At 57.5% G+C, this 130,097-nt stretch overlaps 14 protein-coding genes and 2 non-coding genes across 51 annotated transcripts; 9 read left to right on the top strand and 7 right to left on the bottom strand.

Moving 5' to 3' along the window:
• Positions 1-21,590: 21,590 nt before the first annotated feature.
• NEU1 (neuraminidase 1) lies at positions 21,591-24,891 on the bottom strand. Its single transcript, XM_061477970.1, has 6 exons — positions 24,774-24,891; positions 24,274-24,466; positions 23,473-23,732; positions 22,934-23,116; positions 22,558-22,777; positions 21,591-21,859 (listed from the first exon to the last, which is right to left on the bottom strand). Exons 1-6 carry the CDS (start codon positions 24,849-24,851, stop codon positions 21,639-21,641), a joined length of 1,155 nt encoding a protein of 384 aa, XP_061333954.1. The 5' UTR covers positions 24,852-24,891; the 3' UTR covers positions 21,591-21,638.
• A 1,013-nt stretch (positions 24,892-25,904) lies between these two features.
• DCST1 (DC-STAMP domain containing 1) lies at positions 25,905-29,114 on the top strand. 6 transcript variants are annotated; one of them, XM_061477859.1, is made up of 14 exons: positions 25,905-26,093; positions 26,194-26,322; positions 26,396-26,517; positions 26,615-26,792; positions 26,903-27,046; positions 27,125-27,246; positions 27,322-27,482; positions 27,631-27,730; positions 27,809-27,904; positions 27,992-28,118; positions 28,204-28,320; positions 28,403-28,545; positions 28,636-28,749; positions 28,838-29,114. In XM_061477859.1, the coding sequence occupies exons 1-14, from the start codon at positions 26,045-26,047 to the stop codon at positions 29,081-29,083; spliced, it is 1,848 nt and encodes a 615-aa protein (XP_061333843.1). In that variant the 5' UTR covers positions 25,905-26,044; the 3' UTR covers positions 29,084-29,114. The 6 variants fall into 6 exon arrangements, with proteins under 6 accessions (XP_061333843.1, XP_061333847.1, XP_061333845.1 ...); XM_061477863.1 differs by having other exon boundaries at positions 25,906-26,093; positions 26,396-26,535; positions 27,373-27,482; XM_061477861.1 differs by having other exon boundaries at positions 25,906-26,093; positions 26,396-26,535; positions 28,681-28,749.
• A 295-nt stretch (positions 29,115-29,409) lies between these two features.
• LOC133281931 (tropomyosin alpha-3 chain) lies at positions 29,410-43,257 on the bottom strand. Of its 10 annotated transcripts, none has more exons than XM_061477835.1 (11): positions 43,059-43,257; positions 40,581-40,714; positions 39,642-39,759; positions 39,323-39,393; positions 38,457-38,532; positions 37,391-37,453; positions 37,176-37,245; positions 35,549-35,627; positions 33,750-33,813; positions 31,116-31,238; positions 29,410-30,566 (listed from the first exon to the last, which is right to left on the bottom strand). In XM_061477835.1, exons 1-10 carry the CDS (start codon positions 43,188-43,190, stop codon positions 31,161-31,163), a joined length of 885 nt encoding a protein of 294 aa, XP_061333819.1. In that variant the 5' UTR covers positions 43,191-43,257; the 3' UTR covers positions 29,410-30,566; positions 31,116-31,160. The 10 variants fall into 10 exon arrangements, with proteins under 10 accessions (XP_061333819.1, XP_061333818.1, XP_061333820.1 ...); XM_061477834.1 differs by lacking the exon at positions 38,457-38,532 and adding an exon at positions 37,903-37,978 and having other exon boundaries at positions 43,059-43,256; XM_061477836.1 differs by lacking the exons at positions 31,116-31,238; positions 38,457-38,532 and adding an exon at positions 37,903-37,978 and having other exon boundaries at positions 43,059-43,256.
• Positions 43,257-45,279, bottom strand: LOC133281972 (uncharacterized). Its single transcript, XM_061477920.1, has 3 exons — positions 44,195-45,279; positions 43,732-43,880; positions 43,257-43,398 (listed from the first exon to the last, which is right to left on the bottom strand). The coding sequence occupies exons 1-3, from the start codon at positions 44,582-44,584 to the stop codon at positions 43,257-43,259; spliced, it is 681 nt and encodes a 226-aa protein (XP_061333904.1). The 5' UTR covers positions 44,585-45,279.
• Positions 45,280-47,578: 2,299 nt separating this feature from the next.
• On the bottom strand, positions 47,579-50,562 carry CUNH1orf43 (chromosome unknown C1orf43 homolog). The gene is made up of 7 exons (XM_061477848.1): positions 50,457-50,562; positions 50,095-50,196; positions 49,880-49,988; positions 49,606-49,659; positions 49,151-49,317; positions 49,008-49,066; positions 47,579-48,702 (listed from the first exon to the last, which is right to left on the bottom strand). The coding sequence occupies exons 1-7, from the start codon at positions 50,523-50,525 to the stop codon at positions 48,504-48,506; spliced, it is 759 nt and encodes a 252-aa protein (XP_061333832.1). The 5' UTR covers positions 50,526-50,562; the 3' UTR covers positions 47,579-48,503.
• A 42-nt stretch (positions 50,563-50,604) lies between these two features.
• Positions 50,605-76,678, top strand: UBAP2L (ubiquitin associated protein 2 like). 14 transcript variants are annotated; one of them, XM_061477821.1, is made up of 30 exons: positions 50,605-50,733; positions 54,316-54,445; positions 54,969-55,046; positions 55,423-55,533; positions 56,148-56,316; positions 56,628-56,723; positions 57,445-57,490; positions 57,723-57,829; positions 59,232-59,306; positions 62,708-62,760; positions 64,043-64,128; positions 64,476-64,647; positions 65,250-65,448; positions 66,358-66,635; positions 66,896-67,068; positions 68,002-68,194; positions 68,746-68,800; positions 69,232-69,406; positions 69,610-69,682; positions 70,305-70,500; positions 70,602-70,690; positions 71,409-71,462; positions 72,061-72,142; positions 73,234-73,451; positions 73,541-73,646; positions 74,596-74,663; positions 74,914-75,111; positions 75,279-75,367; positions 75,557-75,607; positions 76,063-76,175. In XM_061477821.1, exons 2-29 carry the CDS (start codon positions 54,356-54,358, stop codon positions 75,573-75,575), a joined length of 3,348 nt encoding a protein of 1,115 aa, XP_061333805.1. In that variant the 5' UTR covers positions 50,605-50,733; positions 54,316-54,355; the 3' UTR covers positions 75,576-75,607; positions 76,063-76,175. The 14 variants fall into 14 exon arrangements, with proteins under 14 accessions (XP_061333805.1, XP_061333804.1, XP_061333801.1 ...); XM_061477820.1 differs by lacking the exon at positions 75,279-75,367 and having other exon boundaries at positions 59,232-59,291; positions 68,005-68,194; positions 76,063-76,678; XM_061477817.1 differs by lacking the exon at positions 75,279-75,367 and having other exon boundaries at positions 59,232-59,291; positions 76,063-76,678.
• LOC133282008 (small nucleolar RNA SNORA58) lies at positions 67,152-67,286 on the top strand. Its single transcript, XR_009747612.1, has one exon. It is a non-coding gene; the product is annotated as a small nucleolar RNA SNORA58 (small nucleolar RNA).
• On the top strand, positions 71,829-71,964 carry LOC133282007 (small nucleolar RNA SNORA58). The gene has a single exon (XR_009747611.1). It is a non-coding gene; the product is annotated as a small nucleolar RNA SNORA58 (small nucleolar RNA).
• A 480-nt stretch (positions 76,679-77,158) lies between the features above and the next one.
• On the top strand, positions 77,159-78,804 carry HAX1 (HCLS1 associated protein X-1). 3 transcript variants are annotated; one of them, XM_061477846.1, is made up of 7 exons: positions 77,159-77,326; positions 77,436-77,754; positions 77,841-77,886; positions 77,968-78,083; positions 78,203-78,353; positions 78,428-78,572; positions 78,683-78,804. In XM_061477846.1, the coding sequence occupies exons 1-6, from the start codon at positions 77,274-77,276 to the stop codon at positions 78,544-78,546; spliced, it is 804 nt and encodes a 267-aa protein (XP_061333830.1). In that variant the 5' UTR covers positions 77,159-77,273; the 3' UTR covers positions 78,547-78,572; positions 78,683-78,804. The 3 variants fall into 3 exon arrangements, with proteins under 3 accessions (XP_061333830.1, XP_061333831.1, XP_061333828.1); XM_061477847.1 differs by having other exon boundaries at positions 78,203-78,334; positions 78,428-78,804; XM_061477844.1 differs by having other exon boundaries at positions 78,428-78,804.
• Positions 78,805-79,003: 199 nt separating this feature from the next.
• Positions 79,004-81,078, top strand: AQP10 (aquaporin 10). Its single transcript, XM_061477919.1, has 6 exons — positions 79,004-79,388; positions 79,941-80,067; positions 80,153-80,290; positions 80,371-80,489; positions 80,567-80,784; positions 80,856-81,078. Exons 1-6 carry the CDS (start codon positions 79,284-79,286, stop codon positions 81,076-81,078), a joined length of 930 nt encoding a protein of 309 aa, XP_061333903.1. The 5' UTR covers positions 79,004-79,283.
• A 325-nt stretch (positions 81,079-81,403) lies between these two features.
• On the top strand, positions 81,404-90,749 carry ATP8B2 (ATPase phospholipid transporting 8B2). Of its 4 annotated transcripts, none has more exons than XM_061477853.1 (28): positions 81,404-81,527; positions 81,780-81,831; positions 82,285-82,398; positions 82,582-82,680; positions 82,818-82,879; positions 83,009-83,081; positions 83,389-83,459; positions 83,603-83,682; positions 83,889-84,047; positions 84,120-84,208; positions 84,280-84,476; positions 84,754-84,846; positions 85,176-85,384; positions 85,571-85,614; positions 85,690-85,855; positions 85,939-86,127; positions 86,310-86,425; positions 86,576-86,740; positions 86,819-86,930; positions 87,048-87,153; positions 87,271-87,415; positions 87,499-87,682; positions 87,865-88,088; positions 88,346-88,429; positions 88,639-88,884; positions 89,058-89,196; positions 89,285-89,415; positions 89,506-90,749. In XM_061477853.1, exons 1-28 carry the CDS (start codon positions 81,475-81,477, stop codon positions 89,791-89,793), a joined length of 3,690 nt encoding a protein of 1,229 aa, XP_061333837.1. In that variant the 5' UTR covers positions 81,404-81,474; the 3' UTR covers positions 89,794-90,749. The 4 variants fall into 4 exon arrangements, with proteins under 4 accessions (XP_061333837.1, XP_061333838.1, XP_061333839.1 ...); XM_061477854.1 differs by having other exon boundaries at positions 81,780-81,838; XM_061477855.1 differs by lacking the exon at positions 84,754-84,846.
• A 155-nt stretch (positions 90,750-90,904) lies between these two features.
• IL6R (interleukin 6 receptor) lies at positions 90,905-94,255 on the top strand. 3 transcript variants are annotated; one of them, XM_061477906.1, is made up of 10 exons: positions 90,906-91,056; positions 91,803-92,036; positions 92,117-92,240; positions 92,357-92,541; positions 92,624-92,745; positions 92,872-93,016; positions 93,100-93,143; positions 93,272-93,350; positions 93,442-93,550; positions 93,638-94,255. In XM_061477906.1, exons 1-10 carry the CDS (start codon positions 90,978-90,980, stop codon positions 93,825-93,827), a joined length of 1,311 nt encoding a protein of 436 aa, XP_061333890.1. In that variant the 5' UTR covers positions 90,906-90,977; the 3' UTR covers positions 93,828-94,255. The 3 variants fall into 3 exon arrangements, with proteins under 3 accessions (XP_061333888.1, XP_061333890.1, XP_061333889.1); XM_061477905.1 differs by having other exon boundaries at positions 90,907-91,056; positions 92,624-92,784; XM_061477904.1 differs by having other exon boundaries at positions 90,905-91,056; positions 92,624-93,016.
• A 769-nt stretch (positions 94,256-95,024) lies between these two features.
• SHE (Src homology 2 domain containing E) lies at positions 95,025-98,858 on the bottom strand. The gene is made up of 6 exons (XM_061477894.1): positions 97,928-98,858; positions 97,234-97,360; positions 96,480-96,788; positions 95,928-96,078; positions 95,712-95,831; positions 95,025-95,380 (listed from the first exon to the last, which is right to left on the bottom strand). Exons 1-6 carry the CDS (start codon positions 98,309-98,311, stop codon positions 95,194-95,196), a joined length of 1,278 nt encoding a protein of 425 aa, XP_061333878.1. The 5' UTR covers positions 98,312-98,858; the 3' UTR covers positions 95,025-95,193.
• A 2,041-nt stretch (positions 98,859-100,899) lies between these two features.
• On the bottom strand, positions 100,900-109,291 carry UBE2Q1 (ubiquitin conjugating enzyme E2 Q1). 2 transcript variants are annotated; one of them, XM_061477968.1, is made up of 14 exons: positions 108,875-109,291; positions 108,320-108,424; positions 107,448-107,552; positions 106,814-106,864; positions 104,453-104,593; positions 103,923-104,007; positions 103,488-103,548; positions 103,088-103,102; positions 102,911-103,001; positions 102,752-102,810; positions 102,479-102,527; positions 102,257-102,352; positions 102,103-102,169; positions 100,900-101,314 (listed from the first exon to the last, which is right to left on the bottom strand). In XM_061477968.1, the coding sequence occupies exons 1-14, from the start codon at positions 109,136-109,138 to the stop codon at positions 101,283-101,285; spliced, it is 1,221 nt and encodes a 406-aa protein (XP_061333952.1). In that variant the 5' UTR covers positions 109,139-109,291; the 3' UTR covers positions 100,900-101,282. The 2 variants fall into 2 exon arrangements, with proteins under 2 accessions (XP_061333952.1, XP_061333953.1); XM_061477969.1 differs by lacking the exon at positions 103,088-103,102 and having other exon boundaries at positions 108,875-109,232.
• A 456-nt stretch (positions 109,292-109,747) lies between these two features.
• Positions 109,748-113,417, top strand: CHRNB2 (cholinergic receptor nicotinic beta 2 subunit). Its single transcript, XM_061477967.1, has 6 exons — positions 109,748-109,919; positions 110,205-110,350; positions 110,443-110,487; positions 110,819-110,928; positions 111,038-111,998; positions 113,172-113,417. Exons 1-6 carry the CDS (start codon positions 109,877-109,879, stop codon positions 113,340-113,342), a joined length of 1,476 nt encoding a protein of 491 aa, XP_061333951.1. The 5' UTR covers positions 109,748-109,876; the 3' UTR covers positions 113,343-113,417.
• Positions 113,418-114,942: 1,525 nt separating this feature from the next.
• On the bottom strand, positions 114,943-126,630 carry ADAR (adenosine deaminase RNA specific). The gene is made up of 15 exons (XM_061477966.1): positions 126,503-126,630; positions 123,840-125,365; positions 122,410-122,593; positions 122,170-122,327; positions 121,634-121,775; positions 121,230-121,447; positions 120,872-121,028; positions 119,423-119,594; positions 118,769-118,862; positions 117,279-117,407; positions 117,038-117,171; positions 116,388-116,570; positions 115,813-115,925; positions 115,443-115,570; positions 114,943-115,202 (listed from the first exon to the last, which is right to left on the bottom strand). The coding sequence occupies exons 2-15, from the start codon at positions 125,267-125,269 to the stop codon at positions 114,962-114,964; spliced, it is 3,483 nt and encodes a 1,160-aa protein (XP_061333950.1). The 5' UTR covers positions 125,270-125,365; positions 126,503-126,630; the 3' UTR covers positions 114,943-114,961.
• Between the last annotated feature and the right edge of the window lie 3,467 nt (positions 126,631-130,097).

Genomic DNA, 130,097 nt, shown 5'->3' with positions numbered 1-130,097 from the left:
AGCAATGATGGAGACATGGTTGCAAAGCTGACTGTGTGCTGAAGATGCCCAGCACATGCTTTCCCTCCTGGCTCTTCGGCTCTGGGAGCAGAGGCAAGACGTTCGTGCACTAATCCCTGTGCCCCTGGGCAGCCGAGAACAAGCTTTGGAGACGTTGCATTCAAATGGATTTTTAGGTATGAAACCGAGGAGCGACAGCAATGATGGTGACATGGTTGCAAAGCTGACTGTGTGCTGAAGATGCCCAGCACATGCTTTCCCTCCTGGCTCTTCGGCTCTGGGAGCAGAGGCCAGACGTTCCTGCACTAATCGCTGTGCCCCTGGTCAGCCAAGAGCACGCTTTGGAGAGGTTGCACTTAAATGGACTTTTAAGTATGAAACCGAGGAGTGACAGCAATGATGGTGACACCGTTGCAAAGCTGACTGTGTGCTGAAGATGCCCAGCACATGCTTTCCCTCCTGCCTCTTCGGCTCTGGGAGCAGAGGCCAGACGTTCGTGCTCTAATCGCTGTGCCCCTGGGCAGCTCAGAGCAAGCTCCGGAGAGGTTGCATTCAAATGGACTTTTAGGTATGAAACCGAAGAGCGACAGCAATGATGGTGACACCGTTGCAAAGCTCAGTGTGTGCTGAAGATGCCCAGCACATGCTTTCCCTCCTGGCTCTTCGGCTCTGGGAGCAGAGGCCAGACGTTCGTGCTCTAGTCGCTGTGCCCCGGAGCAGCTGAGAAGCAGCTTTGGAGAGGATGCATTCAAATGTACTTTTAGGTATGAAACCGAGGAGTGACAGCAATAATGGTGACACCGTTGCAATCCTGACTGTGTGCTGAAGATGCCCAGCATATGCTTTCCCTCATGGCTCTTCGGCTCTGAGTGCAGAGGCCAGACGTTCGCGCTCTACTGATTGTGCTGCTGGGCAGCAAAAAGCAACGTGCAGAGAAGTTGGATTCAAATGAACTTCTAGGTATGGAAGTGAGGAGCGACAGCAATGATGGTGACACCGTTGCAATCCTGACAGTGTGCTGAAGATGCCCAGCACATGCTTTCCCTCCTGGCTCTTCGGCTCTGGGAGCAGAGGCCAGCCGTTCGTGCACTAATCGCTATGCCCCTGGGCCGCCGAGAACAAGCTTTGCAGAGGTTGCACTCAAATGGACTTTTAGGTATGAAACCGAGGAGCGACAGCAATGATGGTGACATGGTTGCAAAGCTGACTGTGTGCTGAAGATGCCCAGCACATGCTTTCCCTCCTGGCTCTTCGGCTCTGGGAGCAGAGGTCAGACGTTCGTGCACTAATAGCTCTGCCCCAGGGCAGCCGAGAAAAAGCTTTGGAGACGTTGCATTCAAATGGATTTTTAGGTATGAAACCGAGGAGCGACAGCAATGATGGTGACATGGTTGCAAAGCTGACTGTGTGCTGAAGATGCCCAGCACATGCTTTCCCTCCTGGCTCTTCGGCTCTGGGAGCAGAGGTCAGACGTTCGTGCACTAATCGCTCTGCCCCTGGGCAGCTGAGAAGCAGCTTTGGAGAGGTTGCATACAAATGTGCTTTTAGGTATGAAACCGAGGAGTGACAGCAATAATGGTTACACCGTTGCAATCCTGACTGTGTGCTGAAGATGCCCAGCACATGCTTTCACTCCTGGCTCTTCGGCTCTGGGAGCAGAGGCAAGACGTTCCTGCACTAATCGCTGTGCCCCTGGGCAGCCGAGAAAAAGCTTTGGAGACGTTGCATTCAAATGGATTTTTAGGTATGAAACCGAGGAGTGACAGCAATAATGGTGACACCGTTGCAATCCTGACAGTGTGCTGAAGATGCCCAGCACATGCTTTCCCTCATGGCTCTTCGGCTCTGAGTGCAGAGGCCAGACGTTCGCGCTCCACTGACTGTGCTGCTGGGCAGCAAAAAGCAACGTGCAGAGAAGTTGAATTCAAATGAACTTCTAGGTATGGAAGTTAGGAGCGACAGCAATGATGGTGACACCGTTGCAATCCTGACAGTGTGCTGAAGATGCCCAGCACATGCTTTCCCTCCTGGCTCTTCGACTGTGGGAGCAGACGGCAACCGTTCGTGCTCTACTCACTGTGCTGCTGGGCAGCCGAGAGCACGCTCCGAAGAGGGTGCATTCAAATGGAACTTTAGGTATGAAACCGAGGAGCGACAGCAATGATGGTGACATGGTTGCAAAGCTGACTGTGTGCTGAAGATGCCCAGCACATGCTTTCCCTCCTGGCTCTTCGGCTCTGGGAGCAGAGGTCAGACGTTCGTGCACTAATAGCTCTGCCCCAGGGCAGCCGAGAAAAAGCTTTGGAGACGTTGCATTCAAATGGATTTTTAGGTATGAAACCGAGGAGCGACAGCAATGATGGTGACATGGTTGCAAAGCTGACTGTGTGCTGAAGATGACCAGCAGATGCTTTCCCTCCTGGCTCTTCGGCTCTGGGAGCAGAGGCCAGACGTTCGTGCACTAATCGCTGTGCCCCTGGGCAGCCGAGAACAAGCTTTTGAGAGGTTGCACTCAAATGGACTTTTAAGTATGAAACCGAGGAGCGCCAGCAATGATGGTGACACCGTTGCAAAGCTGACTGTGTGCTGAAGATGCCCAGCACATGCTTTCCCTCATGGCTCTTCCGATCTGGGAGCAGAGGCCAGACGTTCGTGCTCTAGTCGCTGTGCCCCGGAGCAGCTGAGAAGCAGCTTTGGAGAGGATGCATTCAAATGTACTTTTAGGTATGAAACCGAGGAGTGACAGCAATAATGGTTACACCGTTGCAATCCAGACTGTGTGCTGAAGATGCCCAGCACATGCTTTCACTCCTGGCTCTTCGGCTCTGGGAGCAGAGGCAAGACGTTCGTGCACTAATCGCTGTGCCCCTGGGCAGCCGAGAACAAGCTTTGGAGAGGTTGCACTCAAATGGACTTTTAGGTATGAAACCGAGGAGTGACAGCAATAATGGTGACACCGTTGCAATCCTGACAGTGTGCTGAAGATGCCCAGCACATGCTTTCACTCCTGGCTCTTCGGCTCTGGGAGCAGAGGCAAGACGTTCGTGCACTAATCGCTGTGCCGCTGGGCAGCCGAGAAAAAGCTTTGGAGACGTTGCATTCAAATGGATTTTTAGGTATGAAACCGAGGAGCGACAGCAATGATGGTGACATGGTTGCAAAGCTGACTGTGTGCTGAAGATGCCCAGCACATGCTTTCCCTCCTGGCTCTTCGGCTCTGGGAGCAGAGGCCAGACGTTCGTGCACTAATCGCTGTGCCCCTGGGCAGCCGAGAACAAGCTTTGGAGAGGTTGCACTCAAATGGACTTTTACGTATGAAACCGAGGAGTGACAGCAATAATGGTGACACCGTTGCAATCCTGACAGTGTGCTGAAGATGCCCAGCACATGCTTTCCCTCATGGCTCTTCGGCTCTGAGTGCAGAGGCCAGACGTTCGCGCTCCACTGACTGTGCTGCTGGGCAGCAAAAAGCAACGTGCAGAGAAGTTGAATTCAAATGAACTTCTAGGTATGGAAGTGAGGAGCGACAGCAATGATGGTGACACCGTTGCAATCCTGACAGTGTGCTGAAGATGCCCAGCACATGCTTTCCCTCCTGGCTCTTCGACTGTGGGAGCAGACGGCAACCGTTCGTGCTCTACTCACTGTGCTGCTGGGCAGCCGAGAGCACGCTCCGAAGAGGGTGCATTCAAATGGAACTTTAGGTATGAAACGGAGGAGCGACAGCAATGATGGTGACATGGTTGCAAAGCTGACTGTGTGCTGAAGATGCCCAGCACATGCTTTCACTCCTGGCTCTTCGGCTCTGGGAGCAGAGGTCAGACGTTCGTGCACTAATAGCTCTGCCCCAGGGCAGCCGAGAAAAAGCTTTGGAGACGTTGCATTCAAATGGATTTTTAGGTATGAAACCGAGGAGCGACAGCAATGATGGTGACATGGTTGCAAAGCTGACTGTGTGCTGAAGATGACCAGCACATGCTTTCCCTCCTGGCTCTTCGGCTCTGGGAGCAGAGGCCAGACGTTCGTGCACTAATCGCTGTGCCCCTGGGCAGCCGAGAACAAGCTTTTGAGAGGTTGCACTCAAATGGACTTTTAAGTATGAAACCGAGGAGCGCCAGCAATGATGGTGACACCGTTGCAAAGCTGAGTGTGTGCTGAAGATGCCCAGCACATGCTTTCACTCCTGGCTCTTCGGCTCTGGGAGCAGAGGTCAGACGTTCGTGCACTAATCGCTCTGCCCCTGGGCAGCTGAGAAGCAGCTTTGGAGAGGTTGCATTCAAATGTGCTTTTAGGTATGAAACCGAGGAGTGACAGCAATAATGGTTACACCGTTGCAATCCTGACTGTGTGCTGAAGATGCCCAGCACATGCTTTCACTCCTGGCTCTTCGGCTCTGGGAGCAGAGGCAAGACGTTCGTGCACTAATCGCTGTGCCCCTGGGCAGCCGAGAAAAAGCTTTGGAGACGTTGCATTCAAATGGATTTTTAGGTATGAAACCGAGGAGCGACAGCAATGATGGTGACATGGTTGCAAAGCTGACTGTGTGCTGAAGATGCCCAGCACATGCTTTCCCTCCTGGCTCTTCCGCTCTGGGAGCAGAGGCCAGACGTTCGTGCACTAATCGCTGTGCCCCTGGGCAGCCGAGAACAAGCTTTGGAGAGGTTGCACTCAAATGGACTTTTAGGTATGAAACCGAGGAGTGACAGCAATAATGGTGACACCGTTGCAATCCTGACAGTGTGCTGAAGATGCCCAGCACATGCTTTCCCTCATGGCTCTTCGGCTCTGAGTGCAGAGGCCAGACGTTCGCGCTCCACTGACTGTGCTGCTGGGCAGCAAAAAGCAACGTGCAGAGAAGTTGGATTCAAATGAACTTCTAGGTATGGAAGTGAGGAGCGACAGCAATGATGGTGACACCGTTGCAATCCTGACAGTGTGCTGAAGATGCCCAGCACATGCTTTCCCTCCTGGCTCTTCGACTGTGGGAGCAGACGGCAACCGTTCGTGCTCTACTCACTGAGCTGCTGGGCAGCCGAGAGCACGCTCCGAAGAGGGTGCATTCAAATGGATTTTTAGGTATGAAACCGAGGAGCGACAGCAATGATGGTGACATGGTTGCAAAGCTGACTGTGTGCTGAAGATGCCCAGCACATGCTTTCCCTCCTGGCTCTTCGGCTCTGGGAGCAGAGGCCAGACGTTCGTGCCCTAATCGCTGTGCCCCTAGGCAGCCGAGAACAAGCTTTGGAGAGGTTGCACTCAAATGGACTTTTAAGTATGAAACCGAGGAGCGACAGCAATGATGGTGATATGGTTGCAAAGCTGACTGTGTGCTGAAGATGCCCAGCACATGCTTTCCCTCCTGGCTCTTCGGCTCTGGGAGCAGAGGCCAGACGTTCGTGCACTAATCGCTGTGCCCCTGGGCAGCCGAGAACAAGCTTTGGAGAGGTTGCACTCAAATGGACTTTTAGGTATGAAACCGAGGAGCGCCAGCAATGATGGTGACACCGTTGCAAAGCTGACTGTGTGCTGAAGATGCCCAGCACATGCTTTCCCTCCTGGCTCTTCCGCTCTGGGAGCAGAGGCCAGACGTTCGTGCTCTAGTCGCTGTGCCCCGGAGCAGCTGAGAAGCAGCTTTGGAGAGGATGCATTCAAATGTACTTTTAGGTATGAAACCGAGGAGTGACAGCAATAATGGCGACACCGTTGCAATCCTGACAGTGTGCTGAAGATGCCCAGCACATGCTTTCCCTCATGGCTCTTCGGCTCTGAGTGCAGAGGCCAGACGTTCGCGCTCTACTGACTGTGCTGCTGGGCAGCAAAAAGCAACGTGCAGAGAAGTTGGATTCAAATGAACTTCTAGGTATGGAAGTGAGGAGCGACAGCAATGATGGTAACACCGTTGCAATCCTGACAGTGTGCTGAAGATGCCCAGCACATGCTTTCCCTCCTGGCTCTTCGACTGTGGGAGCAGACGGCAACCGTTCGTGCTCTACTCACTGTGCTGCTGGGCAGCAGAGAGCACGCTCCGAAGAGGGTGCATTCAAATGGAACTTTAGGTATGAAACCGAGGAGCGACAGCAATGATGGTGACATGGTTGCAAAGCTGACTGTGTGCTGAAGATGCCCAGCACATGCTTTCCCTCCTGGCTCTTCGGCTCTGGGAGCAGAGGCCAGACGTTCGTGCACTAATTGCTATGCCCCTGGGCAGCCGAGAACAAGCTTTGCAGAGGTTGCACTCAAATGGATTTTTAGGTATGAAACCGAGGAGCGACAGCAATGATGGTGACATGGTTGCAAAGCTGACTGTGTGCTGAAGATGCCCAGCACATGCTTTCCCTCCTGGCTCTTCGGCTCTGGGAGCAGAGGCCAGACGTTCCTGCACTAATCGCTGTGCCCCAGGGCAGCCAAGAGCACGCTTTGGAGAGGTTGCACTTAAATGGACTTTTAAGTATGAAACCGAGGAGCGAGAGCAATGATGGTGACACCGTTGCAAAGCTGACTGTGTGCTGAAGATGCCCAGCACATGCTTTCCCTCCTGCCTCTTCGGCTCTGGGAGCAGAGGCCAGACGTTCGTGCTCTAATCGCTGTGCCCCTGGGCAGCTCAGAGCAAGCTCCGGAGAGGTTGCATTCAAATGGACTTTTAGGTATGAAACCGAAGAGCGACAGCAATGATGGTGACACCGTTGCAAAGCTCAGTGTGTGCTGAAGATGCCCAGCACATGCTTTCCCTCCTGGCTCTTCGGCTCTGGGAGCAGAGGCCAGACGTTCGTGCTCTAGTCGCTGTGCCCCGGAGCAGCTGAGAAGCAGCTTTGGAGAGGATGCATTCAAATGTACTTTAGGTATGAAACCGAGGAGTGACAGCAATAATGGTGACACCGTTGCAATCCTGACAGTGTGCTGAAGATGCCCAGCATATGCTTTCCCTCATGGCTCTTCGGCTCTGAGTGCAGAGGCCAGACGTTCGCGCTCTACTGATTGTGCTGCTGGGCAGCAAAAAGCAACGTGCAGAGAAGTTGGATTCAAATGAACTTCTAGGTATGGAAGTGAGGAGCGACAGCAATGATGGTGACACCGTTGCAATCCTGACAGTGTGCTGAAGATGCCCAGCACATGCTTTCTCTCCTGGCTCTTCGGCTCTGGGAGCAGAGGCCAGACGTTCGTGCACTAATCGCTATGCCCCTGGGCCGCCGAGAACAAGCTTTGCAGAGGTTGCACTCAAATGGACTTTTAGGTATGAAACCGAGGAGCGACAGCAATGATGGTGACATGGTTGCAAAGCTGACAGTGTGCTGAAGATGCCCAGCACATGCTTTCCCTCCTGCCTCTTCGGCTCTGGGAGCAGAGGCCAGACGTTCGTGCTCTAATCGCTGTGCCCCTGGGCAGCTGAGAGCAAGCTCCGGAGAGGTTGCATTCAAATGGACTTTTAGGTATGAAACCGAGGAGCGGCAGCAATGATGGTGACACCGTTGCAAAGCTGAGTGTGTGCTGAAGATGCCCAGCACATGCTTTCCCTCCTGGCTCTTCGGCTCTGGGAGCAGAGGTCAGACGTTCGTGCACTAATCGCTCTGCCCCTGGGCAGCTGAGAAGCAGCTTTGGAGAGGTTGCATACAAATGTGCTTTTAGGTATGAAACCGAGGAGTGACAGCAATAATGGTTACACCGTTGCAATCCTGACTGTGTGCTGAAGATGCCCAGCACATGCTTTCACTCCTGGCTCTTCGGCTCTGGGAGCAGAGGCAAGACGTTCCTGCACTAATCGCTGTGCCCCTGGGCAGCCGAGAAAAAGCTTTGGAGACGTTGCATTCAAATGGATTTTTAGGTATGAAACCGAGGAGTGACAGCAATAATGGTGACACCGTTGCAATCCTGACAGTGTGCTGAAGATGCCCAGCACATGCTTTCCCTCATGGCTCCTCGGCTCTGAGTGCAGAGGCCAGACGTTCGCGCTCCACTGACTGTGCTGCTGGGCAGCAAAAAGCAACGTGCAGAGAAGTTGGATTCAAATGAACTTCTAGGTATGGAAGTGAGGAGCGACAGCAATGATGGTGACACCGTTGCAATCCTGACAGTGTGCTGAAGATGCCCAGCACATGCTTTCCCTCCTGGCTCTTCGACTGTGGGAGCAGACGGCAACCGTTCGTGCTCTACTCACTGTGCTGCTGGGCAGCCGAGAGCACGCTCCGAAGAGGGTGCATTCAAATGGAACTTTAGGTATGAAACCGAGGAGCGACAGCAATGATGGTGACATGGTTGCAAAGCTGACTGTGTGCTGAAGATGCCCAGCACATGCTTTCCCTCCTGGCTCTTCGGCTCTGGGAGCAGAGGTCAGACGTTCGTGCACTAATAGCTCTGCCCCAGGGCAGCCGAGAAAAAGATTTGGAGACGTTGCATTCAAATGGATTTTTAGGTATGAAACCGAGGAGCGACAGCAATGATGGTGACATGGTTGCAAAGCTGACTGTGTGCTGAAGATGACCAGCACATGCTTTCCCTCCTGGCTCTTCGGCTCTGGGAGCAGAGGCCAGACGTTCGTGCACTAATCGCTGTGCCCCTGGGCAGCCGAGAACAAGCTTTTGAGAGGTTGCACTCAAATGGACTTTTAAGTATGAAACCGAGGAGCGCCAGCAATGATGGTGACACCGTTGCAAAGCTGAGTGTGTGCTGAAGATGCCCAGCACATGATTTCCCTCCTGGCTCTTCGGCTCTGGGAGCAGAGGTCAGACGTTCGTGCACTAATCGCTCTGCCCCTGGGCAGCTGAGAAGCAGCTTTGGAGAGGTTGCATTCAAATGTGCTTTTAGGTATGAAACCGAGGAGTGACAGCAATAATGGTTACACCGTTGCAATCCTGACTGTGTGCTGAAGATGCCCAGCACATGCTTTCACTCCTGGCTCTTCGGCTCTGGGAGCAGAGGCAAGACGTTCGTGCACTAATCGCTGTGCCCCTGGGCAGCCGAGAAAATGCTTTGGAGACGTTGCATTCAAATGGATTTTTACGTATGAAACCGAGGAGCGACAGCAATGATGGTGACATGGTTGCAAAGCTGACTGTGTGCTGAAGATGCCCAGCACATGCTTTCCCTCCTGGCTCTTCCGCTCTGGGAGCAGAGGCCAGACGTTCGTGCACTAATCGCTGTGCCCCTGGGCAGCCGAGAACAAGCTTTGGAGAGGTTGCACTCAAATGGACTTTTAAGTATGAAACCGAGGAGTGACAGCAATAATGGTGACACCGTTGCAATCCTGACAGTGTGCTGAAGATGCCCAGCACATGCTTTCCCTCATGGCTCTTCGGCTCTGAGTGCAGAGGCCAGACGTTCGCGCTCTACTGACTGTGCTGCTGGGCAGCAAAAAGCAACGTGCAGAGAAGTTGGATTCAAATGAACTTCTAGGTATGGAAGTGAGGAGCGACAGCAATGATGGTGACACCGTTGCAATCCTGACAGTGTGCTGAAGATGCCCAGCACATGCTTTCCCTCCTGGCTCTTCGACTGTGGGAGCAGACGGTAACCGTTCGTGCTCTACTCACTGTGCTGCTGGGCAGCCGAGAGCACGCTCCGAAGAGGGTGCATTCAAATGGATTTTTAGGTATGAAACCGAGGAGCGACAGCAATGATGGTGACATGGTTGCAAAGCTGACTGTGTGCTGAAGATGCCCAGCACATGCTTTCCCTCCTGGCTCTTCGGCTCTGGGAGCAGAGGCCAGACGTTCGTGCACTAATCGCTATGCCCCTGGGCAGCCGAGAACAAGCTTTGCAGAGGTTGCACTCAAATGGACTTTTAGGTATGAAACCGAGGAGCAACAGCAATGATGGTGACATGGTTGCAAAGCTGACTGTGTGCTGAAGATGCCCAGCACATGCTTTCCCTCCTGGCTCTTCGGCTCTGGGAGCAGAGGCCAGACGTTCGTGCTCTAATCGCTGTGCCCCTGGGCAGCTGAGAGCAAGCTCCGGAGAGGTTGCATTCAAATGGACTTTTAGGTATGAAACCGAGGAGCGACAGCAATGATGGTGACATGGTTGCAAAGCTGAGTGTGTGCTGAAGATGCCCAGCACATGCTTTCCCTCCTGGCTCTTCGGCTCTGGGAGCAGAGGCCAGACGTTCGTGCACTAATCGCTGTGCCCCTGGGCAGCCGAGAACAAGCTTTGGAGAGGTTGCACTCAAATGGACTTTTAAGTATGAAACCGAGGAGCGACAGCAATGATGGTGACATGGTTGCAAAGCTGAGTGTGTGCTGAAGATGCCCAGCACATGCTTTCCCTCCTGGCTCTTCGGCTCTGGGAGCAGAGGTCAGACGTTCGCACTAATCCCTGTGCCCCTGGGCAGCCGAGAACAAGCTTTGGAGACGTTGCATTGAAATGGATTTTTAGGTATGAAACCGAGGAGCGACAGCAATGATGGTGACATGGTTGCAAAGCTGACTGTGTGCTGAAGATGCCCAGCACATGCTTTCCCTCCTGGCTCTTCGACTGTGGGAGCAGACGGCAACCGTTCGTGCTCTACTCACTGTGCTGCTGGGCAGCCGAGAGCACGCTCCGAAGAGGGTGCATTCAAATGGAACTTTAGGTATGAAACCGAGGAGCGACAGCAATGATGGTGACATGGTTGCAAAGCTGACTGTGTGCTGAAGATGCCCAGCACATGCTTTCCCTCCTGGCTCTTCGGCTCTGGGAGCAGAGGCCAGACGTTCGTGCACTAATCGCTATGCCCCTGGGCAGCCGAGAACAAGCTTTGCAGAGGTTGCACTCAAATGGACTTTTAGGTATGAAACCAAGGAGCGACAGCAATGCTGGTGTCATGGTTGCAAAGCTGACTGTGTGCTGAAGATGCCCAGCACATGCTTTCCCTCCTGGCTCTTCGGCTCTGGGAGAGTACAGGCCAGACGTTCCTGCACTAATTGCTGTGCCCCTGGTCAGCCAAGAGCACGCTTTGGAGAGGTTGCACTTAAATGCACTTTTAAGTATGAAACCGAGGAGCGAGAGCAATGATGGTGACACCGTTGCAAAGCTGACTGTGTGCTGAAGATGCCCAGCACATGCTTTCCCTCCTGCCTCTTCGGCTCTGGGAGCAGAGGCCAGACGTTCGTGCTCTAATCGCTGTGCCCCTGGGCAGCTCAGAGCAAGCTCCGGAGAGGTTGCATTCAAATGGACTTTTAGGTATGAAACCGAAGAGCGACAGCAATGATGGTGACACCGTTGCAAAGCTCAGTGTGTGCTGAAGATGCCCAGCACATGCTTTCCCTCCTGGCTCTTCGGCTCTGGGAGCAGAGGCCAGACGTTCGTGCACTAATCGCTGTGCCCCAGGGCAGCCGAGAAAAAGCTTTGGAGACGTTGCATTCAAATGGATTTTTAGGTATGAAACCGAGGAGCGACAGCAATGATGGTGACATGGTTGCAAAGCTGACTGTGTGCTGAAGATGCCCAGCACATGCTTTCCCTCCTGGCTCTTCCGCTCTGGGAGCAGAGGCCAGACGTTCGTGCATTAATCGCTGTGCCCCTGGGCAGCCGAGAACAAGCTTTTGAGAGGTTGCACTCAAATGGACTTTTAAGTATGAAAACGAGGAGCGCCAGCAATGATGGTGACACCGTTGCAAAGCTGACTGTGTGCTGAAGATGCCCAGCACATGCTTTCCCTCCTGGCTCTTCCGCTCTGGGAGCAGAGGCCAGACGTTCGTGCTCTAGTCGCTGTGCCCCGGAGCAGCTGAGAAGCAGCTTTGGAGAGGATGCATTCAAATGTACTTTTAGGTATGAAACCGAGGAGTGACAGCAATAATGGTGACACCGTTGCAATCCTGACAGTGTGCTGAAGATGCCCAGCACATGCTTTCCCTCATGGCTCTTCGGCTCTGAGTGCAGAGGCCAGACGTTCGCGCTCCACTGACTGTGCTGCTGGGCAGCAAAAAGCAACGTGCAGAGAAGTTGGATTCAAATGAACTTCTAGGTATGGAAGTGAGGAGCGACAGCAATGATGGTGACACCGTTGCAATCCTGACAGTGTGCTGAAGATGCCCAGCACATGCTTTCCCTCCTGGCTCTTCGACTGTGGGAGCAGACGGCAACCGTTCGTGCTCTACTCACTGTGCTGCTGGGCAGCTGAGAGCACGCTCCGAAGAGGGTGCATTCAAATGGAACTTTAGGTATGAAACCAAGGAGCGACAGCAATGATGGTGACATGGTTGCAAAGCTGACTGTGTGCTGAAGATGCCCAGCACATGCTTTCCCTCCTGGCTCTTCGGCTCTGGGAGCAGAGGTCAGACGTTCGTGCACTAATCGCTGTGCCCCTGGGCAGCCGAGAAAAAGCTTTGGAGATGTTGCATTCAAATGGATTTTTAGGTATGAAACCGAGGAGCGACAGCAATGATGGTGACATGGTTGCAAAGCTGACTGTGTGCTGAAGATGCCCAGCACATGCTTTCCCTCCTGGCTCTTCGGCTCTGGGAGCAGAGGTCAGACGTTCGTGCACTAATCGCTGTGCCCCTGGGCAGCCGAGAAAAAGCTTTGGAGAGGTTGCATTCAAATGGATTTTTAGGTATGAAACCGAGGAGCGACTGCAATGATGGTGACATGGTTGCAAAGCTGACTGTGTGCTGAAGATGCCCAGCACATGCTTTCCCTCCTGGCTCTTCGGCTCTGGGAGCAGAGGCCAGACGTTCTTGCACTAATCGCTGTGCCCCTGGTCAGCCAAGAGCACGCTTTGGAGAGGTTGCACTTAAATGCACTTTTAAGTATGAAACCGAGGAGCGAGAGCAATGATGGTGACACCGTTGCAAAGCTGACTGTGTGCTGAAGATGCCCAGCACATGCTTTCCCTCCTGCCTCTTCGGCTCTGGGAGCAGAGGCCAGACGTTCGTGCTCTAATCGCTGTGCCCCTGGGCAGCTGAGAGCAAGCTCCGGAGAGGTTGCATTCAAATGGACTTTTAGGTATGAAACCGAGGAGCGGCAGCAATGATGGTGACACCGTTGCAAAGCTGAGTGTGTGCTGAAGATGCCCAGCACATGCTTTCCCTCCTGGCTCTTCGGTCCTGGGAGCAGAGGCCAGACGTTCGTGCACTAATCGCTCTGCCCCTGGGCAGCTGAGAAGCAGCTTTGGAGAGGTTGCATGCAAATGTGCTTTTAGGTATGAAACCGAGGAGTGACAGCAATAATGGTTACACCGTTGCAATCCTGACAGTGTGCTGAAGATGCCCAGCACATGCTTTCCCTCCTGGCTCTTCGACTGTGGGAGCAGACGGCAACCGTTCGTGCTCTACTCACTGTGCTGCTGGGCAGCCGAGAGCACGCTCCGAAGAGGGTGCATTCAAATGGAACTTTAGGTATGAAACCGAGGAGCGACATCAATGATGGTGACACCATTGCAAAGCTGACTGTGTGCTGAAGATGCCCAGCACATGCTTTCCCTCCTGGCTCTTCGGCTCTGGGAGCAGAGGCAAGACGTTCGTGCACTAATCGCTGTGCCCCTGGGCAGCCGAGAAAAAGCTTTGGAGACGTTGCATTCAAATGGATTTTTAGGTATGAAACCGAGGAGCGACAGCAATGATGGTGACATGGTTGCAAAGCTGACTGTGTGCTGAAGATGCCCAGCACATGCTTTCCCTCCTGGCTCTTCGGCTCTGGGAGCAGAGGCCAGACGTTCGTGCACTAATCGCTGTGCCCCTGGCCAGCCGAGAACAAGCTTTGGAGAGGTTTCACTCAAATGGACTTTTAAGTATGAAACCGAGGAGCGACAGCAATGATGGAGACATGGTTGCAAAGCTGACTGTGTGCTGAAGATGCCCAGCACATGCTTTCCCTCCTGGCTCTTCGGCTCTGGGAGCAGAGGCAAGACGTTCGTGCACTAATCCCTGTGCCCCTGGGCAGCCGAGAACAAGCTTTGGAGACGTTGCATTGAAATGGATTTTTAGGTATGAAACGGAGGAGCGACAGCAATGATGGTGACATGGTTGCAAAGCTGACTGTGTGCTGAAGATGCCCAGCACATGCTTTCCCTCCTGGCTCTTCGACTGTGGGAGCAGACGGCAACCGTTCGTGCTCTACTCACTGTGCTGCTGGGCAGCCGAGAGCACGCTCCGAAGAGGGTGCATTCAAATGGAACTTTAGGTATGAAACCGAGGAGCGACAGCAATGATGGTGACATGGTTGCAAAGCTGACTGTGTGCTGAAGATGCCCAGCACATGCTTTCCCTCCTGGCTCTTCGGCTCTGGGAGCAGAGGCCAGACGTTCGTGCACTAATCGCTATGCCCCTGGGCAGCCGAGAACAAGCTTTGCAGAGGTTGCACTCAAATGGACTTTTAGGTATGAAACCGAGGAGCGACAGCACTGATGGTGACACCGTTGCAAAGCTGACTGTGTGCTGAAGATGCCCAGCACATGCTTTCCCTCCTGGCTCTTCGGCTCTGGGAGCAGAGGCCAGACGTTCCTGCACTAATCGCTGTGCCCCTGGTCAGCCAAGAGCACGCTTTGGAGAGGTTGCACTTAAATGCACTTTTAAGTATGAAACCGAGGAGCGAGAGCAATGATGGTGACACCGTTACAAATCTGACTGTGTGCTGAAGATGCCCAGCACATGCTTTCCCTCCTGCCTCTTCGGCTCTGGGAGCAGAGGCCAGACGTTCGTGCTCTAATCGCTGTGCCCCTGGGCAGCTCAGAGCAAGCTCCGGAGAGGTTGCATTCAAATGGACCTTTAGGTATGAAACCGAGGAGCGGCAGCAATAATGGTGACACCGTTGCAAAGCTGAGTGTGTGCTCAAGATGCCCAGCACATGCTTTCCCTCCTGGCTCTTCGGCTCTGGGAGCAGAGGCCAGACGTTCGTGCACTAATCGCTCTGCCCCTGGGCAGCTGAGAAGCAGCTTTGGAGAGGTTGCATTCAAACGTGCTTTTAGGTATGAAACCGAGGAGTGACAGCATTAATGGTTACACCGTTGCAATCCTGACAGTGTGCTGAAGATGCCCAGCACATGCTTTCCTTCCTGGCTCTTCGACTGTGGGAGCAGACGGCAACCGTTCGTGCTCTACTCACTGTGCTGCTGGGCAGCCGAGAGCACGCTCCGAAGAGGGTGCATTCAAATGGATCTTTAGGTATGAAACCAAGGAGCGACAGCAATGATGGTGACACCATTGCAAAGCTGACTGTGTGCTGAAGATGCCCAGCACATGCTTTCACTCCTGGCTCTTCGGATCTGGGAGCAGAGGCCAGACGTTCGTGCACTAATCGCTGTGCCCCTGGGCAGCCGAGAAAAAGCTTTGGAGATGTTGCATTCAAATGGATTTTTAGGTATGAAACCGAGGAGCGACAGCAATGATGGTGACATGGTTGCAAAGCTGACTGTGTGCTGAAGATGCCCAGCACATGCTTTCCCTCCTGGCTCTTCGGCTCTGGGAGCAGAGGCCAGACGTTCGTGCACTAATCTCTGTGCCCCTGGGCAGCCGAGAACAAGCTTTGGAGAGGTTGCATTCAAATGGAATTTTAGGTATGAAACCGAGGAGCGATAGCAATGATGGTGACACCGTTGCAAAGCTGACTGTGTGCTGAAGTTGCCCAGCACATGCTTTCCATCCGGGCTCTTCGGCTCTGGGAGCAGAGGCCAGACGTTCATGCTCTTCTCACTGTGCTGCTGGGCAGCCGAGGCCAAGCCGCGGAGAGGTTGCATTCAAATGGACTTTTAGGTATGAAACCGAGGAGCGACAGCAATGATGGTGACACCGTTGCAAAGCTCAGTGTGTGCTGAAGATGCCCAGCACATGCTTTCCCTCCTGGCTCTTCGGCTCTGGGAGCAGAAGCCAGACGTTCATGCTCTACTCACTGTGCTGCTGGCCAGCCAAGAGCAACCACCACAGAAGTTGGATTCAAATGAACTTCTAGGCATGAAAGTGAGGAGCAACAGCAATGATGGTGACATGGTTGCAAAGCTGACTGCGTGCTGAAGATTCTGAGCACAAGCTTTCCCTCCTGGCTCTTCGGCTGTGGGAGCAGAGGCCAAATGTTCCTGCTCTACTCACTGTGCTGCTGGGGAGCCGAGAGCAAGCTCCGAAGAGGGTGCATTCAAATGGACTTTTAGGTATGAAACCGAGGAGTGCCAGAAATGATGGTGACACCGTTGCAAAGCTGACTGTGGGCTGAAGATGCCCAGCACATGCTTTCCCTCCTGGCTCTTCCGCTCTGGGAGCAGAGGCCAGACGTTCGTGCACTAATCGCTGTGCCCCTGGGCAGCCGAGAACTAGCTTTGGAGAGGGTGCATTCAAATGGAATTTTAGGTATGAAAGCGAGGAGCGACAACAATGATGGTGACACCGCTGCAATGCTGACTGTGTGCCGAAGAAGCCCAGCACATGCTTTCCCTCCTGGCTCTTCGGATCTGGGAGCAGAGGCCAGATGTTCATGCTCTACTCACTGTGCTGCTGGGCAGCCAAGAGCAACCAGCAGAGAAGTTGGATTCAAATGAACTTCTAGGTATGGAAGTGAGGAGCGACAGCAATGATGGAGGCACCGTTGCAAAGCTGACTGTGTGCTGAAGATTCTGAGCACCAGCTTTCCATCCTGGCTCTTCGGCTGTGGGAGCAGAGGCCAAAGGTTTGTGCTCTACTCACTGTGCTGCTGGGAAGCCGAGAGCAAGCTCCGAAGAGGGTGCATTTAAATAGACTTTTAGGTATGAAACCGAGGAGCAACAGCAACGATGGTGACACCGTTGCAAAGCTGACTGTGTGCTGAAGATTCTGAGCACCAGCTTTCCATCCCGGCTCTTCGGCTCTGGGAGCAGAGGCCAAACGTTCGTGCACTAATCCCTGGGCCCCTGGGCAGCCGAGAACAAGCTTTGGAGAGGTTGCACTCAAATGGACTTTTAGGTATGAAAGCGAGGAGTGACAGCAATGACGGTGACACCGTTGCAAATCTGACTGTGTGCTGAAGATGCCCAGCACATGCTTTCCCTCCTGGCTCTTCGGCTCTGGGAGCAGAGGCCAGACATTCGTGCACTAATCCCTGGGCCCCTGGGCAGCCGAGAACGAGCTTTGGAGAGGTTGCACTCAAATGGACTTTTAGGTATGAAACCGTGGAGCGACAGCAATGATGGTGACACCGTTGCAAATCTGACTGTGTGCTGAAGGGGCCCAGCACATGCTTTCCCTCCTGGCTCTTCAGCTCTGGGAGCAGAGGCCAGATGTGCGTGCTCTCCTGTCTGTGCTGCTGGGCAGCCAAGAGCAACAAGCAGAGAAGATGGATTCAAATGAACTTCTAGGCATGAAAGTGAGGAGCCACAGCAATGATGGAGGCACCGTTGCAAAGCTGACCGTGTGCTGAAAATTCTGAGCACCAGCTTTCCCTCCTGGCTCTTCGGCTGTGGGAGCAGAGACCAAACGTTCGTGCTCTACTCACTGTGCTGCTGGCCAGCAGAGAGCAAGCTTCGAAGAGGGTGCATTCAAATGGACTTTTAGGTTTGAAACCGAGGAGCGACAGCAATGATGGTGACACCGTTTCAAAGCTGACTGTGTGCTGAAGATGCCCAGCACATGCTTTCCCTCCTGGCTCTTTGGCTCTGGGAGCAGAGGCCAGACGTTCGTGTTCTTCTCGCTGTGCTGCTGGGCAGCCGAGGCCAAGCCGCGGAGAGGTTGCATTCAAATGGACTTTTAGGTATGAAACTGAGGAGCGACAGCAATGATGGTGACACCGTTGCAAATCTGACTGTGTGCTGAAGATTCTGAGCACATGCTTTCACTCCTGGCTCTTCGGCTCTGGGAGCAGAGACCAAACGTTCGTATTACACACACTCTGCTGCTGGCCATCCGAGAGCAAGCTCCGGAGAGGGTGCATTCAACTGGACTTTTAGGTATGAAAGCGAGGAGCGACAGCAATGATGGTTACACTGTTGCAAAGCTGACTGTGTGATGAAGATGCCCAGCACATGCTTTCCCTCCTGGCTCTTTGGATCTGGGAGCAGAGACCAAAACATCGTGCTCTACTCGCTGTGCTGCTGGGCAGCCAAGAGCAACCAGCAGAGAAGTTGGATTCAAATGAACTTCTAGGTATGAAAGTGAGGAGCGACAGCAATGATGGAGGCACTGTTGCAAAGCTGACTGTGTGATGAAGATTCTTAGCACCAGCTTTCCCTCCTGCCTCTTCAGCTCTGGGAGCAGAGGCCAAACGTTCATGCTCTACTCACTGTGCTGCTGGGCAGCCGAGAGCAAGCTCCGGAGAGGGTGCATTCAAATGGACTTTTAGGTATGAAACCGAGGAGCGACAGCAATGATGGTGACACCGTTGCAAAGCTGACTGTGTGCTGAAGATGACCAGCACATGCTTTCCCTCCTGGCTCTTCGGCTCTGGGAGCAGAGGCCAGACGTTCGTGCTCTACTCACTGTGGTGCTGGGCAGCCAAGAGCAACCACCAGAGAGGTTGGATTCAAATGGAGTTTTAGGTTTGAAACAAAGGAGCGACAGCAATGATGGAGGCACCGTTGCAAAGCTGACTGTGTGCTGAAGATGCCCAGCACATGCTTTCCCTCCTGGCTCTTCAGCTGTGGGAGCAGAGGCCAAACGTTCGTGCTCTACTAGCTGTGCTCCTGGGCAGCCAAGAGCAAGCTCCGGAGAGGTTGCATTCATATGTACTTTTAGGTATGAAACCGAGGAGCGACAGCAATGATGGTGACACGGTTGCAAAGCTGACTGTGTGCTGAAGATGCCCAGCACATGCTTTCCCTCCTGGCTCTTCGGCTCTGGGAGCAGAGGCCAGATGTTCGTGCTCTACCTGCCGTGCTCCTGGGCAGCTGAGAGCAAGCTCCGGAGAGTTTCTATGCAAATGGACTTTTAAGTATGAAAGTGAGGAGTGACAGCCATGATGGAGGCACAGTTGCAAAGCTGACTCTATGCTGAATATGATCAGCACATGCTTTCCCTCCTGGCTCTTCGGATCTGGGAGCAGAGGCCAGACGTTCGTGCTCAACTCACTGTGCTGCTGGGCAGCCAAGAGCAACCACCAGTGAAGCTGGATTCAAATGGACTTCTAGGTATGAAAGTGAGGAGCGACAGCAATGATGTAGGCACTGTTGCAAAGCTGACTGTGTGCTGAAGATTCTGAGCACCGGCTTTCCCTCCTGGCTCTTCTGCTGTGGGAGCAGAGGATGAACGTTCATGTTCTTCTTACTCTGCTGCTTCTTAGCCGAGAGCGGGCACGGGAGACGTCGGATTCAATTGGATTTTTAGGTGGGTGGGTGGCACCGTTGCAAACCTCACTGAGAGCTGAAGGGGCCCAGCACAAGGTTTTAGGTCTGGTTCTTCGGCTGTGGGAATAGAAGCCAAACATTCATGCTCTACTCACTCTGCTGCTGCTCCTCCAAGAGCCAGCACCAGAGAGGTTGTATTCATATTGACTTTTAGGTGTGAAAGCAAGGAGCAACAGCAATGCGGGTGGCATCGTTGCAAAGCTCACTGTGTGCTGAAGATGCCCATCACACGCTTTCCCTCCTGGCTCTTCAGCTGTGGGAGCAGAGGCCAAACATTCATCCTCTACTCACTCTTCTGCTTGTCAGCCGAGAGCAACCACCGAAGAGGTTGGATTCAAATGGACTTTTAGGGGGGAAAGCAAGGAGCGACAGCAATGCTGGTGGCACTTTTGGAAGTATCAACTTAATTCCTAGAAATGGAGTCCTCCAGAACACTGTTACCAACATGGTAACCCACCCTAGTTAATGTAGCAACACAGGTTGAATATGCATTAATTGCAAAACTTTTATGCATAAATTGCAAAAGCGATGTGACGGGGTTGAAGCCAGATTTGGATGCGTGCCCCTTGTTTCCCAGCGCTGCAATAAAGCACCTCATATAACCATTCCAGTGGTTATGTGTCAGTTCTTACGCTAACAGTACCATTGCAGAGCTCACCATGTGTAGGTGATGCCCAGCACCGGCTTTCAGTCCTGGCACCCTGGGTGTTGGAGCAGTGCCTAGACATTGGCACTCTCAGGGGTGTGCTCAAGGACACCTAAGTACAGTCAATACAAGGGCTAGTATACAGATGCAGCTTCAGGTCCCAAATCAAGGTTGGATTGCTATGTTGGTGGCACCATTCTGGAGCTCATTTTGTATAGGTGCCTGTGAGAGACCTTGTTTTATGCTGCCTGACTGAAAGCTTGTTTGCAATACTGTTGATCTCATTTGAGGGTTTAGCATTTAACCAAGCTCAGCTTCTGTGAACAGATAAGGAACAAGCAGCCACCCAAAACCTGTTTGGATCAAGGGCAAGGCAGGCATGTCACTGTGGACGATGTGCCTGGGCATGGGTAACCAACTATAACCCCAGCACCAGCCCAGCCCTTGGGAAATCACCCCGACCAGGTCAAACACCACCAGACCCATGGCTCAGATGAACAAATTAGCTCCCTAAAGTGCAAACATCCAGTCCCTGCTCTTAAACCTAAAGTGTTAGGACAGAAAGCTGGCACTGGGCATCTCCTATACAGGGTGCCCTCCAGAACATGCCACCAATATGGATATCCTCACTTACTCACCTAAAACTCCATCTGTGTAAAGGATCACTGGACAGCGCTCTCAGGCATCCCAGAACCCAGCTCCCAGAGTGCACACTTCCAGCCACTCTCACCCTTTCTACACAACCAGTGCTAAACTGCTAACCTGAAATGAACATGTTTCACATAGAGATACTGAATGTTACATGTGCTGCTGAGATTAAAGCAATCCAAAACCACACTCTGGAGAAACCTCAGGTGCTGTAAAAATAAAAACTCATGCCAATAAAGCTGAGAGAGCTCAAAGACACCTAAAGAGTGAAGGAACAGCAAAGAACTGATAGCAGAACAGCCCAAGAGCTCAATGAGATCCCTAACAACCAAAGTGCAAATGTCCAGTCCCCGCTCAAATACCCAAAGAACCAGGACAGAATGCTGCTGCTGGGCTGCTTCTGCAGACAGTGAGCTCCGCAACAGTGCCAACAGCGTTGCTGTCGCTCCTTGCTTTCCCACCTTAAAGTCCAATTGATTGCAACCTCTATGGCACACACTCATTGGAGCATTCACAGCTTCCTTGGGCAATCCATTTCAGTGCCTCACCATCCTCACAGTAAAGAACTTCTTCCTTATATCTAACCATCTAACCTCAACTCTCCTGTTTAAGTTTGAATCTGTTACCCCTTGTCCTATCACTACAGTCCTTAATGAAGTCTCTCTCCAGCATCCACGTAGGACCCCTTCAGATACTGGAAGGCTGCTGTGAGGTCTCCACCCAGCCTTCTCTTTTCCAGTACCAGTAGGGATACTGCATGTTGGAGGATGATTCCTTTTAGAAGCAATAATAATTAGTGACTTATTATGGCATTTTGGACAAAAGCCGCAAGTCCGTGGCTGGTTTCGCCGCTCCTATCAATGTACAATGCACAGAGCTGGGATCAGTGCTGGATCAGAAGCTATCAGAGACCTGCCCTGCAGTGGAAGGACCCATTTGGCCAAGCCAAAGCTGGGGCTAGCAGAAAGGGTTCCATCCACCAGTACTGAGACATGCTGGTGGTCCTTGAGCATCATGAAGAGTACTCTGAAAGGTCGCTATGGCAGTGGAAGCCACGCCCCCAGGCAGTGACACAGACCCTGGTTGAGGCAATCGCTTTATTGAGGAGCAGGGGAGTGGCCGGATCAAGGGGAGCGGTCAGGGATCCCCTGCAATGCTGATGGTGGCCAATGAGATGGTCTCGGTGGAGAGGCTCCTCCCCTTCTCATAGATGAGGTAGAGGAAGCGGGAGTGTCCCTGAGTGCCAGGGGGTGGGGCAGCCATCGAAGAGTACCCGCTGGGCCCCGCCCACACCTGCAGGCCATGCCCCCACCACGTGGTGCCGTTGGTGAAGCTCCAGCGCAGGGTCAAGTTCACTCCTGTTTGGAGGGGAAGGATCCAGCATCTGTTAAGCCCTGCCCACACAAAGCCACGCCCACAACAGACATGCTCAGCAGCAGCCCCATGCCCTGCAGGCAACAGGGGGTAAAGCTGGGAGTTGGGGGGCCCAGGAGGTGGCTTTGGGGGTCGGAGATGGGAAGTGAAGGTTTAATGGGAAACAAGAGGAGGGCCAAGGGGCAGTGATGGGTATCTGGGGGCCCTGGGGTGTGCTGGTGGCATTAAGAGGGGTCAAGGGAGGGTAATAGGCGAGCAACAAAGAGCTTAGGGAAGGGTCAGGAGGGCATTAATGGGGGGTAAGAGGGGTGTTGCGGGGCTATGGGGTCCCCCATTGGGGAGTTAAGGAGGGGGTAAAGAGAAGGGTGAGGTCTTGGGTGTGTAAGAGGAGCATTAATAGAGGACAAAGGGGGGCACTGAGGGGCCCTGGGGGGACTTTGGGAGTCTAGGGTGAGCATTAATGAGGAATAAGAGAGGGGCTAATAGGATATGGGTGGCAAGAGGGAGCCTGCAGGGAGCTCTGTGGACATCGGGGTGGGGGGTTAAGGGTGGGCCATAGGTTTGGGGGGGGGAGGCCATTACCCTGCCACTGCCTTCAGCCTACACCCTCTGCCCGTAGGCGACGCCCCACAGCAGTCAAGCCCCACCTGCCCACCCAAAGCCTCACGCCTCTCCCACTCACGCTGGCTCTCGTGTGCGGGATTACTGAAGAACACGAGATCCCCGGTGACCAGGACCCCAGCGGCCACCGCAGGGTCCACCAAGGCGGGATCGAAGGTGACAGCGGCAGGGGGGAGGGTCTCACCACCATCCCAGCTCCGCGCCACCATCCGGCAGCGGCACCGGTACGAGTTCTGGTTCCGGATGTTGACGGCGATGGAGCCATCAGGCAGCTCATAGGGCTGCGGTGCCATGAGAGAGGGGTCACTGTCCAAGACCCCCAAAAGACAGGGGCTGAAACCCATTTAACCCTTAAAGTGTGGGGTCCCGCCTCTAGCCCCCAAAATGAGGATCCCCCCCTTCCCCCCACACCCTGATTTTCACCCTGTCCCTCCTACCTGGCACTCATCAGGGGTGAAGTCCCGGGAATGGCGGGGGGCCCCAAAGGGAATGGCGGGCAGCGACCCACCCCGCCGCCACCGTAGTCCCCCGTCATCACTCAACAGCAGTGAGACCCCATCCCGCTCCAGTGTCCCATGGCCACAGAACACCAGGCGCCCGCTGCCCGGTGCATGCTGCTTCTGCGGAGGTGGGGCACAGACACCCTGTATGTGCATCCTTGTGCTGTCTCCCAGCTCTCCCCTGAACCCCACCTCCCGCCTGTTCCTTGATGCCTGGGTCCCTTCTGACCCCCTCTCTGGGCACCCAGACCCCTGGATTTTGGGGTTATCACCCCACATATCCCAAAGGTCCCCTCCACCCCAATCCCTGTGTGCCCCCAGGACCCAAACCTCCAAGCCCCAACACCAGCCAGATGCCTGGATCCCCCCAAACCCCCACATCCCCCACCCCAGGGTTCCACCCAAACCCCTTTCCCAAGCTTTAATGCCTGGGTCTCCCCAAATCCCCCCTTGGTCCCCCCCATCTCCCCTTGTACCTGGATGCCATAGCCAGGCCCTGGGGCAAACACCTCACTACCAACCACCCCTGAGAGGTTCTGGGGAGGTCCCCATGAGCGGCCACCATCACGACTGCGCAGGAGGTGCGTGCTGGGGGGGCCGCAGGCCTGGGGGGGGTGGGCGCAGCGGGCAAACAGCAGCAGCACCTCATCCCCCACCACAGCCAGGGCCCCAAGGTTCAGCCCATCCACTGCCGAGCCGTCATCTGCAGCCACCCGCGTTGGGCCCCACGTTGCGCCTGGGGGAAAACATGGGCAGACCCCCCTGGAGCCCCCCAAGCCCCATAATCTCCCAAGGACTCAAAATCCTGCAGGGGACACGAAGCACCCTCAGAACCCCCTCCAGGGAGCTCTCAGTCCCCCTCACCCAAGACCTCTCCAACACCCCCCAGAGGCCCCTCAGGAACCCCCAGAACTCCCCAAGGATGTCTCAGACTCCCTACATCTCCTTCAGGCCCCCTCCCAAGAACCTCTTAGACCTCCCACTGAACCCCCATGAACTCACCCGAGACCCCATAACCTGCCTTGTGCCCCCCACTAACCCCCTTGACCCTGCCAATACCCCAATGTCCCCCTATAGCCACCAACACTTCTCTTCCCCCCCATTAATGCCCTCCCAACCAGTCCAAAACTCCTTTTCCCGCACCACCATTACTGCCCAGACCCCCCCCCAGACCTCTCAAATCCCCCTCCCCCCAAGAAGGGCCCCCCCCCCCCACCCACTTGCACACACACACACCCAGCCCTCTCTGTGTCCCCAGGCCCACACCCCCGGCCTACCTCCATCGGGGGAGTGGCGGCAGGCGATGAACTTGGCCCCCACGTCGGCGGCCGAGCGCTTCCGGCCCTCGGCGCAGGCCACCAGCGCCCCCCCGCGGGTGGCGGCCACCAGCGGCACCCGGAAAGTGTGGACCCCGCCGTGCCCCTCCCCGCTCACCCACAGCAGCTGCTCCCGCACCACCCGCGGCCGCACCTGGGGGGCAAATGGGGTCAGAGGGAACCCTAATGTAGAGTAAGAGGGGTCAAAAGGGCAGTAGCGGGTGTTGGGGTTCTGGGGGTCCGTCGGCGTGTACTGGGGGGATCAAGGGAGGGGAAAGAAGTTTTGGAGGGGCCGGCGGGCATCAGTTGGGTAAAGAGGGGTGTTGGGGGCTACAGGGGGGTTCTAGGGGCACTGGGGGGGGCAATTATGAGGGACAAAGGGGTGTTGCGGGACCCCAGGATGTGGGCGGGGCACGGGGGGTGGGCGGATCCTGTCGTAGCCCCACCCCCACCCCGGGTACCGTGTCGGGGGTCGCGACCCAGCGTGCTGCGGCGCCCGCGGCCAGGAGCAGACCCGGGAGGAGCCAGCGCGGGGCCATTGCGGCCCCTTTAAGGCTCTGCTGGAGTCACATGACACCGTTCCCAGGGGGCGGGGACCAAACATTAAAAGGGGAATACCCGTCTGGGAACGCGGTCCCCAGCCTTAAAGCTGCAACGGCCGGAGGGAGGCGGGGCAGAGCCAAGCCTTAAGCCGGCGGAATTGGGAGTGTTTACACAGGATTGGGTTTAGGTGATTTATCCAAAATTGAATTGAAATTATGCGTATAGAGACTGAAAATACAAAGGAATAAGGGAGACCCACTTAGTCACGAGGTTCACACCAGATCCCTTTGCTTCCTAAACCCCTGACAGAGCCTAGCTGCTGCTGGATCTAGTCCCAGTCTTGGGACGCTGGGCTCTGGTCCCGAGCCCTCCGCCCCGCCCACGAGCCCAGCCCCATGCTGGGCTGCGCTCCCCCGGGCTCTTGGTTCTCTCCCAGGCTTCAGGGGCAGGGATACAGCAGACTGAAGGAGCAGCTCAGTGAGCTGGTTCCAGGGGAGCACCTCAATGTTGTCGGTGCCAGGCGAGCATTCCACGGCTGTCGGTTCTAGAAGAGCATCCTGCCGTTGTCAGTTCTAGGGGAGCATCCTGCTGCTGTTGCCAGGGCAGCATCCCACTGTCATCAGTACCAGGGCAGCATCCCTCTGCTGTCAGTATCGGGGAGCATCCCTCTGTTGCTGGTACCAGGGCAGCATCCCTCTGCTGTCAGTATCGGGGAACATCCCTCTGTTGCTGGTACCAGGGCAACATCTCTGTTGTCAGCACCAGGGCAGCATCCTGCTGCCATCAGGACAGGGGCCATGGAGCCAGCAGAGGCTCCCGGGCGAGAGCACTGGGCAGGGGCAGAGGCACGCAGGAGGCAGAAGCCACCCAACACGAGTGAGATCCCTCCCATTCCACTCCCGGCCAGGGCTGCCCGTGGGCACTGGGAGGGGGCCGGGCTGACGCCTCCCTCCCCACCCAGCCCTGCAGCGAGCGGTGGTCTCGCTGCTGCCGGCCCCGTGCAACCGGTTCCTCTGGAGCCGGCCGGACCAGCACCGCTGCAGCAAGTTCTTCCTGGGTGCCAGCATCGGGACCCTCCTTGGCCTTGGTGAGTGCTCCCGGTGCCAGGTGTGGCAGGGAGCTGGGGGTACCAGGGGCTCAGGGCGCATCCACTGCTCTTCCAGGGCTCTGCCAGTTCTTCATCGTCCCCATGAACATTACAGAGATGCGTAAGGTGCAACTTTCCTATGGGCTGGCAGGTGAGGACAGGGCCAGGAGGAACTTCTTGGGGTGATGGGAAGCATTGGGAGCCCTGAGGGGTCTCGATGGGACCATGGGGACAGCTCCATGCTCCCACAGGAGTGACTGCCTTGGGCTGGGCCATGTCCCCCCACTTCCGCTGCGCCAGCCTGCTCGTGGTCCCCAAATTCTTTGGCAAGGAGGGTCGGGTCTACATCCTCTCCCTTGTCCTCGCTGCCATCTACAACGGTAGGTTGCCCCCTGCATCCCCGTCCTCCCCATAGGGTCCCAAGGGTCCTGAGCCCCAACTTCCTGGCACCAGGGCCCGTGGCCAACATCTGGCACAACCTGGAGGAGGTGACGCACTCGCTGGGCTGCGTGGCAGAGCTGCAGGTCAACCACAGCCGCATGCTGTGGCAGATGTCCACGGCACCCCTGCGCAAGGTGATGGAGGACATGGCGGTGAGGCAGGGTGTTGGGGTGGGCGGGAGGGGGGCTGCACGGAGCACGGTCAAGCCTCTGTGTGTGCCCCCTGTGGCAGAGGAGTGGGCAGATGCTGAACTCTGAGGTGCAGAACATTTCACGTGCCTTTGTGGGGCTCAATGAGGAGGTGGCCAGCGAAGCTGGGTACGACCTGCGGCAGTCCCAGCGCACCAAGCCCCAGCTGGCACCCAGCACCCAGCAGCTCTATGAGACCAAGACCAAGCTGCGCTGCAATAGTGAGGAGGGAAGGGAGTTGCACCCCATGGCACCAGCCTCACCAGGCACCACACGTGGTGTCCGAGATGGTGGGGCTGGGGCTCCATCAGCTCAGGCTCCTGCCCATCAGATGTGATCGAGCTGGGCATGCAGCACTGCCGGGACTGGTTTGACACCAAGTATGATGCTTGCATGGAGCAGATATTCGTGCCCCTCATCAACCACCTCCTCTGCCTGCCCATGAAGTTCAAGTTCCTCTGCCACATTGTGAAGGGTGGGTAGCGTGGGGGACCCCTGCCCTGGTCACCCTGAGTTGAGGCAATGCCAGCATCATCCTCACTGTGTCCCACAGTTATGAATAGCTGGTGCAGGGACAAGATCCCCGTGGAGGGCAACTTTGGGCAAACATATGACATGATGAACAGCTCAGTCAGCAACCTCAGCCAGGAGTTCAGCGCCAGCATCGTCTTCCAGGTGGGTGCCATGTCCCCTCTGCATGGGGCCAGGCTGGGATGGGACCCAGCCAGACCAACAGCCCCTGTGCTGCAGGAGGATCACCGTGAGATGCTGTTGGTCACCACCAAGGTGTCCGCAGAGCAGCTGATGGAGGAAGTGACCTCACACTTCCAGGAGCACAGTGCCCGCCTGGGCCAGACTTTCTCCATCTTCCGCCTGGTGCTCTCCTTCTCCTTCATCCTCGTCTTCATCACGTGAGCCCTGGCATGGGAGGGCGTGTGGGGTTCAGGCACAGAGAGGCAGGGTCTTCTTTTGGCAGCAGGTCTGGGGGGAGGGGAAAGGCATGAAGACAAAGAGGGAGTCCTGGAGAGCCAGTTCCTGGACCCCCCCTTCTCTTGCCAGGGCTTTCTCCTACACCAAGCAGTACTGTCAGGACATCTCCTACGACAACCTCTACATCACCACCTACTTCCGTCAGATCGATGCGCGCCGCAGGAAGGAGGTGAGGGGGAGCAGGTGGCCCTGCACTGGGGCCGGGGGCTGCAAGGGCTGTGCTGAGCTGCCTCGGCCCCTTCCCCAGCGCAAGCGGACGCTGCTGCCGCTGCTCCGTGCAGAGGCCTCGGCCTTCATCTTCCCGTGCCGGCCCATGGTGCAACCGCTGGAGCTGCAGAACATGGTGAGGGGTCGGGGAGGTGACACGACGGTAGGTGGTTCAGCTGGGGGAGGCTGCAGGACAGGCTGCAGCAGACGCTGTTCCCCGCAGGTGCTGGAGCTGCTGGAGTGCATCCCACCCCTGCTTTTCCTCCTGCTGGCCTGCGCCATGGACCACGTGCTGGTCAGCATGCTCAGCGCCATCCAGCAGCACTCTTTTGTGCAGTACTCCTTCCACAGTGAGGCCCGAAGCCCACGATGCCCACAGCAATGCAGGGGGGGATGCGTGTGTGTGTCCCTCCACAGCTTCACATGTTCCCACAGGCAGCCACCACTTGTCCATCCACGTTATGGGCAGGTCCCTGATGGCGCAGCTCCTGCGGAGCACCATCGGCGCCCTCAACACCTCCTCTGACACCCTGCTGGAGACGTCCAACTTGGGTGAGCCCCCCTCAGGGGATGGACCCCCCATGCCCATCACAGCTCCACATCCTGAGCAGGAGGCTCAACATCATGTCCCCAGTGTGCCTGCCGAGGCCGCGCAGCATGAGCCAGCACCAGTACCTGAGCAGCTGCCTGCCCTTGGCCATGCTGGTGCTACTCTGCCTGGCCCAGGTCTACATATACCGCTTGCGCCGTGTCATCGCCGCCTTCTACTTCCCCAAGGTGAATGGCTGCCCCTCGGTGGGGGGGCAGATTTTGGGGTGAGCCCATAACCTGGACCATAACCTTGGGGTGGGCTCACGGTGTTGGCAGAGGGAGAAGAGCCGCGTGCTCTACCTCTACAACAAGCTGCTGCAGCAGCGCCTGGACTTCATCCAGCGACAGCGGAAGCGCATTGTCCAGCGGGCACAGCAGCCCCCAGGACTGGTAAGCGGAGCTTCACTGTTCCCCCCGATCCCAGGGTTCCACTCCGCCATGGAGCCTGCAGCTCAATCCCACACGGCTCCATCCCTAGAGCACAGCGCTGGTGCACTGGTGCTGCCGCCGCTGGCCCTGTCTAAGCCGCTGGATGCGCCGGAGCTGCACGGTGTGCGGGGTGCGTGTGGGGCCCCCAGAGCCCGCCTGCCCCACGCCCGCCTGCATGGCCCCGTACTGCCGGCAGTGCTGGCATGAGGCGGGATGTGTCTGCCTGGCCTGTGCCCCCCCAGAGCCCCGCCTTGATGCCGACAGCAGCGACGAGGGCATGGGGTACACGGGCTGAGGGCATGAGGCAATAAAGTATGTGAGACCCCACCTCGTGTGCAGCAAGTGTGGTCCATGGGAGAGAGGGTGGAAAGGGGCTGGAAAGGGGACCTTAAAGCTCATCCAGTTCCAAGCCCCTCCATCCCCCTCCCTTAGCCCCTGTTTCCCCCTTTCTCCTAGCCTTTCTCACCTCACCACTCCCTTGATCATCAGAGACAACAGGAGCAACATAAACTTGACCCTAAAGGGGAGGTCTCACCCCTAAAGGCAATGGAGGAGCATATGAGCTTGGCATCACTTTCAAGCCACCCGGGTCCCTGCACAGAGGGAAGCTCCGCAGCAGTGTGGAGGGAGGGGGTTTATTTCAAAAGACGGTAAGACAATTGTTCCGTTTAGTATCAAAACACTTGATAAGGTTCTTTTCTCCGGCTTGGCCCCTAAACCGGCTACAACCAGGCAGCATGCTCACACAAGAAGCTACACACTGTGAGCCTGACACGTCTCCACACTCACACCTCACAGCGACACGTTAGCAATGCACAGCAAGATGGCTTGTACCTTATTAAGACACTAAGAGCACTCCTGGCCAGGGGAGAAGGCCTCGATCCCTTCCCTTGGGGTAGGCAAAAACAGCTTCCCCAAGCAAACAAGGCTGTTGTACTTAAGCTGTTGAGTGTAAGCCAGCACTGAGTGCTGAAGCTTGGTGCGTGAGCACTCGGTGAAGGCAAATTCAGCTCCTGTGTAGCAATGGGTTAGAGGGGCCGTGGCTTCTTCAAGGGGAAAAGAAGTGTCCAACAGCGAGGGGGAAGAGAAACAACCCCTGTGAAGGTTCAACTGGCCAGGGAACTGCCTGGTTTTAGAAGTCTCCTTCCACCCAGGTTGCTTTTCCACAACAGTTACCTTAAAGCTGAGAAACTGAACTGCTCTTTTGGCAAACAGGCTCCTGGAAAGGAAGTTTTCCCAATGGGCTCATATTACTATCCCAGCTGCTCCCATTAGGTGGCCCACAGTCGGAACCATGAGCCACCGCCCACTTCCTCCCCGGCCAAGGCAGGATGACCCAGAGCTGGTTAACAGAAAGTTAATACCCAATTGTAAATCCAAGAGCTTTGAGTGCAGCTCAGCAGCCTCACTGGTTACTTGGAATGTTCACACTGGTTACTACAGAAAGAAAAGGTACTTACAAAATGTGTACAACTCAAAACATGCTCCCAAACATTATTGCATTGCTCGTTTCCCTTAATAACGTTGTTTGAAGCTCTGCCCAACCTGATGATGGCCTTTAACCCCGAGGCAAGGGAGAAGAGCTGCGTTTGGTCAAATTAGCAACAGGAAGCAAACTCTGGTCCCAAGGGTTAGAGGCCAGCAGCGGCTGGGCCAGCGTGGGCATGGCGTGGCAGAGGCAGTGGTGGGGATCCATTACATCTCGTTCAGGTCTAGCAGGGTCTGGTCCAGCATTCTTTGCGTGCAGAGATGCTCCTCTTTGGTGGATTTCAGCTTATCTGGCAGGAAGCAAGAGTCAAGAATTACCAGTGAGCCTCAGCCCCAGGAGATGCCTCAGCCATGCCAAGCATGGCACAGCCCCTTCCCAGCACTGCCACAGCGGGGCCTCAGCCCAGGGGGGTTGCCTGGGTGTAGGAGAAGCTCTGGAGTTACCTGGCTCATGGGTAGCCCCCTCGCACAGCCAGTGCTCCTATCAGCACAAATACCATGTGCTCTTAGCGCTCTGGGCTGTGCTTTGCATGCAGTTGCCTCCAACTGGAGTTGGCTTCACCCAGGGATTCAACACCTCCAGACAGCCCAGCAAGGCACCCAAGAGCCAAAACACACACAGAACCCCCCACCCCCCACAGGTACAGCTGCTTGTGCCCCCCTTCCCCAGCACAGAGATGCTGAGCTTGTCACCAAGACCGTGACTATCTAGCAGCAGGGAGCAGAGAACCGTGCCTCTAGGACAGTGGGGAGAGACTATTTTCAGTGGAGGGCAGGCAGGCAGCAAGGAGGAGCAAAGGGTGCTGCAACTCTTGACTGATACTACAGGCAGTTCTCACATGTTCCTTAAGCCAGGAGGAGAGCTCAGATCAGTAAGTAGCGCTCTAGGCAGGCTTTACTCCAAAGGTGAGCCCACCCTGATCACTGAGGACATCCACTCGCTGGGACACGGCACAGACAGGCTGTGGAAAGATGTCCTTTAGGTACAGGCAGATCTTCAAGGCTGCTCCCCAACCTCCCCAAGGTCAGTGCACAGAGCAAGAGGCAGCCTTCCCAGAGCACCAACAATGGCAGCCTTGAGAGGTTCCCTGCAGACACCCAAAATACAGCTTCGTGCTGTGCATTTCAGGATGGCCAGAAGCTTTCCCAACACTGGGAACAACCGTTTCCCCTCAACCTTCTAGTTTAGGACTCAAAGAGTTTTACAGAGCAGGAGTCAGTCATTTATTGTTAGAAGCCATCTTTCCATGCAGCAGGAAGTCCTACAGTCATTCAGCTAACAGTAAATGAAGTCATAGCACCTGATAGACAGCTTTTAGCAGGCAGAAGCCTAACTTCACCCTGGTCCTCTCCTGGGGTGGGGTGCAGCCATTTTGATTCCATGGAGGAGCCAGGCAGGACACCCTGGACAGGGGACTAAGAGTGCTCAATGAATAGCCAAGCCCAAAGGTTCCTTCACTAAGGTTACCTTTCTAAAACCAAAGTAAATCTGAAGTAAATGAGAGGATTAATTCAAGGGCCCTATTAAATAGCAGCAAGTGCGTAAGATGCGCAAGTCTGCCAGTCATGAATGGGCAGATGCCACTGTGGTGCACAGCGGTGTTGGTGGCAAGGAGCACGTTTAATGGGATTAGTAGCCCCCTCCTCAGTCACACAGATCATGCAGCGTTAACTTGAGCTCGTGTGAGAGCAGGCGGTTTCTCTCAAGCTGGCTGTACAGGTGCTCTGCAGCAGCGACAGGATGAGGGGAAACAAGAGAGAAAAAGAGAGAGAAAGGGCAGGTTAGTGGAGGACCAAGCTGAGCACATCCAATAAGCTGTGTTTGTAACATCTAGGCTATGACACAGAACAAGCTGGGAGGACAAGGGTTTATCTTACTAACGTGGGTTCCAGCTCACAAAGATCACAGAGGAAACCAAGCGTGAGAAGAAATGGGCTTGTGAAGGCAAAGAAAGAGGAGAACATCAAGACATGCAGGCTGGGCTGGACCCAGGTCAGAAGAGAGTCTCAGGCTGCACTTTGCGTGTGGAGCACTGCAGAAAGAAGTAGTCCTACCACAGCTGAACCAGAAGCACCTTCCAAAGACAGCCATGCCACACAGCACGGGACTAGTGGGGTTTTAACAGGGACATCAGAAGAAAAGAATGGCAGCACCTCATACCTGAACCTGGAGGACGCTCCTCCAAGTACATACCCTTGGGCCTCACTTAACAACTTGCCACATCTAGACAAGGCCTGAAGGCAGGATCTGCTTCGGGGATGGGACAGAGGAAGGTCTGGAGCACAGGCTCCCGTGTTAGGTCTGTCCCAGAACAACTACATGAGTAGGATACAGCCCCTCTGCAGGGTCTCACCACCATTCCTCATTGCTTTCAATGAAGGAATAGCTTGCTCTTGAACAAGACGTGGCCAGGTAAAGTCAAGCTGTTCACATGGAGCAGCCAAAGCATGTCTCCATTTCCAGTGTCTCCCCCAGCCACACACAGTGGGGAAGCCCACATTCACCCAGCTCCCATCAGGACTTGCTCTAGCTGTACCACACACAGAAGGTAATAACGCTGCTTGTCCCTTCTCTAAAGCCACCAAGAGACCAAGCAAAGGCCAGAGAAGCCAACAACTTATGTCCCACAACAGTCAAAATAGAAGTTGCAGTATGTGGGACGGGTACATCCCATCCTGGCCTATATAAAAGCCTACCTCGCACATCAGCTGCTGCTGCTGCTAGGGGCTCACTCTTTGGCCTCCATGCTGACTCTGACCTAGGCACCCTGACACCAGCCTCCAGCCCCAGGTGATCAGGGCTGGTCGTGCATCCCCAGAGTGGCAGAGGATGGGAGTCAACTGCAATCACAAGCACAGCCCAGCTCAGGGTAACCAGCCTGCACAAGTCGGTCAGAGCAGAAGCCTCTCCACACCACCCAGAGCAGAGGTTGCATCACCCACTCATCCATGTACCACCCAGCATGGAGTACCAAGCAGGGAACGGGCCTGACACAGCCCAACCTTCAAATTCACTTGCAACACTACTGTGCCACAGCAGAGCCACCAGCTCCACACAAGGCAAGTCATAAACCCACACCTCCCAGGACCTCCCCATGAGGAAAGAGACCATTGCACAACAGTGCAATGGTGCCACCTTCCTCCTGGGAAAAGCTGACAACTCCAGCAACATGAGCTGACAACTGGAAGCCTCCACACACCCAAACACTTGTGACACAGAATCTAGACCCACTAATCCAGCTGCAGGTTTGGTCACTTGCTTTGTGCTCACAGGGCACAGAGTTCTTGCCCATACTCAAGGAGAGCCAGAGCTTTCCAAGTTGTTACCCTGTGAAATTCCACCCCCCAGGACCCAGCAGAGAGCAGACGGCCCCGACCCAGAAGACAGAGAAAGAACAGGCTGGGGCAGCTCAGTGTGTCTGAGCTACCCTCACTGCTAGTGCCATTTGTGTGGAGAAGAGAGTGGCACAAACCTGAGGAAACCACGGGAGATGTCCCAATTCATCAGGACTCTGCTCACGAAGGGCTCTTCGGGCTCTGGGGCAGATGAACCAAGCCAGAAAGGAGAAAATATGTGACAGCCACCCATGAGGCAGCACAGTCACAAGAGGCTGAGCAGTGTTTATGGAGCAGAGCAGCAGTGGTGATGCACATCAGTGGGAAGCTCCGTGCTACACTCCCAGCAGGATCCCAGCACCCTACACAGGGAGCACTTGGGCAAAGCACAGATTCCCTACCTCCATTCCTGAAGCAAGGATCCCTGTCCCCTCAGGCAGCATCTCACACCCAACCAGTCCTGTCCAACTGGAAACCAGCCACAGCTCACTCATTAGCTCACATACCCAGGGAGTGACTTGGTGACTATGAGGATGGTGACTTCCCACTGTAAGCCGGCACTTGGGAATGCCAGTTAACACTATGAGGCAGGCAGCTGTGAGCAGTGTCTTTAGCAAGGCTGAAGCAGGAAGAGCTCAAGGAGCTCCTGCTACAAGCCCCAGCCTTCCATTTGCTGGCAGGGCTGAACCCCTTGCAGAGCTGCACTTTACATTTGTGAGCCAGGAAAACACCCCAAGGGAAAACTCCACCACGTGAAGGAAGTGTGTGTATTCAGCCAAGGGTGATGAGGGTTACACTGGTTTGAAGGCAACACTGAAACAGTTACTCTAAAGCAGCAAGTGGTCACTAGAAACCCATTTCTTCAAAGCATCAGCCCTTCTATTCCATTTATACAAGAACCGTTTTCCTTAGAAAAGGTGACATCATGCTCAAGCAAGGGGCAAGAGAAATACAAAAGGAGCTTTATGGCTCTACGTAAGATATGCAGATGAGAACAACATACTCCCAGCTACACCCAGCCGTGGAAAGGGCAGCCCCTCAGAGCACAGCCGTGTCTGGCACATCAGGTCAAACAGAGGGAGCTTTGTTTAGGAGCGAGTGCAAGTGCTGTCAAGCTTCAGTGTCTTTACATTATTTATTCCCAGGGATGCCCTGCGCACAGTAACTGAGAAAAGGCACTGGAATTCAGACAGAGGTGCTGAGAGTGTGAACGCAGGGTGCAGATGCAGAACAAGCCACCAAGCAGAGAGGCAAATCCAAAGTGTGGAATCACAAGACTTATCTGTGTGAGACAGAAGAATACACTCATTTTAAGAGAGACTGAAGTGTTTGTGAACAGCAAACTTTACTTAAGGAGCTTTCAGACACTAGCGTTAAGGCTCTGCCTCTGCAGGTCAGGTACCTGACCTGTCCCTGATTAGTGTGCAGGACGGTGCAGAGCGGCAGTTAGAGCAGAACCTGCTGCACATCTCAACACAAAGCCAAGTAGCAAAGTGGCAAAACCAGACAAGTTCAGCTACTTCCACAGATCAGCTCATGATCCAGCCCATCTCAAGCCTGTTAATGGCAATTCCTAAGGAATACACTCGAGCACTATGCACAGCCTCTTCCAGGAGGAATTTCGAGACCATGGCCCAGTGGCTCCAGCAGGCAGCTAAGCCACATTACCTTAGGAAGCCTGTCCCAATGGCACTGGGAATTGCAGGTCACAGAGTTCAAGTCAGAACCCTCTGAGGCCAGTAGAGCACTTAGCATTACACATGCAGCTCACAAGGACCTAGAAAAGAGCATGCTGCAGGAAAGCCTCCCAGTGCTGGAGGCAGGGATCTGTAGAAGTAACGAAGACACAACAGTGCTATCGATTGTCCACCTCTGAAGACCACAGCACACCAAGCCTGCTGAAGCAAGAGGCAAACACCAGCCAGCTCATATTTACATGGAAGTCATGTCATTCAAGGCGTGGTCCAGCTCCTCACTAATTGCTTTGTACTTCAGTTTCTGGGCATATAGCTCATCTAGAAGATGTTGAGGGGGAGAACAAAAGGGAAACAATGAGAGAAGGCTGAGAAGTTCTTCCAGCAGCCTGGGGCAGGAAAAGCAGTATGGGGTTCATGAACTGGAGAAACTGAAGTTAGATGCGGAGCCATCCCAGCTCCAGGTTAGTTCCTGACAATGAACAGGTGGGTTTGAACAGCCTGAGAACAGCGTGACCAGCAAGTGCCTTCCAAGATTACACCCAGCTCCAGGGGGAACAGAGCCAAGACCTCAAACCACAGCAGCCTGTGAGAACAGTTAAGCTAAGTCAGCAAACCCCACTGACAGGAGGAGCAGCAGGGAAGGGCAACTCCATCCACTTAGGGAGAAACTTGCTCCACTTAAGGAAGGCACAGATCAATTCAGGGGCTTTGTTCTTCCCTTCAATCTCAATACAAAAACAGGTTTGGGAGTAACTGGTCACCCCATAGGCCTGGGCATCAGAGAGAACTCCCACTCTGCAGGACACAGCCAGGCAGGCTGAGCCAAATAGACAGGCCACATGGGTGTTCTCCATCAGGTAAGATGGATGCATGGAGCAGACAGGCCTTCGGAGGAGGAGGTGGCCCTGAGACTCATATCCATGCACTCCTTGAGCACAAGAGCTGGTGCAGCCTTGTCCCAGCTCTGCCTGCTCAGGCTCCAGTCCAGCTGGGAATGCTGTTAACAGCTTCCCAAGGCCCAGAGAACTCTGTCAGTTGTCATAAACTAGGTCACTCCACCAGCAAGGCTGGAGGCCAGAGCCAGCTCTCAGCCAACATGTTTCCAGGGGAAGCATGCAGGGATTTAGAGGAGGTTTTGCAGTTCCAAGTAAAAGCTTGCCCTGGCTGGGCTTGCTCTTGGCTGTGGCTCTGGAACAGCTCAGCTGACACCATTGCTATTTCTAGCTACAAACCCCTCCTGACTGACTCCAGATGGTAGGATATGGCTTTCAATCCCCAAGACCTGGCACAAAAAGCCTAAAGGAACCCATCCTTGGCACAGGCTGACCACACTGCAGGGACGGGGCTTGTGGTGATTTCATCTTGAACCAGGACTGACAATGGGGGGTTTGAGACTTCAGGGGTGCTGTTTCAAGTCACTGACTACTGTGGTTGACTTGCAGGAAACAGCCACATGCATGAGATTCTGCACACAGGTATGTTAATAAGAGATTCCTGGGAAGTTCAGGTGTTCCTCTCCTTAAATTGGGTGAAGCTAGAGCAGAGGAACCCAGTTACGTTCCTGAGGACATCACAACCAAGATGCACCAGCTGTGCTGTCTGTCTCTATCAGTCAGATACAGTAAGGTGTTTACATGGAGAGCTGGAGACCTGCCACAGCACAGCCAGGGCACTGCTTTTAGAGCAGATACAAAGGGCATGACTCGAGCCCAGAGGCATCAAGCCTCACCTTGGAGCATGATCAAACTGCCTCCAAGGAGTGAGGAGCAAAGCCGTGTCTCCACTCTCCAACTCTTTGGAAGGGAGCTTTCCTCAGCATCCCCCTCCTCACCACATACTCTCTGGCTTCCCATCCCCAAGATGTACCTTCCAAATCATCAATGGTCTTCTCCAGCTTCGCTACAGACCGCTCAGCAAATTCAGCACGAGTCTCTGCCTGCAGGAAGAAGCAAGCCCATTAGTACAACAGCTTTGGTATTCAGCAAAGGGTTACAGAGGCACCAGCCTGAGGACATGAAGTCTCCTGCCTTCCACATCTCTCCCCAGTCGACCAGCTGCGCCACCCTGACATGGTCCCTCACCTCTTTGAGTTTATCAGTCAGGATCTTGATCTCTTCTTCGTATTTATCCTCTTTTTGGGAGTACTGTGGAAAAGGACAAGAGTCAGCAACCAGCACCCCTCAGCAGCTCCACAACCTCCCACTCCCACAGCTACAGAGGGAGACAACTCCTCTATTGAAGTGCACATGCCTGCAGAAACTTCCAGCTGGGAGCTGCTCATCCCCACCCCAGTCCAACAGAAGTAGGTCAGGGACTCCCACACCATGCACAGAACAAACCTGGGTACAAATTCTCATCCCAGCAGCTGATCTGAGTCTGGCCCAGGGCAGGGCAGGGCAGCCAGGCTCCCCACAGCTCCTACAGTCAACATTAGCCCTGCACTGAAATCCATTAGCTCTTTGGAGAGCAGGCATAGGTCTCTTTGCTTGCTTAAGGCTGCAGTTGTGCCATTTCCATCCCAGTGGGTGCTCTGCTGTCACACACCCTCTGAGCAAAAGAGAAATGTTTCTGGCCCTTGGACATGCAGCCCTACCTTCTCAGCCTGAGCCTCAAGAGACTTGAGATTGTTGGTGACATTCTTCAGCTCTTCCTCCAGCTCGGAACATTTACTGTGGAGTTGTGTAAAGAAAAGGGGGAGAAAAAGGCAAAGAAGAAGTGGGAGGGAAAGACAGGAGAAAAAGAAGTGAATCCATGTGCAGGGAAGAGCAGGAAGTTCTTAAGGAGACAGTCTGTGATCAGGCTGGATGGGAGCCTGTGCAGAAAGCAAGTTCCCTTCCCACCTCCAAGTTTGTATTGGAAGTCTTCTGCCAGCACATGCACAGGGCACTGAGCTGAGCAGCCGAGGTGTGAACAGACTTCGGCCAGACCTGGAATCTTCCAAGTAGAAACTGCACATTTAGTTTGCTGTAAGGAGGGAACCTGTTCCGATGGACACATGGACCTCCACCACCACTGGGACAGGAACATTGATGGGCAGAGAGGACAGAACATTCCAGGAGAAAGATGCAGTTAAGCTGAGGGAAGAAACATGGGCAAGAAAACCAGGAGAGTTGTGGTTTAATGGTTCCAGAAGGGAATGGTTAGTACCTTGTCTTCAGCAAGAGACAGACACCTCAAGTGCTGGTCCATCACTCGGATCTGCTCCCGCAGCTCCCGGCAACGACTATTAGTGACGGTCACACGATGGCAGAAGCCAGGTGGGGACAGGGGTCAAAAGGAGTACCAAGAACACAACACCACAGAGGGGAAGGGGAAGAACACAAAGAAGTCACAGTCATGACATGCATGTCTGGGCAGGAAGCACAGTGCTACTGCTACAAACACACTAACTTTGTTAGACAAGGCCCAGAGTACAGCAAGGACCTGACCAGCTCCTCAAGGATCGGCTAAAGCATCTGGACATGTGAAAGGTGCCCAAACACCACAGTCTGCATGTGTGCTCCAAGCAGAGGCAGCCCAGCTCACTGCTCACCACTGCACAAGTCTGCAGTGGTTACTGCAAAGGATAAGAGGCCAAAGACCAAGATCAGCCCCAGTTCTGCCCTTGGACATTCTCCATGCCACTTCAGTCCTGGCCCATAAGGCCTCCACTGCTGCACGAGAAGTGCTGTGCCCTCATGTGCTCTGTTAGCAATGTGTAAGGATCTTGTGACCATGTACACAAAGCAGTGCTGGTGGCCACCGAGTGGAGATGGGTTCTCTGGCCTGGCTAACTAGGGAGTGCCTCCATGTGAAGGGGCAAAACATCTCCACTAAAAGGCAAATCGTATAATTGCAAACTCCACATCCTCAGTGGACCTGATCCTCTTTTGAGCAGAAGAGTGCTTCCAAGACATTCTTCTGAGGATCTAAACTCATCCTGTGCTTCAGGCCTTGTGTAACAAGGTTAGGAATGCTGTGTTAGTTCCCATGCAAAGACAGATGTGCCAGTTACATGCGAGCAGATTACTCACGACTCTGCAAGCTCAGCTCTCTCTTCAGTACGCTCTAGATCTCCTTCTATGATCACCAGCTTTCGAGCAACCTGGAACAGAGAATTAGAGTGAAGAGGAAGGAAGACAATTCTGCATTTGTAGGCTCTGCAGAGCACTAAAGGGAACAGCTGCAGGAGTCAGTGGAGCTGCCAGAGCCTTTTGGCTGAGGGGAACACGGACAGAGCTCTCTGAAAGCCAGGCTCTCCCACCAGGTTTGCTGAGGAAAGCCCTGTCAGCAAGAAAAGGAGCTGCCTCTCCTGGCCCGGGTCAGCTGCACTACAGCATCCAAGGTTCTCACCTCCTCATACTTCCTGTCTGCCTCCTCTGCAATGTGCTTGGCTTCCTTGAGCTGGATCTCCTGCAGCTCCATCTTCTCCTCATCCTTCAGAGCTCTGTTTTCAATTACTTTCATGCCTCTGCCCAAAAGAATGCACAGGGAGGGGAGATGTAGAAAACAAAGATGTACAAGCCAGTGGTGTAACGAGCTTTGGAGCATTAACAATGCTCCCCTGGACCACACTGCTTCCTTATGAGCCATGACACCTCCGAGGGCAGAGGGGGGCACAGGAAAGCAGAAACTACTGGGCTGACACAAATACAGCAACCTCGATTGCTCAGAATTATCTGTTCCTTGGCATGTTCCTCCAGCAGCTCACTGGGCTCGTGGTTGAAGGGAAATGTGGTGCTTCTGAGAAGAACAAGACAGGCTGTCTTAGGGGCTGAGCCAAGGACTTTCCAGGCTGGAAGGCAGGAAGAGCCAAGTCCATCTTTATGGCAGGCCATGAGCTGGGTCAGGCTGCTCACTACAAGCATGTGCACCAGTGAAGCACAGCAGCCAGCTGGAAGTGCACCACTCCCCTCTGAATCACAGAACCAGGGCAGGGGCCATCTGCCAGCAGGGAGGATGCTGGCAGAGCCAGTGCAAGCAGATGCCTCCCCATCAGCAGCCACTTTTACAGGTCAGCTGTGTCCCAGAACCCACCTATTTCGCCTCACTTGGAGGCAGGGATGCATTGTAGCACACAGCACTTACTCAGTCCTTAGCCTCAGGTTCTAAGATACCCACTCAAGGCCAACACATTGTTGTACCTGCTCTGCATAAGCAACTCCCACAGGCAACCTTGATGTGGTATCTCCTTCCCACCCTCCAGGAGGCCCAGGAGGTTGATGGCACTGAGCCCTCAGTCAGGAAGAGGGCTAAGATGTCTGAGGGAGTGAAAGCAGATCCTTTGCTCACCTTTCACTTTCATCTGCAGCCTTCTCTGCCTCTTCCAGCTTCTGCAGAGCTGTGGCAAGGCGCTCCTGGGCTCGGTCTAACTCCTCCTCTACCAGCTGGATACGGCGGTTCAGAGATGCCACTTCTGCCTCAGCCTGGAGGGAAGAGATGAGGGTGACTGATTGTTAGCACAAGGCAGCTGAGCTCTGCCTTCAGGTCAGTGATAGCACATGGGAAGCCTGAAACAAAATGAGGGTGCTGTACCCACTGCCTTAGGGGCTCCATGCCAGCACTTCACACACACGCTCTCTGGCTCCACGGCAACTCAGCCTGCAGGTTTCCTGCCTGCCACTTCGAGCTGACGTGACAGTTGAAGCCATCAACACTAAGGAGATGCCTTACACTAATGGCTCTTCTCTGCAGCTGCCTTGCTCCTGCCAGGCATCAATCACAACAGTGTTCAGCCACCACACCAGAGCTGGGTGACAGCTACCATTTAGCACAGCTTCCTCACGTGATCTGGACATGAGCATTGCTTCAAAGCAGCCCTCTCCTCAGCAACAGAAGAGGGATGAACAGCTCCAGAGGGCTGCCAAGCTGGGGCAGGGCACTGGCAGGGCACTGCAGTGCCCACAACCTGCAGCTCAAGCCTCAGGGAGCCAGAGGGGCTCCAGGCTTCCTTCTCCCAGTGGTTTGCTCATAGAAGGAACAGCAGCCTCAGCCAGCCTTGAGGCAGGTTGAGGCGGCTGCTCCCCAGCACCAGCCACACTCAGGCAGCTACCTCTGTAGAGCTGTACCCACCAGGAGCTGGTGCACTTGCTGAGAGCCAGAAGTGTGACTACAAAAGTGTCACTACAAAAGGGAGCAAGGCTTTTAATGATCCAGCAGACAGTGGCCATCCCACTGCCCAAAGCAGTGCTGCTCTAACAGCTCTGGCATCAACCAGAATACGTCTGCTTCCAGTCTGTGTCAAGCCCCGCCACGGGGGAAGCCTGGATGCCCTGGGGACACTAACACCCCACCTGAGCTACTGCAAGGAACCCAAACTCCTGCTCTCCAAAGGGACGAGAGCACTGGTACAAAGACACACAGAGCTGCAGGCAAGTCAGGGCAGCACTGTGATATTCCACAGGGACCCGTGCACATGCCAAGCATATATGGAATATCCCAGCAGTGTGTAACAAAGCAGCCTGCAAGGCCATGGGAGGGAGGAGCAGAGCCATGAAAGGAGCCAGTGTTAGAGCAGGGCTGAGAGAAGCCCCATGAAGTGGCCAGGAGGAGCTCAGCACCTCAGTACAGCATGCTTCAAGCCCAGGGTGTGAGAACACAAGGTGAAGAGAAGCTCCTGTGCTCCCATCCATGAAACACAACTGGGAAGGAGCCTGCCACAAATGGTTTTTGCCTGTGAAAGAGGCAACGGTGGGAGAGTCTCCTCCTTCTCGCAGGAGCTGGAGACACAAGAGCACAGAAGCCTGACCACTTCATGACGCCCTGAACCCCGGCATCCAGCCCTGGCTTCCTGCAGGCAGCGCGTAACCCACCCGGAAGCACCACCCGTCCTTCCTTACAGGAAATGCCACAGCATGGCGTGATGCTTCCAGGCATTCCCATTGCTCTGGGCTTCCCTCAGGAGCCTTGCAAGCCAAGGGCAGAGCTCACCTTGGCTTCCCCAGGCCATGGAGCTCTACCGAGGGGCCACTCCTCAGGAGCCATGAGCCAGGCCAGAGGCAAGCACAGGCCACACTGCACTGGGAGCACGGATCCCCTCCCCTGGAGCAGGGCTCCAGCAAGCGCGGAGAAACACCCGTTCCCTTGACACCACCACCCGTGCCAGAGAATTCCTTATGTGGCTGCAAAGCGAGAGCCTGGCAGAAGCCTGGGAGTGGCCAGAAGCTTCTGCCACCAGCCTCCATCGGCAGCAGAGCCCGAGGAGCCCCACAGCTGCAGCACGGCCCAGACACCGACCTGGAGCTGGTTGCACCAGCGCTGCTCGCTGCTCCTTCCTTTTTTCTTTCTTTCTTTCCTTCCTTCCTTCTCTCCTTCCTTCCCTCCCTCCCCTCCCAGCGCCTGCAGCCCGACCCCTGCCCAGCCCCTCTCACGCTCCCCCGAGCCCTCCCGCGCCGGGGCGGGGGGCTCCCCGCTCGCAGGGAGGAACCCGGGACGGATCCCGCACCCTGTAGGTCGCTTCCATTTTCCCCGCACACGCCGAGGCCGCCCGCAGCTTTGTGCTCGCAGCGCCGGGCCGCACAAGATGGCTGGTTCCTCCCCTCCCTCCCCCGCAGCACGGACCCCCGGGCCCAGCCGCTTCCAGCCCCGGTAACGCTGAAAGGCAGCTCCACCGCAACAACCGGGCCCGGGACTCGCGGCGGGGACCCCCCGAGGCCCCGAAGCCACCGCGGCGGGCGGGACCCGATCGCTGCGAGCCGCCGCCCGTCGGAACAGCGGAGATCCGGTGCCCGCAGCCGCGGCACCCCCGGCGCTGGCACCGACCGCGGGTACCTGCTCGCGGTTGCGGCGCTCGGCCTCCACCTCCCGCTGCAGGCGGTCAGCCCGTTCCTCGGCGTCGTCCGCCTGCTGCTGCAGCACCTGGATCTTGCGCTTCACAGCCTCGATGGTGGTAGCCCCCGCCATCCTGCACTCCCGGCCCCGCCGCGCCCCGACACACCGGAACGAGGCCCCACCGCCCAGGAACTGACGTCACTTCCGTCCGCCCCGCCCGGGGGTTGCCACGGAGACGAGGAGCCGCCGTGGCGGGAGGTGGGGGGCGCGCTGCGAGATGGCCCATGTGTGGCGGGGGGGTTCCAAGTGCCCAGCAAGGGAGCTCCTCCTGCTCCAGCCCCTGCCACGGGCAGGGACCCCTTCCACCGGAGCAGTTTGCTCCGAGCCCCTGTGTCCAACCTGGCCTTGAACACTGCCAGGGATGGGGCAGCCACAGCTTCTCTGGGCACCCTGTGCCAGCGCCTCAGCACCCTCACAGGGAAGAGCTTCTGCCCAAGAGCTCATCTCAGTCTCCCCTCGGGCAGGTTAAAGCCATTCCCCTTGGCCTGTCCCTACACGCCTGTGTCCAAAGCCCCTCTCCAGGTTTCCTGCAGCCCCTTTAGGCGCTGGAGCTGCTCTGGGGGCTCCCCTTAAGGAGACTTCTCTTCTCCAATGTGTTGTCCCCTGGCAATGCCCTTCCCCCGTGCCCGTACGTACGTCCGCTGCCTTCTTCTCCGCCAGCTCCAGCTTCTCCTGAGCGTCCTTCAGAGCCTCTGAGTACTTGTCCAGCTCATCCTCTGTCCCCTTCAGCTTCTTCTGCATGGAGGCCAGCTCATCCTCCAGCTGGAACGGCAGCAATGGTCACCCTACGTGGATCCCCTCACGGAGAGAGCCATGTCTGCCCCATCCCGGGCTGAGCTCTGCCCCATGGCATCCCTCCTGCCCCATCCCGGCTCTGACCCACGGCACCCCTCCGGCTCTATCTCAGGGCCAGTGTCCATCCCTGGGTTGTGTCCTACAGTGTCCATCCCTCAGTGTCCCACATGCCACCAAGAAGCCACCAGGATCCCCCTTTGCCACAGCCTATGCCGGGTCTGGGCTCAATGTGGTGCAGCACAAGAAGCCACCTCCAAACCAGCTCCTACCACACGCCCTACCTGCTTACTCCTCTCCTCTGCCTGCTTCTGCTCTGCCTCTGCCTGCTCTGCCCGGTCCAGTGCATTCTCCTTATCCAGCTTCAGCATCTGCATCTTCTTCTTGATGGCCTCCATTCTCGGTGGCGCAGCGGGACAGGCAGGACAGGACGGGCAGGACGGGTGGCAGGACTGCCCTAGCCCTGCTGCCCCAGGCTCTTTATCAGCTCTGCTCTGCCTGCCGCCGCGGGCACTTTGCCTTTCTTGGCCAGAGCTGACTCTCCACCTCCCCAAAAAGCCAGTGCTTGGTACCCATTGTGTGCCCTGGGGGGGTCCGGGCCCCACAGCCTTATTTGGGCTCCTGAGGACAGCTGGGGTGGTTATAAAAAGCAGCGAGCAGGGGGGCTCCTGCATTGTCCTGGCCGCACCCTTCCATGCAATGAGACACGAGGGCTGGCGTCACCCACCTCGGGGCACTGATCTGGGTCCCTGCGGCTCCCCCCCACCTCTGCCTGCCATAAGGGTGTCCCTGTGGCCCCCGGGTGACATTTACCCATGCCGAGGGCTGGTGCAGACCACAGGGGCTCAGCCTGGCGCTCCATTAAGCACAGGGTTTAGCTGAAGACCCCAGGGCAGCTGGATGCACCCGGTCCCACACCTCAGGAGCAGCATCCGAAGAGCTTGGAGCCCAGCTCCGGCTGTGCTGGTGCTTGGCCGTGAGGCATAAGATGCTTTTGGCAGCCGAAGGAGTGAATTCCCCAGGCCCAAGGAGGAATTCCTAGGGTGGCTGGCAGCACTTCCCATGCAGCCGCGGGGATTAGCGCCAGCCCCAAGCATGCAATAGTCCCATGAGCCAAGCCCCTGGGGTCAGCACCCAGGGGCCCAGGAGACGAAGCTTGACCCTGCTGGCAGCTCCATGATCCTCAGGCAGGGAGCCAAGCACCCATGAATGGTCCCATTGCATCTCCATGCCCCTAGGAGCCAGAAATAGCCCTGCACTGGGGCAGCGGAGGCAGCAATGGGCACTGGGCCACGCGCCTTTGTACTGGGATCATCCCAGTGGCGTGAGCACTGACCCTGCCACCATCCCAAACCTCCGCAACTCCCTGTGCCCGGCCCCATGGAGCATGGGCAGATGGGTGTCATTGCAGCAACGGAACGGATACGGGAAGGGGCATGTGGGGACACTCGATGGGGGGGACACCCATGGGAAGGGTGCAGGCAGCAACTGGATGGGTCAGCGCCGCGTGTTCCTGGCGCTGTAAGAATATGTTTGATATTTAGTTGGTTTTCCAATAAAACAACCTAATATCAAACATATCAGACAGAGGCAGGTGGACAGGACCCAGGGCTCAGCTCCCTGCAAGAGAAGGAGAGAAGTGGAGGCTGAAAGCTGCGGGTGTTTCAGTGCCTGAAGCCCTCCTGGGTGCCTGCACCAGCATTGGGATGATCTGGGAAGCAGTGCTGGAGCAGGAAGGGCCCTGCAGCAGGGACAAAGCCAGAGCAGGGCAGCGTATACACCATGGCCTGGTTCGGCATAGCACGGCATGGGTCATGCTGCCCCTCTGTCCCTACGCGCCAAGGGGACCCCACGTCCATCACCGCCTTACCTGGGCTCGGGGGCTCCTCGATGCTGCGGCTCGGGGGCTGCCGGCCGCTGTTTATAACTGCACTCAGCCACCCCAGCCCCGCGCACGTGGCACCGTTCCCATTAGTTACAACCCATTGACATCCCCCCACAGACCCCATGCCCTTCACCACACGGGGCCGGTCAATACGGGTCGATGAGGACCCAGCGCCGCTTGCTCCTGCCCCCAGTCACACGCCGGCATCATTAGCGGAACCATCAATAGTGGGGAGCCAGCCCTGTCCTGGTAGGCTCTGCCCAAGGACGAGCCCCAGCCAGCGCTGCGACTCATGCCCCACGTCCCCTCCTCCTGTGCCTGTGTCCCCTCACCCTGGGGGGAGCTGCCGGTACCCCCCATCCACAGGAGGCGATTCCTGGCACCCTTCCCCATCCCTCATGCAGATGCAGCCCCCCTGTGCTGGGAATTGCTGGGGGACAAAGGCAGGACCCCCAGCTTGCTCCGGGCTGGCTGCTGGGTCCTGCCTGGTAGCATCCAGACATGAGAGTGTCTCGGAGGGCTGGGGGCACGTGTGTCCTCATGCTGTGCCAGTGCTGCGCCACAGTGGGAAACACTGACCTTGGGATGGCATTGCAGGCTCTGAGGGGGCCTAAACCTTGGGCTGCCCGTGGGGCAGCCAGAGCCCAAACCTTGTCCAGGACCAGGGGGGCTGCATGTGGAAGGTGGCACAGGGGACAGCAGGGACACAGCAGCAGTGCCAGGAGCCAGGGGCGTGTGTTCAGCCAGAGCTGATGTGATGCAACCCGACAGCAGAGCTAATGAAGGGCTGTGGGCAGGGGGTGCTGGCCCCGCAGCCCCCAGCCCTGTCAATAAGCAGAGCCAGGGCAGGCGCTGATGGGCCCTGGGGCTGGGAGACACCAAGGTCAGGCAGAGGCAGCGGGGGGGAGGAAGGGGATGGGCCCCCTCAGTTGGGGTGCAGATGGGGCTCAGGGGTGCCCGGACATCGCAGCCAGCCCAGTGCGTTGTGCCGGGAGCCCCACGGGACAGCAGCGTGCGGCCGAGGCGGGCACCACACATGCTGGGAGCAGGATGCAGGCAGGAGCGTACCGGCCGTGCTGCCACCTCCTGGATCCAGCATGTCCCAGCCACAGGAATCTGCTGCTGGGCTGCTCCTTCCCCTGCATCTGCACAGGGCAATGCCCAGGGTGCAGCAGGCGCAGCCCCCCGTCGTGCTCCATGTGCTTCATGCTCAACTGAGAAGTGGTGAATGCTGCATCCCTGGCGGTGTTCAAGGACAGGCTGGCCGGAACCTGGGGTGGCATGGTCTATTGAGATTCCTGCCCATGCCAGGGGGTTGGAACTGGATGATCTTAAGGACCTTACCAACTCAAACCATTCCATGGTTCTATGAAGCCATTCTGTCCCCCCAGCCTGTCTACAGGGCCAAGGTCCCCCTCGCCTGATGCCCCCACCACAGGGGCGCTCCCTTTGCCAGAAGCCTCTCCAGAAGCCTGAAGCAGGTACCCCCCTTCCCCAGAACCTGCAACCAAAGCTACACGTTCTGGGGGTTGTGGGGCTCAACCCATACAAGGGGAAGGCTGCACCCCACTGTCCCTAGGAACCCAGGACAGCCACCACCCTGCCCCATCCCACCTCCTGCAAGGGGGGCTGCCTGCTTGCCACTGCTCCAGGGACACCACAACCACCCTCTGCACCTTTAACAGCATCCCCATTACCGTGGCAGCAGCATGGGGATGGATACGGCTCTGGATGTGGCAGGGGAGGGCTTCCTGCAGTCAGAGGCTGATGTTCCACACCCTGCTCAGGGTTAACTGTCATTTTATTAAACAGCCATTAAAAAGAGTGCAGAGGCCCAGCGAGGGGCAGGGTTCCCCCCACGCTGTGATGACTGGACTGGGGAGCAGTGGGGGCTGCTGGCGGCCTGGCAGGATGCAGACATCGAGGTGGGGGCCGCGAGCTTTCACCCCCCCAGGGCTCGGCAGCCGCTGGCACACGAGGCGCTGGTGAGAATGGGAGGAAACCCTTCTTGGCAGGACAGGCAGGACGTTGGAAGCTGGTATTTGTCTGCTCAACATGTCCCCAGATGCCCAGTTGCAGGAGAAAACAGTAGAAAACACAGCCACAGGGGCTGAGAACTGGCCACCAAGCTATTTACACTCTGTCCAGGAGCCCTGGTGCACAGCCCGGGCACACCCGGCTGACAGCAGTGATGGGGCCACAGGAAAAAGAGCATTCACCCTTTGGAAAGAGCAGAGGAGCAGCTCCAGAGCCTGAGACCCACAGCCAGGATGGACAGACAGGAGCAGCCCCCTCCAGTCATGAGGAGGAGGAGGAGAGGTGGAGCAGAGCTCTGGCTGGGCCTGATGTCTCTTAGAAACAAGCTAAAGCTAATCAGTTTATTCACAGGGCCAGGGCTCCAAGCCGTTGCTGGACTCAAAGCCTCAAGCCCATGTCCCACGCCTGCAGAGAGGGCTGCACGGGCCAATCCCTTCCAGGATCAGGGGCTGCTTTGACACCGGCTCCGGGTGAGGGCTGAGCTGCACCAGAGCCTCCACTGAGTGACTGCCTCCAACACGGTGCAAGAGGGAGACCCAAGAGCACAGCCGCTTCCTCCCCATGCTCCCTGCACATCAAACTGCAGCCAAAACCTGCTCAGGACCCGCCTGCACCTCACAAGAGGCTCTGCTTGTGGCAGGGCCCCGGAGTGCAATCAGCTCTGCCTTGGCTCACAGGGTGCTCTCCAGTGTGTTGTAGTTGTCCTTGAAGCTCTTCAGCTCCAGGAAGTGTTTGGCACGTTTGCTCTTCTGGTTGGAAGGCAGATAGGTGACCTGGATGGTGGGAGGGTTGGAGACTTCAGGAGAGAGGGTAAGGTCCTTTGCTGCTGACTGGTGCTGCCGCTGGCTGCTGCCTGCCCGGGCCTTGGTCCTGCAGGGAGAGGAAAGGCTCAAAGCACAACCAGGACTATGGACCGGAACTAGCAGCAAATCCAAAACCACACCATCATATGGACTGCAAGGAATAAGTATACTTGGAAGGACAGACAGAGGCTGGGTGCTGCCTCAGGAGTGTCTCTGCTCACACCTCAGTGATGGGCTGCTGGGGCCCATGAAGCCACCACCCAGCTACTCCCCTGGCCAGGGACACTCACTCAGAAAATAGTTAGGGTTGGAAAGGACCTTAAGATCATTCAGTTCCAAGCCCCTGACATGGGCAGGGACACCAACACTTACATGTTTGCCAGCTCATTCAGAGCATCCTGGTACTTGAGATATTCTGGTTTCCCAAAGACCTGGACATAAGCAGAAAGGACCATGTCAGAAGCAGCAGCGGCTGCAGCAGGGCCCAGCCCGGGCACTGCAGCGCCAGCACTCACCCCAGTGCCGTAGCGGGCGCTCTCGTACCCATCCAGCAAGGTGTCAATCAAGGCTTTGCGGATGCCTTTGAAGGAGGTGCTGGAGTTCCGCAGTTCCAGCAGGTAGGCACAGAAGTTCTTCCCTATTAAGGACTTGGGGTACCGGCCCTCTGCATGAAACGGGATCTCTAGGGAAAGAAAAGGCACCCCACAAGCAGCTAAAGTGCAGGTACAAACTGTTCTGGTCACCCGCAGACATCAGGCCTTGGAGCTGATTAAACCTCCCACCACATCTGCAGCCTCCTTACACCCCAGAAGCAGATCCACCCTCAGAGCACTGGTCCCAGACAGGATACGCGAACGCTATTCCCAAACAAGGGCCTTGAGCACGATCACAAGGCTGCTGGCCCCCTATTTCCTCCACATATGGTCTCTACCTTTCCTTCCCCTCTCCCTCCTGCCCTGAGTTCACTTACCAGATGTTCTGATTGCATCCAGCGCCTTCATTCTGTACAGGTAATTATAGCAGCCTGGCAAAGAGAAAACCCAACCTGAGAGCTCTGCACAACTTGGGAGGGAGGCGGGAAAAGCAGAGAGGAGCAGACTGCCGAGACACCACCTCGTGTTGCCTCGCCAGCTCTGCCCTGGGACAGCCAACAAGAGGCCAGAACTGCAACTCGGCCGCAGAGCAATGAGTTGCTGTAGGACAGTGTCTCTGGTGGTATCTGACTGAAGCACAGCCACAGGTACCTTGTGTCTCCAGCTGCAGGAGCCTGCCATCATCCTCAGCCAGGAGCCGAGGCTCGTACTTGATGTCCTGCACCCGTGACAGTCGGATGTCTATTTCTTCCTTTAAATCCTGCCCAGTGAAGGGGGGAGAAAGCCCAACCACCACGTTACAGAGCAGCCACTTTGTGTGGGGGAGCCCAAAGGGTGGGGGCAGGCAGGTGAGGGAGGGTACCCACCTTGGGCGCGTGTTGCCCCACCGGCACGTGGGGGCCGCGCCGGGACTTCATGGCGAAGCGCATGATCTGGCGTTTCACGAAGATAAAGAGCAGCACAAAGACCTGGAGCAGCGGGACGGGGGGGTCAGGCTGCACCTCAGCCCCACCGACACCCCCGCACCAACAACCACAAGGTGCCATCTACCCCTCAAAACCCAAGGGGCCTGGTTCAGGCCTACAGACACCCCCCCCCAGAGGCTCCTCCTCACGTCCTCTTCCCGCCTCACGGAGCCCCCGGGCCCAGCCCCACAGAGCCGTCCCCGCGGACAGCCGGCCGCAAGGACCCGCACGGCCGGGGTCCCCCGGTGCCGGTGCGCGCTCACCAGGCTGCCGTAGGCCATCACCAGCACCACGTTCACCCCGGAGAGCCAGTTGCTACCGGCCGCCGCCATCCCCGGCCCGGCGCGGCCTGAGGCCGCAAAACATGGCGGCCGCGAAGCCGCCTCGCGCGCCCACCACGTGACGAGGGAGAGGCGCCCCTCTCTCACGGTGCCGGTCTGGCCCCGCCTCGTGTCGGTTCCGTGTGTGTCCCCCCCCGAGCGCCCTCGTCACGTGATGGGGGCGGGCGCCGCTGGTAGTTGTCAGTGTGGTGAGACCCAGGTAAAGTTGCTGCGCGGCGGCGGCTCCGGGAACCGCGCGCGGCCCCGGTAAACCCCGCCGCACCCCCCGCTCTGTGCCGCCTCACCCCCCGCTGCCGCAGCGCACCCCGCCCGGCCCCGCCACCGCCCGGCCCCGCCGGGCCCCGCCGCCGGGCCCGACCGCCGGGCCGCGCGCGGCCTAGTGGGCCGGGCCGCAGCCGGGGCCTGGCGTAACGCGCGGCCGCCGCAGGTGAGGGAGGGCGGGCGGGCTGGAGGCGGACGGGGAGGTGAGGTGTGGGGTTTGGGGGGGGGAATGGCGGCCGCGGCCATGAGGGCGGAAGCGGCCCGCGCCCGCCCGCCTCCCGGGTGCGGGCACGGCCTGGCGTCGCGCCGCCGCGGGGGCTCCCGCACGGCCCTGGGTGGGTCCCCTCCGGCCGCTCGCCCCTATTGTGTGCCGGGGGTCTGGGCACGCTAAGCCGCGGCACCGGGCGGCTCCGGCCCTGCCGCGCCACCGAGGCCCGCCCGGCCCCGCCGCGGCTGGCGGTAACAATGGGAGCCGCGCCGCCCCGCAGCGCTCTCGGGGCTCTTCGGCGCGGGCGGGCTCCGCGGAGGGGCTCCGCGAGGCATTCCCGGTCGACGCCGGTTTGGCGGCCCTGGAGGAGGCCCAGCCCGCGGGCGGGTGCCCCAGCGCGGGGCCCTGGGCCGGTTCGGGGTGCTCCGGTGGGTGTCCCCAGTGAAGCGCTGCACGGCGGTACCCACTGCGGGACCGTGGTGGTGTGTCTGGGGCATCCCCCCGAAATTCTGTCCTCTGCATGCACAGGGGTTGCTCGATTTGCAGTTGCAATGTGTTTGCTCCAGAGGAAAGCTCGTAATGTTGATAAACCACCATCCCCCCATCGTGTCATCGAGCTCCTTCGGGTGCTGGACCTGCCCTGTGTTGCAGGAAAATCTTTCCAAATGCTTTGCCCTCTGCGGTCCTTTCCTTTGGAGCTTCAGAGGTTTTTGCATGTGTTCATGAAGCTTTGTCAGAGGGGGCTGGAGATATCAATTGTATGAACAGAGAAGGGAAACTGAGGCTGGGATGTGCTGGGGCTCTCCCAGCATGAGCCAGCAGGGCTGAGCCAGCTGGGGGTAGCGGATGTGACCACCAGATCCTTGTGCTAAAGCTGTAACTTACCTAAAGTTTCTAATAAAATGAACAGTTTGTTATGTTTTTGTATCACCTCTTTTTCCGGAGCCTCCTGTTCTGAGTAGCTGAGACTCTCCTCTCTGGATGCTGTAGGCTGAAAAGGAAGGGGGGTAACGGCAACGTGCATCACTTTTCCCTGCAGCTTCTCAGAAGAAGAGATGTTGTAACCTGTAGCTGGGAATCTTCTTGTTTTCCCTGAATCCCATAGGAATGCATTGCTTTCCTCTTGCCTTGAAACATAAGTGTGGGGCTGCTTTAACGCTGTTTATCTGCTGTGGCTCAGCCACGGTTTTCTGGGGCTGGAGTTGTCCTTTTTACTTGCCTCCCTCTCTGTGCACATATGTGGCATTGCTCTTTAAAAGCAAGGTCAAACACTGAAGGCTGCTTGGAACTGGTGAACTCATGGGATTGCTCCCTCTGCGCAGGGACAGGGCAGGTGGCAGCACAACCAAGGTTTGCAGTGAAATGTGGCCTGTGAGCTGTACTACAGTGACCCAAGTGAGGAGTAAAGTCTTGGCTCCCTGGATGTGGTGTGGGGTGTTGCGTGGGGTTGCCCATTTCCACCAGGCTCCGCACCGGGGGCTGCCTGATGATGCTTGTGGTTTTTGGGGTGGGTTTTTCTTCTGCATGTTAAATAAGCACCATTTCCAGGAATGCAGCTGGGCAGAAAATGGCAAAGCTCTTGAACAATGCCTAGGCACTGCACAAAGGTTGGGGGCAGTAGACTTGCTGGTACAGTATCCTATTGAAATCCCAGATTAAGTTACTGCAACGGCACAGGATTGCTTCCCTCTGGGCCTGCAGTTCTGCTGCCAGATTGGTTCAATATGACAACTTGTTTGTGCCTGAAACACTTAAAACTGGAAGAGACATAGCAGTGGAGAGGGGAAAGCAATCCCATGGGGAAGAAGCCTGTGTGGAGGCTGCTTGGCCTTGGGTGAAGCCCAGGCTGGATGCTCTTCCTTAAACCTGCTTGGTGTCATGGGCAGCTCCCGCTCACTAGGCAGATAGCTTGGGTTGCTTCCCCAGTCAGAGACATTGGTGCTGTAGAGCTGGCAGACGGTGGTTTTCGTTCTGTGAGGCATGGGTGGCCCTGAAGAGGAGCGTTTGAGGTTCTGTGGGAAGCTGCAGGAGCAGTTGGCCTTGAAAGCTTGCCTGCAGAGGAAGGCTGGAGGCTGCTGGGAGTGGGAGCACTGGCATGGGCAGTGAGCTGCGGTGCGGATGACAGTAGGGTCTCCATGCTCTCGGAAAAGGATCTCCCAGGCTGGTCAAGTGCTCCTCTTATGGACTTTGACAAGAGACTCCCCAGTTCTTCCTGGGCTGTTTGCTAATGATGCTGAGCTTTGCACACTGGGTCTTGCTCTGTGCTGCCACGTTGGTTGTTTGCAAGCAACGGTTCAGGTTGGAGTTTCTCACTCGGGTTTCCTCCTGTTCTTACTCTCTTTGGGGCTCCTTTCCCTATCCAAAGCATCTGCTGCAGCACCAGCATGTGGAGCAGATCCTGCTGCTTTGGAGGAAGGTGTCACCGTCTTGTTAATAAAATCTGGAAGTGTGGAATTCGTGATTATTGAGGTTTCAGGGGCTTGGAAGTAGCATGTGATGCCAGGTGCCATAGGATGTGTGTGGTATCCCTCATGCCATGGCAGGCAGGGTGAAACTGCTCAGTGCTGATCCCGTTCTAAGCATCTGGGTTGGGCTCTTCCTGCGAAGCTCAGCGAGCAGTTACAAAACTCCAGAAGCTTTGGACACCCCATTCCTGAACTCTTCTGGGATGTCTGGACTCAAGCAGTTCCCAGCGGTGTTACTGGCTGGAATTCCTTGTTGACATCTAGCTCACTTTTCTGGTAGTGTTTTATTTTAATCCAGAATACTCAGTAGAAGGAAACGATATTTCTACTTCTGAGGAATAACTGAAGCGAGCACAACTGAGCAGTTCTACAAAGGTGGTGTTTCTCTAAACCAATATCCTACAAACCTATAGCACCACTTACTACTGGAGTGCTTTTCTTCCCCTGCCCTGCTTTGAAGGCAAGAAAGGAGAAGGAGAAGTAGCTGATGGTGTGTCTGAGGCTGTGAGATGTTCTCTCTAAATGAAGCTTCTTTAGAGCTTTTCTCAAGCATTCCTTACTCCAGTTGTCCAACAAGCATTTTGCGCCCTGGCCATAGCCAGTCCATGTCTGCTCACACACTTGCTCACCTGAGTGCAGGTGAGGTGGTGTCAGTGGAGAAACCTCCAGAAGTGCCAGTTTCGTCTCGGGGCACATGGCAATGGGAGGCTGTGGCTGGTGGGGAGGGAAGGAGGGCACTGGGATGGCTTTGCTGCCTGCCTCGCCCATGCCGTGGTTCATTCTTGATGCTGCCTTTTGTTTTGGTTTTCTAACAGTGTGTTCTCTCTTCTCCCCTGCCCCACCACAGAGTTCTACCTTGTAAATACTGTTATTTGTATATACTGTAAATGATGACATCGGTGGGCACTAACCGAGCCCGGGGGAACTGGGAGCAGACACAGACACAGAGCCAGACACAGCACAAGCAGCGGCCACAGGTAAGGGCAGCAGCCATGGAAACCAGTTAGCTTGGAGGTGGAGACCTGCCACCTCTGCATGGGTCCTGCATACTGCAGGGTCCTGCATGCTGCAGGATGCTGCTGGCAGAGCTGAGTTACCTGGGCAGCCCCTGATGGTGGGGTTTCCACACTGGTGTCTGTGAGCTGAGGTTTGGGGTTATTTCCATCTGGCCATTCCCTGTTCACTTGAATGAATGCAAGTGGCGGAGAAGCTGCCTGCAGTGAGTCTTGATGTTCCAGTGGTGCTCAGGTCTGCCTCAGAATGGAGATAGTTTAGGTGGTTGTCCCTCGCCTGGTGAGTCCCTTTCTTCTGGACTCTCCTCACTCACTCCTCTTCCATCTCTCTCTCTGAAGCTTTCCTCTCTCTGACTCTTGTTCACACCTCCTCTTCATCCCACTGATTCCTTCCCAGAGACCTCAGGGAAGTGGAGTGGTCTTTGGAGGAAGGGTTGTTGGAAAGGTGCTGCTCTAATCCCGCTGTCTCTGCCTTCCATTTCTTCAGGCCACTGCGGAACAGATTCGACTTGCACAGATGATTTCAGACCACAATGACGCTGACTTTGAGGAGAAGGTGAAACAAGTGAGTGTGGAAAGTGAGGATGAGCCCTGGCAGGAAGGCAGAATCAATGTCAACTACCGTGACTGCCTGGGGGAGGTGGGAGGGACTCGGCTGCCGGCTCCCTGAATTTCCTTGGACAGACTTCTTCCACAGAATGCAGGGAATGGTGTTAACCTGAGAAAAGGGGGAGTTTGGAAGCTGGTTGTGGTAACTCAGAAGTTCCAGCAGCAGTTACTTCTCATTGAGGGGGCATAATTCAGTTGTGAAGGCTGCAGGAGACTCCCAACTGCTGACATTTCTTTGAAAGATTTCTTGTTTGGGATCCATAAGAGATCCATAGAGACTTGGTGCCACCTTGGTTTGGAATGTGCTGACCATGGTGGTGTCTCCTCTCCAGCTGATCGACATCACAGGCAAGAACCAGGATGAGTGTGTGATTGCTCTGCATGACTGCAATGGAGATGTTAATAGAGCCATCAACGTGCTGCTGGAGGGCAATCCGGACACGGTAGGATTGGGTTCTCTAAATCTGGTGAGGCCTAATTTAGTGTAACTGTGTATATGAAGGCAAGACAAAGAGTCCTGTCTAGATAGCAAGAGCCATAATGACTGACTAGTTCCACAAGTAGCATGTGAAATGTGATTGTGTACCGGCTTCTCAATGCTGCTCTCTGTAGGCTTGCACAGAACACAAGCGTGGCCAGCAGGCCCAAAAGAATGGAGAAGAAAATGCAATAAATCCTATTCCTTTTCAATCCAAGCACTTTGACAACAGTACAGTAGCATCTGTGTAAGCTTTCATACTGCTGTGAGTATGGTTTAGTAAATCTCTGCAGAAAGAGAGCAACTCATGTCCTGTTACCTCAGGCTGTGTGACAGTCAGCTATAAGAAAGCTTTCCTTGAAGGAAAAAGCTGTACTGTGTGTAGGCTGATAGACTCTTCAAAACAAAGAGAAATTGGGCTGGAAAGGATTTTTCTGGAGATCCTTGTTATATCTGTAGCAAGTTTCAATAGGTGTGTAAGAATATGCATGTATTCACATACGGCATTGCTCAAACAGTGAGTAACTTCCTTCATTGATCAAAGTGTGATTAACTTATTTCCCCTCTGCAAATCTTCAGCATTCCTGGGAGATGGTTGGGAAGAAGAAGGGTGTCTCAGGACAGAAGGAGAGTGGCCAGACAGAACCCAGTGAAGAAAGCAAAGAGAACCGTGAGAGGGAGCGGGATTTCAGCAGACGACGTGGAGGGCCACCGAGGCGGGGCCGTGGTACCAGCCGTGGAAGAGAGTGTATGGACCTGCCCTTTCCTAACACCCCTCATTGTCACTGGTGGAAGGGACCTGAAGGGTCATTCAAAGGCACTTTGTGCTACACAAAACCTGCTAGGAAAGCTGCTTGGGCAGACTCATCTCTGAGGAAAACCATCTTTGTGTGTGTGAGCTGTCTAATGCTTCCCTGACTGAGATGATTCCTTGGGTGATACCCTCAATACCATTAGCTTAAATAATAGAAGTGAATGGGAGCTTTAGTCTGGGCTTGAATCCTCCCTAAATCTTTCCCTAAATTTCCTCCCTAATTCTTTCATTGTTCTGTATTTCAGTTCGGGGCCAGGAGAATGGACTAGACGGTGGTAAGAGTGGAGGATCTTCTGGAAGAGGCACGGAAAGAGGGAGGCGGGGACGTGGCCGAGGCCGAGGTACACATGGGATCTGAGGTCAGAGGGGATGGGAGAGAAGAGTTACATCAGTGTGACTATCTCCTCCATGAGGTTTGAAAGGCTCTCTTATGGGAGGAGTTGCCAAACTGAAACCAAGTATTTGATTTTGCTGTTCTTTGATTACACTCCTAGCCTGCATGTCACTTCCCATCTTAAGTATGCTAGAAAAAGTATCTAGTTCTTACATCCCATCCCTGGAGCTGAAAAAAGATAGGGCCACTTTGTACAAAAGTGAGAAGTTAAACCCTAAGGTGACTATTTGGCCAATGGGCCAGTTGCGTGTTAGCACCAGAACCTGGCTCCTCCTCATTCTTGCCCATGTATCTGAGCACCTTTCCTGTGCAAACACTTGGCTTGGGTTTTAAATACTCAGTAGCAGAAATTCATTTTTTCACCAAATCTGGGCTGCTGAGGACACATGATGCAGAAATCAGAACCTGGGGGCCACTGCTTGTGGTTTGTGCCAGCTGGAAACCTTATCTGAGCCCGAGCTCATGCATCATTAAATTCTTCTGCCAGGGAGCTGAGGTCATCCCCAGCAATATAAAGACGCCGCTGGAAATCCCAACAATTAGGGAAGATCCTCACCACTTGCATGTTGTGGGGATCAGAGCTCCAGATGGTGTTCAACTGCTGCTTTGCCCCGTGATGCAGAGCCAAGGGAGATGCTCAGCAGTGTGTGTGTGTGTGTGTTCTACAGGTGGCTCTGGAAGGCGAGGGGGAAGATTTTCTGCCCAAGGCATGGGGTAAGTTTCACTGTACAAAGCACAGCAAAGATACAAGTCTTTGTGCATCATTTGTGGTCCCATTTTCCTTTGTTAATAAAGCCAAAACTGGAGAGTGCTAACTTCAGTGAGGAATGGCTGGTGTAGCTGCAGCAGCTCTCTGCTGAGAGAACTCGGAGATGTGGTATGGGGTGAACAAAATCAGTTGCTTGGGGAAAGGGAGTAAAAACTTCCATCCTCTTACTTCTCACAGGACCTTCAACCCAGCTGACTATGCCGAGCCGGCAGGCACAGATGAGAGCTACAGCAACAGCAACACATGGAACAACACGGGCAGCTTTGAGCCAGATGATGGCACAAGTAAGTGCTCTTCATACTCTGGCTTGTGGTTAGGTGGTAGGTGGACTTTGTGCCCATGTAGTTGCACTGAAGAGGTTCTGGGTAGGTCTTTGGCTCAGGAATACAGAAAGGGGTTGTTGGTTCAGAGATGGATTTCAGTGACGCTGTTTCTTTGCGCCCAGAGGAGCCTTTGCATCTGTTAGGGTGACCACCTTGGAATTTGGGAGCTGGATGATTGTTCTGATGTGAGTTACAAAGTGTAGTGTAATTACTCAGGGTTTAGATGTCTTGCTCCCGATTATGAGATGGGGAGCATTCTTTCTTTCATGCTCAGCCTGCTGGAGCATGAGACGTTACAGAAAGCTGGTTGAAAAGAACTCTTCATTGCTTCCCTGTTTGAAGCAAAGCAGTTTGTGAGCACAGATCTGCCCTGGCACATTCCCTTGCCCTGGAAAAAATAGTACTCTTTTTGTTTCAAGTATGCCCACTTTTGTAAGGCACAAGTGAACTCAGGTTTTGCAGTGTGGTAACTGGACAGAGTCGCAAGGGACAATCCTTAATTGTAAGTAGTCAGCCTGGGGGTTTGAGGAAGTTTGGAGCTTGTTGGGTTGGTTTTTTTTATGGAGCAGTCTTGCACAAACTATTTTTCCATGAGTTTTGAGCATTCAAGTAAATAGCACTTACTCATTGTAAGAGGCTTTCACAATAGAATTCATGTTGCTTTAGGCCACTTCTGTATTTCTTGTAGTTACTGAAAAGCTGATAGCTTTGGAAAGAGACAGAATCCCAGCCTGGTTTGTGTTGGAAAGGACCTTCAGCTCATCCAGTTCCAACCCCCAGCCATGGGCGGGGACACCTCACACTAGACCGTGTTGACCAAGGCTCTGTCCAGCCCGGCCTTGAACACTGCCAGGGATGGAGTAATTTACTACTTCTTTGGGTGAGCTGTGCCAGTGCCTCACCACCCTGTAAATAATACTGTAAACGGAATTGTAAATACCAGAGGGAGTAGTGCAGGCAGGAGCCAAGGGCAATGGGTACACTTGGTTTGGGAGGAAAAAGGGATGGGAGCAAATGAGCTCCACATGCTGGAAGTTTAACTGGTGTGAACAGCCTTTTGTGAGGTTGGCCTTGGTTTTGTGTGTTGGTGCTCAGTGAAACTGTGGAATTAGAGCATGGCTGGGGGGACTGGGGAGATTTCTGATGGAACAACTCCAACTTGCTGTAGTTCTCCAATGCAGTTGCACCCTGCGAGGTCTTGTAGTGTCCATTTCCATAGCCATGGGCATCTCTTGGCAGTGCCAGTATCCACAGGTAAAATGTGACCAGTGCACACGGGCAGTAGAACTCCCCTGCCCTTCTGGAAGCCAGAATTTCACTCGTTGTCTGTCTTTTTGTCTTGTTTTGTTTTTTGTTGTTTCAGGACTTGATTTCATTGGGGGTGAGGGGGCAAATTATCCCCGAAAATTTGACACTGCTCCTGGTACGATACCTCCAGGTGCATCAACTGCCCCGGATACTTCTCCTTTATAGCTTGTTTCAAACCCAAACCTCAAATATCTGTGGATATATCATCCTCCTCTCTCTTCACTTGCTGATTTTAATGACTATTTGACGTTTGTTCTGACTGCTTCTACTAATGCTGACACCTTGAATGTAAACTGGGAGAGGTTAACCCAAATTCGGGTGGGAGGAGGGATTTAGGTATATTTTAACTTCAGCCACTGCTTCTCAGTACCCAGAGCAGCTCCGTGTCCATAGCACTGATGACAGAGCATCCCACCAAAGGGAGGAGGCACGAGGCAGCTTAGCCCTGTTCTCTTTGTCTCACATTCAGAAAGCCATGGCTTGCTGTTGTCCTCATGCCATTTGGTTCTGCAGCCATCACTCCACTGCCCTCCCTGCTATGCTTCTGCTCAGGGACAGACGCTGCTGCAAGGGGAATTGCTCTGGTTAAAGCAACTATCTCAGCACTTTGCCTCTGCTTATGGCTGCCTCTGGGGGACCGATGTGCTTGCTGGCTGTTTTGGCATGCTCTTGCTGCCCAGCTGCTGTTCTTCCTCCAAGCAGACCTGCCCTGCACTTGAAGATGACAGTGGATTTGGAGGTCACCAGGATGATTGATGGCAAAGCTGCCCAGTGCCTGTCCACTCTCTTTCCTCCTCTTGCACTTTTATGGAATCATAGAATAGTTAGGGTTGGAAAGGACCTTAAGATCATCTAGTTCCACCCTTCTACTGTGGGCAAGGATGTCTCACACTAGACCATGTCACCCAAGGCTCTGTCCAACCTGGCCTTGAACACTGCCAGGGATGGACCATTTGCCACTTCTTTGGGCAACCTGTGCCAGCGCCTCAGCACCCTCACAGGGATTGTTCCTCCTGATGTCCAACCTGAACTACTCCTGTTTACATTTGAACCCATTACCCCTTGTCCTATCACTATAGTCCCTGATGAAGGGTCCCTCTCCATCATCCTTCTAAGCCCCTTTCATGCCTTATGAAGCAAAAAGACACCTATAAATTGATCTGGTTTGCCTTATACCCACCAAATCCCATCAGTGTCCATAAGAAGTGTCCATAAGAAGTGTCCATAAGAAGTGTCCATAAGAAGTGTCCATAAGAAGTGTCCATAAGAAGTGTCCATAAGAAGTGTCCATAAGAAGTGTCCATAAGAAGTGTCCATAAGAAGGCCAAACCCACGTTGGACTAATGTCTCCTTCATGAAACTTGAGGTCTGGAACTCAAGGCTAAAGGCCCTTCTGGAGGAGCAGGTCAGGACAGGAGGAGGAGTGTTGAGGCTGTAAAGTCTTTTGCAGGGCCCTGGAGGCTGCCATACTTGGAGTACTGCTGTTGCTTTGGAGCATCTCCTGGTCCTCACCTCTGGGTTAATCTTTAACTGGGGCAGGCAGCACAACTGCCATTATGCTTCTGCCAGGCTTTGCCTTTGTTTGGATTTACATTCCTTTGAGGTGCAGAGTGTGGGATTTGGTTCTGTCACCCTTCAGGCCAGAGCAGGGAGCAGGTATCCAGTCACTGAGATAGCAGCAGAGCACTCTGGGCCCAGAGAGGAGCAAGCTGGTTGCTCATCTCACAGTTTACAATGAAGAGAGAATGAATTGGGGAAGAGGGGTATCATGAAGACACAATGGGATTTCTTTTCTTCAGTACATTTGTAATCGCAAATGCCTTTGGACTTTTAGCTTTTTCCCCCTTTTCCTGGTTTGAGGTGCTTACAGACCAGCTGCTCTTGGAAGGGCTTCCTGAAAGAAGAGAGGAGGGATTGCAGTTCAGAAGGTGACACTTCCAGAGTGGTGTTAGAAGAGTCAGGATGTTGCTTGTGTTGCAGCTCTCCCCTTGGAAGAGCCTGACTCAGTGTCTTTAAAAGCCTAAACACACTGTGCTGCTTAGGAAGCTTTTTGAAACAGTTCTGGCACATGCTGGTTCATTGATGGTCTTCAGTTTTCCATCTGTCCCTTTGTGTGCAAGGAGCATGAGCCATGCTGGATAGGTGTCCAGGACTCAGGAAGTAGACTTGCCAGGGAAGCCCCATCAATGGCTGCTCTTCATCTGCAGGATTTCCTTCTGCTTTTCAATCTGCTTTGCTGGTTTTCTCCTTTGCCCCATGCAAGCAAGACTAAGAGAGCCCTGTGTCATGTTCCTGCATGCACAGACTCTTCTTGGGGCAATTCTCCTGGCTTCCTGCTCTTCCCTGCCACTGACCCAGCTATCTCCAGCTCCCACTTCACCTCTTAGATAGGGACTAAACTGGGAGGATCTTGCTGTAAAGGAGCCTTCCCACATCTGCTGTGAGGGCAGACTATGCCTGCAGTGTTCTGGTTCCCCACATGCTATGTTTTGATGCTGTAAAAGGCTTTCAGCTTATGAAAGGGCTGATGTCAACTTGTTCTGTCCTTGGAAACCTCTCCAGGATTAACCCTGCTGCTGGTGGTGACTTTTGCTGAGCTGCTTTCAAGTGGCTAAAAACAAGTTGCCCAAACCAGGGCTGGTTTTATGCTTGGAGTGGTTTAGGCTGTCGAATGCTCCTTTGCCCTCCTCCCAGACCAAATTGTAACTTGTAATCTAAGACATTTGGGAGTCATCATGTAAGATTCAAAGTACTGTGGTTAAAGTATGCTGGAAGTGAGGGACAGAACAAGTTGAAAATGCAGCCAGGCAATCACTTGTTCTCCTGGTAAATTTTGCTCTCTTATGAACTGTGCTGGGCTGGATTGTGTCTGAAATCTCCTGCTTTTCTTCCTGATATTTTAAGATACTTCCTTGGAGCAGATCCCTGAAATCAATCAGAAAACATGGGAATTGCTTAGTCCCTTCAATTTTCCTTTCTGATTTGCATTTGTCTGTGCACAGGAGGTCTTGGCATAGGGAAGTTTTAACATTCCTGGGGGGGGAAGATGAACCCTATGAATGGTTCAGTTGTCCCTGGGGTTTATAGAAACACAAAGTGAAGTGGGTGGTGAGTCCTTCCCAAGGGCCAGTGAAGGAGATGCTCTGTCTGAGCTGCTGGGGTAACACGAACTGCTTGTGGGTGCAGAAACTTGCAGCTACTGCAATACAAAGGGAACTCGGGAACATGGCACAAGGAGGTTGGGGGCGATGCCAGGGCTTCCTGAAGCTCAGCCTCCCTTTTTGGAGTTGGGGTGTGTGTTAATCCAGGTCTGCCAAGCCAGGGGTCCCTCTCTTTCAGCCCGAGCAAGGCAGAGGCGATGCCATCACAGTGCCTTGCCCATGAATTGTGGGTTGGGGTAAACTGCTTTACGTTGCCTGGTTGGCAATTAGAAACGCTCTCAGCTGCTTGCAAAGCTCCCCAATGCTTCCCTGCCTTTTGGAGGGAGAGCTTTGCTGTGTGCGTAACTTCTCCCTGTTGTTACCCTTGTAGGTGCTTGGAGGGCAGCGACAGAAGAATGGGGCACGGAGGACTGGAATGAAGATGTAGGTACACTCCAGACCCCTTTCCTCCATGCGGCTGCTGACGTGTGCATACAGCAATGAGAGGAACAGAAAGCCAAGCCTCCCCAAACTCCCAGTTTCAGGAGCTGTGATGAATAATTAAACATGCCTGCTTCAGAAGTAGGTGTGAAGTAGAGCTTGTCATAGGAGCCCAAGACAGGAAGGGATATGCTGGGGCATCAAGTATGGTCCTCTCATTTCCTGAATGATTTATTTCTTCCATAAACTGGCCTGACTCCACACAGGATTCTTGCTCTGCTGCTCCAGTGGAGTGGCAGTTGGGGAAGGTTTGATCTGCACCCTGACTTGCTCTTTGGCACATCCCAGTGCTTTTTGTTCTCTACCTAACTTCTCCTGCAGGGGAGAACAGACACCGTTCACAGCTGCATTCAATGCTTCCATGTCCATTTCTCCTGAAATAGGCTTCAGTCCCTCTCTGAATCAAGGCAGAGCTGCAGCTCTTGCAGATGGGAGCAGGGCTAGGTTTTAGTATTTGTTTTACATGCCCATTTTTTGCTAATCCTACAGAATGAGCAAGAAGAGAAACCTTTTGCTTTCCAGGCACTGTGAAGGGCTCCTGCTGTATTTGGAGACACAAGCAGCTTCCCTGTCTGTTCAGTCAGGTCTCTGCTTGAAGAGAGCCTTTGATAGCCCTTCTTGCCTTCAGTGTGTGTGATATGCTCCCAGGGGTTCCTGAGTTTGGTTTTAAGCTCCTGCAGTTTAGTTGCTGGCAGCTCCTCAGTCTGGAATCAAAGCTTTTCATATCCAGCGATGTTCCACGTCATTAAACCTCCTCTTCTTTCAGTGTTGAGCAATGTTCTTTTTCCTTCCATAATTGCAGTAGATCTCTTGGTCAGAACATCCAGGTGAGGCCAGGGTCATGGGAAGCCCACAGGGGTCTGTTTTCTTTGACTTCTCTAGCATTGCTTGCACCTCCCTGGGCAGTGGGGTTTGCAGTTGAGTGCTGTGTCAGTTCAGAGCAGCCAAGAGCCCGGCAGTCCTAGTGGATTTATGAACTACAGGACATTTATGGAAGGATCTGGGGGGTGTGTTTTGCCACTGGCAGAAGATTTGTGCACTTGCCTGAAAAGAAACAGATGAAATAGAAGCTGCTTCTGATGGGAGCCAAATGTTAGAGGAGTTGAAGTCTCAGCACTTGCATTTCTTGACTGTTTCTGTGGCTCAAGCAGTTTTGTGCTTTACTTGGAGTCCCAAGACACTGTCCTCAATGTTTGGATTCTTTTTCCCCTTTTCTATCTTGCAGCTGTCTGAGACAAAGATCTTCACTGCCTCCAATGTGTCTTCAGTGCCTCTGCCTGCTGAGAATGTGACAATCACAGCTGGACAGAGGTGAGAGTCCATGGCAATGCTCTTTATGTGGCACACAAAGACCAGAGCCATTTGCCATCTCAGACTAACCATTGCCAGCTGGCTAAAATGCAGCAGCTCTCACTAAGATGAGATGGATTTAAATGGAAAAGTTGAGTTAGGAGTTTCTGGGTCAATCCTGGATTGGAGTTTTCCTATGCTCTGTCCTTCTGAGGCTGCTACTGGCAGTGAGTTAATGTTCTGCAGATCCATTCAGTTTGTGAAGGCTATAACTTGGGAAGCTGAAGGTAGAATACTGCCGCAATGGAAGTGCGGGGGGGGGACAGAGCTTGTGTTAACCTCAGTGGGTATCTCCCTTCTTTACCCAGAATTGATCTGGCAGTCCTGCTAGGAAAGACGCCCTCTTCTATGGAAAATGAGTCGCCAAACCTGGAGTCATCCCAGGCTCCTTCCCTGGCCCAGCCGCTGGTTTTCAGCAATTCCAAGCAGAGTGCTATATCCCAGCCTGCCTCTGGGAACTCCTTCTCCCACCACAGCATGGTAAGGAAATATCTTAGGAATGTATGGGTTTCCCAGATATGCTCTGTCTGCGTTTGGGTAGAAGGAAGGAGACATTGGATGTGCATCAGGAATGGGCAGAGGCCTGTGCAGGTGCTGCTTTTTGTGTAACTTAAGCAAAAGAAATAGCAGTTGTGCGCTTACTGATGAGAATTCATGAAGGATTTTCCAAACCACCTCAGTGGTAAAGCCCAGTTTTCCTGGTGGTGTCTTTAGTGCCACCAAATGCATGGGAATAACTTAGGACATACTTAAAGAGCCCTTCCTTTGTAAGCCTCCATGACACTATGAAATGTCATGATGTGGGCAATGGGTAAGTGCACCTGCACCCCCATGCAAGAACGGCTGTAAGAGAAGTACAAGCTCTCCTTGCCAGCTGTGTCTGAGTGCATCTAGAGCATTAAGCTGAGGCACCCAGTGAGAGGTATAGTGTGGGTGCAGAGCGTGCACAGTGAGGCACCCAGTGAGAGGTACAGTGAGGGTACAGAGTGTCCAGGCCTATGTTCAGAGGTGGATCTGTCCTCTGAACCAAGTTCCAAGCCAAGGGAGACACTGACTTTGTTATTGCCTTGTTGCAATTGCAGGTGAGCATGCTGGGGAAAGGGTTTGGAGATGTTGGGGAGGCCAAAGGCAGCAGTACCACAGGTTCTCAGTTCCTGGAGCAGTTCAAGACAGCCCAGGCTCTGGCTCAGCTGGCTGCTCAACACACCCAGCCTGGTGGGAGCACCACTGCTTCTTGGGACATGGGATCTACTCCGCAGACCTCATCTCTTGTGCAGTATGGTAAGGAACAGTGTGGTTACCCAAAGGGGAGCACAACAGAACTGTGACGGATTCAGTGAGGGCCAGATCACAAGTTCACAACCAAGTCAACTGTGCTGGAGAAATTAGAAGGACCATGGGTGCAAGTTTAAAGGAGTGAAATGCAATATAATGCGTGTGAGTCTTTCCCTATACCTCTTATACTTGGAGCCTCATGGTCATGGCAGCCAGCTTCAGGGCCAGGGATCTAGCATTCCTGAGATCCTCACTACTTCCTAATATAAAACTGTGTCCCAGGGAAGAGGTCTGAAAGCAGGTACCTGTGGGGAAGAGCTCGTGAATAGCACCACTTGGCAGTGGCATCTCGATGCTGACCTACTGGTATCATTTAAAGGAATGCAATTCTGGTGACTGTTCAGTGCCAAGAAGTAACTCTGGGCTGGTGTGAGAGAATAAACAGTGTTTGAGAAGCTCCAGCTTTTCAGATGGGATGCTGAGCCCTGCTGCAGGCCAGTACTAGGGCCATTTCTTTCAGCTTGTGTGTCTTGATATCTTGCTATAGGGAAATGGCTCTGGTTCAAGCCCTGTCCTAGTGATAGAACAAGTGACAGGACAAGAGGCAAGAGCCTCAAGCTGCTCCAGGGAGCTTTAGATGGAGAATAGGAGCAATTCCTTCCCCAGAGGGTGCTCAGGCATTGGTACAAACTGCCCAGGGCAGTGCTGGAGTCACTGTTCCTGCAAGTGTTCACACACCATGTAGATGAGGCCCTCAGTGCCATGGGTTAGTGGTGGCCTTGGCAGTGCTGGGAAGAGTTGGACTGGATGATCTTAAAGGTCTTTTCCAAGCTGGTTGATCCTCTGAAGTGTCAGAAGTTGATTTAGTTTTAAGGAAACAAACCCCCCTAACTCCACTCTTGTCTCCCCTGCTAGATCTCAAGAACCCAACAGACTCCTCCGTGCATAGTCCCTTCACCAAGCGTCAGGCCTTCACCTCAACTTCAACCATGATTGAAGTGTTCATGCAGGAGAAACAGCCTGTGGTGACTGCCTCCACAACCGTTCCAGCACCCTCCTCCTCCCCACTGCCCAGCAAAGCCAATCCTGTCCCTCAGATGTCCCCAGGCTCCTCGGACAACCAGTCATCCAGTCCCCAGCCAGCTCAGCAGAAGCTGAAGCAGCAAAAGAAAAAGGCATCATTAACATCAAAGGTGGGGATGGATGGTGGGGAAGGAGGTGTTGTATTGTGGTAGAGATCCAGAACAATCCATAGGGGTTGGGCTTGGCCTTACTGTTGTTAGGAAGTTGGGGTGGTGATGGAGAAAGCTTCCCTACCTGGGTTGAACAGGGCTGATGCAGATGATGCAAGCCTGGAACTACCATTATGTGCTGGGAAGTGGGGATACTAAAGTCATTCTCTGTGATGATCCCAGAGGGTGACTGATCCTTTCTGCTGTTCCTTCCTTTGCAGATTCCTGCCCTTGCAGTGGAAATGCCTGGCTCAGCAGATATCTCAGGGCTCAACCTGCAGTTTGGGGCGTTGCAGTTTGGTTCTGAGCCTGTTCTTGCAGAGTATGAATCAACACCCACAACAAGTGCTGCCGTGAGCCAGGCTCAGAGCAACCTGTACACCAGCACAGCGAGGTGAGGGCCGGGCACGAGGAAGGAAACATGAATCTGAGCAGGTAGCTTTGGAAGGGTAGCTGGTCCCATAGACTTCAATTGTGCTGCATACTAGTAGACCCTTTCTGACTGTGCCATGGTCACAAAGGGGGGACAATGTATGCAAAAGCAAGCCCAAGTTGCCAACAGACTCATTCAGGCAGCTGTCTGACTGATTGACCTGTGGTACTTGTACAGAAAACGGATGTTTCCTGCTGCAGTTAACTGTGCTGCCTGAAACACAGAAGAATCCCCAGTGCAACTGTTCCTTGTCCCTGGAGAATAGATTCCTGCTTTTGTCCTGCTTTTTGCCTGGCAAACCAGGGGACTGGAGCGATAGAACAAGGGGTGATGGGCTCAAACTGAAACACAGGAAGTTTGGGTTAGATACAAGGCAGAAGTTCTTTCCTGTGAGGGTGGTGAGGCACTGGCATCAGCGTACCCAAAGAAGTGGTAAATGCTCCATCCCTGGCAGTGCTCAAGGCCAGGTTGGACAGAGCCTTGGGTGACATGGTATCCCTTGGGTGAAGTGTCCCTGACCATGGCAGGGGATTGGAACTGGATGATCTTAAGGTCCTTTCCAACCCTAACTATTCTAGGATTCTATGATCCTATGAGTCTATGACACAGTGGAGTAGGTGTAGCTACGATGATCATACCTTTTCAAAGCAAAGCTCATGAAATGTCATCTAGAGCACAAAAGTGTGTGAGGTAGAGCTGCAGCAAGGTGCCATCATCCTTCCATGGCCCTTTCCTGGGCATGTTTCGCTGCTTGGCTGCTTTGTGTGGTACTTTTATGCTGATGCTTGGGATTCTTCATTTTTAAGGTTGAGATGAAGTCTCCAGGATGAGCAGCTTCCAGCAGGGCTGTGCTGGAGGAAAACATTAACTCTTCTTGTTTGGTTTCTTCCTTAGCAGTGAATCTTCATCCACAGTTTCGTCCAATCAAAGCCAAGAGTCTGGTTACCAGAGCAGCACAATGCAGACAGCCACATTTACCTCCCAGAACAGTGCTCAGGGACCACTGTATGAACAGAGATCCACCCAGACGAGGCGATACCCAAATTCCATCTCCTCCTCGCCCCAGAAAGATCTGCCCCAGGCTAAGGTAGGAGAAGAGCTTTGCTCACCCTTTGTGCTGAGTAAGCACAGTGTGTGAAGCTCTGGCTTGGGGGAAGCTAAGTGATGTATCAAGTGTTTCTGTGATCCTCCAAGCCTCACCACATGGTTTGTGAGAGCTACTACCAGAGCCCTTAGTTATGGAACTTCCCTGGGGCTGGGCCAGTGGGGTTAACAGTGGTTGATAGCAGGCCATGTGTCCTGTCATGCATAATTACCTTGTGCAGAGTGGCATTCAGGCTAATTCAGTTTTGTCTTAAGGATTCAGTTCCTGCATGCTGCACACACATTCAGTAACAGCAGTTTTGACTTGGGGATCTTGAGCCAATCTGGCTACCAGCAGCAGAGGAACTTCTTCCCCTGCTTGCTCAAATAGGCACTTGAGGGTCTTGCTGGCACTGGGCTGGTCGAACTTGGGACAGACCCCACACAGTGTGGTGACATGATGGTGAGGAGGGAGTCGGGGAGGGGAGCTAACACTAGACCTGCCTCAGGGAAAGGAGCTGCAATACCCAGTACTCTTTCTCTCTTCTTCCTTAGAATGGTTTCAGTTCTGTACAACCCACGCCGTTACAAACCACACAGGCTGTCGAAGGTAAGAGTCTCTCAGTGCCGTGGGTGTCCTGAGCCTTTTGTACTGCTCATATTCTTTGCTTCGAAAAGAAAGCTTTATCTGTACTAACAGCAAGTCTTTTGCCTGCTGGACTAATTGCTGCCACTTGGATTATTTCTTTGCCTTGAGATGTGCAGCTTTCAGCTGATGGATCCCTGAGATCCATGATGAGTCACTCCCTGGTGATAATAATTTTCTCTTTGTGAAAGGGACCTCATCTAAAGGTCTTCAAGCTCTTTGCAGAGCTGATGGCAGTGCTGGGGTAAAGCGAGAAGTACAACACAGTTTGTGCTGTCACAAGTGTGTACCTAGCTGGCAGCAGTGAGGGAAACCCCGCATCTCCCTGCTTTGCTGATCCTCACCACTCCATTGCCTTCCAGGAGCTGTTGCTAATGCAAAGCTTTTGTTGGCAGGTGCTACAGGCCCCACAGTGAAATCAGATTCCCCCTCTGCTCCCAGCATCACGCCTCTCAATGATGGGGTATCTGCATCCTCGTTGCTGACGACAGCCAGCCAACACTCAACAGCTCTGAGCAGCCTGAGTCACAGTGAGGAGCTCCCCAGTACGACCAGTGCCCAGCTCAGCAGGTGAGCAAGCATGGCGGTTGGCTTTCTGAAGGAGCAGAACTAGAAGCAGGGATCTAAAGCAGACAACAAAGTCTGTCTCATGAAATAGGGAAGACCAACATAAATCATCCCATCTAAGTAGGTGGGGAATGGGATCTGGGCTGGTGCTGCCAATAGTGAGTCTCATCCTTTGGCTTGACAACCTTTTATTCCTCCTTCTGCAGTACATTACCCACCCAGCAGAACAGTCTGTCCTCATCCACCTCCTCTGGGCGAACGTCAACTTCAACTCTTCTGGTGAGTCTGGGTGTGCTCTAGTGCTGTGTACCCCCACTGGCGCAGGGTCTGCAGTTGTGACAAGAGCTATCAGGCTGCTGGTTGTTCTGCTGGAGTTCGGATGTTTTATGGAGAGGACAGGGGGTTATGTCAGAACACTGTCTGGGCACCTCTGTCTCGAGGCTTTTGACACCTTGCCTGTTTCAGGTGTAACATCAGCTGCTTCTGAGGCTGTAGCAGCTCTTGAATGTGCTGCAGATTTACAACCAGGTGTCAGAGTAAACTGGCAGCTGCTGAATTGCCACTGGTCAAATGTGTGTTCTGCTGGAGCTCCTTCAGTGCAGAGTCCCTGGGCATTGGCTTCTGCAGCAGTGTCAGCCTCTTGCTGCAGATGCGGTGCTCAACCCTGCTTCTTCAGCAGACAGACATGTTGGGACACAGCCACATGCGAGGCTCAGAAAAATTAGGGGTTGGCTGCTGTCAGGACTTGGGACTTAAGGCAGATGCAAAGCAGGTTTCTTTGTAGCCTGCAGCAGCCAAGTTCATTGCAGGCTCTCACAATGGCTAGGTGCAGTGTCCTGCAGTGTTTCTGCACTCTGTTCCAGCTGCCTGGCCCCCTGACTCTTCTCCCTTCCTTCCCTAGCACACAAGTGTGGAGAGTGAAGCAAGCCTCCATTCTTCTGCTAGCACTTTCTCCACCTCCTCCAGCACAGTGTCAGCCGCCCCACCAGCCGTAAGCGTTTCCTCCAGCCTCAGCAGTGTCAGCAGCCTGGGCCTCAGCCTCAGTAGTAACTCCACGGTGACAGCCTCAACTCGCAGCTCAGTCGCAACAACATCAGGTATTTTCCTGGGTACTGCTGAACAGGATAAGGGGACAGGGACAATGAGAGGCAGCTTCTGCTGTTTGCTTCACTGGGGAACTTCCTGTTCCTTTTTCCAGGAAAAGCCCCTCCCAATCTCCCTCCTGGAGTCCCACCGTTGTTGCCTAATCCTTACATCATGGCTCCAGGGCTGCTACATGCCTATCCGGTGAGTGGGACAACCAGCTCTTTGCAGTCATGTCATGCCACTAGATCCCTCCTAGCTCTGTCTTCAGCTAGCAGGAAGGGATGTAGGATAGTCGGGAAACAAAAACAGCAGCACAGAAGGACTGCCTTGGATGGGAAGAGTCAACCTGCTGTGTTCCATAAAACCTGCTGTTTTCCTGCATGTTCTCCATAGTAACAGAGGAAATCCATGTACCTATGGGGGTAAACATCTGTAATTCTGGTCACCCCAGAGCAGATTCTGTGTCTGCCTCTACAGCCTTTCCATCCTTTGGGGAGCAACAGACCTTGGTCAGAGCACAGCTCAGGAAGGTGTGGAGCTGTATTAGCAGCATGGCATACAAAGGCCACACAGTCAGAGCAAGGGTGGTGACTGCCACAAAATCACAACCCTTTTCTGAAGATAAGGACAGATTTTGGTGTTGGAATAATCTCTAGAAGAACACTGTCAGTGCCTTTGTGGTCTGGAGCACTGTGCTGGGTGTTGGTGCTCACTCCTCATTTGAGCAGCACATAAAAGGGTTCTTGGTAGTGTCAGTCTGGTGGTGGTGAATGATGGCTGCCTGCACCTTGGTAATTGTGTAGCCTCTGCTCATCTGCTTCTGGCTTTTTCTCACATTTATCTAAATGCTTAATCTAAAATGAGGTAAGTGGCTTTATCTAGTCTGTGTCCCTAGTGTCATCTCCTGCTCTTTTTCTAGCCACAGGTCTATGGGTATGATGACTTGCAAATGCTCCAGACAAGATTCCCGTTGGTGAGTACAGGAACTTGCTGCTTCCACTGGTGCTGCTGCTTTGGGTGTGGAGACAGGTTAGGCTGTGAGATAGTCCTGAGGAGCTGACAAAGGAGTGCTGAATGGATGCTCCTGTGCAGTAGTGAGTTACTCAGCTGCTGAGTAACATCTGGGGAGTTAGGAGCACTGGTTGGTCACACTGCTGGTGGGACTAGGGAATGCAGAGCTAGAGCACTGTTCTGCTTGCCAGTGGTGCAATGAGCTGTTGTAGAGACTTGCCTCTGAGCCTTGAAAGAGGAAGTGACCAAATAATGAGAATGGGTTTATCAAGCAATGCCACATGTGTCCCTCGTGCTGTGGAGGGGAAAGTCCAGGCACTTTCAGGACTTGCATACCAGTAGACCTTATCTGGTTATTCTGATAGCCAGATGAGGGGGATGGTGCATGCTAGAAAGAAGCTGGGGTTGCTGTAAGCTGTGATCAGCTTCCATGTGGCTGATTGAACTGCAATACTCCAACATGTTTAGTGGCTGCAGTCCAGAAATTCCTCTTTTCCAAAAGATCCTGCATTGCATCTTGGGAGTGAGCTCATCAAACTTCTTTGGTTTTTATCCTTCAGGATTACTACAGCATCCCATTCCCTACACCCACCACCCCACTGACTGGAAGAGATGGCAGCCTGAGCAGCAATCCATACTCTGGTAAGAAAAAAGCCTGTTCTGCTTGCATATCCCATTAGGTGTTTGTGCTGCTGGTTCCTGGTTTCCTATGCCAGTGCCTTCACCAGCTTCCTGCACTGCCTTTGGTCTGGAGCATGTTTCTCAGCACTTAAATTCTTGGTTCTCTCACCAGACTTGGTAGGTGCATTTCCTCACACTGCAGAGTCCCAGTGGGCAGAGCTTGTGCTGAGCTTTCAGGTGCTTTAGGAATTGTTGCACTCCATGAATGGATCTTTTCCCAACACCACTTCTCCCTCCCCTGCTTCAGCAGGAGCTTGGTTGTGCAGAAGTGCTTGTGCTCAACATACTGAGGCTGAAATGCCCAGCTCGGGATGCAGCACTGCTGCATGTGTAACTTACCATGTTTGTGCCTATACTGGATTCACTTGGGAGCTGGAAATTCACTGTGTTGCTGTGTGAGAGTGTTTGCATGGAGGAGCCAAGCAGGGGCTCCTAAAGAGCAGCCAAGAGAGTTTCCCAGAGCCCTGCACCCAAGCCCTCAGGCAATGCCCAGCCTGGGAAGGGAGATACCGGAGTACTGTGTGAGCTGCTGGGCCCTGTTTGATTCACTGCCATCAGTGAGAGAGGAGGTGTGAGCCCTGATGTAAATAGGGGCCATTCACACATCCTCAACTGGGAGATTCTACTCTCCTCTTCATTGAAGAGCTGTTTGCAGGTAGGACAGAACCCCTAGGCTGCTGCCCTGGCCTGAGGCCTGGCTCTGGAGGGAGCTGAGTTGTGTTCAAGGCTGCTGCTGGCTCAGGGAGAGCTCTAGCATCTGGACTCTGTTGTGGTTTATCCAATACCAGATCACAGGCTCACATCAGGCAGTGCAGCACTGTAGCTGCTTTGGGCTTCCCTTCCCCTCTGAATTCCTCCTCTCAGGGATGAGGACAGCAGTTACCAGCTCATCAGTGTGCAAGAGTCTGAGGGCTACTAGGGCTGAAGTCCTTAGTAGCTGTAGGATGGGGATTTCTTCAAGTCACTGTTGATCAGAAAGGTGGGCCCCGTTTGGGCTGAGCTGCAGTGGGCCAGGAGTTTCCTTCAGTCTCTTCTCATCTTCTGTATTCCAGGTGACTTAACCAAATTCGGCCGAGGTGATGCCTCTTCCCCTGCTCCTGCAACGACTCTGGCCCAGCCCCAGCAGAGCCAGACCCAGACCCACCACACCACACAGCAGACGTTCCTGAACCCGGCGCTGCCTCCTGGCTACAGTTACACCAGTCTGCCCTACTACACAGGGGTACCAGGGCTCCCCAGCACCTTCCAGTACGGGCCCGCCGTGTTCCCTGTGAGTTCCGCAGGGGCAGGCAGTGGGATTTGGGCAGGAGGGGCAGTACAGAGAGGCCCCTCCTTACTCTGCTGTTCTCCTTCCTGTAGGTTGCTCCTACCTCTTCCAAGCAGCATGGTGTGAATGTCAGCGTCAATGCATCAGCAACCCCTTTTCAGCAGCCCAGTGGCTATGGCTCTCACGGATACAGCACTGGTAAGAGACCCAGCATCTACCTCAGCAGCAGGCACTGACACTGCAGTTCCCAGTCTCTGGTCATCTAAGGGGACTGCTGTCTTGCACTCTGTGCCTTCCACTGTGCCCAGCAGTTGAATGGGTTGGGCCTTGTACTTATATCAGGGGCTTTTCTTCTTTTTACTGCCTGTGATCAATAGAACAATAATTGTCAAAGATTGGAGCCTGGGAACTGGATTGACTCCTGTGTTGGGCAGATCCATGGTTCCTAGAGAAGTATCCTTGATTCAGAGATTTGAGGAGGTCATGAACCTGCTGCTTTTCTCAGTACTAGTGTCACTGGTTAATGTCTGCCTGGATTTGGGTCCCTCTTCCAGCCTTTAAATCCTTTCACTACATTAGAGCACTTCAAGACAGTTTTCCCTTTGCGAAGCTATTTCAGCTCTGTCCCAACTCACTGATGCTGAGGCTTTCAAACCTCTTTCATTTCAGCACCTTTTCTGGGCCTTAAATGACTGCTGAGGCTTTCCTGTGTTCCACCACCTTTGAAAACACAGGCTGTGTGCCACTGTTGCCAGTTGCTGCACCAACTGTCCCAGCCCACAGCTGAGTCCCCTTTACATGCAGTTGCCTGTTTGACACCTAAGGAGCTCTCTTGCTGCTCTGCTGTATGCTCGGAGCTTGTTTTCTCGTGTCTGCTGCATCCCCTACAGCTTTTCTCAGAGTTTCTGTTTTCTGGGCTCTTCAAGAACATGCATTTCTCTGGGTGGCAGCAAGAGGCATTCAGAAACTGCTCATGTCCAGAGTAAAAAAACTTCCACTGATACAGGCCCTTTGCAGCTTGGCCTCACCAAAACCCTGCTGCCCAGGATGTGTCTGTCTCTAGCTGTTCCCTGACTGCAAGCCACAAGAGCTCTTCACCACCTCTTGCTGGTGTTAGCATCACTCACTTGTCTTTCCTTCTCCCCAGGTGTATCTGTGACATCCAGTAACACAGGAGTGCCGGACATCTCGGGCTCTGTCTACTCCAAAACTCAGGTTAGTGTCTGCAGTGTGCTCAAGGAAGCCTCCCTGGGCAATGAGGTCTCTTTCCCTTGGAGCAGCCAGCTGGGGAGAAGGGAAAGGCCCTTCCAACCTAAGGCAGCTCCAAGCCCAGAAAGAGCCATAGGCAGAGCTTCTGCTCCACACACTGACTTGTGGAGCTGGGAAGGGGCACGCTGCTAGCCTGGGACAGGGCAGTGCCACCCATCACCCAGCCCTCATTCCATCATTGGCATCTCCTCCTCAGCAATCCTTCGAGAAGCAGGGATTTCACACTGGAACCCCGGCAGCCTCCTTCAACCTGCCTTCGGCGCTGGGCAGCGGCGGCCCCATCAACCCTGCGACAGCGGCAGCCTATCCCCCCACCCCGTTCATGCACATCCTGACCCCCCATCAGCAGCCCCACTCCCAGATCCTCCACCACCACCTGCAGCAGGATGGGCAGGTAAGCGGCTTCCCCAGCCCCCAGCCTTTGCTGGGGTATCTCCTAGGGCTTCCCCCTCCCCGCCTCCCCTGGCCCCCCCTCTCCCTCCCCCCCCCCCCCCACGCCCTGCGGCGGACACACGTGAACACGCGTGACACACACATGCTCACACCTGCACATACACACAGGGCCGAGCAGAAGATGAGGTGAGGAAGGGCCGGGGTGTGCTCTGCTGGGGGGTCCTCGGCACAGCCCCCTTGCTGCCGGGCTGGACCAGGTAGGGTCGGGTAGTGCCCCTCCACGCAGACATGCCTGGTCTGCCCTGAGCTCCCCCATTCCTCTTCAGGCCAGCAGCAAAGGGGTTACTTGCCACAGCCACAACCCCGCCATAGCTTTCAGGTCTAACCATGGATTTCTATTGTCATAGTTTGTCCCTTTATTTTTACATATCCTGGTACTGCAACAGCTTCCATATTTGCAGATGATACTGTGCTGCCAACGCCAGCAGGAAGATCAGGTAATGAACCTCTCTGATAATGCATTGCACTTGCCCTGGGGTCTCCCCCTGCCCCTAAGGCCCCCCAGGCTCACGTAGCCCCTTTCTTCTCCCCCATTGGCCCTTCGAGGCAAGGAGAGAGGCCCTCAGGCAGTATGTGCACACACACACACCTGCGCGCACAGACACACACCCCTGCTCTAACCTTTTCCCCACCTTTCCCCTCCCTCCCTGCCCTGCAGCAGCCCCCACAGAGCCGCAGGGTCCCTCGCTGCCTGCGCTTCTGCCGTGGTGCTGCTCTGGAGGCAGGCGCAGAGCAGAGGGAGGGTCCTGTGGCTGCTGCGGCTCTGTGAACAACGCCGCGCGGGGCCAGCAGCACCCGTGGCTCAGCACCCTGCAGAGCAGCCTGGGATTGGGACCCCAGAGGTGACAGTGCCGATTCTCCTCTCCATAACCACACACTTCTCCTCCCGCAGAGCGGCTCCGGACAGCGCAGCCAAGGCAGCTCCATCCCTCAGAAATCCCAGGCCAACAAGTCTGCCTACAACAGCTACAGCTGGGGAGCCAACTGAGGCCAGGGCCACCCTCGCCCCCCACTCGCTTCTGGAAGAGCATCCCACCAAGCCTGACACCGAAGGGTCCTGGGGAGGAGTGGTTGGTGGCGGGGCAGCCCGAAGCCCACAGCCCCCAGCAGGCCTAGCCAGCAGCCGCCTCCTCTGTCTTCAGCCACCTTTTCCTCTTGTATGTAATATAGAATTTGTATTTTTCTCTCTTTTTTTTTTTTCTCCCCTTTACTCCCTTCTCTCTGCATTCAGCCTCCGAACCGTTTGCCGTAGGGGCCTTTATTGGTTTTGACTCCTTTCTTTCCCCCCCCCCCCCCACCTCCTGCTGCCCCCCAGAACCTCTCGGATCCAAAGGAGTGGAAGCTGCAAGTCGCCTACAGCAACCCCCCCTTATTATTAGGAAATAAGAACAGTAATTGATATGAACAGCATTGTAAGATGAATTAGTTGAAGTGGTTTTCTTTTTTTTTTGTACCGTGTTCTAAATTTAATGGATAAATGTGTCTTGTATATAAAAACAAAAACCCCACCACGTCCTCGATGTCTCTCATTTCCTCACTCTCCCTTTGCTGCCCCGGAGTGGGTGTTCTGCACCCCCCGATTTACTTCTCCCCCCCTCCCCCCCCCCCGCCTTGCACGCTGTAAGTACCTTCTGCTTTTGGGCTCCAGATTGGGGTTTTTGGTTGTTTTCTATGCAGTCAGATCTTGTCTTTTTCAGTTCCAAATGCAGCCCCTGTGTGGGGGGTGCTTCACTAAAGAGAATAAAGATCACAAAGTCATGTGTGCATCTTTTCCTCCCTCCCTCCCTCCCTCCCCTGCCTGGCTCCGTCTTTTTGGGGCACGGAGCAGGTTCTCCTGCCTCCCCCTTCCCGGGTTTTTAGCGCCCTTTTGTGGGTCTTTCCCGGGCACCGGGATCCCCTTGTCCCTGCCCCGGGACCCGCCTCATGTTGCGGGTGGGGAGCGGAGTCCAGCGGGAGCCTGGGAGCGACGGGAGGGGAGGGTAGAGCCAAACGCCGGCGCCTAGGCCTCCGCGGCGGGGCTTAGGACCCGGCGGCTCCGCCGGCGCTTCGCGACAACCGGCGGCACTTTACGGCAGTGCGACGCGGGGGCAGGGGACGGCGGCGATGAGCTTCTACGATGCGTTTCGGGGCTTCTTCGGGTTCCCGGGGCCGCGGAGGTACCGGTTACCCCCCCGTTGCCACCCTCCGCCCTTCCCGGTTAAACCCGGTCCCCATTAACCCCCCTGGCCCCGGTTGCTCCGGTGTCTCAGCGCCGTGGTCCCGCAGGCCCCGGGACCCGCTCTTTGGCGGCGCGACGTGGGACGAGGACGAGGATGATGAGGACGGCCCTTCCCTGGCGCAGCCCCCCCCGCACTTCGGCTTCGGGCCCCGCGGTGCCTTCGAGGAGCTGTTCCGGGACGTGGGCGAGCTCCTGGGGCTGTTCGGCGGCGCCTGGGCCGGGCTCCCGCTGCCCTCCGGCGAGCAGGAGGAGCGGCTGCCCCCCCCCGAGCCTGCAATGCCCAGCTCCGGCGAGGGGCGGCGGCTGCGGGACTCAATGCTGAAGCACCCGGAGAGCCTGGCCCAGCCATGGAGCCCCTTCCTGGGGGTGAGTGAGGCTCTGCCCCGCGAGGGGCCGGCTCTGGTGGCCGCTGGGGTGTCCTCTGTGTCACCAGTGCGTGCTTTGCCTTGCAGCTGGACGATGCTTCCCCGTCTTCTCCCAGCCTCAAGGCAGATCAGGGTGGGTGCCGCAGGGTCCCTGCCCACTCGGTTCACCCTGCCCCATGCTGCTGTCACCATCTCACGTCTGCCCCCTCCCCAGACCTGGACTCGCAGGTCTCCTCCGCAGGGCTGGGCACCATCCTGAGACCCAGCGAGCCCAAGGCTCACTCTTACTTCCAGAGCGTCTCTGTCACCAAAGTGACTCTGCCTGATGGGGTGAGTGTCCTCTGAGGGTGCAGCAAGGGGCAGCAGGTGAGCGGGGGACACTGTCCCCAGCACAAGGAGCGGAGCTAGGGCTGGTGGTGGGGCTCAGGGCTTGGTGGTGCTCTGCACAGGCGGTGGAGGAGTGCCGCACCGTGCAGGACAGCCAGGGCCGCCGGGAGACAACTGTGACACGCCGGAGGGGGGACCAAGCTTTCATCACCACCACCAAGGAGGACGGCCAGAGCAAAGACTACAGAGAGGAGGTGGTCAATACGGATGACCGTGAGTGGGGCACTGAGTAGAGTGAGGGGAGCAAGGCAGGGCCCCCCATGAGCCAGCTCTCCTTGCTCTCCCAGGGGAGCTGGCGCAGTTTGCAGGCACATGGCCGCCAGAGGACAATCTCCACCCTCCCAACCTGAGTGACCCATCCTCTGCGCTGGGCAGCTTCTTCCGACGCTGGTTCTCAAGCTGGTAGCTGTGCCCAGCCTGGCTGAGCACCCCGTAGGTGTGATGGGTGGGGGGACTGTGGGGCTCACCAGGGCTATGGGGATGGATGAATGGATGGGTGGACACTGGCAGCAGCCTCTTCTCACTGCCTGTTCCTGTTACAGATGGATCAGATCCTCCTGGGAGGTGGTCTCTGGGGGCTGCCTGTCTTCTGCAGAAGGACCCCTTGGGGGGCTGAGTGTGTGTGTGCATATGTGTACAGAGAAATAAAGTCTATTTATGGTAATGGTGACCTGCCAGGCTCCTTCAGGCCAGAACCTGCCCGATGCAGAGCCAGGAACCCACCAAGTGGCTCCTGGGTGCAGGCAGTGATGGGCTGCTCTGTGCCGATCCCTGCCCACCATGTCTGGTCTCCTGTGCTCCTCTCAAGGAACCAGCCCAGGACCCGTTCCAAGGCTTCTTCATTCCTCTTCATTAGTGCTGCCTGTGAGCAGGGATCCGGCAGGGAAAAGCAGAGCTCCCTGGAGCACACCCACCTGTGCTGGCTCAGCAGAGCCTGGGGACCTGCGGGGGCTCTGCTCCTACCGGGGCCACACTGCTGTCCCCAGCCCCACGCAGGACTCTGGTCCCTGCGAGGCGTCTCCCTGTGCTGTGGCTCCAATTGGTGTAAAGTCTGCACATTATCACCCAGCACCAGGGCTCATAAAACCTGGCTGGGACAGAGCCCGGCATCACCGTTGCTGCTGCCTGCTCCTAGCCAGCCCCATGGGCACCACTTCCTTCTTGAAGAGTGCCCGGGCTCTGCTCCACATCCAGAACCAGCTGGTGCGGGAGTGCCTGGCTGAGATGTTGGCCGTCCTCGTGCTCATCGTGAGTGGGAAACAGGGGGGTTTGGGGCAGACACTGGGGGATCCCAGGGCAGGGGGGGGGGTTGGGGCTCCACTGTGCTCATGGAGGAATTACCTGACCTCCTGCTTGGACCTGGGAAATGCTGCACCACAGTGGCTCGGGCACACCGTGGGCACGGGAGCTGCCATATGGCTCCTGAGGGAGCAGTGCTGGGTAGCACATACCTTGACACCTCTTGCCCTGCCTCAGACAAAGGTTGGGGCTCTGGAGCTGCACGTGGGGCTGCGTCCTGAAGGGCAGCACCTCTTCCCTGCTGCCTGCCCAGGAAAGCACACAGCATACTTTGCAATTAGAACCACAGTCAGGAGCAGTCACCACCTCCCTGCCTGTCTCCATGTGGTGCCCGAACCTGGAGCCAGGGGATGTGGCATGGAGATGGTGCAGGCAGCAGCACTGGAGCAGCCCTCACCTGGCTGATGCCCTGCTGCCTGGGTTCAGCGCTGATCCTGTCCCTGGGGAGCAGGCTGGGGGCTTGACAAGGGGCTGTGCTGGAGCCATGTCCCTCTCCTGCAGCTCATCACCCTGAGCGGCTCAGCGCAGATGGTCACCAGCTCTGAGTCCAAGGGGAACATCCTCACTGCCTACCTGGCAAGCGCCCTGGCCGTCATGGTGTCCATCTATATAGCTGGGGGAGTGTCTGGTGAGGCTGGGGAGGGGGCCCTGCTCCCGCTGTCCCCTGGCTCCAAGGACCCCCTGCTCCCACGCCTCTCCCCGCTCCATTGCAGGGGCCCACCTGAACCCAGCGTTCTCCCTCGCCATGTGCCTCCTGGAGCAGTTTCCCTGGTGGAAGTTGCCCATCTTTGTGGCCGTGCAGACTTTGGGAGCATTCGTCTCTGCTGGTGCTGTCTATGCTGTCTACTATGGTACAGGGCTGGGGGCCCGTGTCCAGTGGTTGTGTCAGGGTGACCAGGCTCCCCACACAGGCTCTGCCTTTGCTCTGCAGATGCCATCCATCACTACAGCAATGGGACCCTCACCGCCTCTGGCCCCCGGGAAACTGCCTCCATCTTTGCCACCTACCCTGCTGACTACCTGTCCCTCTCCAATGGCTTCTTGGACCAGGTGGGTGCCAGGGTTGGCTCCCCCCAGCCTGGCGGCACTGGTCCCCCCGGTGCTGAGCTGTCACACCGGCCCTGCAGGTGGTGGCCACGGCACTGCTGATTGTGGGCATCCTGGCCATCCTGGACACCCGCAACAAAGGTGTCCCTAAGGGCCTGGAGCCAGTGGCAGTGGCCCTGCTGGTGTTCTCCCTCGAGGCCTCCCTGGGCTCCAACTGCAGCTGCCCCATGAACCCTGCACGGGATTTTGGGCCCCGACTCTTCACCTGTGTGGCAGGTTGGGGCACAGAGGTCTTCAGGTGGGTCGAGGTAAGGGGGTGAAGGTGGGGAGCATGGGGGTGACACCTTGCCCACTATGCCCCGTCCCCAGCAGGGGCAATGGGTGGTGGTGGGTGCCGGTGGTGGCACCGATGCTGGGAGCCGCTGTGGGCTCAGCCCTGTACCAGCTCCTCGTGGCGTTTCACCACCCGCTCCCGGAGGGCGCTGCCGCAGCAGAGCAGAGCCCCCCGGTCCTCAGCATCGCTGCCGTCCCCACGGACCCCAAGACCTCACCCGCAGAGGAGGACACCGGGAGGACGCTGCCCCAGAAGTGACGCTGGAGACACCCCCTGCCCCGAACCGGCGGCACCGGCCCCCACGGCCCCCATTGCACCAATAAACGAGCCCTGAGGCCGCGGGGTGTCTGTGGGGTGTCGATGGGGTATCCATGGGGTGCCCGTGGGGTGTCCATGCAGCGGCCATGGGTTGTCTATGGGGTGCCCGTGGGGTGCCCGTGGGGTGTCCATGCAGCGGCCATGGGGTGTCCGTGGGGTGCCCGTGAGGTGCCACCTCCCTCTCACAGGACCCCGCTCCCCCCCCCATCACTTCCGCCGCCGACCGGCGCCGCCGCGGCCATGGGGCGCTGAGCCGGCAGCAGCAGCGCGGCAGCGGGAGCGGGGCCGCAGCGGCCCCGGTACCGGCCCCCGGCCCCGGCCGCCCGCCCGCTCCCCATGGGCTGCGGGGCCGCGAGCCATGGAGCGGTGCGCGTCCCGCCGGGCCCCAGGTGAGCGGGGGGGGGAGGCCGGTAAGGCCGCGGGAGGCCCCGGTGGGCCCCTGTACCGCGGCGGAGCGGGAGGGCCCGGGCAGGGGCTGCGGCAGCGCGGGATGGAGCCGCAGCCGTGATCGTGCCTCGGGAGGTGCCCGAGAAGTGGCCGCGGGTCCGGGAGCCCCGCGGGGCGGTGCGGGCGCGGCGGGGCCGGGCCGCGGGGACGGGAGGGGTCGGGGGGCTGAGGGCAGCGCCCGGGCTGTGTTGCAGAGGAGGAGCGGCGGGTGCGAGCCAACGCGCGGGACTACAACGAGAAGTTCCAGTACGCAGTGAGTGCTCTGGGGGGGAAGCGAGCGGCTCGGAGGGGGCTGGCACCGGGTCAGCGCCGGGGGGGGGTTACAGCTAAAATTAGATGTTTATCCCTGAGACAATTGTGCTGATGAGCATCACACGGGACTGCACGGCACTGCATTGCACTGCACTGCACAAGACTGCATGGCACAGCACTGCACTGCTCATCACTGCACTCTGGTCCCTCGGTACCAGCCGCTCCTTGGGTACTGGTTGGTCCCTGGGTACAGACAGGTCCCTGGGTACTGGTGGGTGACCCAGGGGAAGAAATCTGCTTCTTGAGGAAAAGTTAGAGGAGGGGTAGGAGCTGCTGGGCTGAGATCCCAGGTTAGGGCCATGGTGAGCTGCAGCTCTCAGAGTGATGCTGGGACCACAGGGGCCTCAGCAGCTCATGAACCCTCCCTTTTGTCCTGTCCATCCCCAGAGCAACTGCATCAAGACCTCCAAGTACAACATCATCACCTTCCTGCCTGTCAACCTCTTCGAGCAGTTCCAGGAAGTGGCCAACACCTATTTCCTCTTCCTCCTCATCCTGCAGGTGAGTGCTGGGGTCCTGGGGAGCCAGATGGGGCTCTTCCATCATCTCCTTCCCTGGCTGGGCAGCTGGGGGGGGCCAGGACACATCCTGCCCTTGGGAAGTGTGGGTTTGACACCCTTGAGCAGGGATGGTGTGGGCCTGGGGCTGGCCTGGTCCCCCCCAGCTCCCACTCTCTGTCCCCAGCTGATCCCACAGATCTCTTCACTCTCCTGGTTCACCACCATCGTGCCTTTGGTTCTTGTCTTAACCATCACAGCTGTCAAAGATGCCACGGACGACTATGTGAGTGGTTCCCCACGTGCCCCTCTGTTAGGGCCAGGGGACTTGGGGCTGTGACCCTGGTGCGGGTGTGCAGGGGTAGGGCTGCAGGACCCCATCCCCAGCAGAGCTGACGGCGCTGTCTTCCCCTCTGCACCCAGTTCCGCCATAAAAGTGACAACCAGGTGAACAACCGGCAGTCTCAGGTGCTCATCAGTGGAGTGTGAGTGTCACAGGGACAGGACAGCCAGGGAGGGGGCATGGCCCCCCCCAGGACATGGCACAGGGCTGCAGGCAGGGGAACAGAGCGCTGCCAACTCCCACCTAACTCCACTGCGCTGTCTCCCTGCAGCCTCCGACAGGAGCAGTGGATGAACGTCCGTGTTGGAGACATCATCAAGCTGGAGAACAACCAGTTCGTGGCGGTGAGTGTGGCCCCAACACAGGAGTGGTCCTGGCTTGGTGACACACAGGGACAGTGGCATGGCATGGTGCTCCTCCATCACCTGGGGTGGAGGTGTCAGGGACTTCCCCACTGGGAAGTTGCATTTAGGATGTAGCATTGGAGCTCTGGAGATTGCCTGATGTGGGTCCTTCAGGAGCTGGTGTCCAGGGTGCTAGCAGCACCATGCTGAGTACACCTGGTTCTGGACCCTGCTGGCCCCTGGCTTCCCTGTGGAAGGTGTAGGGGACCCGGTGTCAGCACAACCCTTCCCATGTCTCTCCTGGCAGGCTGACCTCCTCCTGCTCTCCAGCAGTGAACCCCATGGGTTGTGCTACATAGAGACTGCAGAGCTGGACGGGTAGGTAACCCCTGCTCACCTCGAGTGACAGGGGAAGGCAAGAGGTAGGAGTGAGATCAGGGCAGGGCAGGAACTGCTGGGGACCCAAACCTAGGGAGCATCTGCTGCCTCTAACCCCACATGTGGTGCCTCCTTGCTCGCAGAGAGACCAACATGAAGGTGCGACAGGCCATCCCTGTCACCTCAGAGCTGGGTGACACCAGCAAGCTGGCTCGGTTTGATGGTGAGTGCCTGTGACCAGCCCCTGGATTTTCTCCTCCATCATCTTGGCATGGGCCCACCCTGGAGAGACCAGGACCATCCCTGCACTGTTGTGGTCCTACGGTTTGAATCAGATCTCTGGGGAGCTGGGGACAGTGCTGGGAGCACTGGGATGGAGCTGAGCACGTAGAGAAGGCGTGTTACAGCCAAGCCATCCCCTGTGCCCAGGTGAGGTGATCTGTGAACCCCCCAACAACAAGCTGGACAAGTTTGGAGGGACGCTCTACTGGAAGGAAAGCAAGTACCCCCTGAGCAACCAGAACATGCTGCTGCGGGGCTGCGTCCTGCGCAACACCGAGTGGTGCTTTGGCCTCGTTGTCTTTGCAGGTAGGTTGGGACAGCAGCCACCACTGTCCTGCACACAAGGGAGAAAGCCCCTGACACCCTTCCTTCCTCCAGGGCCTGACACCAAGCTCATGCAGAACAGCGGCCGGACCAAGTTCAAGCGGACGAGCATCGATCGGCTGATGAACACGCTGGTGCTCTGGGTAGGCAGGCAGATCCCAGGGAGCCCCGGCTGTGGCCTCCTTTGGGCTCTGATGTTCTGTCCTGTCCCCAGATCTTCGGGTTCCTGGTGTGCATGGGGGTGATTCTGGCCATTGGCAATGCCATCTGGGAGCATGAGGTGGGCGTCTGCTTCCAGATCTACCTGCCCTGGGACGAGGGGGTGCACAGTGCCTTCTTCTCGGGCTTCCTCTCCTTCTGGTCCTACATCATCATCCTCAACACTGTGGTGCCCATCTCACTCTACGTAAGGTAGGGCAGTGACAGAGGGGCTGGGGATGTGCGAGGGGCAGGCACCAGGAATTAGGGGTGCCTTCTGGGGAGGGGAGATGGGGATGGAGACCCACGGGCAGAGCTGTGTGCATGGGGTGGGCACGGGCTGCTCTCCTGGTGATGGGCCATGTCTGCCCTTGGAGATACCCCAAGACCTGAGACCCCACAGGTCCCTCAGGCCCCCCTGGCTGTGTCTGGCTGCTCGTCTCTCCCTGCCCTGGCTGCATGCTGGTTATTTTGCTCTGCCTTCCTGCAGCTCCCAGGCTCCTGCACTGTCCCCTTCTCTCTCTCTTTTAATTTCTCTCTCTTTTCGTTCCCCAGCATGGGTTCTGTCACCCTTAGCCCCGAGGTAAGAACGTGTCGCCCCCACCCCTGCCCCTAGTTCATTGCTGTCTGCCCTGGGGGCTGGGGAGGGGGTTTGGGGACATGCCCAGGGAACCCTACGGGCTCCCCCCTCGGTGCCAGGCCCTGCGACCCCAGCCCTGGCTTGGCAGTGGCTGTTGGTAGGAGCGGGTGCAGACCAGCCCCGGGGAGGGGTGCGGGAGCCAGCAAGCAGCATGGGGGCCCTGGGTGCGGGGGTGACCCAGGCAGCTGGGGGCCTGGGGTGGGGAGGGTGTGCCCGTCACTGGCTCAGCAGAGCTTCCCTGCCCCGGTGACGCATGGCTGTCCCCCCTGCAGTGTGGAGGTGATCCGCCTTGGGCACAGCTACTTCATCAACTGGGACAAGAAGATGTACTGTGCCAAGCGCCGGACACCAGCCGAGGCCCGGACCACCACCCTCAATGAGGAGCTGGGGCAGGTGGAGTACATCTTCTCTGACAAGACTGGCACCCTCACCCAGAACATCATGGTCTTCAGCAAGTGCTCTGTGAATGGGCACAGCTACGGTGAGCGCAGGGCACGGGGGATGGGCTGGGCGTGCCTGCAGGGGGTGGGTGCACCAGGTCCCCTCCTGCAGACCCTGGGGGGGACGAGAGGGCTCAGCCATAGCGTGGGGGCACCCCTGGGCATGGGTGCTGGTGGAGCCACAGCGGTGGGGCCCTTTCCTGGTTAACCTGTGCCCTGGTTCACAGGTGATGTTCAGGACGTGCTGGGCCACAAGGCAGAGCTGGGAGAGGTGAGAGTGCCACAGGGCTGGTGCCTGGCCATGCCGCTGCCCGCAGCAGCATAACCTCACCTCTGTCCCTCCCAGCGGCCAGAGCCGGTTGACTTCTCCTTCAACCCACTGGCGGACCCCCGGTTCCAGTTCTGGGACCCCAGCCTGCTGGAAGCCATCAAGCTGGGAGACCCCCACGTGCATGAGTTCTTCCGTCTGCTCTCGCTCTGCCACACCGTCATGTCCGAGGAGAAGAACGAAGGTGGGTGCAGAGGACAGGACCTGTCCCTGCTCCCTGTGTGGCTTGGGCTGTGGCGCAGCCTCTCACCCCTGTGCTGTCCCCAGGGGAGCTCTATTACAAAGCTCAGTCCCCAGACGAGGGAGCGCTGGTCACAGCCGCCAGGAACTTCGGCTTCGTGTTCCGGTCCCGTACCCCCAAGACAATCACAGTGCACGAGCTGGGCCGAGCCATCACGTACCAGCTGCTGGCCATCCTGGACTTCAACAACATCCGCAAGCGCATGTCTGTCATCGGTGAGACCCTGAGCCCTGCACAGGGGCTGGGAGGGCTGGGGGCTTGCTGCGGTGGACTTGGAGACCAGCCCCATGCAAATGGTGACATGACTGCAGAGGCATCATCGGCTCATGGCTGGAGGTAGGAGTGGGACCTGCTCCTGCTCCCCTGAGCCAGGCAGCTTGTTCCCTGCTCCCCACAGTGCGCAGCCCCGAGGGCAAGATCCGGCTGTACTGCAAAGGTGCTGACACCATCCTGCTGGAGCGCCTCCACCCCATCAACCAGGACCTGACCAATGTCACCACCGACCACCTCAATGTGAGTGTGGCAGGGTCCTGCTGGCAGGGCTGTGGAGAGAAGAGGAGCTGCCCACAGGCATGGAGCCTGGCGTGTGCCCTGCCCTGGAGGCCATCAGGGCCTGGGGACACCATCAAGGTCTGTCCCTTCACCTGACTCCGGCCACTGCAGGAATATGCTGGTGAGGGGCTGCGGACGCTGGTGCTGGCCTACAAAGACCTGGAGGAGAGCTACTACGAGGAGTGGTCTGAGCGGCTGCACCAAGCCAGCAGTGCCCACGAGGCCCGGGAGGATCGCCTGGCTCAGCTCTACGATGAGGTGGAGCACGATATGATGGTACGTGGGGGTGGGGGCACTGGGGAGTGGGAAGGGGCTGGGGTGCAGCCTGATCTTCTGCCTCTTTGGGTCCTCCAGCTGCTTGGAGCCACAGCCATCGAGGACAAACTGCAGCAGGGGGTCCCTGAAACCATCGCCATCCTGACGCTGGCTAACATCAAGATCTGGGTGCTGACGGGGGACAAACAGGGTGAGTAGTACTGGGGTGGGGGGCTGGCTGGAGATGAGGCTGCTTTCCTGGGGGTCAGTGGGACATGTGCTCCTCCTTGGGCTAGGCCTGGCTCAGCCCCTGGTTTCCCATCCCCAGAAACAGCCGTGAACATCGGCTACTCCTGCAAGATGCTGACGGACGACATGACCGAGGTGTTCGTGGTCACAGGCCACACTGTGCTGGAGGTGCGAGAGGAGCTCAGGTGAGGGTTGGGGGCAGAGGACATGCGTGAGGCTGGTGTGAGGCACAGCTGCGTGCAGGGAACGGGGGGTTACAGAAGTGCCCTCACTCGAGGCCCCCTGACCCTTCTCCTCCTCAGGAAAGCCCGGGAGAAGATGATGGATGCATCACACTCCACAAGCAATGGCTTCTCCTACCAGGAGAAACTCTCCTCTTCCAAGCTCACCTCTGTGCTGGAAGCCATCGCGGGTGAATATGCCCTAGTCATCAATGGGCACAGCCTGGTAGGGACCTGGGAGTGTGGCTGGATGGGGCACAGTGCTCAGCTCTGGGATGTTTCCCCAGCATCCCCCTGCTCTCCTTGCAGGCCCATGCACTGGAGGCTGACATGGAGGTGGAGTTCCTGGAGACAGCGTGTGCCTGCAAGGCCGTCATCTGCTGCCGTGTCACACCCCTGCAGAAGGCCCAGGTGGTGGAGCTGGTGAAGAAGTACAAGAAAGCTGTGACCCTGGCCATCGGGGACGGCGCCAACGATGTCAGCATGATCAAGAGTGAGTCCCGGGGTCTGGGCAGCAGCAGGAGGGACAGATCCCCACTTGCACTATCCCGTGGCAGCATCTGCCCTTGCCCCTTTGTGCCCTGCAGGAACATAGTCCCAGGGGAAGGGTGCCACCCCTGGTCCCTGTGCTCCTGGCAGAGCCCTCTTCACCCCACGTGTCTCTTCCCTCCACAGCCGCCCACATCGGGGTGGGCATCAGCGGGCAGGAGGGCATCCAGGCAGTGCTGGCCTCCGACTACTCCTTCTCCCAGTTCAAGTTCCTGCAGCGCCTGCTGCTGGTGCATGGACGCTGGTCCTACCTACGCATGTGCAAGTTCCTCTGCTACTTCTTCTACAAGAACTTTGCCTTCACCATGGTCCACTTCTGGTTTGGCTTCTTCTGCGGCTTCTCGGCACAGGTGGGTTGTTGGCTTCTCACGCTTGGAGTTGGAGAGGGTTTGCCCACGGGACCCCTCTGCTCTGAGGCATGCCCCAGTCCCAAGGCTCCCCATGGGGCCTCATCCTGCAGCTGCAGGCACAGCTTGGGATCCCTCCGGAGCGTGGCAGCATGTGGTGGGTGTGAGGAGCCCAGGGCATTGCACCACTTGGGGTGGGCACAGGGACAGCGGGGTACAGAGCAGGTCTGGTGTCCCCCTGAGCGCTCCATTTCATGCAGACTGTGTATGACCAGTACTTCATCACTCTCTACAACATCGTCTACACGTCGCTGCCTGTGCTCGCCATGGGGGTATTCGACCAGGTACAGTGGGGAGCAGTGCAGGGGCTCCCTGAGTGCACAAGTTGCTGGCCCCTATGTGGCCCATCTGCAGGAGGAAGGGCTGCCCGGGTGCCTGGGCTGGGCTGACCTTGTCTCTTCACGGTCAGCAGTGAAGGCTCGCCCAGCCCCAGGGAGCAGGTTCTGCCTGCCCAGGGCTGCAGGAAGGTGCCCAGTGTGCCCTGTGTCCCCAGGACGTGCCAGAGCAGCGGAGCATGGAGTACCCCAAGCTCTATGAGCCTGGACAGCTGAACCTGCTCTTCAACAAACGGGAGTTCTTCATCTGCATCGCCCAGGGCATCTACACCTCTGTCCTCATGTTCTTCATCCCCTATGGTGTCTTTGCGGACGCCACCCGTGATGATGGAGCTCAGCTGGCTGACTACCAGTCCTTTGCTGTCACTGTCGCCACCTCCCTTGTGATTGTTGTCAGTGTGCAGGTAGGGACATGGCTGCTTACAGGGAGCTGGCAGGTAGGGATGTGGCTGCTCAGTCTCTGCCCCTCACCAGGAACACAGCTGGTGAAGGCTTGGGTCCTATCCTGCCCCATGGCCATGCTTGGCGCACCACAGCTGTTCCCTGAGCCCTGCTTCTTCCTTCCCCTCTCCACCAGATTGGGCTGGACACGGGCTTCTGGACAGCCATCAACCACTTCTTCATCTGGGGCAGCCTTGCCGCCTACTTCGCCATCCTGTTTGCCATGCACAGCAATGGACTCTTCCAGATGTTCCCCAACCAGTTCCGCTTTGTGGGTGAGTGCCAGGGGAGCTGAGTGATGCACCCCACCTCAGCAGCATGCTACCCCAGCCCAGTTCTGTCTAGCTTCATGCTCCCCCCCAGGTAATGCACAGAACACGCTGGCCCAGCCCACAGTCTGGTTGACCATCGCCCTCACCACTGTGGTCTGCATCATGCCTGTTGTGGCCTTTCGCTTCCTCAAGCTGGACCTGAAGCCTGAACTCTCAGACACGGTGGGAGCACCTGACCATAGGGGCTGGGCATGGAGGGGTGTCCTCTTTCTTCCCTGGGGGTCCCTGATGTGTTCCCGGTGCTGTCCTCAGGTGCGCTACACTCAGCTCGTGCGGAAGAAGCAGAAGACCCAGCACCGGTGCATGCGGCGTGCAGGGCGTGTGGGCTCCCGCCGTTCTGGCTACGCCTTCTCCCACCAGGAGGGCTTCGGGGAGCTCATCATGTCCGGTAAGAACATGCGGCTCAGCTCCCTGGCGCTCTCCAGCTTCACGGCCCGGCCCAGCACTGGCTGGATTGAGACCCTGCGCAAGAAGAAGGGCAGCGACAGCAGCACCGCTGGCAGCCCCAGCAGTGCCGCCAGCAAGACTCTCAAGGTGTGAGGCTGGGGAAGGGGGGGGCATGTCCCCTCCCATGCAGTCAGGGATCCTCCTTCTCTCACAGTGGCCTGGGGGGTCCCAAGCAGGAGGACAGAGGCCACGTGTGCCCCTGAGGTGTTGGTGGAGTTTGGACTGTCATGACGTAACCAAAAAGTCTTTTTACCCCATCCCTGGGAGGGATGGACGCACGGACACTGCCCCCAGCAGCCCTCCCTGGGCTGCTTCTCTGTCAGTATTCACCTCCACAAAGTGCAAGTACCCCAATCACACGTGAATGTATCATGCCAGAGACGCTGCTGTGGGCAGGCGTGGAGAGTTGGGGGTGCTGTGACAGCAGCCTCCCTCTTCCCTCCCCCTCCTCCCCCGTGTCTTCTTTTTATATCAAAATAGAGAAAAAAAACCACCAAAAGAAACCCACAAAAAACACACAAAACAGACAAGGAAGGACAGACGCCCTACAACTGCTTCGGCCTGTGTTGCACACGGTGATGGAGAGAGCGGGGAGGCCGTGGCCCTGGGGCGCTCCGGAGCCGGGGGATGGGCTGGGAAAGGGGAAGCGTTCCCCGGGTCCTTCCCTGTCTCTGCGGGAGCAGCAGCCGTGATTCACTCCCACACCCAACACTGGGCTCTTGCACAACTTTCAGCCTCCGCTTCCTCCCTGCTCTTCCTCCCCGCGCCAGCTCCTGGGGTCCCCACCGGGGGATCGCTGGGGGGGGGGGCGGTCGGGGGTCTCTGTGATACCAAAGAGGAATCCGGTTCAAAACGGGCTCTGGCTTGGGCTGGAGTCGATTTTTCGGGAAGTTCGGGAGTTTCTTTGTGTCGGGGTGGGGGACGCGAGGATCGGGGCGTCTAATTTATTACACGTTTCTATAGTGCGGGATTGTCAAAATCACGGGACCGCAGCAGGAAAAAATGAACCAAAACCCAGCGTTTTCTATATAAAAACAACCACAAAGTTGTGCGCAGCCGTGTCCTGTGTCCTTCGGGGGGGGACGGGTACTGGAGGCGGCAGCAGGTGCGGGGCACCGGGAGAACAGAGCGGGGGGGGTGGCTGCTTTCCCCCCCCTTCCCCCGGTGCTGGCCCCGCCCCTCCCGGGCGCACGTGCTGGAGCCGTCCCCGTTCCCCGTCTTGTCCCGTCGCGGTTTCACAACCGCGGGCACCGGCAGCAACGCGCACGGCTCCGCCGATGTCCTGCTGCCTGCAGCCGCTCATTTTCCTCCTCTTCGCTGCCGCCGCCGCTCCCCGGCAGCCCTGCGGCCCCTTGGGTGAGTGCGACCGGGAGCGGGGCATGGAGCAGGGGGACACTCGCCACCCCCATGACCACCCTTCCGGCAGGGCTCCCCCCCCACCGGTACCGGAGCCATGGGAGAGGGGGGTAGGCAGTTCCCGGCGGAGATCAGCACCGCGGGCTCAGAATGGGTGCTGGGGGGGGGGGGGGGGGGCGCTGGGTGCTGGGAGTGCTGGAGGGTGCTGGGGGTGCTGGAGGGTGCTGGGGGTGCTGGGAGTGCCGGCTGCTGGAGGGTGCTGGGGGTTCTGGGTGCTGGGGGTTGCTGGGTGCCGAGCGTGGTCCCGGCAGCAGGAACAGCAGCTCCGCGGTGGTTGTTGACCTTTGCAGAGGGAGCCGGGAGTGCTGCCCCGGGCGGCCTCCCCTGGCCCGGGACCAGCCTGGGCCTCTGGCCTGGGCCGCTTTAACCCCCCAGCGCCGGAACCCGGCATCCCCGGAACCCCCGATCCCAGCCGTGGCTCTCCCGGTGCTCCCCTCACAGCGCTGCCAGGCCGGGTCCCACCACCTGATGCTGGGGGGGTTCCCGTGTGCCGGGGGGGTCGTCCACCTTGACCAACTAGATGGGGAATCGCTGACTCAGCAGGAGCTGCTGCTCGGAGCCTCCTGCAAATATTGACTCTGAGCAGTGGCGTACGGGGAGCAGGCAGTGGCGGTGGGGGTCCACCCCCAGCGCTGGAGACACGCTGGGGTCTTGTCTCCATTGCCGAGACGCTCTCACCCCCCCAGGGCTCTCCCACGACACAGTGCTGGGCCGCCCCGGAGCGAACATCACTCTGAGGTGCTGGGACGAGGGTCCGGGGAACGTCACCGTGTCCTGGCGGGTGGAGGAGTGGGGCCGGAGCCAGCGGCTGCCCGCGGGGAACGCGCTGCCCCTGCACCGCCTGCGCCACGAGGACGCGGGCACCTACAGCTGCTTCGTGGGGAGCCACCGCCTGCGCTCGCTGCGGTTGCTGGTGCAAGGTGGGTCTGCGCCAGGGCACGGGGGGCCCTCGTAGCACCGCCAGGTGTGAGGGGTCCCCCAGCGCCTCCCTGCTTTGCAGAGCCCCCTGAGACCCCTCGCGTCTCCTGCTACCGGCGGAGCCACGACCACGACGTGCTGTGTGAGTGGCCGCTGCGGGCCAAGCCATCCCCGGGGACAAGGGCGATGCTCTGGGTGAAGCAGAGGTGAGGGATGGCCAAGCACCTACATGGGACCTCACGGCACGGCAGCTTCACAGGTGGCTCTGTCCCCGAAGCTGCCCCATGTGTGCCACAGCCCCGGCTGAGCCACCACCCCGCAGGTTCACAGCTGAGAACGCCACGGAGCAGCGGTGCCGCTTCTTCTCCAAGTCACAGAAGTTTGTTTGCCGGGTGAAGGTGCCCCGCGGGGCTGATGACATCAAACCCCTCCTGGTGTCCACGTGCGTCAGCAATGGCGCTGGCAGCGCAGCCGGCGAGGACAAGATCATCACCCTCAATGGTGTATGTGAGTGCTGCTTGCCTCTTGATGGGGTTGGGGCTGGCTGAGCAGCTCAGTGCCAGGACCTGATACCCCAGTGTCTCAGCAGTGAGGCCCGATCCCCCCCTCAATGTGACGGTGACAGCTCTGGAGAAGGCGCCGCAGCGGCTGCGGGTGAACTGGTCCTACCCTTCATCCTGGGATCACCGCTTCTACTGGCTCCGCTTCCAGGTCCGCTACCGCCCCGAGCCTGCCCGGACCTTCAGTGAGGTGAGACCCTGGCCCAGCTGCCCATGCCCATGTCCCCAACCCTGTGCTGTCCATGTCCCCAGCCCCGTGCTGCCCATGTCCCCCCAGGTTGACCAAGTGACAACAACATGGCTGGACATCCATGACGCATGGCGGGGACTGCAGCATGTGGTGCAGGTGCGGGCACAGGAGGAGTTTGGCCACGGTGCATGGAGCGAGTGGAGCCGGGAAGCAGTGGGTGCTCCATGGACAGGTAGGAGGGGGGCACATGTGGCCCTGAAGCTGGGGGTTCAGCACAGGGTCTCCCCATTACAATCCCCCCCCATCACTTTGCAGACCCCAAGGACCTTAACTCTGAAATGGGATTCTTCAGCTCCCAGGTAGGGCTTAGCCCCAGGGGAACATGCTACACTCTTAGCTGGGTCTTGTGTCCCTCCGTGGGACAAAGGGACACTAGGGTGGGGGGGCTGCCCAATCCCATAATGCCTCCCCTTGCCTTCTCTTGCAGTTCCCCATGGAGGATGGCACCTACGGGCTCACACTGCCTCCCGAGCTCTTTGTGGAAGATGGTGCTGATGGCACTGGTGGTGAGGAGAAGGCCCTGGGGTGGCAGTGGGGTGGCTATGACCCCCAGGTCCCTGATCCCCACAATGAGCCCATCCCCTCCTCTATGCCCAGGGCCCATCATGGAAGCCAGTGCCCGCTCCACAGCATCGCCTTACACCTTCCTGGTGGCCGGGGGGAGCCTACTCCTGGGCATCGCCCTCTGCATTGGCATTGTGCTGAGGTGAGTGCCTGGGGGGGGCACAACACAATTCGGGGTGGGGGGATCCACTTTACCCCCCCAACCTGGGCCCTCTGTTCCCTCCTGCAGGTACCGGCAGCTCTGGTGGATGGATGGGTGGCGGGGGGCAAAGCCAGAGGGTGAGGGGCAGCATGTGCTGGTACCCCTGGGCTCTCCCAGTCCCCCTCCTAGTGACACCCCCCTGCTCTCCTCGCCCTGCTCCCCAGCCTCTGGGGGGCTCCATGTCACCAGCCTGGACTACTTCTTCTCAGGGCAGTAGCTGGGGTCTGGATGAGCTGTTGGGCACTTGCAGGTTGGGTTGGGGGACTCCTGGTCCTGGGGGTTCCTGGGGCTTAGGATGTGGCCCTGGGAGCAGCGTGTCCCCCCCACTACCCAGAGATGATGAAAGTGTCCCCAAGTCCCATGGCTGGGAGAGGAGATGGCGGAGGGGAGATCTGCACCCTCCCTACAGAGACTGGCTGGGGGGGGGCAAGCTGTGTCCCAGGGGGCAGCTCTGGGGCCGCAGCCAAGCTGGGGTGGCTGCACTGGAGCGTGGGAGCAGGGCTAGGCTGTGCCCAGAGGGATGGGGCTGGGGGGCCCGTGGGGGGGGCACCGGCAGGGCCTGGCTGGATCAGCCCCATCCCACAGGCCCCCCATGGTGGGGAAATGGGGCAAAACGTGTCTCAAATAAATGCCTTTGGTTTGTAATGGAGCAGGTGCATTAGGGGGGGGTCACTGCAGCTGGGGGGGCTGAGGGGAGGTTGGGTTGTGCCCCCCTCCCAGTCCAGGCCAAGCACCCCTCATCTATCCCCCATATGCCTTGCTGTGCACCCTAAACAAGTGCCCCATGTTGTGCCCCCCCCATGCTACCAAGTGCCTCCCAGGCTGTGCCCATCCCATGCTGGGTTGTGTGAGGCCCCAGGGAGCTGCAGCTGCACCCAGGCAGGAAACCACAGCGCAAGGGGAGGGGGGACCGGGCACCCTGGGGACACCGTGTCCCGTCGTCCCCCGTCCCCCCCCCCCAGCCCCACTCTATAAAAAGCCTGGCAGGATGCAGATGGGGGGGGGGGGGTGCCCAAAACCGCTGCCCCCAAACCCAGTGTGGCTTCTGCTGGCACGAATGGGGCTGTTCCTGGCTTCTGCCCTCCCAGCTAGGCTGGTGCCTATTGGGGGGGGGGGGAGGGGTCTGAGCCTGAGGCAGCCCCCCCAGCCCTGAAACCCTGCTCCACAGCTGGCAGCCGGCCACACGGGGGCCCAGCAGGGAGAGGGCTGGGTTCCTCTTTTCACCCTCCAACAGCGCCCACAGGCAGGGAGAGCACTGCCCATCCTGGCACCCTCGGGGCCCCCATCCCCGTGCCACATCACAGCCCCCCACCTCCGCCCCCGGCCACCTGCCTCCTCTCAGCCAACACGTTTATTTCACTTCTCCGTTACACGTCCCAGCCTCGCTGCGCCCCCCTCACCCCGGCACCGGGTCGGCTCCAGCAAGGGGCTGGCAGGATCCGTCCTGGTGCAAGGGGAGCGCAGGCGGCCGGTGCCCGGCGGCAGCAGCAGGACGGGGATGCGGGGTCCTTTGAGGACCCTGCCCCACGCCGCAGGGCTGGCGGGGGTCGCGGGCCAGTCGGGAGGGGAGGCATTAGTGGGTGCTAATGCAGCTTGCAGTGCACGGGGTGTAGCAGGGCCATGTGCTCGGCCCCCTTGAAGGGCAGCTTCTCGGTGGAATAGTAGTGTACTACCTCGGGGACGCTGGCGAAGACGCCGCTGGCCTGGCTGAGCGTGTACTTGTTGTCCTTGGTTTGGGCCACGATGATGTGGACGCAGCCCTGGCTGGTCCTGGGCGGCCGGTGCGGGGCGTCAGCGGTGCCGCCACCCCCCGGCGCCCGCCCGCCCCGCGGCCGCATCCACCCCTGTTTGTTCCCGTCCCACTCCGATTGTTTCGGCTCCAGGGGCTCCGCTTCCTCAGGAAGGAAACGCCACCGGCGCTGCCGACAATGCGCCGGGGAAGGGGGGGGGGACCGCCACCACCAATCCCCCCAGTCGCCCTGCGGGTGCGGGGACGGGTCCGGCTGCTCCCACCCCATCACTGGGGCTCTCCTGCAGTATTCCCCCCCCCCCACCCCAACCAGGGACACACGGCCCCGTCCGGCTCCGCGCAGCCACTCACTTGAGCGCGATGGAGTATTTGCCGCTGCCGGTCTCGCTGGTGCGCACCAGGAACCCGGCCTCTCGGCATGCCTGCAGCCGGCTCTCGGCCTCTGCCCGTGTGATAGCCCCGTGGTACCAGCTGCGGGGGGACGCGGGGGACGCTGAGCAGAGGCCAAGCCACAGGGACCCCCCCACCCCTTTCCGTTTCCTGCCCCGGCTCGGCCTCGCCACTCACGGCTGCTTCTCCAGCGCCAGCCCGGGGTCCACCCTCTCCCCTTCGCTGTGCTCGGGGCCTGTCGGCTTCAGCATCTTGGGGGTCCAGCTCTTCTGGCGAAGGTGCTGCCGCGGCACCTCCTCCTTGGGCCGCTCTGAGCCCTCGAACTGGACTGAGGGGGAGGATGACAACGAGAAAAGAGCTTTGAAAGACGCTTCCCTGCCACCCCCATCCCCACCTCTGTCCCTGTCCCCAGCCAGTCCACCCCACCCTGAATGAGCAGAGACATCTCCAGCTGCATCAGGATGCTCCAAGCCCCTGTGTCCAACCTGGCCTTGAGCACTGCCAGGGATGGGGCAGCCACAGCTTCTCTGGGCACCCTGTGCCAGCGCCTCAGCACCCTCACAGGAAAGAGCTTCTGCCTAAGAGCTCAGCTCAATCCTCCTCCTTTAGTGCAAAATCACCTCCCCTTGTCCTATCACTACAGGCCCTACTAAAAAGTCTGTCCCCATCGTCATCCTCATCCCTCTCCCCATCCTTGTCCCCATCCACATCCCCATCCCTGTCCCCTACCTGACAGTGCTTTGACAATTTGCTCCTTCTTCCACTCCCAGGGCTGCTCGTACTCCCCCGCCGGGCGCTCATCATTCTCAGGCAGGCGCCCGTCCCCGGCCCTTGGCCTGCGCTCTGGGGTGCCCCCAGTCACCCCTTCTCCGGGCTCATAGGGGGTGTCGTAGAGCTGTGGCCCCTTCCCCACTGCCTCCTTGCTCCCCGGCCACTTGTCTGACTCCAGCTTGCCCCCTCCCTCCCCGGGCTCGCCAGGCCCGTCCAGCAGCAGGATGGCTTTGACCAAGGGGTCTTTGGAGCCACGACGGCGGATTTCTGTGGGGAAGAGGGACTGTGCATCAGGGAAAGGCTGAGACACCCACCACTGCCACCCCAGCGCCTGTCCTTGGGGAGGGACATGCACCCCATGGCAGGAATGTCCCACTGGGAGGTGCTGGAGGAGGACAGGGCCCATCCTCGTGGCACCTGGCCTGCTGTTACCACACACACCTATGGGGCCAGGAGGGGTCTATGGCAGCAGGATGCTACACCCCACACTGCAGCTCAGCCCCACAGGAGGCTCCACAGCCCCTGGCCCCCTGCTTCACCCCACAGCGCCAGGCTCTGCCAAACGGCCCCGGCTGCCCCACATGGAAAATAACCATCAGCAGCAAAGCTTTTATTTCCAGCTTCCGGCCAAGTCAGTTCCTGTTGTTGTGGCTTAGCTGGGCAGGCGCCACGGCTGGGGGTCACTGCCTGGGGGGCACTGCACGGCACGTACCTGTGATCATCTGCTGCGCGTCGTAGGGCTCCATGTACCCGTCGTTCTCACCCAGGCGCTCGGCATCCCGCTGCCCCTTGGTGCGCTTGGCATCATAGGGATCGGCATAGTCCTCCAGGATGATGACCTGGGGACAGAATGAGCAGCATTGGCCATTGAGGGCTGCTAGGGATCCCCATCGGTGGTGGGGTGGGAGGGGATGGTGGGGATGACACTGGTTCAGAGCCAAGCAGGATGGGGGGAGGGATACTGGGGTCCCACGGGCAGGATGGCAGCTCCTTATGGGGTAGATGGAGCTGTGCCACAGCCATAGGGGCACCTCTGAGGGGGGGCAAGCCCATCCCTGTGCACCCCGGTAGTGGGGAGAAGCCTGAGGGGTGGGGCGGGGCTCAGGGACTCTTTTGGGTGACACCCGCACCCCCCACCCCATCCCAGTGCTCGGGGAGCGGGGGGTGGGGTGGAAAGTCCGGCTTCCAGAGCAGCTTTGTGTAAGCCTTTGTTTAACCAGCGCCGGGTCAGGGTGTGCTGGCATCCGAGGGGTCGGCGCTCCCCGCTGAAGAGCAAGCGGGATGAAGAGAGCTTTGAACGGGACTTGAAGGCAGCACGATGAAAGGCCGGGGTGAGCCGTGCTAATGAGCTGCTGCAGTCCACAGCGGTTAAAGCCGCCCCAGCAACCCCACATTTCCCTCCTTACCGTCTCTGTCTTGGGGGTCTTGCCCTTGTCCTGCTCGGGTGCGGGCGGGGGACAGGGGTACCCCTTCCAGTTCTTCTCGTGGGCCTCCACCTTGATGAGGCGGTTGATGTAGGTGCCGCAGGGTTTGGGGGGTCCCTCCGGTGCCACCCCTTCCACTCGGGAGTTCTTCCGCATCTTCCCGGTGGCGGCTTGGAGCAGACCCTGCAGGTTGTCCCGGGACAGCCGCCCCCCACCCTCCTTGCTGCCCCCCGGCCCGGCCCTGCAGCCTCCCAGCTCAGCGCCCGAGTTCTTGCGGCTCTTGCCGAGGCTGCCGCTGCCCGGCCGGGCCCGCTCCGAAACCGTCTTCAGGTTGGAGGGGAACTCCTTGAACCACTTGGCTGCCATGGGGCCGGCGCGGGGCAGGGCGCCGAGGCCCCCCCCCCGGGGCGCTCTGACACCCCACGGCCGCCCCACCGGCTCAGGGCCGGCTCAGCCGGGGGGCGCAGGGTAGCCCGGCTCCCCCCAGCCCTGGGAGCGCGACCCTCGGTGGCCTGGGGCCAGCCCGGGACTTGGGGGGATGCCGGCGGGGGGGCGGGGGGCTCCAGGCGGGACGGCCGCTGGGTCCCCAGCGGTGCCGGCTCCCGCCTCCCCGGGAGGGGACCGCGTCTCCGCGGGGGTCCCTGGCACACGAAGGCTGTCGGGGGTCGGGGTCTGTGCTCCAGCGGCGGGACGTGCCGGGGGCTCTTCCAGGCGTGGGGGGGGTCCGGCCGGGGCCGCCCCGGGCGGCTCCGGGTGTTTCTATCCCCTGAAAGGGGCCCGGGCGTCGCTGCGTGCTCCGGGGGGTCCGGCCAGGGCCCGTCTCCGGGGGCAGCGGGGATTCGGGTGCGGGTCAGGCCGGCCCGGGGGGCCCCATGCGGCGGCGGCGGGACGGGACGGGACGGAGCCGAAGGGGGCGGTGGGGCTGGCGCTCCCCGCCCAGATCCGGAGGGGGCGGCCCCGGGGGACGGCGCGGCACCGGCCGGGCGGGCGGGCACCGGCCCCGGCAGCGGTGGGGACCTGCGGTCAGATCCGCCCCGGGCCAGGGCCTCCGTCCGGCGGCTCCCGAGGGCTGCAGGAGGCTGATGGGACAGGGGAGGCTTGATCCCGCACCCGGGCCCCAGCACGGACCAGGTGTGTGGAGCCCAGTGGAGATACCCCACGGACCTTTCTGCATGGACCCTCCTGCCCACCCCCGGGTGAGGACCTCGGAGGCGGAGGGGGAGTGCTACTGACCCATCTACGACAGCCCGAGGGAAAGGAGCAGGTCGGGGGGTGCAGATAAAGGTGCTCCCCAGCCCCCAGGACGGGGCTGCCCTGGTTCGGGGCAGGAGACGGGCTTTTCCAGGGGCTGGGGAATGTCCCCAAGAAGCAGCCGGCTCCAACCCACGGCAGGGTCCTGCTGCTGTGAGCCCCTGACAACTGGTCCCCGGCATCGTCCCCTTCCACGGGGAGGCGCCGGCAGCACCGTAGGAAGCGGTGGCAGTTTCTTTCCTTTGGCACATTTCAATCCCCCCCCACCACTGCCGGGGCCTCACCAGCAGGACAGGCGCCGGCAGCACCGGCTCGGTGGCTCCGTGCCATCCGCTGGGAAGTCTCTCCCCATCCGCATCCTCCGCAGCTCCGCTGGGAACGCTGCGGGAGCGTCTCTGGCAGCAGCGACAGATGGCACTTGGGTGCCCGCTTCCCCGAGCAGCGGAGTGGAGCCGGCGCGGTGCTGAGCCTGGAGCAGGATGGAGCCCGGCGCTGGGGCGGGTGCGAACAGACGCCACGGGCAGACGCCGCCAGACGCCAGCTCGCGCGGTTCCTGCCGCGCTTCCAGGCCCGGCGCCTGCATCCCAGCGGGGAGGGGATGCGGGGGGACCTTGGCGAGCCCTCCCGCTCATCCCGGCCTGGACGCGGGAGCACGGGGCAGGTGAGCGGCCCCAGACCCAGCCCTGCCGCCAGGCTCTGCAGGTACAGCCCCCACCTCACCTAACAGCACCCCCAGAAGCCTTTGAAACCCGCATTAAACCTGCCAGACAGCAGGTTCCCGGCGCTCGCTGAGCTGCCCCGTGCCCCCAGCCCAAGGACCCTGCCCGGGGGTGCAGAAGCTGAAGCCGGGCAGAACCGTTGAGGGTCACAAACCCGCCAGTCCTGCAGCAAAGGGCTTAAAAATAGCCTCAGGCAAGGCTGGAGCCGCTCCCGCAGCGAGCGCTGAGCAGCCCCCGTTAATCCCTCGCCTACAGCTTCTCCTTGCAAGGCTGGGAGCAGGACCAGGAGCAGCTGCGGGAGCAGATAACAGGCGGCTTCTGAGGCCCTTTGATTTGATCAGGGGTTTGATTCAAACACTGAATTAATGCTGATGGCCCCACATTGACACTGATGAGTCAGCTCTGCCTCCAGCTGAGGACACGGCCCCACACTCAAAGCTCCTTCCAGCAGCCCCAGGACAGAGCAGGGGGGATTCGCGCAAGGAACAGGGACAGAAGCACTGAGGCAGGACTTGAGCAACGCCTCCCCCCGTTACCACAGAACTGAGCAGGTACACACACACACCCCCCAGCCCCTTGCTGCGGAGACAAGAGCAGCAAATCCCACTCCTCTTCAGGCAGCTACTACAGGTACAAGATGCTCAGGCAGGGCAGAGGGGCTACAGCTCCAGGCTTGCCCCAGGCAAGCCTCTGCTCATTCTCCCACTGCTTGGCAACACAGGCCATGGAGAAGGTTGGAGGGGCACCTGCAAACCCCTCACCCACAGAAGCCAGGAATGCCTTAAAACCTTCCCCTCTCCACTTTCAGAGGACAAGGGAAGGGGACAGATGCCCTTCTCCCCTGGGGCCCAAAGGGTCGTCTTCTTCCAAGGCCACTGTTGCAGCCCTTACTGCATGGGTCGTGCGGCCACCACCCTGAGAAGCCAGCATGCTCCTGTGCCCCCTGGGCCAGGGGCAGAAGAAAAGACAACTGAGACCAGGATCTTCAAATTAACAAACTGTAACTTTTCTCCAAAGATACATTTTTCCATACACATCCATCATACACTGTAACAAAAAAAAGCAGTGTACATGAAATAAGAAAATAAATTAAATCCAATAGCATAGGTAAGGAGGATGCTTGAGACCGGAGCAGAGTCAAAAGGTTCCAGCGATACAAGAGGCTCAGGAAGTTTGTCTTAAACAAGAATTGCTGCTAGCGAGGGTCCAGCAAGTGGTGTTGCTCAGTCCCAGCTGCTTTAAACAGTTTTAGAGTTTTTAAACAGCCTTTTTTGTCCTGCAACAGGCAGAGCTATTACATCCCAGGAGAAAGCATTGAGATCCTAGTAGAGCATCCAGAAGATGAGGCTGGTCCTGCAGTATCCAGGCTAGCCATCCTCCTTGGGCGGTGTGTACCAGCCTGAAAGGAGAGAGGTCCATGAGGGACACTGGGAACAGGAGGGAATGCACAGCTGGAAGCAGCAGCACGACCACACAGAGTCCTGCTGCAAAAGGGCTGCATGTCCCACAGTACTGGGAGGCTTCTTTCACCACCAGCATCCAGACAGAGACCTGCTGTCTCCAGAGGATGGTGCAGGCACATGCTTTGCGCTGCAGTGCCTGCTCTTGATGGCTTGCACAGAACTACATGGGAGAGAGCTTAAAGCTCCTCCAGTTCCAACCCCTGCCACAGGCAGGCACACCTTCTACTGGAGCAAGGTGCTCCAAGCCCCTGTGTCCAACCTGGCCTTGAACACTGTCAGGGATGGGGCAGCCACAGCTTCTCTGGGCACCCTGTGCCAGCGCCTCAGCACCCTCACAGGAAAGAGCTTCTGCCTAAGAGCTCAGCTCAGTCTCCCCTCTGGCAGGTTAAAGCCATTCCCCTTGGCCTGTCCCTACACACCTGTGTCCAAAGCCCCTCTCCAGGTTTCTTGTAGCCCCTTTAGGCACTGGAGCTGCTCTGAAGTCTTCCCAGAGCACAGCAGAGGGGCAGAATCTCCTCCATGACCTGCTGCTCCCACTCAGGGGGTGTTCCCAGCACACGGGGGAGGTTCTGGGCTCAAGTGCACACTGTTGGGTCATGGGTTGCTTCTGATCCACCAACACCCCAAGTGACCTTGCTCCAGGTGACCTCTGTGTTTGGGGTAATGGCTCATCTGGCTGCTCAGACAGCAAGGAGAAACACACGCTCCATCCTTCAGCCCTTACCATTCTTCTCATGGATCTGAACCAGGGACTTGTAGGACTGCTGGGCTCTGGTCAGGCTGTACTGATTCTGCAAGGAAAGCCAGGGTGCTCATCAGTGTGACTCCACACTGCTCCCAGCCATGCCTCAAGCCCCCCTGCACTGAGCAAGCCCTACCTTATTGGCTCCGAACTGCACTCGTGCCTTCCCTTTCACCAGGGTCGCACTGATCTGCATGATCACGGACTCGATGGAGTAGGCGCTGCTCCAGCCCTGATGGACAGAGCAGACCACAGTGAGGGCAGCACAGGGCCCCTGCTGCTCCCCCAGGGCAGCAGAGCCAAGCCAGGCAGCTCCAGGCAGCAGCAGGAACACAAAGCACAGCCCAGAGGTACCCACCTGCTTTGTAAGTAGCTCCATGCAGATGGCACCACCACCCAGGACATACCTTGGGGGACAAATGAGGCAAAGTCAGGGCAGAGACAGACACAAACCATTTCCTCAGATGGAGAAACACACAAAAGGGAAAGCCCCATCTCTGCCTCCCCAAGAATCACTGCCAGCTTGTGCCAGGGAACACAATGGGAGACTATGGGGCTGTCAGCACTGAAAGCTGCTGCAGGAAGCAGCGCTGTAAGCTCGCGGAACCAGGAGAGGGGAGCAGCTACTTACCCCCCTGACAGCACTGGGGACACGACCCTTACGAAGGGTGGATCGAAAGGAAAGTTATCCTGGAACAAAGAGGGAAGCAAAAAGCAAAGGCATCAAGGAACATTGCCTGAGGACCTGCTGAGGCAGAAGCAGCTCAAGGAGGGGAGGCACAGGCCTTACTTTAAAGGAGAAGTTGAGGAGGATGAAATCTGCTCCTTCTTTCTCTTTGAGGATCTGGAGATCATTGTGCAAAGCGCTGTCCTCATCAACCCTGCCAAGGAGGAGGCCAGAGGCTCAGGCAGGGCCATGCACTCGGCTCCGCCGCACTCACTGCCACCGGCCCCAGCACTACTGTACCTGGATGGTCTCACCCTGGGGGCAGCGACAGCACGGGCTGTCAGCATTGTGCTCCTGGCTTGCAGAGAAGACCATCAACCCTTTGTGCATGCTGCCAGCTTAAATATAAAGCCTGCCTGGCCCAAGCAAAGGCAGCACTGGTGTCTGGAGGGTGTGAGAGCTCGGGGTTTTGTCTGATGAACCTCTTCCAGGACTCTAGGAACAGCAGACAGACTTGCAGAGCCCTGAGATCATCTCCCCTTTCTCTGGAGATGTTCTTTCCTTTGGGATGTGCAGCCAGCAAGCAAGCTGCCCAAGAGTGAGGCTAACCCAAGGTGCTCCCCTGCTCACTTCCCCTCTGGCTCACAGGGATGCTTTGGTCCCACACCACAGTTGCATGATCCCAAGCAATGGCACCTACTTCAGGAGTTTGACGTTCCAATCGTACAGGCTGTCGTTCACTAGTTCAACTGCATAGTATCCTGCAGGGCAGAGAAGGGCTGTCACTGCAGGGGGACACCTCACAGCTGGCCAAGCCACCACCCAGGTTTCAAAACCCTTGGAACTGCAGCACAACCTCAGCCTGGCAGAGACCTCCCCCAAAAAAACCCAGCACTTATCCAGAAGGACATTCCTGAGGGCAGCAGTTTTCCTGTGGCTGCTCCTTCCCAAGTCCTTGGGCATAGGAAAGCAGTGGGAGCACCATCCCCCTCAGGGCTAATCCTCCCAGCACTGAAGAGAGCAGATGAAGCTGTTTTGCTCCCTCGCAGAGGTACTGAAGCAGCTCTGAGGCCCTTGGGGTGCCCTGGGGAATGAGGAGGGAACAGCCCCAGCCCGAGGCCCCCTTGGCACTTACCGCCCTTGAAACTTGGTGATCGGTAAATATCCCTGAGCTCCTTCATCAGCCGGTCAGTGGCCTGCACAGACCCAGACACTGCACCCTGCGGGGGGGAACTGCACTGTTACACTGCCCCCACCACGGCTGCTGCTCTACAAGGCCAGCACCTGAGCTAGAACTTCAGTCCAGCCTCAAACCCAGACCTCCCAGTGTCCCCATGTCTTTTCCTTTCCCCCTACAGCAACTCCTCTTGCCCCACAGATGCCACCCCAGGCAGCAGGAACCTCTCAACTGCAGGAGAACCTCAGGCCAGGAGCACAACCCACAACCCAGCAGTGACCTCCATGGTGCTGAGCGAGGTGCAGGGAGCAGAGGGGAACCCCAGAGCTCCCTGCAGGAGCACCAATGGCTCGGGGGCACCTGAGACTCACAGTTGCTCCTCTCTTGAGTCCCAGCCTCTGCAGCAGCCACACCAGGCCCTGGGAGCCACTGCTGTACCCGCGGCCATGGCCAGCCCCCAGCCCGCCCGCCCGCCGTGGGACACGTACATTTAAGTAATCTTGCCTCTGATTCTTTTTGATTTTCTCTAGAATGGCCAAGTTCTCCTTCCCAATGCCTTCATCCTCCATCTTCTTCCCATCTGCTGGCTCTTCCTCTTTCATCTCATAGTGGTCCAAGTCCTCAGAGTCCTGAGAAGGCGAAAGGGGAGTTAGGAGGAGACTCTAACTTGTCTTTGCTCCTCCCTGCAGGCAAAGGCTGCTCTGCACCAGGAAGGATTCCCAGTACAACTCTCCCTCTCAGGAAGTCCCAAGCCCTGATCCGAGGCACAAAGAGGGTGGAAGACACAAGGCTGGGGCTTGCTCAGTGATGAGGTTTCAGGCACTGGGCTCCTGCTGCCTCCCATAGCGAAAGCAGCAGAGCAGCACACTTCCCCTTCCCAAACTGAACTGGGCTTACACAGCTCTTTGTTCTTCCCTGGATGCTTCCAGGTGGATTCTTCCCTGCCAAGCCTCAGGCCTGTTTACAAGTAGTCCCTAATGTAACAAATGCTCCCCAAGAAGCTCCACGTAAGCACAAGGCGCCTGCACCTCAGCTCCATGGCTCTGGACACTGCCCTGTGCTGCTTCCCCTCCGCAAGCAGAACCCCAGCACCAGCAGCACAAGGGAAGCCCCCCACCTTCCCATTCAGTGGGGCAGGGCCTCTCCTCCTCAAAAAGAGGTGATGATTCACAGCAAGGAGGCTCTTTGTAGAGCAGCTCAGCTCTCCAGTGCACAGCAGTCCCAGTGACCTCCCCAAGCCCAGCAGAGGCTCTGCCCATCAACCCCTTCACACAGTCACTGCAGTTGGAAGGGACCTCTGGAGCTCATCCAGTCCAATCCCCTGCCAAGGCAGGGCCACAACCCCCCCTAGGCAGCCTGGGCCAAGGCTCTGCCACCCTCCTGTTGAGGTGACACTTGGTGTGTGTTAGTTTCTGGCCATCAATCCTCATCCTGTCACTGGGCACCACTGGAAAGAGTCTGGCCCCATCCTCCTGGTACCACCCTCAAGATACGGATCTGCATTGATGGGATCCCCTCCCAGGCTGCTCTTCTTTGACTAACCAGGCCCAGCTCCTGCAGTCTCTTCTCATCAGAGAGATGCTCCAGACCCCTGAGCAAGCCTGTGGCCTTCACTAGACCCTCTCCAGTTCCACCCCACCACCCCTCAGGCCCACATGTGCAAGACCCCAGTTGTTAAGAGCCATCCAAAGCAGTCACAGCAGCCAGGAGGCACTGCAGGATCTCTCCCCGTGCACCATGTCAGCACATAAAGGTCCCTACCTGAAGCTGCCAGCAAAGAGCTGTGGGTACACACAGCTCCAACAGTGGTGTTAAATCCTCTGGACAAGGCTTGACCTGGGCCTTTCCAGGCCTGGTGCTGCTATTCTGGAGGAGCAGCAGTTTCAGAAGGGCTTGGGACATTTCTAGACTGTCACACAGGAAAACAGATCCTGCCAGAAAATCCCTCGAGTGGATTAACCTGCATAAAGCATCTTGCAGCAGGGCCTGGCTCTGCTGCTCTGGTCTGCTCCCCCAGTACAGCCCAACAAAGCCAAACCTCTGCTCCAAACCCTTGTCCCTGCACCATGATGCACAGTGGCAGCAGAAAGCAGGAAGGGGAAGCACTCAACTCCTGAGGATTCCTCTCCCAGCCCACAGGAACATGAGCACAAATCCCAGGTTCCGGATATGCTGGTACCAGTTTAAGACTCCTCATTTTCTGTGAGGACCCTGACAAAAGCTGGCCTTGATTTAGCACTCCAGGAACAATGGGAAGCCCCCAGGGCCCACTCCGTGTGGGGCTGCCCCAGGCCCTGCAGGGACCCTCAGCCCTAGGAGCAGTGTGTGAGCCAGCACTAAACATCACCATGGAGACTGGAGATGATTCCACCCACTTGTAGAGCTCTAAACCACAAACCAAACAACTCGAGGCTGTGGGTTCCGCAGGAGGATATTCACAGCCTGCAGTGAGCTCTGGCTGCCTCTGCTGCTCCTGCCAATTAGCTTGGTGCACACTCAGCCCAGCCCACCTCATCCTCGCCGTGGGAGTCCCATGCTCAAGCATGCTTTCCCTGCTGACAATGCCAGCCTGGAAATCCCACTGCTCTGGGGGACACTGCAGGCTCCAGAGCACAGCAGCACAAGCAGACAAGCTGCCCGAAGGGCTTCCTGCTCATCTGGGCTGCTGCCAGCCCCTGGGTGTGAACACACGGTCCCATCCATGGCTCAGGACCAGCAGTGTGCTGAGCCCAATCTCGAGCCTTTTAGGCTCTTCCCAGGCATAAACCCTGTGCCTCGCACCTTGCTGCAGGCAGCTCCCTGTGCTCAGCTCTCCGACGTACTCCCGCGGACACCAAGGGGGCACTTACCTCTGGCATCTCTTCGTCTTCCTCCTCAGAGGATACCTCTTCCTGTGTGCTCTGCAGCGACAAAAGGCCAGAGATGAAGACAGGACCAGGGGCAATGGGTTTAAACTGAAACAGGGGAAGTTCAGATTGGATGTAAGGCAAAAGTTCTTCCCTGTGAGGGTGCTGAGGAGCTGGCACAGGGTGCCCAGAGAAGATGTGAATGCTCCATCCCTGGCAGCGTTCAAGGGCAGGCTGGACAGGCCCTTGGGTGACATGGTCTAGTGTGAGGTGTCCCTGTCCATGGCACGGGGTTGGAACTGGATGATCTTAAGGTCCTTTCCAACCCAAACTATTCTATGATTCTGTGATTGCTCTGACAGGTTCCTATGGCAACACTCCTGCATTCCCAGGCTCTCCCAAGGCAAGGTGACAGGCCATTTACACACAGAACCGTATTAAAAGCAGACTGAAGCCAAGAGCCTTCCCAGGAAGCTGTGCATGAGCTGTTAAGCAGCTCCAAGGACCAGCAGAGCAGGTTAGCATCTCCCAAGACAGGGATCCAGCCCAGGGAGAGGGTATCAACCCCTCACCTGTCCCATTCCTCCTCCAGGGCTTGAAAGCAGGCTCCAGAGAGCTCCTTTTCTAAGGCACTGACCTGTTCTGCCGGCAGAGGCTGGTCCAGCATCTCCACATCGGGATGTTGGGGGAGGTTGTAGAGTTTGCACAGGTCAGAGATGATTCGTTTCAGGTGCTGCAGAAGCTGTCCAGAGAGCAGACAAGGGTCAGAGAAGTGCAGAGACCCCCACCCCAAGCCCTCAGTGCTGCAATGCCCTCCCTCACAAATGAGGGAACAAAGGCCCAGAGGCTGTCCTGCTCCAAGCTGGGGAATCAGGCCCCATCATCCAAATCAAGAGCTGCTCATCCCAAAGTTAGGATCATAGAATGGTTTGGGCTGGAAAGGAGCTTAAGACCATCCAGTTCCAAACCACTGCCAGGGGCAGGGACACCTTGCACTAAACCATGTCACCTATGGCTCTGTCCAACCTGGCCTTGAACACCACCAGGGATGGAGCATTCACAGCTTCCTTGGGCAACACATTCCAGTGCCTCAGCAGCCTCACAGGGAAGAGCTTCTTCCTTATCTCTAACCTGCACTTCCCATTTCAGTTTGAACCCACCACTCCTTGTCCTATTGCTAAGTCTCTAATGAAGGTCCCTGTTCAGCATCCTTGTAGCCCCCTTCAGACATTGGGAGCTGCTCTGAGGTCTCCAGGCAGCTTCTCTTCTTCAGGCTGAACAGCCCGAACTTTCTCAGCCTGTTTCCATACACAGCTGCTCCAGCCCCTGATCATCCCTGTGGCCTCCTCTGGCCTTGCTCCAAGAGCTCCACGTCCTTTTTATGCTTTTAACCAGAACTGCACCGAGTGCTGCCAGTGGGGTCTCACCAGAGCAGAGCAGAGGGGCAGTTCCTGAAGCCCCAGGCAGCTGGGCTCTACCCTCCCCTCACCACCCGCAGCAGCCCCTCACCAGCGTGTCTCCTCTCCTGACTTCCACCAGCCTCTCCAGGATAGCTGCCAGGTTCGGATCGTCTGACTCCACAGACCAGATAGGGGGCACGGCTGGATAAGACTCCTGGAGAGGAGGAGAAAGTGGTGCTTGAGTTGCTGCAACTGCCTCCATCCCACCGACACAGCCGGCAGGGCACGGAGCAGCAACGCCAGCGCACTGCAGCCCCACATCCCTCACACAAACCCCTCCAGCCCACAGGGATCGGGGCTGTGGGTGCCTGTAGCCTCCCTCCACCGAACAGGACCCAAAGCCCTGCTCCGACCCCACGGCCCCGGCTCAGCTCTGTGCTGTTGCCCCAGCCCGGGGAGCAGAGGGAGCCGGTGATGCTCCGGTGCTGGGCCCCTGCATCGAAGGCAGGACACCCCCCCCCCCCCCGGTATCCCCGCTGCAGGGGAAGTACCAGGCGTGCCTAACACAGCACGCGGAACCCGCACCCACCCAGCGGAGGCGGGGACGAGCCCCGGGGGCTGCGGGAGCCGCTGCCCGCTGCGGGGGGACCCCGCCGGGCCTCACCGTGATGTTGCAGTGGATGCGGACGGGCCCCGGCGGCGGCCCCCGGGCCGCGGAGCCCTCAGCGCGGTCCGCGGTGCCCGGCACGAACTCGCAGCTGATCTCGTCGGGGCAGGCGCTGCCGATGCGGAACCGCTCGTGGCCGCGGTGGAAGATGGACTCGAGCAGCCGCAGCTCCCGCCTCAGGAGCCGCCCGGCGGGGGCCGCGCTGCCCCCCCCCGCCGCCGCCTGCGCCCCCGCCGCCTCCTCCGGCCCCGCCCGCTGCATCTTCCCATGGAGGGACCCGCTCTGCCGCCGCCGCCGCCGCCGCAGCCCCCGCAGCCGCCGCAAGATGGCGGCGGGACGGCCCCGCTCGCCGGAAGCGCCCCCTCCCGCCGCTAACGGAAGGGGCGAGGCCGCAACCGCCGGAAGCCTCCGCACACCGGGCGGGACGCCGCCGGGCCGGAAGTGACGCAAGGAGGCGCTGCAGAGCAGGAGAGGGCGGGGGCCAATCCGGTAGCCACGCCCCCCCCCATGCGGCCACGCCCCTCATCGGTAGCCACGCCCCCGCGTCGGGAGTTGCCCGGGGAGGGGGGGGGAACCGGCGGAGGGGGATGGGAAGCGGGGGGGGTCCTGAGGTGCGGGGATCCCGGGGTGGCCCCAACACCCGCCCCCGTGTGTGGGGCGCTTCGGGGCTACCGGCAGCTCTGCCCCCCCCGCCCCACTGAGGCCGTTGGGGCTGGAATCCCGGTGGGGCTGCAGGAGCCGCGGTGCCGCCCGCTCCCGGTGAACCCGCGGCGGAGGCGGGGATGGCCACGGGGCCGGTGACGGCGGCGGTGACGGCGGAGGAGCGCGGGGCGGCCCCGGCGCAGCTCCCGGCACCGCCTCCCGCCCGGGGCCGCCCCGCCCGGGCCGCCGCCGCCGCCGGCTGCAGCACCGCGGAGAGCGCGGGCAGCACCAGGGACAGCGCCCGCGCACGGGCAGCGGCAGCGGCACCGGCACCGGCAGCGGCATCGGGCCGCCCCCATGGCGCTGCTCCGCGTCCTTTGCCTCCTCGCCGCCCTCAAACGTAAGTGCCTGGGTTCGGGGAGGCGGGAACCGGCACCGGTGCGGAGGGGACTGCACCAACTCCCTCTTGCACAGACCCGTCCGGTACCGACCACGCACGGACTTGATGCGGACCCGGTATCGGCTCCCTCCCGCTGCCCGGCCCCGCCCGAGGCTCCAGGCCCGGTCCGGCCCCGAAAGGCTCCGCAGCCCCCAGGGGTCCCCATTCCCCTTCCCTGCCCCGAGAGCCTCAGCCCGGAGCCGGGAGAGACCCCCCCCCCGGGCTCAGCCTGCCCCCCTCCCGCAGGGGGCCTGGGCACGGACACGGAGGAGCGGCTGGTGGAATATCTGCTGGACCCGGCCCGGTACAACAAGCTGATCCGGCCGGCGACCAACGGCTCCGAGCTGGTGACCGTGCAGCTGATGGTGTCGCTGGCGCAGCTCATCAGCGTGGTGAGCTGCTGGGGCTCAGCTCCCCGTCCCCCTGCGCCCCTTCCTCACCCCCAGCACCCAGCGTCACCACCCCTCCATCGCTCTCCCCACAGCACGAGCGGGAGCAGATCATGACCACCAACGTATGGCTGACCCAGGTGGGAGCCCTGGACCCTGTGCTGGGACCCCCTATTCACCCTGCCCCAGAACCCCAAATTCATCCTGCCCAGGACCCCCCCATTCACCCTGCCCTGGGACATCCCTGCCCTGAGCCCCCTCATACTCTCTTGGGAGGGACCCCAATGCCCACCCTGCCCTGGGACACCTCCCTTCCACCCTGCTCTGAACCCCTCCTGCTCCGGGAACCCTCATACACTCTGGGTGGGACCCCAATGCCCACCCTGTCCCGGGACCTCTGCTGCACCCTGCTCTGGCCCCCATGGGTGGGACCCCCTGTCCCTCCGGCCGGGCTGAGCCTGTGGGTCGCAGGAGTGGGAGGATTACCGCCTCACCTGGAAGCCGGAGGACTTTGACAACATGAAGAAGGTTCGTCTGCCCTCCAAGCACATCTGGCTGCCCGACGTGGTGCTCTACAACAAGTAAGTGGCTTGTTTCTGGGGCACCCCAACCCCATCTGGGGCTCAGGGGGGGGATTCTGTGGCACCGCTGGGGAAGGGTGAGGGCTGACAGTGAATCCCTCTGCACCAGTGCCGACGGCATGTACGAGGTGTCCTTCTACTCCAACGCGGTGATCTCCTACGACGGCAGCATCTTCTGGCTGCCGCCAGCCATCTACAAGAGTGCGTGCAAGATCGAGGTGAAGCACTTCCCCTTCGACCAGCAGAACTGCACCATGAAGTTCCGCTCCTGGACCTACGACCGCACGGAGATCGACCTTGTGCTGAAGAGCGAGGTGGCCAGCCTGGACGACTTCACGCCCAGCGGCGAGTGGGACATCGTGGCGCTGCCAGGCCGGCGCAATGAGAATCCCGATGACTCCACCTACGTGGACATCACCTACGACTTCATCATCCGGCGCAAGCCGCTCTTCTACACCATCAATCTCATCATCCCCTGCATCCTCATCACCTCCTTGGCCATCCTGGTCTTCTACCTCCCATCCGACTGTGGTGAGAAGATGACGCTCTGCATCTCCGTCCTGCTTGCTCTCACCGTCTTCCTGCTGCTCATCTCCAAGATCGTGCCTCCCACCTCGCTGGATGTGCCGCTGGTGGGCAAGTACCTCATGTTCACCATGGTGCTGGTGACCTTCTCCATCGTCACCAGCGTCTGCGTTCTCAATGTGCACCACCGCTCGCCCACCACGCACACGATGCCCCCCTGGGTCCGCACCCTCTTCCTCCGCAAGCTCCCGGCTCTGCTCTTCATGAAGCAGCCACGCCAGAACTGCGCCCGCCAGCGCCTGCGACAGCACCGGCACATGCAGGAGCGCACCAGCACCGCCACTGCCACCTTGTTTCTGCGGGCTGGCGCCCGGGCCTGCACCTGCTATGCCAACCCTGGTGCCACCAAGGCCGACGGGCTCAACGGGTACCGGGAGCGGCAGGGGCAGGCAACAGCACCCGGCTGTGCCTGCGGGCTGGAGGAGGCTGTGGATGGTGTGCGCTTCATTGCTGACCACATGCGCAGCGAGGACGATGACCAAAGCGTGAGTTGTGGCAAGCAGGGCTGGGGGCTGCGGGCAGGGCTGGGGGTTTAGGCAGGGCTGTGGGGGGCGGGCAGGGCTGAGGGGGACAGTCAAGGCTGGGGGGTTCAGGCAGGGCTGGGGAGTGTGGGCAGGGTTGGGGATTGCAGGCAGGGCTGGGGGTTCAGGCAGGGCTGGGGAGGGGCAGGCAGGGCTGGGGGGTGCGGGCAGGGCTGGGGATTGCGGGCAAGGCTGGGGGGTGTGGGCAGGGCTGGGGGTTCAGGCAGGGCTGGGGAGGGGCAGGCAGGGCTGGGGGTTCAGGCAGGGCTGGGGGTTCAGGCAGGGCTGGGGGGTTCAGGCAGGGCTGGGGGGGCAGGTAGGGCTGGGGGTTGCGGGCAGGGCTGGGGATTCAGGCAGGGCTGGGGAGGGGCAGGCAGGCCTGAGGGGTGTGGGCAGGGCTGGGGACTTCGGGCAGGGCTGGGGGGTTCAGGCAGGGCTGGGGAGGGGCAGGCAGGGCTGGGGGTTCAGGCAGGGCTGGGGGCTGTGGGCAGGGCTGGGGATTGCAGGCAGAGCTGGGGGTTCAGGCAGGGCTGAGGAGGGGCAGGCAGGGCTGGGGGTTCAGGCAGGGCTGGGGGGTGTGAGCAGGGCTGGGGATTGCAGGCAGGGCTGGGGGTTCAGGCAGGGCTGAGGAGGGGCAGGCAGGGCTGGGGGTTCAGGCAGGGCTGGGGGGTGTGAGCAGGGCTGGGGATTGCAGGCAGGGCTGGGGGTTCAGGCAGGGCTGAGGAGGGGCAGGCAGGGCTGGGGGGCAGGCAGGGTTGGGGGGTTCAGGCAGGGCTGGGGGGGCAGGCAGGGCTGGGGGTTGCGGGCAGGGCTGGGGGATTGCACAGCACGCGCTGGTGCAGGGCTGCGTCACAGGAAGGGATGTGCAGGCGCACCGAGGGGGGCTCTGCCTGGCCCCGGCCCCCCTCGCTGCTGCAGCCCCATCTTGGAGCTGCTCCTGCACGGCCGGGCCCTGCGCAGCACCGCGGGGCTGCGGGCGGGGGCTTAGGGCCCGGGAACGCGGCCCCCCCCAGCCCGGCTCAGTGCGGGGCCGGCGGGGGGTGGGCCCGGGAGCTGTGGCGCTGATGGAGCCGATGCGAGGCTCGATCTGAGCTCCCGGTCCCCGGCCTGACCCGGCCCCCTTGCGGCCCCGCGCAGGTGAGTGAGGACTGGAAGTACGTGGCCATGGTCATCGACCGCCTCTTCTTGTGGATCTTCGTCTTTGTCTGCGTCTTCGGCACCGTCGGCATGTTCCTGCAGCCCCTCTTCCAGAACTACGCCACCAACTCCCTGCTCCAGGCTGGCCAGGGCACCCCCACCTCCAAATAGCCCCGGGAGGATGGTCCCTGGCAAGCGCTGGGCTCCGGGCAGCCGCTGCAGACCAATAAATGCTCACACGGGACAGGGCTGAGTCCATTTAGTGTCATTTCATCCTGCGGGAAGGAGGGAGCAGGATGCGGCGAGGGCTTGGGCGCCTCCAGCTACCTATGGCCAAGGTGAGAGGTGCCAGGGAGGAATCAGTTCTGGAAGAGCAGAACCCCAGTTGCTGAGGGAGGGAGCACAGAAACCGGCTCCCTCCCACATCATCCATCTCCTGTCAATGCAGTCATGTGGGGATGGGGCTGCCAGAGCCCTGTGTCACCCCCAGGGCTGCCCAGAGCTGGGCACTGGGGCACGCGGAGGAAGATGGAACATGGACCAGGCAGGAGGATGCTGGGTTTAGGTCCAAGCTGCAGGCAGGGCCAGGGGCTGCCCCACGCTCCAGCAGTGCCACCATCCATCCCCTGCTGCACTCCAGGTTTGGTGCACAGAGCCATGAGACCAATTGGGCAAAACTGCAAAGCCACTGCAGGGGAGTGGGGCCCGTGCTCAGCCTCGCGGGCAGGACCTGGCCTCGTTGGGGAGATTTAACGGGAGCGTTTGCTATAAATAAATAGCACTAATCCTCCGTGCCAGGGAGCGTGGCGCAGGCAGCGCCGGCCCCAGGGCACCCGCATGTGAGGGATGAACCAGGTGCCCTTCTCCTCCCCAGGTACCCCCGGGGTTAAACAGCCCTAAAGCACTGTGTCCCTCTTTACCCTGCGGCCCCTCTGCTATTGCTGCAGGCCTGGGAAGTGGAGGGCAAGGGGGTCCCACTGTGCCCCCTTGAGGAGCAGAGACCCCCAAGCACAACAGCCCCAGAACAGCACCCATGGGTGCAGCCAGAGCCATTGCGCTGCCAGGCTCAGCCCCTCTCTGGGGCTACACTTCCACACCAGCTGCTTCATGGGCTCATCCCTAGGTCTCAGAGGGGATCCTGCCCCTCTGCTGCACCCTGTGAGACTCCCCTGCATCCTGCATCCATCCATCACTTGGCAAGCGGGAACTCATCTCCATTCCCCTCCACCCCCCGCCCCCAATCCCACTGCAGGAACCCCCCTCACTGCACAGACCCACCTCATCATAGAGAAACTGGCTTTTATTATTCTTAATGAGGAATGTCAGCAGGTGCTGGGGGGAGCCCTGCAGAGCTCAGCCCTGTGGCCCAGCCCCCCCACCAGAGACCCCCAAACCAGCCTCTCAGCTGTTTGACTCCTTAAAAGAGAAGATCTGCCCCCAAAGCAGCTCTGTGGGGCCCAGGCCCAAGGGTGTGAGCTCGCAGCACCCCTCTGGCTTCTTGTGCCTTCTTCTAATACAAAAGTCAAGAGGAAATGGAACCATAAAAGCAAACAGGGACCAAACCTGCCCTGGCTTAAAAAAAGGCAGTAACTCCCATGCATGTGTTAAAAAGAGAAAGGGCAGGGGCTCAGGTACAAGGGAGGAGGCAGCCAGGCCCACAGGGGAACCTGCTGCACACTCCTGCTTCCACCTCAGAAAGGTGGTGGAAGGATGCTGACAGCCACGCACGTGCCTGTGTGCACTGCAGTCCCTCCACACACACACACACCCTGCCCTGAGAGGGCAGCTCTTTATGCCCCAGGGAAAGAGAAGTTGTCTTCCTCCTGGGGCTTGCGGATCCAGCTGCCGTAGCCTAGCTCCTCCAGTGTGCTGAAGAAGCTCTGCTTGGCCTCCTGGTACGCCCTGGCTGCCTCCTTAGCATCTGAGTACACCGAAAGGCATTGCAGGTCCCTGCGGTTGGTCTTGGCACACAACTGCTGGAACAGGGCGAACACTTCCCTCTTGGACACGCGAGACACCTCCAGCTTGGGGCTGAGAAGGAAGACAAAGGCAGCAATGAAGGATGTGCCCCTCGGAAGAGCAAAGAGGAGCAGGGAGCTTGGGGTAAAGCCCTCCATGAGCTGCTGCAAGGTGTCCTGTCTCAGCAGGGCTCTGCTGCTTCCAGCCCTCCCCACCCAGAAGGTGCTGGTACCAGCACGGGGTGCACCCACAGCTTCAGAGCTGCCCCTTTCCCCCACCTGAAGAGCAGCATCAGGAACAGCTCCCTCTTACCCATCGACTTTCCCTTTGGTGCCATCCAGGACTTCGACTTCACTCTCATCAGCCAGGCACCAGTTCACTGAGGACTCCTTCGTCTTGCCCGTCTGCCGTGTGGAGTCATATACACTCACCCGCCCAACCTGCACCACAGGCAAGAAGGGGCCTCAGCACCAATCCTGCTGCACCAGCTTGCTGGGAACAGGGGACCCCAGTCTCCTTTTCCCCCAGAGCAAGTGATTGCCATGACAAAGGGAGCAGGTTTCAAGACATCAACCCCCAGAGCCTCCCTGGAGAGCTGCTGAAGGAGACCCGCTCAGGGAGGCCCCAGGAGCAGAGATGGACGTGGGGATGGAGAGATGAAGAAGTGCCAAGGCCACAGTACCTCCGGATGGTTGATGTGATACGGAGCCTGGAGCTTGCCTTGCAGCACGCTCCCATCTCTGGCCACGCGGCAGCAGATCGCACGTGTTAAGTGACCTTGACTGTACAAGTAACCTGTGGAGGGACAGACACACAGGCATGAGGAAGCAGGGCCAGCACAGGCAAAGCCCCAAGAGCCACAGAGCTGCTCAGGAGCTCCAGAAAGCTCAGAGCCACGTGGCTCAGGGACATGTCCCCTGGATGTGTAAGAGGAAGGTTTCAAGCCTGCAATATTTTTCACCCAAGACACAAACAGGCAGTTTCTGTCTCACCCTCCCAGATCACATGTGCCTGTGAAAACAAAGAACCTTGGAGAAAAACCCACTCCACCCACAGCAGACAAGGCAAAAACTCCCTTTTCCACTTGCAAACAGCACAGCTCTGCCAAGAACGACGTTTCAGCCCCTTACTCCTCCAGCCTCCACAATGAAGCTTTCTCATCTCTTGGGGAAGGGAAGTTCCTTGTTGCTGCAACCCAGCTCTATGGGGCAGGGCAGCACACCCAGCCCAGGCCAGGAAGGATGGTGGGTCTCCTACCAAGTGTAACAGAGCTGAGATAAACTGGTTCCAGGAAGTGTGACAGCAAAGCCCCCTGCAAGCCCAGCACATTCCAGCGTAGGATCTTGTCACTGCAGGACATGGTGCGTAAGCGCTCCCCATGCTGAATCCCATCCCACGTGGGCACAATGTCACTGGACTCCACAGGAATGGTCCCTTCCCCTGCGCAAGAGAGGAAGAGTCAGGTACCCAATAACCCAAAGTCCAGCAGCAACCTCACCAGAATCTCTCCTGCGTGCGCAGGCCCAGGGTGACCTCCGGAGTCACTCTGTCCCCAGCTCCAAGGAATGTGCTTAGAATATCCCATTGGAAAAAGGGAACCCATGTACTGAGGCCAGAGGAGTCAGTTTTAACGTTGCTGCAGCAGAATGAATTAGTGCTTGAAAGGGAAGGCAGAGACATCCAAGCTTAGCAGCAAACATCAGCTCTCGCTAGTGTGGCAGGCTAAGTGCCTGAGATGGGAAGGAGCAGGGACTCTCTCTAATGCTCCCACCCCTTTCCCCCACCTCCTTTGACTCCTGAGTGCTTCAAATCTCACAACAGCACCACAAAGTGAGGGGTAAGGAAGCTTTGGAGCTCCAGGAAGAGGACCTGGAGCCATCTCAAATGAGGGGAGTGAATGCACTCACCATTCTCCACCTTGGTCCGCAACTTGCCCTGTTTGGGGTTCTCAAAGAGGGGCTGATGCTGAGCCTGCCCCACGACGCTTGCCTGATCACTGCAGGACTTATCAAAGAGAGCCCCATCTCCACAAGGTGCTGTGCTAGAAAACAAATGCTCCCCAAGTTAGTACCGACCCTCAGAGAACAGCCAGGGCCAGGGGGGAGCCAGTGCCACTGAGAGCGGTGCCCTGCACAGCCCCACACAAACCTGATGTACAGGTGGAAGGTAACACCGCACTTGACCTTGAGCCTCTTCCCTCCTGCTGGCTCAAAAATGCTCTCTTCTGCAGAGGAAGGATCAGAGGGGTTGTACTTCATCAGCTCACTATAGAGAAACCTGAGAGGAACAAGTTCACATCAGGAGGCTGCTCTGCTCCCTCAGACAAGGAATGCTTCAGTCCCACCACTGCCTGTGCCCAGGACAGGAGGATCCCAAACTCTGCCTCTGTTGCACCAAGCTGCCTGATCCTTCTGCATGGGAGAGCAAAAACCTGGACCTGTGGCCAAGAATACCTGGAAGTCAAGAAAGTTTCTGCTGCTACAGAAAAAGTGCAAAAAGAAGCAGCTTTCCTGATATGCAGAGGCCACACCAGACAATGAGCACTGGCAGGAGAGGGGAAAGAGCCTGCCTGGCTGCTGACTGCATGCGTCTGAGCTAAGAGTGAAGAAGGCTTCAAGGTTGTTAACCCAGCACCTTTAGTCAGCACCACGTCTGCACTAGCAGCAAACAGCCCTGAGGGCAGCTCAGCACAGGAGATATTATTAACACAGCCCATGATCTCTTTACAATGACAGGGCCTTTTGTGGCTGCTGCTGTCCAGGGACAGGCAAAAACCTTGAGGTTTCCAATGCAGCATCAAGGACTAAGGAAAAACTGCAGCTTCCCAGCGGCTACAGCAGAGCCTGGGCAGGGCCTTGCTTTGCAAGGAGAGAGGGAGCTCACTCTTGGATGTGTGGGCTCTGCTGTGCCACAGCAGCCACGACTGTCAAGATGAAAAGCTGAGACAGACAGGAAGTGAGAATGGCATCCTCCGACTTCCCACCTTCCCAGGGACCTGCTCTCAACACCTTCCAGTGCTGAGGAACGCAGAGCATGGTAGCAGGCGGCAAAGGCTTTAGGAAAGCAGCTGGGTTTGCTTGTCATAACGGGGAGAGCAGACATTGCTAAGGCAGGTCCAACTCCAGCTCCCCTGAGTTTAAGAAGTGCCATATGGAATTGTTTAGAAAAGAGAGCAGTACTGCAGTTTAGTTGGGAAACCCCTTCCCAAGCGATGAAAAGGGATTTCTTTTATCCACACAAACACATTTGGAATGTTCTCCTGCAGCCTTTGGCACGCAGAGCCAGGGAGGCCAGAGGAGGACCTGGCCTGCAGACTCCCAGGCACCTTGGCTCAGGCAGAGCTGGGCTCACACTGAAGCAGCGCGTCGTGCGCCAGCCAAGCAGCCTCTGCAAGCTGCTTTATTTTAGGTACATCAGATGCAGCCCTTGGACTCTTGGCAACTCTCCAGTTTGGTGCTAATTTGGGCACCATTCAGGCACGGCCCCTTCTTATCAGAAGTAACTTCCCTCTATTTAGCACCACATGGATAAACAGTAGTGCTTGAGGATCCCAGCCTCTCCCAACACAGCTCCATCCCTCTATGATGGGTCAGCACCTCCTGGCGGGTGCTTCTCCTGCAGCTTTCCCCTTCTCTCACCTCACAAAGCCTCTTCGAGAGATGATTTCTGCGTGGCAGTCGTTCACTGTCTCCCCCTTCAGGCTCAGCTCCTCGCCCTTCACACACCGGTTACCTGAAACACAGTCCAGAATCAGGCAAGGGGCAAAGTCAACACCAGCTTCGCAGGAAGAGGGAGGCATTCAAGTTGCTTCAGGTTTTACTTCTTTGGGCTCCTGAGCAGCAGCAGCATCCCCTGCCTATGAAATCATTATCCTGATCCAAGCAGTGAGGAAAACAAAGGGACAAAGATACTACTTTAGGGACAACGGAGACAAACTGCCCAAGGTTTAGGGGCAGTGGCCCTTACCAAGTGGTTTCCAGCCCACCACTCTGGGTGGACATGTGGCAGCTCACTAGGAAGGGAGCTGAGGTCAATGCAACAGAGAGGAGTTGTACAGCATGAGGAGCCTGTGCTCTGATGCACAGAGCAGCAGCTGGAGCAGGGATGAAGAGCAGCAGAGCTGCAGGCACCCCCGCATTGTTCTCACTGTGCCCACAGCACTTGCGCCACCACGTGAGCCCTGCGAACGTTTTCTGCTCTCCCTGAGGAAGCCTTCAGCAACAGCCATTCCCAGACAGGGAACCTAGCAGGGAAGTGAGAGCTCAGCTTATGCTGGAAGAACCTGTCCCTACCTGTCCCAATGCTGACCACCACTCCCAGGCCCTTGTTCCCTTTCCGCATGATGATGGCAGCCAGGATCTTCCTCCCGAGCAGGCTGTGCTGGATGCGCGCAGTGAGGGTGTTGAAGCGCTGGTGGCTCAGCATAGCCAGCTGATCATGAAGGGTGCTGCCACTCACAGGGAGCTGGAACAGGGGCACAAGAGCAGGGTTGCTAAGAGCTCATGGAATAGAACAGCTCAAGAAGTTACTAACGTGGAGCAGTAGGAATACAGAAAACAGGAGCTACAGGCAGCGCAACTGCGGTTGAGTGCATGGACAGTAGAATGTCCAGGGGTGGGTGGAGTTCTTTTAGGTATAGAGGGGAGCTACGAGGATGATCAGGGGCTGTAACTGTAGTGATAGGACAGGAGTGATGAGTTCAAACTGAAATAGGGGAGATTTAGGTTGGAGATAAGGCAGAAGTTCTTCCCTGTGAGGGCAGTGGCGAACTGGAATGGGTTGAATGGAGATGCTGTGGCTGCCCCATCCCTGTCAGTGTTCAAGGCCAGGTTGAACACAGGGGCTTGAAGCAACCTGCTCCAGTGGAAGGGGTCCCTGCCCATGGCAGGGGGTTGAAACTGGATGAGATTTAAGGTCCTTTCCAACCCATTCTATGATTCTATTTCTGGGAAAGCCTTGTCCAACACTTGGAGCCCTGCTTTGAGCACCATCACTGAGCGCCAGCAGCAAGCTGTCCTCCTGGCAGCGAGTGACAAGGTCTGAGGAATGGCCTCCTGAGACTGCCAGGGGAAACCCCCAGCACAAAGGAACAAGACCTATCTTGTCTGTTCCCAGAGCCTCAGCCAAGGAAATCTGGTACTGGCTTTGAAGGAATTCCTTCTGTCCCCGCCGTGAGGAGGCTGCAGAGTCCCTCCCATTGCAGCCAAGCTCTTGCCTCCTCTGGCACTGCTGAGTGACAAATCCTCCCTGATGGCTTCTCTATTTTAGAGGCACAGCTGCCGTGCTCAGCTGTGCAGCCTGGCACATGGCTCTGAAGAGCTCACACAACCCGGATCTAAAGCAGCACAGGTTTAGAACAGCCATTCCCAACATAGCCAGAGCTTTGCTCTTCCCTACTCCTGAGGTTTTGAGCTGACACAGATTTTAATGCAGAACAAAGGAATCTGGAAAGAGAGGGGGGGGAAGTCACAGAATTCAAGAGGAGCTGCTTCTCTTCCACCAAAGGAACACGTTTCAGGAGCTTGTGGAAGAAGCTGATGATAATTCAGCCCTAAAGCAGAGGCCAGCAGGAGGGAGGAGCACGTCTGTGCCCTGAGGAAAAGCCTAACCCACTTCAGGGAAGGCACCTTCTGAGAACAAAGGCCTCACAGTTGATTTTGGAGGCATTTTTCTGCTAGACTGAAAGCACAGGACAAGCAGGGATACAAAAGCAGCCCTAGCTTTGGAGGGAGAGGATTTACCTCAGGGATGTTCATCCCTTCCATGCACTCAATCTTCTCAGTCTCGCCAATGAGGACTCTGAGGGCTGCATCCGCTGCCTCCTGCTTGCCCTGCTTTTTGCTGTGAGCAGTTACAGCTGGGAACCAGCGGCCTCCAACCTTTGCCTGATACACAAACCTGTAACGAGAGCAGCAGAGCTCTGACAAAGCAAGAAACCCCCAGGTTTCAGGCTGGCTTTTAAGCGGAGAGGGGAGTGGAGGCAGCTCATGCACCCAGAGGCAGCAGCTCAGCCTGGCGCCAGCTCAAACTGCACCAGGAATTCTGCCTGGACCAAAGGAACAGTGCAAAACCTCCTCCTGGGCAGCTGCAGTGACTTACTTGGGGTCATGGGGAGGTCCTGACTGGTCAATGAGCTTGAACTCTGCAGCGAAGCCATTGGAGCGGGCGTATTCCAGCAGACCACTGACAGGGTTGACATTAAGGTATTTGATGAGCTCCCCAACACCCTTTGTTTTTGCCACCTTGGATTCATCTGGAGCGGGAATCCATGGTGCAGAGCTGTGCATGGGCTGGTCACCTTGGGGCTTCACCGCAGGCTAGAGCAGAGTTAGGAGAAGGCTGTCAAATACTGAGCAGCTGGAACCACCACAGGCCAAGAGCAGCAACAAACCTCTGCTAGAGCCAGCACGTGGCCTTGGGGGGTGAAACCCAGGGGAAGATGAAATAAAGGAAGGGGGGACCCGATCCAAACCACTTGGCTCTTCTAAAGAAGCTCTTCATACCTGTTCAGGCAAGACATGGGGGACAGACTCTCCAGAAAGAATCTTCACAGCAACTTCTGCTGCCATTTGCTTTGCTCCCTTCTTGCTGTTTCCTACCACAGCAGGGAAAATTTGGTCACCCATTTTCACACAGTAGCTGAACCTGACAGGACATTATAGCATATGAGAAGGATATAAGCAGAGGTGTCTCCATCTGGTTAATATCCAATTCTCTCCGTTCAAGTTAAGTCCTTTTGCATTATCTCCAATTGACATCTACCATAATGGCCCTAAACATGCCCAGGAGAGCAGTACCAGGTAGGGTACAGGCCTGGAACCTGTTCCTGCTCTGGCAGATGAAACAACATTCTTTCTCTGAGAAAGGCTGGCAGGTTTGGTCTCTTTCTGGAGGCAGATGTTTGGAGGAGCCATGCCCAAATCCCTGGGATCGGAGCAGCATTCAGGCAGGTCAGTGATGAGGCCGGGAACATGGGGAGTGTGCTGAAGAGGAAGGATATGAAAGACATGTCCCCAAAGCTGACACCCATCTGCCATACCTGGGATCGTGAGGTGGCCCTTCCTGAGAGAGCAGCTGGAATTCAATCGTGTTCCCCGATTTCTGGCCATACTCCATCAATATGCTGATGGGATGCTTCCCAGGGAGCAGGCTGAGGGGAGCTGCTGCAGGTGAGGGCTCTGGCTCCAGAGGCAAAGGCTACAGCAAGAAGAGGGGAGGAAACCAGTTGCAGCCTAACCACAGCTTGAGCAGCCTCCCAAGGAAAGCAGACAAGACTCACCAGAGGTTCGGAGCTCTCAGAGGGAAAGGGCTCTTCACATTTAATTCCCCCCTGTCTTCCATTCTCTGCTTCACTCATCAGGACCTTCATAGCATTGGCTGCTGCCTCCTGCTTAGCCAGTTTCTTGCTCCCTGCTTCTGCTGGTGGGAAGCGACGCCCATTGATCACTGCCTGGAACTTAAACCTTGGAAAGAGAACCCCAAAGAAGTAAATTCAGAGGCAGAGGTATCTTCTCAGAGCAAGCACAGCTGCTCTTGGGACTCAGGTGAGAAGGAACAGCTACTCCTGGCTGGGAGAGCAAACCCACACTGCCACATGCAGAACACACAAATACCAAGAGTGTCCCAACAGCTCTGCCTCATTCCATGGCACTTCCAGAGCTGCTTAGGACAGAGGAGCAGCTCCAGCTCTTGCTCTGAAAGAACAGACTGCATTGCCTTGTTCCCAAGCCCCAGGAACACATCACGGCTCTATGCAGAGCAGTTGCATCTCCTGCACAGAGATGAAGAAAGCTTAAAAGCAGCCTGTGCTGTTCCATCTGTACCTGGTCATGCAGGATCACTCATTCCTCTGGCAGCATCCCTGCCTATCCAGTGCATTCCCAGCATCTCAGGGAGGTGCTGCCTCACATAAACCTCTTGCCTTTGCTGTTCCCTCTCTGTTCCCTGTGGAGTCTAACACAGGCGGCTTCACTCCTGCCCTCCAGCCCAACACAGAGGAAACCTGCTTCCAAGGGTCAAACTATACGTGGAGAGGGGTTATGGGGTTGAAGCCGTTCAGCTCCCTCCTTCCCAACAAAAACGGGACTTCATCTTTAGAAATGAGGCCAATTTTCCTGTCTAGCGGATCCATTGACATGCTCCCATGTGGCACATCCAGAGCTTTTTACCAGCTCAGCAGTGCTCAGGAACAGCCAAGGTTTCACATGGGGAAGCAGGGCTCCAGGGGCTGACCTGTGTCATGCTACGTGCTCTGCTCAGAGGCCACTCTGACCCCAGAAACAGCCAGAGTGGCTTCACCTCATCCAAGCCAAGAGAGCTGCACCCAAGCACTTTGTTCCGGGTTCCCTTTCTACCAATTTCAGGGGGGGAGCATCCAGAGAGGTAGCTCAGAAATACCAGTTTCCCCCTATGCAATCCAAATGAAAACCAAGTGATCCAATTAGATGTGACCTGAAGAGATGAATCCCACTTTCACTGCTCAGAATGAGGGGCAGGGCTGTCAAAACTGGACTAACCAGGACTACATTTTAGCCTTGGTTTTTGGGGAGGTTGGCCTGTTTTTTTTAAGCTGCTGCAAGGAATCTAGGCTAATCCTTGTGAAACAAGCATTAAGGAGCAGGGGCTTGGATACAAAGGTGAGGGGCTGAAGTTAGTGGAAGAGCATTTTAAGCAAGAAGACAGCTCAGGAAAGGGAGGGAATGTTCTCACCGTGGCTCATGAGAGGGTCCACTCTGCTCCAGCATGGCAAACTCACAGTGCTGATAGGTGTACTGGGAATACTCAGTAAGGCCACTCACTGGGTTCTTCTCCTGACAAGCCAGCAGCTTCTCCACGGGTGTACAAGGTAAAGCAGCTTCAAACTGGGCGGTGTAACTGGGGGAAGCTGGGGAACTCATGATGGCTTCTGCCTCCTCAGGCTGCTTGTTGATGGAGTTCAGGTTATCTGGGATATCATCCGTGGCCCACTTCCCATTCTCAGAGTTATCATAGTGACTCAAACTGGAGAACTGGGGCTTTGTGTCCTCAGGCACGGCTGCTTCCATGTCACTGCCCTCACTGTGCTCAGCATGCCCCAAAGGCTGCTGTCCGTTCTCTGCCCCTTCTCCTCCTGCCATGCTCACTGCTGGGGAAGCTGCTGTCACCTCCTGGGGGCCAGGAGGAACAGAGGAAGGTGGAAACCCCAGCTCAGGTTTGGGCTCTGCCTTCTGCATCACTGCACTGGCCTTCAGCCTCATCTGCATCCGCTCGCGCTTCCTGTCTGTCAGGGACCACCTCGGGGGGGTCGTGTTCTGCTTGTGGACATCCCCCAGCTTCTCCAGGGCGCTGAGGAAGGCGTTGACATCCTTGGCCCTCGAGAAGCCGATGTTTTTGGCCAGGTTGAGTGCTGTGCTTTCTGCCACGCTGAACAAGTAGTTACAAATCTTGTCCTTGGTCTCAGCCATCGTGGGGTCAGCGTCTCCTGAAGCAGCTGTGCTCTTCTCTCCTCTGCTCTCTCCAGCTGAAGCTGGGCGACCACTGCTGTGCTCAGTGGGGCTCCTCTCCCTCCCTGCGCTGGGGCTGCTGATGATCCACAGAGGTGGCGTCTCCCCTCCCTTGCGCAACTTGCCTTCTCTGAAGAGTTTATACAGAACACGGTTGACCTCTTTCTTCTGAACTCGAAGCTTCCGCGCCAGCTCATGAACTGTGCGAGTCTCTCCCTCCCCGAGCTGCCTGAAAAGAGTCAGGATTTCCCGTTCACAGTCTTGGCCAGCAAGAGAGAGCCTCTGGAAATTGAGCCTGATGCTGTCAGAGCCCCTCTCCGCGTTGCTCTGATGGTGGTACTGAGGAGGGCAACGCTGTGGGGAGGGCTTTGCCCAAGGATGCTCACTGGAGGACCGATCGCACCCTGCTCTGCTCCAGCGGAGCTGCCATCTCTCCGCAGGAGCCGGTGCTGCAGCTCGCACGCCTCTGATATCCCAGGATCCCTGAAGGGAACGGAGCTCAGTGCCCTGCTCCGTCAGGAGCTGCTGCTGCAGAAATGCTCCCTGGTTCCTTCCTGGGGTACGAGGGCGGTTGAGGAAACCTTGGGTAGTGCTGGGCCAGTTCTGCCTCGACCAGGGCACACACGAGCCTCTGCCTTGAGCAGTGCCTCTGCTCATAGCGCAGTGCTGGGACCCGCGTGCGGCCCCGGCGGCTGCTGCGCCAGGGCAAGGGGAGCTCTGCTTCGCTCTGTGCCCTCCGTCCAGAGCAGGCACCTGCTGGGGGGAACGCAGGAACTGAGCCCATGTTCCAGACCCACGCCTGGAACAGCTTCCTGCCACCAAAGCGGCTTCCCCTCGCAAAGCTTTCCCGTTTAAACCCAAAGAGCACCTCAGCGCCTGCCCAGCACAGGAGCCAACAGCGAAGCTCAGCCCAGGCCCAGCTGTAAACCACCTCTTTGATCCCCTTGCACCGGCGATCAGGGGTGCTTGGTCTGGTCATGATGCATCCCCCAAACACAAGGGAGCTTCACTCCTCTGCCCTGAGGGGCAGAGGGATCCCAGCCTCACTTTGCAATCAGAGCAGTGGGGGCAAGAGAAGGTGAAGTAGCTCCTGTTGTCACACAGGACAGAGCTGCACCAGGTGGGCAACAGCTTGCAGTGCCCTCTTTTAGGAACCTCTCTTCACAAGCATGGTTTTCCCGATGGACGCCACCTCAGCGCTTCCACCGCCACCGAACGCACCCCGAGACCACTCACGTTTCATCAACAAACTCACGAACAGCCTCCAATAGCACCCAGCCCCTGAACCAGCTCTGTATGCGGAGCTTGGGGGGCTCTGTGCAGAGAGGGGGGATCCCTTTCCCAGCTCCTTCCTCTGGAAACTCCTTTGGCCCCGAGGCAGAGGCAGCACCGAAGACCGGGGTCTGCTCTACCTCCGCCTCATCCACTCACCAGATTCCCTGCTTTTAGAAGCAAACGGCCGGGCTAAACCCACCCCTGACCCGAGCGGCGGCGGCGCCGGGGGCACCGCTGCAAGACGGCTGCGACCTCCCTTTCGGTTTCGGTTCCCGGCCCGGCAGCGCCCGCGGCTCTGACCCGGCGGGAGCACAGAGAGCCTGGGGCCACCTCGCAGCCGCAGTCAGAGCCCGCGAGGCTCCGGGCGGGCCCTGCCTTCGGGAGCTGCCGCCGGGACGAGGCCCGCAGCCCCGAAGGCACCGGGAATACCGAGCAGCCGGTACCGGGCCAGCGCGCAGGGGAGGCCCCGCCTGGGCCCGGGGCTGCCGCACACGGACACAACGGGTCCCCGCGATGGAGGCCAGGCTGGCGGGACGCCCGCGGCCATGGGGGCGGCTCCGCCCCACACACGAGGCCCGCACCCGGTCCCAGTCCGGACCCCCAGCGCCCCCTTACCCCCTCCGCTGCCGCTGCTCCCGCCGCGGCCGGCGCAGACTGATGACGCAACCGAGCGCCCCCTCCAAACCCCCGCGCCTGCGTAGCTCGCAGGGAGCCGCGCGGCCGCCATCTCGGTTGAGGGCAGAGCGCGGCGGCCATGTTAAGCGCGGGCACCGCGGGGCTGTGCCGGGGCCGCCGCGGACCGAGCGCGGGCCCCCCCCTCGCCCCGCCCCTGCTCTGTCCAGCGGCGGCCGCTCCCGCTGCCCCCCGGGCGCACAAAGCAGCGGCATCAGCCCCGCAGGGGCGCTGAGCCCGAGGGGGGATCGGGGTCCTCCATGGGCCTCGCCACGTGGGGCTCCTCCATGCCCCCCCCGGCCCATGTGCCCCCCGTTTGACAGGGTGGGAGCTGGACTGGAGGAGGGAAGGCTCCTGAAGGGGAGCCCCCAGAGCCTGAAGGGGCTGCAGGAAACCTGGAGAGGGGCTTTGGACACATGCCTGTAGGGACAGGCCAAGGGGAATGGCTTTAACCTGCCCGAGGGGAGACTGAGATGAGCTCTTAGGCAGAAGCTCTTCCCTGTGAGGGTGCTGAGGCGCTGGCACAGGGTGCCCAGAGAAGCTGTGGCTGCCCCATCCCTGGCAGTGTTCAAGGCCAGGTTGGACACAGGGCTTGGAGCAAGCTGCTCCAGTGGAAGGGATCCCTGCCATGGCTTTAGATGAGCTTTAAGGTCCTGTCCAACACAGCCCATTCCATGATTCCCTGTGTGCCCTCCAACTGTGCTGGGGCTCTGCTGTCTCCTGCGGGTCCCCCCACCCCCCTGTGAGCCCCACATGGGCCCCATTTTCCCCTGTGGGGCTCCACTCACCCCGATTTCAATACACGTTCAATTAACTCCAGAGCTGCCCCTTCCACCAAGACCCGACTCCCACCCCACCGTCTCCCAGTGTCCACCTCACTGAGCCCAAAGCCTTGGGTGTGATCCCTCTGTTCGTGTGGTCTCCAGGACAGATTGCTCCTGCCTGGGGCTTCGCTGCCTGTGTGCAGACACTCGTGTGTCAGGCACCAGCTGGCAACGGAAGCCCTGCACCACTCCCACCCCGCTCCCAGCCTCTGTCCCGCTAAGGGATGGATGCAGCTCCGTCTGCCCCTGCTTGCCCACGGTGAGCAGAGCACATGGGGACAAGCTCCTCAGAGCACCCTGCTCCCCACCAGCAGCTCTGCTTGGCCCGGAGTGATGCTGATGGTGGCTGCGTGTGCCTTCAGGTGGGGACCCTGCACCCACCACGGCTGGTTCCTTGCCTTCATGTGCAGGCATTCCCAAGGGAGGCACTGCAGGCACGCAGAGATGGTGTGTCAGGCCCCAGCGCTGCCAGGCTCGGGTGCTGCTCGTGCTCAGGGTGGGTTCTGGAGTCAGGGATTTGTAGTTTGCGTTTCCCAGTTTGATTTTGGTGTGTTTGGGGGATGTCATGGAGAGACTCCTTGTCCCCAGAAGGACCCCTCACACCGTCCGAAATGGTCGCAGCTTCTTCCCTAAAGGGTTTGGAAGCACAACCCCCGTGCCGGGGCTGAGGCTGGTGAGGGTCAGGCGCTCCCCGTCCCCACGAGCAGTGCCTCCCACCCGCGCTGCTGAGGCAGGGATGACTCCGCAGCACACAGCGATCAGCTCCTCAATCTGTTCTCTTCTTCTCTCCCCCATTTAATTGCCTGGGATCACTTCTCAGCTTTAACCCTCCTCGGTGAGCATGATTCATCGTGGCTGCTGCTAAGGCAGAGCGGGGAGTTTACAGCGCTGCTCTGCGCTGCATTGCCACGATCCCCCCTGCCCATGGACCCAGCCGGGGGCATAGATCCTGTGGGGCTGCAACACCCGCAATGTGCCAGCAGCCACTTCATCGGTACGAGTTCATTCTCCTTTCCCCTGCTTTATGGAAAACTGGGCAGGCTCCAACCTGTTTCCATAGGAACGGGCTGGGAGAGCCGAGGGCTCTGACACAGCCACAGCGTCTGCATCCCGCTGGCAGCGCTTCCCAAGCCCGCGGCCACGGGAAGCCCGTTTGTGCTGGAGCTGAGGAGCTGCCGGCTGAGAACCGGCCCCAGCGTTATCCCTGCGGGGGCCGGGGTAAGGATGGGCAGGGCTGGGAGCAGCATCCCGGGATGCCGGGCCTCCTCCTGCTCCCCAGAGCAGAGGCTCCGCTTCCCCGGGCTGAGCAGAGGCTTCCCCGCGCGATGGCAGCATTCGCTCAACGTCCCTGGCGGGCGGGAGATGCCTCAGGTGTCTGCTTTGTTTCGCCTTCCCTCTTACGAAATGAAAGGAGAGGAAATGGATTGTGGCACAGCTCCCCCGCCCGATTCGCTGTTCAAATGCCAGTTCTCAGCTCAGGCCATTGTTCCGCCGAGGTTCGTCTCAAACTGCTTTATTAGACGCTGGAAAATAGCTCTTCCCTGCTCTCAGAGCCAGCCTGTTCCTCCAAGGGAGATAAAAGCTGAGGGTTTGATTGCAAAGGGGACATTCTGTTACCCTTTTAAAGCACGTTGTGATTGAAGGCAGCCCTGGGAGCGGTGTATTCTTAGCCTTGCCGGTGCCCGCTCCCTTCCAGCCCAGGGGCAAGCTATGCTTTCAGGCTGCAGGAGGTTCAGTCAGGTCCTGGCCCTCCTGCAGTGCCCATCGAGCGCTCCGGGCTCTGCGTATGTGGAGCGAGGAATTGGGCTGAGGCAGTTCCCTTGTCCTCCCAGCGTTGCTCTGGTTTGTGCCTGGCTGCAGAGGCCCAGCGGGGAGCCGAGGTGGAAAACCTCCCTGGAAACCCTCCACAGCTCCAGCGCCTTCACTTGCCTTTAGAGGGGGAAAAGCCTTTCTTCTCTTCCAGCAGGTCTCTGTACAAGCACGGTGCAGGCAGCACACAGGAAATGCTGCCGCATCCCGATCCCGGGGCTTCTGTCTGGGCACCACAGGAAGGGGCTGCTTCCCACAAAGCCGCTTTTTACCCCCTCCTGCCCCCGAAGGGCTGGCTCCCGACTGGGGAAGCAGCAGAGCTGAGCAGGGCACTGCACAAGCTGTTTCTCTCCGCAAAGGAGTGAACCAGCCCCGGGAGCTGCCATGTCTGCGCTGCCGAGGTGTCAGCAGCGATTACTCATCTCCTTCTGCAGAGCACAGGGGAAGGGGCGACTCTGCCACGGCTCCTGGCACCTCAATACATGTGATGCTCATCCCCTCGGGCACCAGCGCGCTCCAGGGCTGCTCCCGTGCCTTCACCCTTGGTTCCCACCGCGGCTGCCGGCTGGGGAAGCACCTTTTATCCCCCCTGTCCCAAGAGGTACATTGGAAAGCAGGAGCAGGCGGCAGCGTGGCAGGGATGCTGCGTGAGCATCCTTCAACTCCTGGGTACCAAGGGGCTCGTCTGTTGTGGGTTTACAGCCACCACAGCATCTGCTTGGTGAGACCTACCCTGTGGTGGTCGTCCCTCCCCCAGCCTGGTGCCATCGCGGCCACAGGCTCCTCCAGCTTGGAGTGGGGCTGGGGGGGACCGGAGCAAGTGGTAGCCGGCGGCGGCTCCCCTTGGCGAGGCTCCAGCAGCGTCAGCCTCTCCCTCAGCGAGCTGTCATCTCCTGGGTGCCGGC

This window comes from Pezoporus flaviventris, unplaced genomic scaffold (assembly GCF_033815535.1).
Source record: "Pezoporus flaviventris isolate CSIRO_AGI_PZ_B2104156 unplaced genomic scaffold, CSIRO_AGI_Pfla_v1 ptg000112l, whole genome shotgun sequence".
In the NCBI taxonomy this organism is placed as follows: Eukaryota; Metazoa; Chordata; class Aves; order Psittaciformes; family Psittacidae; genus Pezoporus; species Pezoporus flaviventris.
The sequence above is the reverse complement of the archived record's forward strand: the minus strand, read 5'-3'. Positions and strand labels throughout refer to the sequence as shown.

Bases quoted from the DNA above. Each gene is read 5' to 3' on its own strand.
- ADAR (XM_061477966.1), bottom strand. From the start codon at position 125,269: ATGAGCAGAGGCACTGCTCAAGGCAGAGGCTCGTGTGTGCCCTGGTCG. The intron at 121,776-122,169 runs GTATGGCAGATG...ATGTCCTGTCAG, and splicing joins GGGCCACCTCACGATCCCAG to GTTCAGCTACTGTGTGAAAA. The intron at 117,408-118,768 runs GTGAGAGAAGGG...TGTTCCTCTCAG, and splicing joins TCTCGAAGAGGCTTTGTGAG to GTTTCTCTATAGTGAGCTGA.
- CHRNB2 (XM_061477967.1), top strand. From the start codon at position 109,877: ATGGCGCTGCTCCGCGTCCTTTGCCTCCTCGCCGCCCTCAAAC. The intron at 109,920-110,204 runs GTAAGTGCCTGG...CCCCTCCCGCAG, and splicing joins CCTCCTCGCCGCCCTCAAAC to GGGGCCTGGGCACGGACACG. The intron at 110,488-110,818 runs GTGGGAGCCCTG...TGTGGGTCGCAG, and splicing joins CCAACGTATGGCTGACCCAG to GAGTGGGAGGATTACCGCCT.
- CUNH1orf43 (XM_061477848.1), bottom strand. From the start codon at position 50,525: ATGGCGGCGGCCGGTAGCAACTGGCTCTCCGGGGTGAACGTGGTGCTG. The intron at 50,197-50,456 runs GTGAGCGCGCAC...CCGCTGCTCCAG, and splicing joins TGATGGCCTACGGCAGCCTG to GTCTTTGTGCTGCTCTTTAT. The intron at 49,660-49,879 runs GTACCTGTGGCT...TCTCTTTGCCAG, and splicing joins CCTGCAGCTGGAGACACAAG to GCTGCTATAATTACCTGTAC.
- DCST1 (XM_061477858.1), top strand. From the start codon at position 26,045: ATGAACATTACAGAGATGCGTAAGGTGCAACTTTCCTATGGGCTGGCA. The intron at 27,483-27,630 runs GTGAGCCCTGGC...TTCTCTTGCCAG, and splicing joins TTCATCCTCGTCTTCATCAC to GGCTTTCTCCTACACCAAGC. The intron at 27,731-27,808 runs GTGAGGGGGAGC...CCCCTTCCCCAG, and splicing joins ATGCGCGCCGCAGGAAGGAG to CGCAAGCGGACGCTGCTGCC.
- SHE (XM_061477894.1), bottom strand. From the start codon at position 98,311: ATGGCAGCCAAGTGGTTCAAGGAGTTCCCCTCCAACCTGAAGACGGTT. The intron at 97,361-97,927 runs GTAAGGAGGGAA...TTCTGTCCCCAG, and splicing joins AGACCCCCAAGACAGAGACG to GTCATCATCCTGGAGGACTA. The intron at 95,832-95,927 runs GTGAGTGGCGAG...GTCCCCCCGCAG, and splicing joins CTGGCGCTGGAGAAGCAGCC to CTGGTACCACGGGGCTATCA.
- UBAP2L (XM_061477814.1), top strand. From the start codon at position 54,356: ATGATGACATCGGTGGGCACTAACCGAGCCCGGGGGAACTGGGAGCAG. The intron at 55,047-55,422 runs GTGAGTGTGGAA...TCTCCTCTCCAG, and splicing joins TTGAGGAGAAGGTGAAACAA to CTGATCGACATCACAGGCAA. The intron at 74,664-74,913 runs GTTAGTGTCTGC...TCTCCTCCTCAG, and splicing joins CTGTCTACTCCAAAACTCAG to CAATCCTTCGAGAAGCAGGG.
- LOC133281972 (XM_061477920.1), bottom strand. From the start codon at position 44,584: ATGCAGGAGCCCCCCTGCTCGCTGCTTTTTATAACCACCCCAGCTGTC. The intron at 43,881-44,194 runs GTAGGGCGTGTG...CTGCCGTTCCAG, and splicing joins CAGAGGAGAGGAGTAAGCAG to CTGGAGGATGAGCTGGCCTC. The intron at 43,399-43,731 runs GCATTGCCAGGG...TGCCCGTGGCAG, and splicing joins CGTACGGGCACGGGGGAAGG to GGGCTGGAGCAGGAGGAGCT.
- UBE2Q1 (XM_061477968.1), bottom strand. From the start codon at position 109,138: ATGCAGCGGGCGGGGCCGGAGGAGGCGGCGGGGGCGCAGGCGGCGGCG. The intron at 108,425-108,874 runs GTGAGGCCCGGC...CCTCCTCTCCAG, and splicing joins GCATCCACTGCAACATCACG to GAGTCTTATCCAGCCGTGCC. The intron at 102,811-102,910 runs GTAAGGCCTGTG...TCTTTGTTCCAG, and splicing joins TCCTCAACTTCTCCTTTAAA to GATAACTTTCCTTTCGATCC.
- ATP8B2 (XM_061477853.1), top strand. From the start codon at position 81,475: ATGGGCTGCGGGGCCGCGAGCCATGGAGCGGTGCGCGTCCCGCCGGGC. The intron at 88,885-89,057 runs GTAGGGACATGG...CCTCTCCACCAG, and splicing joins TGATTGTTGTCAGTGTGCAG to ATTGGGCTGGACACGGGCTT. The intron at 89,197-89,284 runs GTGAGTGCCAGG...GCTCCCCCCCAG, and splicing joins CAACCAGTTCCGCTTTGTGG to GTAATGCACAGAACACGCTG.
- HAX1 (XM_061477846.1), top strand. From the start codon at position 77,274: ATGAGCTTCTACGATGCGTTTCGGGGCTTCTTCGGGTTCCCGGGGCCG. The intron at 77,755-77,840 runs GTGAGTGAGGCT...TTTGCCTTGCAG, and splicing joins CATGGAGCCCCTTCCTGGGG to CTGGACGATGCTTCCCCGTC. The intron at 78,354-78,427 runs GTGAGTGGGGCA...TTGCTCTCCCAG, and splicing joins GGTGGTCAATACGGATGACC to GGGAGCTGGCGCAGTTTGCA.
- IL6R (XM_061477904.1), top strand. From the start codon at position 90,978: ATGTCCTGCTGCCTGCAGCCGCTCATTTTCCTCCTCTTCGCTGCCGCC. The intron at 91,057-91,802 runs GTGAGTGCGACC...TCACCCCCCCAG, and splicing joins GCAGCCCTGCGGCCCCTTGG to GGCTCTCCCACGACACAGTG. The intron at 92,037-92,116 runs GTGGGTCTGCGC...CCTGCTTTGCAG, and splicing joins GCTGCGGTTGCTGGTGCAAG to AGCCCCCTGAGACCCCTCGC.
- AQP10 (XM_061477919.1), top strand. From the start codon at position 79,284: ATGGGCACCACTTCCTTCTTGAAGAGTGCCCGGGCTCTGCTCCACATC. The intron at 80,291-80,370 runs GTACAGGGCTGG...TTTGCTCTGCAG, and splicing joins TGTCTATGCTGTCTACTATG to ATGCCATCCATCACTACAGC. The intron at 80,785-80,855 runs GTGGGTCGAGGT...CCCCGTCCCCAG, and splicing joins TGGGGCACAGAGGTCTTCAG to CAGGGGCAATGGGTGGTGGT.
- NEU1 (XM_061477970.1), bottom strand. From the start codon at position 24,851: ATGGCCCCGCGCTGGCTCCTCCCGGGTCTGCTCCTGGCCGCGGGCGCC. The intron at 23,733-24,273 runs GTAGGCCGGGGG...GTTTTCCCCCAG, and splicing joins CCGCCACTCCCCCGATGGAG to GCGCAACGTGGGGCCCAACG. The intron at 23,117-23,472 runs GTACAAGGGGAG...CCACCTCCGCAG, and splicing joins GGCCTGGCTATGGCATCCAG to AAGCAGCATGCACCGGGCAG.
- LOC133281931 (XM_061477835.1), bottom strand. From the start codon at position 43,190: ATGGCGGGGGCTACCACCATCGAGGCTGTGAAGCGCAAGATCCAGGTG. The intron at 39,760-40,580 runs GTGAGCAAAGGA...TCTTTTGGGCAG, and splicing joins GCTGCAGATGAAAGTGAAAG to AGGCATGAAAGTAATTGAAA. The intron at 35,628-37,175 runs GTACATCTTGGG...AACATCTTCTAG, and splicing joins GACCATTGATGATTTGGAAG to ATGAGCTATATGCCCAGAAA.